Source organism: Melospiza melodia, chromosome 4, assembly GCF_035770615.1.
Source record: "Melospiza melodia melodia isolate bMelMel2 chromosome 4, bMelMel2.pri, whole genome shotgun sequence".
NCBI lineage: Eukaryota > Metazoa > Chordata > Aves > Passeriformes > Passerellidae > Melospiza > Melospiza melodia.
The window spans coordinates 82,759,255-82,903,433 of NC_086197.1; the positions used below are offsets into that span (position 1 = coordinate 82,759,255).

Here is a 144,179-nt window from a genome sequence, read left to right on the forward strand (position 1 = left end):
GGGCCTTGCCCACGCCAGCCTCCCAGTGGAGTGGTGCAGTGCTGGGGTGAGAGCACGGGTGCTGTGCCAGCCCTGCTCAGCAGCAGCCAGAAACTGGGGTGCTATTGACCCCTTTCTGGGTCCCAGTACAAAGCACAGCACCCTGGGGGCCCTGGGAGGGAAATTCCCTCCATCCCAGCCAGAGCCACTCACAGGTTACATGTCCACTCTCACTTCCATGAGAACTACCAGGCAGGGTACAGGGTACAGAGCACTTCAGATCTCCACCTGTCACTGCTGGCATCTGCCATTCTCAGTCTTTCCTTTGTAAAGATGGAATAGGAATTCAGATCACACTCATTACCAAACTATTCCTGGAATTTGAGTAATAAACCTGGCAGAATTAGCAACATGGGATTCTGGATGCATGGTCCTGTGTTTCCTTTTCCTTTTTTCATCCAGCAAATATTTTAAAACCTGCAATTGCATTCTGGTTGTTGTTGGCACTTTTTAGTTCGGTTTCACTTCATGCTCTGGAGTCTAATTTTTCAGCCACAATAAAAGGAATAACCTTACTGAGACTGATTATGATGCCCTAGCTTCTTTCAAATTACACCCTAGCCCACAGTTGAAATCAGTGTGCAAACATATAAATATACACATAGCTTGCAGTGCTGGTCTTTCAAAAAAACCCCCATTAGCAAAGACAAAATATTGAGAATAGTTATTGGTATAAGAAGCCAGACTCATATTATAATACAAAGCAAGACTTTTAAAGTCAGATTGAATAGATGGATATCCATTTCATTTAGATATAGAATTAATACACCATAGTCTGAAGAAAAAAAGAGAGTAAAATCTCATAAAGATTGTTATCTTCTTTTTCATTATAAGACTCAATTTTAAAATCTATTGAAATATGCTGAGACTTACAAGGAGCAGCTGTGGTCACTTAATTGGTTCAGTTTGGAGAAGAGAAGGCTGAGGATGCCTAATCACAGTCTACAGCTCCCTCAGGGGGGCAAAGCTGGAGATCTCCTCTCTTTGGGGACCAGCAACAAGATGTGAGGAAATAAAGGAAGAAGTTCAGATTTAACGTTAGGAAAATGTCTCCCATCTGACAAAAGCTGAGGAAGAGCATAAGAAACAGCACTGATGAATAATGTCCTTTGATCTGGGTTAGTGGTTTGGGGGTATGCTGTGCCAGAGAGTTCATATTTCTAATTAGTCAGGAATAGCCTGGAAGTAGGAACTGCTAAGCAATTAACTGTGGGTGTAGAACCCATCAGGAATTAAGCCCAGGGAACCTTTTGATGAAATCCCACTCCTGAAATTGAAAGCAAAATGCACCTATGGATTTCAGCAGTATCAACAATGTAGTGACTGCATCACTGACCAGTCCAGCAGCCAGTTTGTCCTTGATCTGTTTGCTTTTCTCATCCCTGATGCATCCAGTGTGGCTATCACCTCCTATTTCCTGCTAGAAAGGCTGTGTAACCAGCAGCTTTTTCAATCCACAAGAGCAAACATTGAGAGTCTCAACTGATGCCCTAAAATCATGGCACAATGGATTAGTGACTCCCAGTGGGGTGGCAGGGCTCCAGTGGGCAGCACCAACCTTGTCAGCAAAGCAATCTTCATTGCTTGTGGCCTTTGGGACTGGAAAGAGTTAAAGCCAGAAGGAATGGGGTGAATTTTGGAATGATGTCACTCCTTGTGCATTGCCAAATAAATAATTCCCTGTGGCACTAAGGACCCAGTGTGGGGAGTAAAAGGAATGGTGAGCTTGTGCCATGACTGCATTCAGCTAAAGTTTGGTGTCTTCTGGTTGCTTTGTTGATGGCAGCATCCAGACAATTCCTAAATGTTTAAAGGAGAAATGAAGTATGTTATGGATTTTTCACAGTCTTTACACAGGGAAGAGTTATGTGCAACATTAAGCTTAAATTGATTTTCAGTGTTTGAGCACTGGCCTGGACAATGGATCTAATTAGTATCTACAGTTATTTAAATAGCAGAATTGAATGCCTGGGTTGCAACAGCTCTCTTCTTGGTTTAGAATTATGTTTTGTTAAGGAAACTCTTCTTGTGGTTCTGAGGTGAATTTAATTGGGAACTGTAAACATCAAATAAAACTTGCCTTTGCTATTAAAGCTGTGATAGTTTTGTCTGAGTACTCAGCTTAGAAATAAACAATGAAAACAGAAGCCAAGCCGCAGAAAAACCCAGCTGCTGTAAAGCACGTCTCGTGGGAACCATAAATCTCTATTTATAAAGAGCTTAAATATGCCATGATCCTTTGTCAATACATTTGATCTTTTGAGGCCTTTTCCACCAGCTTTGTGCAAAGCAGGCAGAAAACTGGCCAGAGTGGTACCTGTGGATCATCAGAATATTCAAATCCATTATTGTTTAAATCAGAACTCCTTTCTTTAGCTTGTGATAAATATAAAGAATCTTGTGTATTCTAAAGAAGGTAATTTGGGGCAGCACAACTGCTAAAATGGGTCCTGGGAGGGCTCTGGGTCTCTACTTTTATGTTCACCCAAGAAAACAGTCCCACAGTAGCAGGGACATGTTAAATTTACTCAGAGAAGAAAGATATCTGCCTCACACTGTGTTGCAATCCTGAGCTACTTGTTACATTTAGACAAAAAAAACTGTGTGGATATTACATGCTCATTTCTTTTCAGAGTGAGAAAACCAGACAGATTTATAACCAAATGTGTATGACAGACTCCTCAGCTAATCCTTCAGCTTCTGAATGCCCTCAGCTCCCATGGAGGTCATGTGCAATACAGGAGCAGCAGCACCTTGCAAGCACATGAAGGAAAGGCTGTTCAGGGGCTGCAAGTTCAACAGAATCAATGACAGCTCTGGTGCAGGGCTCACACCAGGGATATCACACATTTTCCTTACCTTTCCTCACCTCAGATTGCATCCTGGATGAGTCACAGATAGAGTGTGGGGTATTTTTCTCTGCACAAACCATTATGGAATTTTAATAGCAGCCAAGTGTAATGTTAACCCCTGTGATCTGAATGATGTTCCTCTAATTTGCAATCTCTTAATTAAGGTCTGACATGGCTCAGCTATTATTTACACTTATAGTGGTTGGCCATCTGGGCTTCACTAATAAATAAGCACTTTAATGGCTGAACTACTTAATAACCCTTCAGTGAAAGAAGATGAAAATTAAGGAAATTCTTTCATTATGAAAATATGCCGGGCCATCTAATTGTTCAAAAGCAGATGTCACTCAAATTCAATTAAGCTGTTTAATGACCTGCATGCTTATTACTAACTTGATGGAAGGTTTGACACAGTTAAAGTAAATACAAATGGCTGGTATGACTTTATCTTGTCATGTTTCTGCATTTTGCTACTTTCCCAAAATATCCATGTCAATCTGTTTTTTTTTTTTTTCCTTATAATAAAGTGTGTATTGTGTGGTCTGAAATAAGAACTTACGAAAATTGTTAACAGACATATTTTTCTTATTCTCACTTATTCTCAGAATGTGTAGTATTTTTCTCACAAAAAAAAATCTCAGATTATTCAAATGTGAGGCAGTTGTGAATGTTGTTGGTTAGATAGCCAGCAAAGATCTTAGTTTAGTGATTTAGCCTCTTTTGGTAATGACAGATTGGAAGAGATATTAAGGCTGCTTTTTCTCTGTAAACAATGTCTTATAATATGCCAAGATTTACAGCACATTAATGAAATCCATATATAAGTTCATCCTTGTTTATTAAGAAACAGACATGCTATATTCACTGATTATTAAAATATTATTCAGTACTTCATATTTTATAATGTGCTTCTCTCTCTTTCTTGTTTCCCTCATCCTTGTGACTTTTAAAATCAGCTAATTATTGCTTGGTTCTTATTACTTAAAAAATTAAGTATGCATGATCTTTATTGCAAACTTCAATCCTTATTACAGACCTCCTGCCACACAGCTTTCATGGCATTATAAGGTGGCAATTTCAGTATTTCCTGACAGAATCATGGAGATGTGTGCATGAGGTGTGGCTCATCCTGGCTCTGCAGTGGAGGGATAGACTTGAAGAAGTTCCAGAGGTGCTTCCCACAGCCATGTGTTCATGCCAGCTGCTGCTGTGCTGCAAAGCTTCTCCCCACAGAGTCACTGCCCAAGTCCTTTCCTTGGCTTTGCCGTGGGCAGCAGGGTCAGCTGCACCTGCCCAAAGCAAACAGGAAATGTTCAGTGCTGCATGGGACTGGGAGAAGGGCCAGAATGGCCTTTTAAACATCTGGTTTTTGGACTAGATCTTGTGCAAGTGTCTATTTATTAAAAGCAAATTGAGTTTTTCAGGTATGTTGGTAATTCCGAAACAATGACTTAAACCCAAGAAGGAATCCTGAAGTGAATCTTAATGCAGATGCTCTGGATGGACTGGAGCTTCCTGCAAAGGAGTGGAAGAGAAGCCTGTCCTTCACACACTGATCTCAGATCCAGGATCTGATTTCCATTCTCCATGATGGGAAGCAGATGACCTGGGAGCCCTGGGGGCCCAGAGCCATCCACATGGTCACAGCCCTGGAGCAAAGGAGCCTGAAAAACAAGGCTCTTCAGCATCTGCTCTGCTAGGCAGCTGGCAAGCCTCCAGCTCGACATAGTCTATGTTCCAGCAGAAGGCTTTGGACAGGATGCATTTCTGCAAAATGCTTGCATTTGGACTTTTTTTCATTTTATAAAACAATTTTAAAACTGCTTTTACCACATCCCAGCCTAGATTTTTGCTGTTTCAACAACCTGCAGTAGAACTTATGCCCATTTCTTCTCTTCCTGTAGGAATATGGTGCTGCCTGCAAAGCACTGCTCCACCCTCTAATTCTTAAATGTGTCCCTGTGTTTCAGAAAACAGCCAAAGGTACTCTTTGAGTAAGAGTTTTGCCACCTGTATTTTGAGGTCACTGCAACTGTTGTGTCTTTTTAATTGGCTGTTAACATTTTGGATTGGAACCCAGTCCATTTGTGCTTCTCCACATACAGAAGTCCTTGATCTGTGTTAGGAAGTAGATGTGTTTATTTACCTATCAATGTACTAATAGCAATATTGGAAAGTAAGGACTTTATAGTTCAGACACAGCTAAAACTTGTGACATAGAAAAAGTTTTAAGTTGCTTTGGAAAAAAAGAGATTTTTTAAATTTTAATTTGGAAACATGAAAACATATCCAATTTGACAACCAAGTACCAGAGATTTGCTAGAAACTTTTGAATAGTTAAAAAATGCAACACAATAAAGAACAACAAAACCAGGGATTTCAAAAATGTGTGTCATTCTCCTCATTTCTGTGGCTATGGTCATCATCTGCAATTATAAGTTCTGTTGGAAGGTGAATTGCAAGCCTGTAAAATGTGCTATTCTCTTTTCCTCCAACTCTTGTGCTTTCTCTGTTCTGCATAGTTTAAACTTCTAGGATGTTTAGCCAGTAAAATTTACTGAATTAAGCTAGGACACACATCTTCCTTAAGAAAGTTCCTTTCCTTTCCTTGGTTAAGTTCTCCTCATAGGTACTTGTCTGGGTGAAGTCTCACTTATGGGGACTCGTCTGGGCAAAATCTTACTCTGTCTCCTTCAGAATTAAATGTATCATGGGCTTTTTCCTAAGGCAGGGCTAGCCACAGCTCATAAAAATGATGATCTCTGCACCAAGTGCTGTGATTATTCAGCAGAGGACTGAGTCTTTCACTTGGGGTATTTCATAGGAAAATGTGAACTTGTCCTGCTGGTGCTCAGAGCTGACTGAAATCCAGGTTGGAATGGTTAGCACAGTCCTAAGCAAGGTCTGATCTTCATTTCCTGTGACTCAGAGTAAGGGTGGTGTAGAGCTTGTGGCCCTCTGTACAATACTCTCTTTTTTCAGTCTGAAAAGAAGGGCTGATATTATCTAAGGATGTTGTATTAAAAAGGTAGTCTGAAATTACCAGAGACAATTCTGAAACTTGAACAGATTTTCAGATGCCCTCCAATACAACAGCTTTTAAAAAAATTAAGTACAAATACTTTGTGATACACTACCCAAGGATTGCCTTGTCTACTTGGTCCTTTTAGCTGTGGCTACATGTCACTAAATGCTCATCAGCAAATCCAGTTTAAAAAGTCACATTCACCATTTCTGTCAGTTATTGCCACTCCTACTTAGCTCTGATAACCCAACTTTTCATGTGACTCTTCTCACAGCTGCACTTGTGGAATAATTCAGACTAAGTGATCACTTTATAGCATTTCTTTTTAAGGATTTCATTTATTTTAGGCCAGGATATTTAAAATACATATGGAGAGCTGCCATGCTCAAATCCAGAGGAGATGATAAACTTTTGGAGAGGGGGTGTAGGAGAACACAGCTGGGTACAAATGTAAATCTGGAAGTGGATTTGCTGCCAGTACAACAGCAGCTTGTGTGGAGAGAGAGCTGCTTCCCTTCAACTCACTATAATTTAAAAATTGAAAATTCTCAGTTAAGCTCTTTAAGCATTTTTGATGGTGAAATTCTCAAAATTCAGAAAGGATTTCCAGAACAGGGGAGTCAGGAACAGCTGCCAGGCCTTCAATAACTTCTGGAAGCATGAAACAAGCCAATATATTTTGGTGAGGAATGAACCCATGTTTATTAAAGATAAAACCTCTTTCTCTGAATGTTCTCAGGCCAACCCTGCTTAAATAAGAGTAGGTAAGGGGAAAAAAAGTCAGGTTTTTCCATTCAGATGCCCTCCATTCATCTGTTTCATTTATGAATTGCATCTCACCATGAGCACACTCAGCTTACAACAGAGACTGTCTCCATGGGCCTGCCTGGGAGGGACACAACATATTTGATTCCCAAGTTTGGCAGTGGTTCCTGCCTGGATTGGCTTAAAAATTATGTATTAGTCAGATATTTTCTGTCCATTGAGACAAAAAAGGAAACACTTCAGATGCACTTCTAATAGGATAATATGTTTGCTCAGGCTGAGCTTTGGATTTTGCAGAAGTGGACACATGGCTAGCCAAATGAATGAGCCTGTGGCAAACCTCATGCAAAAACATAAATGTCATCATTTTATTGGACAGCAGTCCAGGATTCAGGAAAGACTTACTGTGCTTGATCTATGCTTGTCTCTTCTCTAGAGCAAATTTTGGGTCATCATCCTCAATTTGTGTATATTTAAGTGGATTCCCCTTTAAAAGCATCCTGATGCTGCCAGAACAATAAGGGTAAACATGAAAAGCTTAAACATCCTCCAGATATATGCCAAAGAGATTAGAATTACAAAACAGAGGATGAGTAAAAGGCTCAGGCTAGAGGGCCTGTCATGAAGATCTTATTTACAAGGAAAGCACTTATTTTCCAGTATCTCTCAGTTCCTTCTTTTACACATTGATAAACAAAACAACATTTTTTTCAATGAGCACATACATCTTTGGCTACAGGATTTCTAGTACAATTAGAAGAGGAGATGTGATATCATTTGCTCAATTTTTTGAAGCCCTTTCCATCTACTTGCGTGTACTAGATGAATGAATAGATAATAGTGCCACTGCCTGAAGCACAGCTGGGTAGAAGTTGCAACAGATTGTCTAATTTCTAAGGGGTTGATTTAACCTTAAAAATATGGCTGTGGTTCTGCACTATACAAAACAGATGGGTTGTTTGTACAATTAGGCCTTAAGTGTTAAGTTCTCCCCTTGATTAAAATGCCCAAGACCTCTATTACCAACTATCAGTTAAGATGTGTGTGTCCAGTACAGGGAAGGATTTAACCCTGAGTGTTAAACAGTGTCTTTGTCACACAGCTGGGACAGAAGGGTAGCCAGCACACTGCACATTTCTGCCCCATGTTATTCCTGCTCTTAATTTGGGAAATCAAACCATTTATGGATCAGAACCAAATTCATTTTTATCAAAATCCCACATCTCCTCAAGGGCTTGACTCTGCTCCACCAGTGAACATGCCAGAATTTTTGGATTAAAAACTTTCCAAGTGATTTGTTATGTTTTCAATTCTCACACTCTTGTCTTTAAGACCAGGACATCTCAGGCAGTAATGGCCAGACATCAATGTCTTAGTGCAGGCATCTGCTCCTGAGCCTGCAAAGCTGGAGGCTGTACTGGGCACAGATGCACAGCTGTCCATATGTGTTTTGAAACTGTTCAGACACAATTATTGTAAACTTTGATTTAATCTGCTGCTTCTATTTTGAACTTGTCAGTGCTTTCTTTTAGATCTAGACCAACTGTTTCATTTTTTAATATCTAACCTTTAAAAATTAATTTCAGGACCAACAGAAGAGTACTGATGTATTCTTTGAAAACTGACGGTGTTTTACACCAAGGAGGTGCCAGTTCTTTTGGGATCCCAGTAAGAAAGGCACTGACACTCAGAGCTGACCAGATGATTTATTAAGTATAGAAACTGTAGAGGGGTGACAGCAATCTGAGTCCCATTTGAAGCTGAGAAGTGCAGCTGTTGCAGAGTCAGAGGAGCCCATCCTTTTGGGTCACAGCCCCACACGGCATTGCTGGGGCTGGGTTTGCCAGCTCAGGTTCACTGGCACTCCCAGGTACAGACTCATCCATCACTGACAGCTGGCAGGGCTGGAACCTAAACTCAGCTTGGAAGAGTCCCAGGGACAGGGCACTCCTGTTTGGGATACAGAATAAATGGGGTCAACTGATAAGGTGATTAAAAGATGCTTTATTACAAAATCAGTCTCATGGAAAGGTGAGACCGTAAGGTTGTTACATCCAAAACCATCACATTAGAAGCTGTACATCAGAAGCCATTTTAATTCTATTTACAATGCATTTTATAAATTTCTTATCCAATCAGCTACTTCCACAGAGCTCACTAGCATCTTCATAAACCAATTGTTAATTGCTACATTTGACACGATTCTGCTGCAATGTGTCTCTTTTTATGCAATCATGTAACTCTACAGAAACTTATTGCTCTATCTTCTACTTTTTACCAATTCTATAACAAGTTCTATTGTTACACTTTGTTTTCTACTATCTTGCTTAACATATTTGTTCACTTATGTGAGGCATGTTTCTACTTGCTTGGAACTTATTTCTGCTTAAACTACAAATCTTTATTCTTTGTCCCTGTTTCACTTTTCTGTTCTAAAGCATCAAGCCTCCTCCAAGGCCTTAGGTCAAACACTGTATCCACCTCTATCTCTGACCTTGTACATTCAAGGCCTTGGGAGCTCTCTGTGCCTGCATTTCCCACACACTCCAATACTCCTAGCTCAATAAAGGTATAGTTCCCAAAGAGGTGCATACAAATAACTATGGTTGAATACATATTGAATACATGAAAATTGGTTACCTGTGAATTTTTTATGTATACCTTAATCAGTTATGCTACAGTATAAAGTAGCTGTATGGTATCTATTAAAAAAAAATCTCTTTTCAATACAGTGCCTCCTCTGGGGCCTCTTGTCTATTTAAGCAATTTGTTATGCTTTTCATGAGCTTAAGTTTTTATTTGGTATTTGGTTTAAGTTTCAGATGAAAATTCTTTACCAAAGCTGAATTACCAAAAGCAGAATATATCACTGTCCCATTTTTCCATGTGTCAGTTCAATTATAATTGATTTCCAATTCTGATTTGCTTTGTTGCACGTGCTCTTGACAGGAGAATTTGGTACAGCTCTGTGCTTTCCTGACACATATTAGCCAATGACCTCGATATTTGAGATGAGGCTTGAGTACCTTTGCCATAGCCTCTAAGAAAAGAGTTCAGGATTCCCTGCCCCATCACATCACATCAGCTACCTCTTCACCCAGACTGAAAAGTAGGCCAGACATTCACATCTTTCTAGACCTTACAGCAGAGCTAAACGAGCTTTGAAAATTATTGCTATTTTTAAACTGCCTTGAAAAGCTTGCTGTGAAAAGGTACACTTAGAAGGTATCATTGTGGAATACCATCTTTGCCAGAAAGCATGATCTGAGTAGGTCTGGCACTTGGTGAATGACAAATACTGTAATTTTGCCAATTCTTTTTCCATACAGTTTTTAAAGGATAGAACCAATTTCCAGAAACTGGACCCAGAGGAATAAAACTCATTTAGAAATATAATTGTGAATTAGTTTAGTTAATCACTTCCAACAGACTGGAATAATATTCAAAATGATATTTATTTTCAAATCATATAGAGCAGAGCAGTCAACAGATTAGGATTTGCAAGGTACAATATCTGATCTATAGAACTGCCACTTTAGATATTTAAGGTTCACTCCTCATTCCTCATTGTTTCTTCATGTGTAACTTCTGACCTTTCCTAACCTTTCAAACAAAGCTTTTAAAGTTTTCTTTTCTGCTTCTATATCCTGCAAGAAGGACCCAAGCCACAGCATGTTGCTAAACAAATGCATTGACTGACCTGTAGGGAAAAAGCAATTCTTCACCCTTCTCCTTACTTTTAAAGTAAACCACTTTGGTTTATTCTCAACAAAACAGCAAGTAATGGAAGCAGCTGTTTTCCTTTAAGTCAAATGCAGTTTTCTGGGCAGTGAGACCTTACACATTTGTCACAGTTTAGGAATGGCAGTTCCCAGTTCAGTGCCTCCTCCAAGACTCTCCAAACCATGTCCTGCTCTCTCTCACTCCCCCATTTTCTCCTCTCCGTCCCCTGTAGCAGAATGGGGAAGAGAACTGGAGACACAAAAGGCAAAGGTCACAACTTGAGAGAAGAACAATTCACTGGAAACAGCAATTGAACAAGAAAATGAACAGTAACAGCAACAATACTAATGACAGAGGGTACAAGAAAACAAATTATGCACATGGAAAGAAATCTCTGATAGTAGACCAGAGGGCCTGCTCTGCCATGCTTACTCCACTGCAAGGAATCTCTTCTCCTCAGAAGAGAGTCCCTTTCCCCCACCCCTGGCAGTGATGTGAAGTGGTACAGAATAAACTCTGCATCCCAGCCACACCCACTCCAGGCTATAGCAAAAAATTACCCCTGTCTGACCAGAGCCAAGGCACCATGACACTGCAGGTACCAGGGCACCTCTGTGTGACAGGGCAGCATGCCTAGGTGGCCTGTGACAGCTCTGCATCCCTGGCTTATGTCAAACACAATCACTCCCATGTTTCCATTCTTACTAATGGGATTTTGCTCCTTTAGCATAGCAAGTATGTCAGGAAAAGCGCATCCTCCAGGATGGAGTAGCAAATGAATGTATGTCAGTGACAGCATTTAAGACAGCTGGGTGGTGAAAGCCCCCTACCCATCCCCTGTTAAAAATAAAGAGCCCCTTTGGTTAATACACACCCTGTCAGTGATTGATCATATTTGTCACTTCAAACACTGCTCAGAGGGGCTTGGAGTTGCTTAAGGCATCATCTGTAGACAGAAGAAGAAAAGAAATAAAATCTGTAATTAAATCTGTTCCAGCAGCAGATTTCAGTTTCAGTTTTGCTGCTCTTTTAACCAAAACATTCAGGCAGCATTTATAAACTGCCATTACCCAGAGAATCCTTTCAGTGAAGTAACACCTCCATAATTGAAAACTATCTGATAGCTGGCCTTTGAGATTACAGCTGAATGCAGACTCAATTCTAATGGTGTAGCTTGTACAAAACTGTATTTTTTTGTGTCAGTTTAGCAGTGTCAGTCCACAGGCTGTGCACACACACAGAGTAGAATGTACAGAACAAAGTTATGCTTAAAGCTTTGTGCAACAGAACAGTTGATATAAAAACCCAAAACCAAAACCCAAAACCTTTTTCTTTGCTGGCAGGTCTTTCCCCATTCAGCATATATCCTTGTAAAAAATTCAAATTAAAACAAGTATCTACAAAATGTAAATTGATTCCCAGACCTTCACTAATTGATTCCCAGACCTTCACTCTGCTCTGCTTTGGGGACAAACAGTCCCAAACAACAGTTTCATGGAGATACCTCTGCAGGCATGTATCAGAGTTGCAGCAGAGAACAAGGAAAAACACATTGCAGCACATTGTTCTGGGGTGAAGTCCACCCATAGCTTTACCACAAATATGAATTCATTAATTGTAGTACAATGCTGCTCTACATTTTTAAGCACTTTGGAGCTGGTATTCCATCATCACATGCATGTTTTCCCAAACCATAGTTCTTAACTGGGGATTTCATGTATAGGAAATGCTGTGAACAGGAGCTGCAGCAAACTGTCTCATCAAGATTCTCTATCACTTCTTGGTTTTACTACTATCCTCTGGAAATTTGTCTGTTTCCTCCAAAAAAAATCAGAATCCTCTTTTTGTTTCTAATTCCTAACATTCACTGCATACTTGAAATAATGTTTGAAGCAAATTCTTATTTGGATTTTTTTTCTCTCCTCCACTGAGTAACATTTTTGCAGTGGTCCCATTTCACCTGAAGAACTTGAACATAAATTTACTTAATTTTTTTCACAACGCCATTTAAATATTTGGCATTGCCCTATATGGTAGTACCCCAGTTCCTGCCAGTTTTACATCTTAATGCAATGGCTTGGCCAAAAAGTGACCTAATCTGTATAAATTCTTGTGATCTAAAATACTGGTATTGAAAAGCTAAGCACTCATCCCTGTTAAGACAATAAACTCTCTTCCTTCTGTTGCAAACCTCAGCTTGTATCCTCTGGGCTCCACTGCCCTTCTTACAGTCCCACTTCCTGCAGCTCAGTAGGGGAAGGATTAGCATCAAGCTAAGCATTTCAAAGCCTGGTCTGTAAATCTCTGGGTAACTGCAAAAGCTGATGAGAAAGTTCAATCACTGCTGAACAGCAGGTCACCTACCAGAAATGCCTCCTTGCTTCTGCAATATGTTACTTATTTACATTCTGTCTTTTCAGCTGGAGTTTCCAGAGTATGACATGTCCAAGAGCTTAACTCAATTTGGAAAGACTTCCAAAGTCCGTAAGTTTTAAATTCCCTTAAAACACAGAATTCAAGGAGCCCAACTACACAGGCACCCTAAAAACACTATTACAAGTCTATTTTCTTTTTTTCCCTGACATTTTTTCTTTTTAATTACAATTTTATCACTTTTTTTGCACTCGTCCATAATTGGAACAATTAATAGGTTCATGTTCCTTTATTGGTCTAGTTCTATTTTCCCTCACAGTTCCTCCTTTTATATTCAGATATTCTTCCCCCTTGATGATGTTGGCTGTGTGTGATGTACTTCACATTCCATGCCTATTTTCCCTTTCTAGTAGGAAGGAGATATTTTGATTCAGTTTTCCTATATGCTGGAATGTATGTGGAGGAAGAAAGATGTGAAACCAGCAAGACATGCCTGGAGTTTTCACTGGTTCTCAGTATACCAGTATTAACTTAATCTACTGTTGGTTCAGATTTTGAGTGTATTAAAATATATATTTCAGTAATATAAAAACTATTAGAGTAGACATTTGAAATTTTATTAATATTTTAAAAACTGAAATCACACACCTGGTCAAGAAACTCGCCGAAGGAAATAAGACTTTTACTAGTAAACAATGGCTAAAACTCACTGCTGCTTGAGATGCTCACCTTCCAGAAACCAGAGCCTGCAGGTGCTGCACGTCCAGGACACAACAATCTCAGGATTTCACCCACCAGTCACACACTCACAGCTCTCAGCACTGACCAGCACAGGTAACTAAGGTCCAAATCTCCAAATCTTTCAGTGACTTCCACTGCTCCATACAAAGGCCACCAATGAGAGCCATTTTTAAATGTCTGTCCAGTAATTCCTTTCTATACAGTGATCCTTAATGTGAACAAATGTAGTTATTACTTTATTTCTACACATTATATTTAGAAACAGAAATATGTACATTTTAATCCAACAAACCATTCATGTTGGATGAAGGCTACTGATGACAAAGTTTTCATAGTTATGAAATTGAAATAAAAGTCAAATACAAGAAAAACGTCATTATTTGGAAAAATCTTTATTAAACATTTTAATACAATATTCAATAGTAAAAAAATAATGTCATGCATTTGTAGAGTTTTAGGCAGGGATCTCAGATAAGGCATGTGGTGAAATTGATTTATTTTACACTAAAGTTCAAAACATCTTTTTATTTATTCCTTTATGAAGACATGTTTAGAAAAAATGTACAATATCAATATCTTTCACAATTGTTAACAAAAATCTAAAAACAGAAATTAATGTTTTCACACCCTATATAAATAAAGGCAAAGAAGATTCCCTTCAATTTACCTCCTAACTTGTGAAAACATTTGGGTATGGCCAGTGTCCAAAGTTTTATACTATTCATTTGTTTTAATTACTTTCTGTTTATGCAATTATACAAAAATTCAAGAAAACATTCCTAAGTCAGCAGACTGATAAACTGCCGGATCAATTCCAAAATATATTTATTTTTTAGAAATTTTTAAAGGAAATATGCACTCACCACTTTTAGTATTGGTTTTCCCTATATACAGATCAATAAAGACCAATATACTGGCTTATGACATATAAACCCAGTGTAATTTTTACAGAACAAGAAAATTACCAGAGGATATATGATGGAATTTTAAGACAAATTGCATAATCTATTAAACAGCCCTCAAAAATGAAAAAAATAAAATGTCATCTACTATCAAAATAATGATCTACTTACAAATGTTGCATCTTGCTTCTGAAATTCTTTAAAAACAGCTGCTGTAAATACTAAGTAATTTTGCTCTTATGGAAAGCATTTGATTTGACAGGGATTTCTACATTAATTATCCTTAGAGAATCATGTCCTGAACTTGTCCTAGAGACTTCTGAATGCAAAGTAAAACCACCACATAGTTTTCTATTCCAGCAGAATTTTCAATCCATGATAGCACCAGATCAGTTCTGTATCTCCAAATTTAGGCACACAATCTGACTATGTAAGATGGAAAGGCAGATCAAGCCTTTGAAAACACAGATCCAGCTAACAAACATGCTGACAACTTTGATACCCAACAAGGCCACCCCAGAATCATTACCATCTACCAAATATCAATACTCATTTTGCAATTTTACACTACCTTACCTTCATGATTGACTTTAATTTTAGTGATAATCACTCCATGGCCATGTTCACAACCCCATCAGAATCTACAGTAACTGGTACATGCAGCAGTTACCTGAGTGTTACTAACAGGAGGAGTTTGTCCAAATGTACACATCAGTACAAAATCAAAGGATTCTCTAAAAACCAATCTCCCTGTCAAACTGAGAACAGTAATACTGGCTTGCACAAAGTAGTCCTGAGTTTACTGAAGAGCTCTGTATCTCTGCCTCTGGTGATGCAATTTAATACAAAAATGAACACACAGCATCATCCTGACTACATTTTTTGGAGTAAAACTCACAAATTTAGAGTAATCTCATCATTGCCTTTTTGAAGGATAGATGGAAAGTAGATTGCTTCCATCAACCTCAGCCAAGCAGCGTCCAGTGAAAAGCTTAACACCTCCACTTGCCCTTAGATCACAAAGTCGTGTGCCAGGAAAATGGCAAACATATCAAAGTATAATTCCCATTCCCATTCATACATAAACAAAAAATTCACAAAAACAAGTTGAATTCCTAAGAACAGAACAAAGATAATTTTTTTAAATACAGTCTCTGATCCCAGCCCCCCACAGAAACTAAGTCTTAGTGGATTTTTTCCAATCAGCAACACATGACTATACAACATCTTCAGCAACTGTGGTGTCAAAAATTTGGTAACAAACTTGATTTTTCATTGCGTCTCTGACATTATAGGATTTGATGAAGCATTCCAGCCATGGCAAGTCACCTACCAACAAAATCCAAATTACTGTTCAATATTCATTTCTTATTTTTATAGAAGGCAAGTATAACTTGAGCGAGATACTAACTAAGATATCCAAATGTATACAATAGTTAATATAAAGAAAAATTGTTAACTTGGAAATTCCAATTGGTATATTTTAAGTTTCCCAAAAGACCTGAAATGGTGTTCAGTGACAGTCTTCCAAGACTTGTCCTCCCTGCACCAGCACTCCACAAAACACTTGGACCCAGTAGTCATGCCACAGTATAGAATACATATATGTAAAGACTTTCCAACAATTAAATTTCACCTCCATGTGTCTCAATGAGAAAATCCTTCACAATCTTTATTACAGAACAACTATTTTAAGTACAGCAAAGACTCCAGGGTGATTGTAGTGGTCACTGACAGCCATGTACTTGGAGCATGCTCTGAAGGATGGAGCTGCATCACACACCCATCTACCTTGGACATGTGTAATTTAGGCAGACCTACTTTCTGCCACAACACATGCACTGCACAAAAATCTCTGTAAATGGATTTGGAATAAGCATTGCTCAATTTCCATGGATATTTCCCATTGCAAGGGATGCTTTAAGTCAGCATCAAAAGCAGGATATCACCCAAAGAATGTGCTTTGGGAAAATGGAATTTCCATTTTCCCTAACATGCTGTGACATTCAGTACGAGGGTGTTCTGGTTAACTTCCATATGAATACAGATGGCATGTTAGTGGCTGAACAGGCATGGCTGTACTCATACACCACTGCATGCTACATGTGAATTTAATGACCCATTTATTTTCTTTCTCAAAGGTAGAGTTAATATGAAAGACGTGCTTCAGAACAAATTAACATGAACCCTGCTTTCAGGCTCCAGCATTTTCCTGTATTGAGTTTTGTCTGTGCCTAAACTGAATTCTGTGAATTTTCATATGCAGTAGCAGATTGAAAGACTGCTTTCCTTCCCACCCCCCTTTAAAATAACAGCAAACTGACCTAATTTTCTTCCTGGAGGACAGAGTGCATTCATGGTCATCTGCATCTTTTGCTGAAGAAAATTACTAGTTAAGATTTCAGAGGCAGGAATTTGGAAAAACTTCTCCTGAAAGAGAACAGAAGAATATGAGGTATTGAAAGACCTGTAAAAAATCATTAGTTAGAACCTTGATTGCATGTTCTTTAAGGAATTTAAAATCAGGTAACACAATAGAAGAATAGTATTATTTCAAAAATCTGTTTAGATCAGAAAAAACCCAAGCTATCTGAAAAAAATTAATGTTCTTTTTTTCAGTACCCCTGAGTATTTAGGGACTACAGCCACCCGGAAAGCACATATGTCAGTCTCTATACATAACTGGCAGATATTCCTCATGATCCTCCACAACCAGGCAGTATCAGACAATGTTAGGGCCAGAGAGGATGGCCAGTTCCCCTCAACAGTCCCTCATATCCTGAGAGGAACAAAATCACTTGAAAACAAGGGGCACGGCAACCTGGCTTTATATTTGTGGAATTCTCTTAGTGTGAGTTTCATTTGCTGGCAGTTTTAGAAACTATGGAAAAAAGGCTTATACTGTGGGGTAAACTTCTAAATGGAGACAGAAAATAATAAATAGAACTTAAAAATGTTAAATAAACATTTTCTGTGTATGTTTAAACTACATACATTAAGCATGACTGAAAAAACTCTAAGTTTATTCTTTTCAAGTTTGTTACCTGATTTGGGATCTCTAAAGGTTCATACTCTCATAACTTCTCATAGTGAGCTAAGGTTTTTAGCAGTAATTTCTCATTATTGTTAAAAGATACAAATACAGAATAATCTGCCTCTGTATAATTTTTGTGTGACATGTTTAATGGCAATGATCAGAAGCTAGTGGATAATCTAGCAGCAAAAATGACACAGATAACTTTATCTTCTCTTCTCTCTCTTCAGTCTTCTTCTGACTATAGAACTTTTTCATTTTCTTCTTTCACTGACTTTTCCTGTAAGGAGGGGAGGAAAGAAAAGCACTGTGTTCCTATGGAAGCACAACTGGAAGCTAATGTAAAGCTGCACTTCAAAGCAGCCCAGCCCCTTCTCAAGTGGTGCTGAAGCACTGGAGTTTAGGCTTGGAAACTCTTGCCTTGTCTTTGAAGTACCACCAGCAGGAATGCGAGCAGCTGGCACTTCAGAAACTGTAGGTATTTTCCTGCAGCTAAACTGTAGTACTGAGCAGTATCTGCTAAGAAAGTGAGCCACCCTGAAATAAAAAATTTTGGAATTCTGCATCAAGAGATGGTTTAAATCTTTTCCCCCAACTTCAATTTGCAAGAATTGAAGGAAATAAAAAGGAAAAAGGACAGTAGAAGGAAAAGATGACTGGCTGAAATGGGGATTGTAGTCTTTGATCTCTTAAAACACCATGCATTTTAAAAAAGAACACATTTTTTCCTGATATTATTTTTACTTACAGTATTAAAATTAAACAAGGAGGAGCATGCTCTTTAAAGTTCCAGTCAAAGTAATTTAATATAATGGTGGAACATGTGCAGATATATACACATTAAACAACAGCACTGTGCAGAAAAAAGTCCCACTAAATTCTTTTTCTGTCCCATTTCGTCACCCCCACATTGCCATAACAGGAAAACCATCCAGTCTTCAGCGTCTCAGGTAGCAGGAACGGGCGTAAGTTGCTTCAGAGAAAACTGAAGATAGGTTAATTCTAAGATTAGTAAAATAATTGAATAAACTACTTCTGAAATCCAAGATAAATATCTGTACAGATATAGCTGCCTAGGGAAAGAGAGCATCCTTACCTCATGATCATGTGAAACAAAAAAATCAAGGATTACTTAATGGAGAGATTCTATTGAGAGTTAAAAAAGAGGCAATGAGATTTTAAACTGACACAGAAGTTAGCTACATAAATCCTGAAACATTCCTACCATTCACACAGCATTCAGGCTGCATAAGTTAACATTGCCAGTAAAAGAGGAATCCAGCCACAGGAATATACAAAAGTTTATGGAAATACAAAATAATCTATCTTCAAGCTTCAGTTTTGTCTTTATGCTTTAACATTCTATACTCTGTACAGTATTAGCTTATAATATTGTAATTATTCCCAAAAAACACTGCAGGTAACATAGAATGAGTATTTGTGCATATACATTTGCCATTTTAAAAACAAATAAAATCCAAACTCTCATCATCTGTAGAGTCTACCTTTACCTAGATTTACTTACATCATCAAAAAGGTATGCATTTAGTGATCCTGTTTCATCAACCAGTGTAAACTTCATAATAAAAACATACTGGAGCAGTTCAATACCTAAAACTGAAGAAAATAAATTGTTATTTCTCTTAGAGGATATGCAAGGCAAACTGTAACAGCTCAGGCTGATAATATCCCTTTTTTAATAGTACCTGACTTTAAATACTGTCATTAGAAGTATAAATTAACAGACCAAAACATAGAGGCTCTGCTGTCTGACAGTAAAATGTCATTTGTCTCTTGGGGTCACACTGTAATTTTCCTAGAAACACTTTAATAGATGAGCCTATAAAAACACAAAGATTTTTAAGTACTATTCACCATGCTAGTGAATAAAAAAGCTAATATTTGCTTAGATCTTAGATCCAACCTTAGTAGGATCCTCCTTTCCTGTGTTCTTTTATCCAAGGAAGATTAAAGGAGAGGTGTTCCTAATTCGGTGGTAATAAGAATTTCACCTGAAAATGATCTTCTGAGGAAACCAGTTTATTTGATATGATGTAAAAAAAAAAAAAAAGCTACCAGGAAAAAACTTTGCTGGCAGGTCTGAAAGTATTCTTGCTCTGCATCAGTTTTTTCTGGCTACACCTACTTGAACTGATCTGACTGACTTGCAGGTTTATAATTTAGCCTCAAAACACAGCTGATAGAAGAAAAACGTACATAAAACAGTGTAACTGTCAGGAAGCATTAATAAATATCGTTTTCATTTTGAGAATTAAATCTCAAGCTCTGTCTCAGAGATATTACTTAAATATTACTTCACAATTATTTAACAGGATACAATTATGAAAGTCTATTTAAGAAAATCACTGTATTGCTCAAATAGTTTTATTCTTTTAGAAAGTGTTTACCAACTTATATACTGCTAGATATTCCAACTTAATATGTTAGAACATGAATTTATAAATATGCAAATATTTCTTTTTCTTAATGCGTTGTGAAGTTCTAAACTCCATTCCCATCATTTTAACACGCTGACTGCATATAGCAACACAAGGAACACATGAAGCACAGAATACACATAACTGTTGTGGAATAATTCCTTTCATTTGAGTATTATTTCTTGCAGACTCTTTGGAACATGACGTTTACAGAAGATAAGTCTAACTTGCATGAGTCATTAAATAAGACTGTCTTTTGTTCAGGTCAGAAAAACAGTATCTACAAAAGGAAAAGCAAGATTAACTTCAAGGACTACAAGAAGGTAGAGTTTAAAGGTAACATCTACAATCAAAAATTCCTGACTTATGCACTAACATAAGTGTTACTACTGATACCAATGGCAGAAGAAACTAGTCAACATTAAAATCTTTTAATTCATACTGCAATAGTTCCAAAAGTAACAATGTTATTTCAACTGGTATAAGGGGAATGAATTTTACAGCTCAATATTCAACATGACCATAATTGCATACTTTCTGTACAAAACTGCAACCCAGAACTGCAAATCAAACCATTTGACATCAACACTTCAGAATCAAGGCACAAAAGTATTTCAGGGCAGTATCATATCAGCTAACCTTGTGCTATTTCAGTTGGCTCCCATGATGGCTGCTGTTCTGCTGAAATGGAACTTAGATTCTTCATAGGCTTTGGAGTTGAACACTGCTTGCACCTAGCATTTAAAACAAGATATTGAGACTAACCAAACACTGATGTATTTGTAATAGAAAACACCCAAAACTCTGCACAGAAAAAAACTAAAACACTGATTTTCTTACACTGTGGAAGTACAGAAGTATTTCTATTGCTGCTTGAAGTAACTATTTTACCAGACACCTCAGCTTTAGAGCACAACAAAACTCTCAATGCTGTTTTTGAACTATTCATGAGGAGAAATAGATCTGGAAGACTACTTCAGTGATTAGACAGGAATTGAACTGTACATCAAGGCTGAGAGAGTTGTTCAGCCTGGAAAACAGAGGGCTCTGGGCAGACCCTACTGCAGCCTCTCCATATATAAAAGGAGTTTATGAGAAAGACAGAGACTTTTAACCTGGGCTGTAGTGAAGAACAAGGAGCAACATTTTTAAACTGAAAGAGGGCAGATGTAGATTGTGCAGAAAGAAGAACCACTTCACAAAGAAGGAGCTGAGGCACTGGACCAGGCTGTCCAGTGTGACGGTGTTCACAGGGGTCTGAGGATGAGGGAAGAGACGAGGATCTGACTCCCATGTTTCAGAAGGGTTGATTTATTATTTTATGATATATATTACATTAAAACTATACTAAAAGAATAGAAGAAAGGATTTAATCAGAAGGCTAGCTAAGAATAGAATAGGAAAGAATGATAACAAAAGCTTCTGTCTCAGACAGAGAGTCTGAGCCAGCTGACTGTGACTGGCCATTAATCAAAAACAACAACATGGGCCAATCACAGATCCACCTGCTGCATTCCACAGCAGCAGATAATCAATGCTTACGTGTTGTTCCTGAGGTCTCTCAGCTTCTCAGGAGGAAAAATCCTAAGGAAAGGATTTTTTATAAAAAATGTCTGCGACAGTCCAGAAAATCTGTGGATTCCCTATATCTGGAAATGTCCAAGATGAGACTGGATGGAGCTGAGCAACCTGGCGTAGTGCAAGGTGTCCGTGCCCAAGGCAGGGGGTTGGATTGATGAGAGGTTCCTTTCAACCCAAACCATTCTATGATTCTAAGATCACAACACTGCTAAACATATGCTCATGTGCCACTACTTCTCACTTTGTAAAAATAGTAATGAATCTGAACTTTAGCACACATTACAGAGTTACAGGAAAAATTTGGCTTTGCCTATGCTGAGAATATTAACTAAGAGTTGCTAAAACAATCTATTTTATTCCTGGTGTATTTACATCAATTATTATAAAATTACATGTGACACAGAAAGCTAATGCTCCAAGTGGGTGGAAATATTGAAGAACTGTTTTCAAAGGTGCTCCCATTTACCTCAAGGAATGAAATCACAGAACAAAACTATTTGTCCCAAATTAAGCTTCCGTATTAATATATTACAGTTAGAGCTTGAAATATACATTTATTATATTTTAGAATTATATGCAAAGCATGTTATAAAAATCAATAAAACTACTTTTGCTTAAGTGATATAAAGTCAAGTCACTTTTTTCTTTAAAAAATCCACTCAAACTCCAACAAACTAACTTAACTGTGAATTTTGCTTTTTATGTTCAGTGTGTCTGGGTTTATTTTTATGTATAAATGAATATACATGCAAATGCACACACATATAATTCATTCCACCATACAAAATCCTTTCTAGACTTTGCTAAGTATATGCCACTGATACAAACATGCATGAAACATAGTTCTGAAATGTCAGCATATTTGTGAGGTACCTTCTTAAATATCTTATAAACCATTTACTTTTATAGTCCAACCATCTGCAAAGGTCTGAACAAGGTCTGAAGGTGAGTTGTGTATAGCTGGGGAATTATATGAATGTGAATTATGAAAGTAAAAGCAGAAATACTTTGTATTAGTGAGGATCTTATCCCAGTAGGAGTATCCATATACTGCCTTTATTTAAAAAAAAAGCAATATCTGTAAAGGTCAAAACTATATATGACAGAGAGAAACAATTATCTGTATTTATTTTATGGATAGCCCCTTATGGAAAACTTTAAGGTTCACAGGAAACATGGAATATTTCTGCACAGAAATGTTTTTACTGCCTGCAGACCTAGCATAGTGCCCCACTGCCTGAGCTGCTGAGAGAGAAGACTCTGTAGTTTACACAGAGGAGATTGGTATTTCTGAGCTCAGTAGCTGCCTGCTGCTGGGCACTGGGGGAACACACTGCTGACAGCTCTCACTGAGCAGGAACATGGCATTGCATGGCAGATCACACAGACCAGACCCAGGTGTGGGTACTGTACTCCACAGCTTTGGAACTGTGGAATTCAGAAACCTGTTCAAGTCATCTCTACAGTAAATGACAGCCACCAACAGGTAAGGCACTTTGCAGTGCTGTGGATCACAGTAAGTTACAAATGGTAAGGAAATGCTGTCCAAAATTCCTTATTGCTCCCAAACCTCAAGCTTTCCCAACACTAAGAGAGAGAATGGGTTGTAGACGGACAGGCTATTTCAATATTATCTGTTATATTGCATACATATAGATATGTATCTATATGTATATATACACATATACATAACCCCTCAGTTTTAAAAACAACATATGTTTTGACTTCAGTCTAAGTGAGACCAGAAAACAGAAGATCTGGACTAGAAAGGTATTTAGGTACTTTGCACTCCATGTGTGTTTCCATTTCTACAGCACACTGCCCTGCCCACGCACCACAGACAAGACTGAAACTGGAGTGCTGTGCAGGATTTATAGATCAAGAGCCAAACTGCTGTCAGTCCTTTGATATCAGGTATCAGATAAGGCATTTCATCCCTGATGTCAGTACTGTGGATCATGCTATGTATTTCACAGAGAATCTTTGGGTGAATTATCTCTTCAAGCACTGCAGTCTGAATTACTGAATAAAATGCTATCTATTACTTGAACTAGTGAAATATCAACAAATACTTTTAACCTACCCATAATATTTTACATTCCCTTTTAGGAGAAAAGGAGCTGAAAGATCCAGTAATTCAAGATCATCTTCTGTGGATCTCACAGGAATAACGCATTTGAATCTTTTTGTAAGCTTCCAGATTTCTTTTAGTGTTCCACCTATTAAAAACAAAAAAAAACATGGTTTCTTAAACAGTAGTCAGAAATAAATTTAACAACTTACTCAGCTGATTTCAGGGCCTTCAATAATAATTGATATCCACTACCAAAAACTCAAAAAAAGAGTCCAATACCTTCTCACTTTTACTCAACAGCAGACTCAATTAAGAAACAAAGACATTTATCAAAGCAGATGTCTTAATATCTTCCTCATACCTAACACTATAACCAAGAGGTTGTACTTAGTTAATATCACTTTCATATAATTACTCCTATGATTTCACTAGCCATTTCCTCAGAAAAAAATCAAAGCAACCAAACTGACCTTTTATATGCACATATCCATACACAGACCTACTTAGTTGCTGACACTTTAATATCTGAAAATAGATTTATGAAGTTGTATTGCTCAGCTGTTCTAGGAAAATAGAGAAGAAATAGATTTTTTTTTCAGAAAGAAAAGGTTATACTGAAGTTAGTTGGGAACATGTCAGAAATAAAGTAGCTACCAGAACTAATTTATTAAAGAAAAAAGCAGAAAACAGAAGGGGTTTTGTCATTGACCCTCACACAAAGGACCTGACTTACATTTGCTTATTCACATCACTACTTGAGCACAATTGCAGACTTTGTTTTGAACTCTGAATGGTGCTATATGCAATTTATTATTTTTATTATATAAAAATTCCTCAATAGCATTCTTGTTAAATTGCTTTGTTTAAAAGTCAGTGGCTATTTCTCTTTCCTGAGGAAATCTGATAAAAACCACACCAAACCAAAAAAAAAATACTCTCAGAGAAGCTCGATTAATCTGAAACAACACTGACATCCAGAGGCTGACAAATTTAATTGGAGGCTTGTATTACCAGAAGCCTTTCAAAACTTTCTACATCAATACTAAAAATAGGCTTGTTTAGAAGACTTGGCAAGTTTTTAAATCAGAACTGAAAAACAAGTACAGATAGCAAAAAAAAAAAACCACCCCATATTCAGATGTTAATTTTAGCATAATCAACAATAAACAGTATTGGCACAGTTTTAAAACAGACAGAAGCAGCTTATAAGACCTTTACCAACTGCAATCTCCTGCTTGCACAACAGTAACTTATAGTTCCAGCTCAGTTTTTCTTTTCTTTGGAGATACCTTTATGATCGTCTTTACTTACACTGAATACGACTTCAACACATCTTTATTTTATACGTACACAAAGTAGACACAGCACTGTAAGAATTGGTGTATTTGCAATTTACCTTCTACCATTATCAAGGTGTCTTCAGGATGTTGAAGCATTTCATCATGCTTCACGAAATGGATGGCTATTTCCCTCTGTTTCTGCTCTTGTGTAGTCCAGGTTACAGATTCATACCAGGATGTATTGTGCAATTCTGGGTTTGGGGCAGTACCAGCAGAGTCGTGTAAAATGAAGTCAAAGTCATCTCTATCTGGAACTTCTTGCCTAAAACCATTTCCAAATTGAGTAAGTATGTCCTAACAGCTTCTCCTTAGCCAATCTACTAACAGGGATGACAGTACTCCAAATAAATATTAAAATATAGTCATGAGAGTCAAAGGACATACAGGAAAAATTTCCTCATTGTTTTACCAGTTTAAACATTAAGAGCTGTATAGTATATTATGACTTTCCATGTTAATAAATATGCTAAGTAATATGCTAACTTACCTAGGAGCAGAGGCAGCCTAGTGGCTACATCCCACACAAATGAAAATCCATGGAAAACCAAATCTATCAGCTTTATGTGATTTCAGCTGGGCCTTAAAAGGGCCACAAACAACATACCACACCATTAGAGTGTAAAGACTATATAAACTTATATAATTTCAAGTTTTATGTTTTAGTCTGTTCGACTTTGCATAAACTCAGGGAGAAATAAACAGGACAGGACAAGGATAGCTTCACCTAAGTACTATCAAGGGAAAATCTGCAGCTCTGTACCACACAGTTTCTATCCTGTCCTGCTGGAGTGCACCATTCGTGCATTTCCACCTGTCATACACAGAGAAGCAATAATGCAAGCCATCCAAATTACACAAGTTGTGTGATTTTCCTGATATTTTTGGATCCAGAAAAGATGCCTTGTCTGGAAGACATGCTTTAGTCAATGGTATTTCATTAATTCATTTGGAAACTATTCTACCTCTTTGCATATCCTATTTTAAAACTGTAATAATGAAACACTTAAGATACTTCTATACAACTGTGGTATGGAAAAAACTGTACTGCTGCATTTGCAAATAAAGAAAAATTGTTGTTTTGAAAGCACTCAAAGGATTCTGTAAATGGAACTTATCTGATGATTTAAAAATTTCCTACTTATTATCAGTGAGTTTCAAATCTTTGCACAAAATGATATAAATTTACATTCAGCTTATCTTACACAAAAGTTGAAAACACATTGGAAATCTAGGCATCCCAAAATACACAGAGCAATTCCTAGTTACTAATACTGTACAAAACACTTACAAAGAGTTGCATTTGGAACAATGAAGTTTAACAGACTGATGGAGCTTTTGGGGTTTGTAAGTTCTCAGCTTTGCTCTAATGCGATACTGCTGAGGAGCTGTGCTGCTTGTTATGGTTTTCAGTTCTGTGTTACTCAAATCCTGATGATCTGTTAATACTGCAAAACAATACATAGAGAGATGAAAAAACACCACACATAGTGTTAATCACCATAATATCTGTAATACTGGAAATGGCAATTGCAGATATGCACTTCTCTTTATTTCCAACTTTTCTTTCCTTCCCAGCTGCAGGTTCAGTTTTATCAACAGAACTTGTTATTACAGTCAGTAGAATAAACCATATCAGGCTGTGAGAGCATGGTGTACTTCAGGGTACAGAAACACAACAGGTACAAAAACCAAATTTAAGTAGAATATTCAAATATGCTCTATTCCTTTAAAACAAATAAACCCAGTATAACATACAAGTATTTATGCTCTTGGAATATTTACTCTTAGAATAGCCTTCCTATTATAACCTTTAAGATAATGTTTCAAAACTACTTTTGTTCTTCAGCAAAATTAAAATTCACCTTATGTTCAAAATGCTACCTACCTGTAACAGATAACTGCTGACATCTCTGTAAGTGCAATTCAAGATCTAAAATAAAGAAGAATTGCCTAATTATTTTCCTTCCTTCTTTTCTTTTTTGTCATACAAAAATGGACATATGGACACATACAAACAGGTAGGTACATAGATAGACAGGTAGATACACACAAAACCAAAAGCTGAACAAATGAAAATCCCAATAATGTATGAAAACAATACAACCACAAACAAACAAAAAAAAAGCAGCAAAAGTAAGCAGGACACATACACTGCATATCAAGAGTTAATGTATTAGAGGGGAAGTTAGCATATACATTAAATAGCAATGCTTATCAAAGTGAACACTTTTCAGAAGTATACTGTGAATGATCTGCTGACATAAATTGTATTAATCCCCTGTGATCCTTCTGGGCAAGAACATAAATACATTATTCTAAGACCATTACAGACTGCCTGGTCCCCCCTCTGAACAACCTCTATTACACACAGTGAGTGCAGTAAAAAGGCATACAATTTTTTCTAAATTTTCATTTATGGACTGGACATGAGGCATTTATTTATTAACTTCTGTATCCTTTTAGAAATGTCTTATGTTTTTATGTTAATAATAGCTGAGAAACACAGATTTTTAAAAGCTCGAAGCAAAGATACAGACTATGTCAAACCATCTTTAGAGTTCAATTCCTTTTTAGTTATTCTTTTCCTGGGCTAAAATACCATTCAGAAAATAATATGGGGTCTGTAGAACCGTCTATAAGATATCACTGTTCCGTGGAAGTGCACCTTACACTTCTGCCACTGACACAACTTTCCATCCAACAGCTTAAGAAGGGCTCCTCAACAGGCAGCTCTTTAGCAGCATTTTCAGTGCCTGTCTCTGCAGAATTTCCCTTTAGAGGGAAGCACTTACATAACTCTACTTTGTGATCTAATATAGTATGATTAAGAACGCTGTGTTTAAAAATTTATTCACTAACTCCAACAAAAGTATCTTTCCATGTAATATGAAATGCTTGTGCTGGAAGACAAGAAAGAGTAACGTTAATTTCCAGTCTAATAAACGGAAGGAATTCTCTAGGGCTTTGAATGTGAAAGTAGCATTACACACATAGAGAAGCAGTAACTGTGACCTTATCTTGACCACAGATATATATCAGAAGAAAGAGCAAATCAGCTTTCAGTTGCTCTTACCTGTAACATTGCCAAAAGTGCTGTCTATGTCCATTGAACAGCTTTCCATATTCTGACTGTCTGTCAGAGTAACAGATTCTAGGAATCTAACGATAAATGGCAAAACATTTTACAATCTAGAGGAATCTTTTATATATCATCGCACACATATTTTTATGGGATTACATAGACACTTACATGAAACCTATTTATATACACAGGTATAATGCTCAGACATAAATGTTCCAGCAGAGACATAAAACTCAACTGAACCAGAATTTTCAGAAGATGATATTAATGATGCAGACAAGACACTTTCCAAATCACTTCTGGAACACTAAACACAAAATAGTGCCAAAAGAAATATGTACTACTAGAAACAGAATTCCTGATAATGGAATATGGACTTGGTTACTTAGCCTTTCCTAAGGAAGAAAAAAGTTTGTAATGTTTAGAAGCTGGGGCAGATCACTCAGCAGGACTCAAGGATTTTATGCAGGCAGAAAATTAGAAGTGCCAAAATCTGACTAGAACTTAATATGGCTACTGCTGTTCGAGCCAACAAAAATAGCTTCTCCAAATATATCATCAACAAAAGAAGGGCTAAGGAGAATCTCCATCCTATATTGGATGTGGGGGGAAACAGTGACAAAGGAAAAGGCCAATGTACTTCATGCCTTCCTTACCTTCATCTTAATAATAAGACCAATTATTCTCTAAGTATCCAGATTCCTGAGCTGGGAGACAGAGAAGGGGAGCAGAATGAAGTCTCCATAATCTAAGAGGAAATGGTCACTGATCTGCTACACCACTTACACAGGTTTAGAGGGCTGGGATCCACCCATGGATACTGAGGGAGCTGGCATAAGTGCTCAAAAAGCCACTTTCTATTATTTATCAGCACTCCTGGGTAAGTGAGGAGGTCCCAGTAGAATGCAGATGGTTATCTACAAGAAGGGTAAGAGGGGCTATCCAGGGAACTACAGGCCTGTCAGCCTGAGCTCAGTGCTGGAGGTCATGGAGCAGATGACCCTGTGTGCCATCATGCAGCACATGAAGGACACCCAGGCGATCAGACACAGCCAGCAAGGGTTTATGAGACACGTCCTGCTTGACCGATTTCATCTCCTTTTATGACAAACTGACCTGCTTAGTGGATGAGGACACAGCTCTGCATGTAGTTTACCTGACCTTAGTAAAGCCTTTGACACTGTTTCCCACAGTATTCTCCTGCAGAAACTGGCTGTCATGGCTGGGACAGGTGCACATTTGCTGGGTACAAAACTGGCTGGATGGCTAGGCCCAGAGAGTGGTGGAGTTACCTCCAGCTGGTGGCAACTCACAAATGGTGTTCCCCAGGGCTCAGTACCAGTGCCAGCTCTGTTTAGTATCTACAGCAATGATGAGGACAAGGTGACTGAGGGCACAGCACCATCAGTGAGTTTGCAGGTGACCCCAAGTCGAGCAGAAGTAGATCTGTTGGACTGTGGGTAAGCTCTGCAGAGCACTCTGGACAGGCTGGACTGACGGCCAAGGCCAAGTGTATGAGGTTGAACAAGGTGAAATACACTGGGGTCACAACAACCCCAGGCAGAGCTACAGGCTGGGACAGAGTGGCTGCAAAGAGGCTCAGCCAAAAAGGACCTGGTGAAGGGGTTGGAGTACAAGTCCTGTGAGGAGCAGCTGAGGGAGCTGGGATGGTTTAGCTTGGAGGAGAGGAAGCTCAGGGGGGACCTTAACACTGATCTCTACAACAAGGGGACAGGAAGTTGTGTTGAGGTAGGGTCAGCCTCTTATCCCAGGTGACAGAAGGAGAGCAAATGGCTTCAAGTTGTGCCTGAGGAGGCTTACATTAAATATCAAGAAAAATTTCTTCACAGAAAGTGCTGTTAAGCACTGGAAAAAGCAGCTCAGGCAAGAGTCATCACCCCTGAAGGTGTTTTAAAGTCATGCAGATGTGGCACGTAAGAGACATGGTTAAGAGACATGTACAAGTGTGGCACTTGGACAAGGCTTACATTTGGACTTGATGATCTTAAAGATGTTTTTCAGCCTAAATGATTATGATTCCTTATAAGACAGTTTAGTAAAGAATGTAAATTATCTGCTTCATTGTGAACATCTCTTTAAGTCTCACCATTTTCAAGTAGCACATATGCACAGGTTAAAATGTGCATAATTAGACTAATTAAAACTGAAATCTTGATCTTGACTGTATTTTAATTTGAAAAAACTGTGTTTATTTTCTATCCCTCCAAATACTTCTCATCTTAATGGTGCTAAAGACATATTCTGAGTTTTGAGTTTCTGATTCTTAGAAACATTTACAATTCTAAACTGTACAGCTGTTACATTAGCCTAGAGTTTTCAAGAATGATCTAGAGAAAACCAAACATCTACACATACTACTTACTCTTTTAGTTCCTTAACATCTGGGTTACTTTCTGGCAAGACCCCTATTCCTCGACCATAACAGGTGCCACCATGAAGATGAAATTCCATACATGAGACATCTTCATTGTCAGAGCTTGCTTCTTTTGCATGAATACTGTAAATTCTCAGAAAACTTCCAATCTGAAAGGAAAAGAAAAACCCACTTTGATAACACAAAGTTAGTTATTTACATGGAAAATTCTAGTGCTCATGAAGCTTCTTCCTTGTTTTAACTGAACCACAGAAGAGCTGAAGCTGGCAGCGACCTCTGGTGATTACCTTGTTCAACTCTTGTGCACAAAGCAGATCTGTTTGTTTTGCTTTATCAGGAAACATTACTGGCAGCAAAGGGTGATTCAGAACCAGAATAAGCCTTCCTAATAAATCTAATTCTCAAACACACTTCAGAAGACAGACCAAACGAGTGAATACATTTCTTTCCCAAGGGCACAATTTGCCTTCTATATTCCCAACACAGCTTGGCAGAGACTGACATCCTGTGATTTGTCCTGGGAATGATGACATTTAGCAATTGACCTCCTGCTCATCATTGTGCATGGCTTACTATGTTTACATGTACATACAAACATATCTGCTTATCAGATTTCTCCATCATATCTTACATTACAGATAATATAGCACCAGGAAAAAAGACAATATGTGTTAGAAAATGAAAGATCTTGGAATTTTTCCTATCTCTGTTAGATCTCCTCAGGCTCATGGATAATATGCTTCTTGTTTTGCTTACAATGATTTTGTGTTTTCTGAAAGAGCTTTGTCAAATTACACAAATGGACTTAGGCTAACTTATACCAGCACCTATTAAAAAGAAAGTTATGGAGTGGTGAACACTGAACACATCTTTATAAGTTTGGTTTTATCTCAAAATACCACTCCCATTATCACCCAAAGAAAACTCAAACACTCAACTAAACAACCAAAACCAAGCCCAGTATTCTAAAGGCAGATAAAATGAAAACTCAATTACACAGTTACCAAATATTTTTTAATATAATCTGAGATCCAGATAATAGCTGGGAAGCTACACATGCTCAACAACCTGGTTTTATATTAATCCTAAACATCTTTTAAACAGCCTGATAGAAATGACAAATTATTTTAAATTTACTTCAATTAAAATTAATATTACAGCAGTCAATTTATTAAGTCATATTTCAGCTTGAGATCCAACTTTAACCAGTGGAAATGGAAAAAGTATTCCTATTTGATTGCATTGGTCATGCCATACTCAGCCCTTTTAAACACATGTATATATGCATAAAAGCAGATTGAGCAGCAACCTGTGTCTAGAACCCTCCTCTTTATCAAGGAACAAACTATGACTACATAATGCTGGTTTCAAACTGCTCTTTTGAACAATAATCACACATGAAAAAGGCAGCATATTTTCCAATTAAGGCAGCAGGGACATAAAAAGTGCACTTCATCCTGCACCTATTTTCCTTCTGGCATGGAGCTCTTACCAGACTTTTAATTCATCTGCCCTGTTAGTAAGCTGCTCATTTTGTTCATTCAAAGCACCACCAGGACAGTTTGTGCATTTAGATGGCAGTTAAGAGGCTTATCCAAAGACATTCTATTTTTCCTTTGCAGATGCCAATTTCACTTAATTATGAATATCCAAAAAAGCAAAGGACACTCACATCATAAGAATAACCTAATGACTATGACAAATACTTTTGGAGAAAGTTTCTTAAAAGTTCTTACCAAAGTTCTGCTTATGTAACCTTATGTAACAGTGACAAACTACTTCCCTACTGCCAAGAAATTTGCTTATAATTTGCATATAAGCAGGAAAAAGTTTATTTTAATTGACAAATTTTTTTTCAAAGATAGTACATAAAAAATTAGTATTTTCTTTATGTATAAACACAAAAAATAAAATGTGGGAGAGGAGAGTTTAGAAGCCAAGAATATAAAAAGCTGTGTCTGCTTCCTAAACTTGTGTGCTGAAATTCACACAAAAGTCAACTGAACTACAAGTTTTAGTACAACATTCACTTTGCAAGACTTCTCACTAAAAAATAATCTTCTAAACATTTATTGGATCATTTTCTGAAAATTTTATATTTTATATAACATCTTAAATTTTATTTCTAATATCACTTTGAACTACAAAAAAAGAGATGCATAATAATCAGCATTGCCAAATACTGAAAAGGTCTGTAAGGTTCTGAATATCCGTGCAGAGACGCCTGGGTGGACAGCATGCTGTTTCCCTGGATTCCTTTGGGAGGCAGCCTTGCTTACTGTTAAAAGCACAGAGCAAATGTGGCTGCTATGGATAAAAATGTTACTGCATTTATGTTTACAGAACGCCTGCAGACCGAGCTCTTTTTATACATACACACCTCTTTGTATTATGACTCAGAAGAAATTATGATCTATATTAAAGTAAACACCATGATTCACAGAGCCATCACTAAAATCTACAAACCCAGCTCTTTACTTGACTTTGCAGCAGTTCTGTTTATGACCTACCTCCTTTAGAGGAAGTTCATTTAAAAGTGAAATTAAAGTGAACAAAAAAAATTCTTGTAGTAATATAAAATACACTAGTACCCTATTTTCAGTCTAATTGAAATATTACTATTTAAAGAATAGTAATAAATAAATAAAGAATATTAAGGTTAGAGAGAATTGAAATGCAGAAGTTTTATATGCAGTTCCCTGTAACCAGTTAACTAGAACAACTTCTAGCACAGGAAATTCTCATGATTATTTCAAAACATATAGTGTGTTCACAATCACTCTGGAATTCACTGAATTCATAACAGCATGTGTCATTGCAGGTAAATATTCATGTTTGTACAAAAAGGCACACAAGAGGCTGTCTATATCTGCAGGAATCACCTAACAAATTCACCTGCACTTTTTTTTGGCCTATATTTATGGTTGATTATATTCAATGGTATTTCTTTGTCATCCTTTTTATTACATCAACTGTCTAATTTTACTGAGTAAATAGTGCTCAACTTTCTGCAAATGAGACAAAGCATATACATGGCATTTGGGCACCATCTTGGGCAGTAAGAAATACCATCTTAAATCCATCTAAGAGTTTGAAGGACTCAAGAGTGGGTCTTGGGTTTTTTCTTTTGTTTTTTTTTTTTCCTTTTCAATGAGTAAAAAGACAGAAGTGGGGAGAATACAACTCACATGTCAGAAATGTTAACTAGGTCTGAAAAATATGAAGCTAGATATTGTGGTCATGCAGTTAACTCATTTGAGCTGTATTTTGAAAATGTGACTCTGGCACTAGGAAAGCAAATTTCTTAGTTCAAACTACCATCATGAAAGACATGGCATGATATGGTGGGAGAAACAGGTGAAAATATACAAATTCTACATCTGAAGATATGTAACACAGAGCAAATACTGTGGAACTATGGACTTGTATGTATGCTCAAGGTGAATTGTTTCAATTGCACTATCCATAGAATGGATGGCAACATAGAATTGGCGGCATCAAGCCAGAAGAGTAATGCACTGGATCACATATTCAGTGAAAGACAGAAATAAGGAAATCTCTGACCAACTGCGGGTAGCTGGATCCCTGCTGTGCTGACCACTCACTCACCTTGATGCTTACCACCTGAGTAAAATGCCCCAAATGGAAAAGCTCATGTCACAGACCTACTCCCAAACTGCATGGCAAAGTCAGTGAGCCCTGAGATGTTCTGGAAGATTGGCATAAGGCTAAAGAATGTGGAGCAACTGTATTCCAGTCAGTTGTAGGCTGGGGTTCCTATAGTTATGAGAAAGCCTCATCTACTCCAGGTACATTGCCAGAGGAAGAGGGAAATTCAAGAAAAAGAGGTGAACACCATTTTCTTTGCTTAGCTGTAGGTCTTGCCATGTCCTTATGCGCCAGGCAATAATAATAATCTGCTTCAGAGATGAGATTTCTGAAAATTCTTTTTGTGCTGCTGAAAAGCCACAGTCTTGCCCAGCAGGAAAGGAAGGCCAGTAAATGTAGAGGGAAGAGTCTACTTACTGCATTAACTGCAGCATACCTTCAACATTCCTTTAACTAAAGTTCTCTCCATTGAACATTTTAAGTATTGTTTATCTTAAAAAATGAGATAAAGTGCTCATATCTTCAGTATTCTGTGGACAGATGATCTAAAGCTTTTAAAAAACTCTTCCAGCAATTTCCTTGACAATGTGCTCCAGGATTTGACAAAAATTCCCTGTAATATATTACCCACTTTCTCTGGTGTGTAGTACTTAATTACTTGTCTGAACATGTGCCTACAGATAAGATTTTAAAATAAGAACATGCATTTCAAGAGTTTAAAATATAAATCTGCCCTTCTTGTTATCAAGGTTGCATAAAACAGATTGCTCCTATATAAAAAATAATTTCAAACTGTAACTGTCATTGCAAATGGTACACAACAGGCAAGACTGTAACCTAACAATTCTGTAACAACTTACATTAAAAAAGGCCACTCTAAGCTAGTGCTAAGTATAAAAAAGAAGATTGAAAAATAGTGCACTTTTTATTGTGTCTGAAACCACAAACTGGCAAAATATCTAATCACACTCGGGAAGGTGCATGTGAATACACTAATCATCTACAAGTTCTACACTGCTACAAAAATGAATTTAAAAAAAACTTTGCATAACAAGATCCTGAACTCAATAAAATATCATACATATTTGGATTATACTTTTTCATTATATGACATAACTTCCACTAGTATTTAAAAGCCTTTAAGGGAAACTTTCCCTATTTTAGGGAAAGTTCCTGCCAAGTTTTATAATATATATGTGTGTATATATATGGAGATAAAAATTATTCTCTGAAATACAATTAATTCCACATGTTGCAATCTGAAATTAGTAAATATTTCTGAAATGTAGTTGTCAGCATATCAGCCCTTTTTCATTGATAACTCCACTAAGACAAGCAACTAGAAAGTGGTGTACAAAAATTACCTAATTTGAAACTTGTACAACTTCTATGACTGAAACTACAGCAAGTTTGGATATAGCCAGAGGGAGAAAAACACCCACAAGAGGTCAAGGGGGGGTTTCCTAACAATTTCCTTTGAAATTATTAAACCTTCTACTACACAGTGCAGTATCCAGCAAAGATAAAAATGCTCCAGAAATGTGAAAGAGCAAGTGGGTAGGAAGTAAAAAACTGAGAGTGAGTATGAAGACATCCCATGTATCACATAGTCAATATATATTGTGATTCAATTCCTGAATATAAATGGGGGAGAATATTAAAGGGAGTATTATCAGCTAATCAAGAAAATATATTTTATTAATAACACAATACTTTTTTCTTCAGATTCAAAACATACCATTTCACTAGAACATAGTTTTTTTTACACCAGTTAGCAAGAGAAAAATTCTGGAAGAGAACTTGAAAGTAATGAAATACTTCTGTTGATTTTGTTATGAATTCTTACACAAATTCTTACACTTATTTTGCTATCTGTAATTCGCTTACAAATGGGTGTTAATTTATCAAAATGATTTTATGTCTGCTGATAGACTCAGCATAAAAAAGGGTTATCACTTTATTTTCTGGTAAAATGTTTTCTTAAAAATGATCTTGAGTATAGCGGGCAAGGCATGAAATGAAAGATGCATTCTTTGCCAACTTCTAGTATTCAGAAGCAAGATGGCAGTATTGCTGAAGATCTGATGTTTAATTATGTTGTTGTTTTCTCTATCTAAGCATAATCAACATTACTGACCTACTAAATGAAGACTGCACTGCAAACTGCAACTTATAGAACAGAAAATCTTCTATTGATTTAAGAACTACAGGTCCTTAACAGGACTACAGGTTTAACACTGGATTGTGTAATTTAAAAATAATTCTAAAGCACAGAATACATTTTCTGAGAGCATTATTTTCACTGTATTATCTATTATATTGCAGTGTCTGGAAAGTGCCTAATTTGAAGAATTTTTCATGGCAATTTTTGGGTAAAGAGCCTGTTTAACACATGTTGAAGAAGTTTTGCATTCAAATAAAAGGTATGGGAAACACAGTGAAAGATAAAGAAGCACATGAAACTAATTACAGCAGAACTGAATTGATGCATTCTCTGAAGTGATTTCTAATCAGAAAACAGGCTACAAAAAGAGTGTGAAATACCAAACTGTGCATTACCTTAAGTGATTCTGCCAGTTGTACATGATTATCATAGACCAGAATGTCCACTGCTAGATTTTTCAGCTGATGAAGAAGAACTTTTTCTCCTTCCAGGTCTTTTGCTTCCACAGGCACCTTCCATGTGGGGTAGGGACATTCAGTGCCGTCCCAAACCTGCAATGCAAATGAACTATTTCAATGTGCTCAGAATACTTTAGATTCAGACTTTAAATAAATTTTTACATTTCTTTAAATAAAAAATTATTAACAGTGAGAGATATTAGTTGTAGTCTCAATCTAAAAGTCCTTAAAATACTTGAATTAGACCTTACAGGATTTTGTAACGTATTACTCCTTACAGAGCATAAAATAACCTCTACAGAGAGCGTAATCAAGGGCTAAGACCTAGAATTTGTTAATATTTAAATTAAAAAGAAAAAGAACAGCTCTAGCAAAAGCTCAGCTGCTTATCCAGCACAGAATGGCACAATATTCTGAGCTGGAAGGGACCCACAAAGATCATCAAGTCTAACTCTTAAGTGAATGGTCCAATGGGGACTGAACCCTGAACCTTGGTGCTCTCAGCACCATGCTGTGACCAGCTGAGACAATCTCAGGGTCAGCTGCCACAACTATCAGAATTCATCATATGCAGAACAGTCTGTACTTAATATTTTAATCCTGCTATAAGGGTTTTTTAACCACTCCAGCTACAGTATGTGAATACTGAGTGCATATACATATACTGCATATGCATATAGAGCACATAGACTTAATTACTGATGATCTATAGCAGTATACACTGCTAGTTACCCAGAACATATTAAAAAAACATCAATAGTTAACCTATATTTATTAACAAGGATTTTAAAACTTGTTTGCCTAAAGCTAAATCCTTGATACACTCCAAGTACTGAAATATCAATAGTTATTTTTCAGCAATCAAAGTGTTGTGAAAAGGTAAGTTTACAGGCTTAACACCCTGAACTCAAAATCTTACTTCTTAACCCAAAAATTATTCTGTAAACTATGGTCTCTTGAGTTTCTGAAGATACACTCTTCTCAAAGACTCAAAAATAATGGTTTGATTTACTGGCATAGTAAAACAAAAATCTAGAAGCATTTGCAATTCTGAAATGCTGCTTTTCGTAGAATTTCATACCTATAGGTTCAGCAGGAGAACCTATTTTCCAATTTCAGACAGTTTGTGATTCCAAGGTGCTTTGTCCCATCAGTTAGGCACTGCAGAGGGCAAGAAGAAAAGGACACTAAAGCCTAATTTTTAAAGGATTGCTGCCTCTTATACTTAACTGCTTTGGATCAACAGACCCACAGGAAAAGATCTAAGAATCAGCAGAGCCATGTATAAATGCACCAGGAATAACTGATGGAATATGCATCCAGAATCAAGAGATAAAAGGGAAAACTGTTCACAGCGAAAATGACCTATGACATCAAATTATGTTGCCAAATAAGAGTATATTCTGAAGGACTCAGATAATGAGGTGGTATATGCTGCCACAGATTTAAAAAAAAGCCTGTTATCTTCTGATCCTGCACCATGAAATACTTAAAACCACCTTTGAAAGAGAGGTTGTCTATTGCTTGAATTATCACATCTTTTCCAGAACTCAGCTTGAAAACAGATTTAGTGCATGTGTACTACAAATTTAGTCACTGACAGAGTAAAGAATCTTGAATTTGTCAAATTTGTCATTATTTTTCAACTGGCTTTACTTGGTACACTTTGGTAATTCTACACTGGAGAGAAGATCTGACAAATGGATTAAAATAACCAGCATGTTCCCTGTTCAGATAAAAAGGATGGTAACTCAGTTCTAAAATGTCCTTTGCCAGAGGAACTAACTGGGCTGGCACCAGGGCACCTTTTAGAGGAACTTTTAAAGCTAGTGAAACTTCTCAAAAAAAATATCTTTCAAAAGTAGTTGGGATTGGGTTTTTTCTTGCACAAATACAAAAACAGATAATGCTCTCTACCTCAGGAGCTTGGAAGCTCTACTTTACACTAAACATAAAAACATCCTGGTTTCAAACTTTCCTGCTTTTAAAAACAAATACTGGAATAAAACCCAAAACTGGTTAATTTAATTCTGAGTAAGAAACAACAAATTGTTCTATTACTAGTCATGAAGAGATTTGAGCTAAAGAAAAGTTAGCGATAACATTTGATCACCACGGCTGGAGAACACTGAAACGGGAGAGACAAAACACCTATTTATCTTCAGCAGAATATGCTCATTGCATTACTTACCTTAATGTACACAATTTAACTAACAGACAGAAAGGATGAAAAGATTAATAATAAAACTCTTATGAAAGGCATAAATGACAGAATAATTTCTAGCGTGTATTCTAGAAATACATCTCCATCAATATGGAGATGAATACATCTCCATCAATAGTCTCCTCCAATATGACTAACAAAATTCTCTGAAAATGGAAAACACTAACAGCTGAGAGATACCATCTTTATGCCATGCCCAACTCTGCTGCTGTGCAAACAGGTATTAATTTATCAAGTGTTATTCAAAAGCTATGCTACAGGTGATGCACAAAATTGCTGAAATTCATTTTAGTTGTCTTTGAAGCAGTCTCCACTAGATACATGAGATCAATGCTTATAATAATAATAATAATAATAATAATTTTTCACAGTACAATCAATTAATTTAACAGTTATACTTGGAAAAAATAAATGTAAAACATTATTATAAAATGGACAATCAAAATAATACAATAAAATAATATTTAATGATCACTCAATTTGAGCTGGTACTGAATTAGCTGTTTTGTTTGGGTTTTTTTATTTAGCAAATCAAGAAAAAAATCAGAAATTCGTTGATAAGTTTTTAGAAAGGTTTCTTTTCTATCACAACCAGTATTTAACATCAGAAATGGATTTTGCTATTGTTGAAAAACGGAGGAATTTAGCAACAGAATATTAATGTAGCATTTTTAAGCTTGTCTAATGTATTGTAATACATATTTAAGTATTTAATATTCTATACTAAATAATTAATCAACCATTATTTGACCTCAGACTTCTACCTTCCTAAGTCTACCCTAAAATTTCCCCAAGTCATCACCTTTACTATACAAAAGTGACAAAATCAACTTCAGGTCTTACAACACAGAAAAGTGTGTAAAGAAATAGCAATTTAAGAAAGCAATTGTCTCTGTCCTTGCAAAAGGCCCTCCAATGCTGAATATACACTTATTAATGAACAACTTAATTACAGTCTACAAAGTCATGAAAATTTACTGGGTCTCATCTGCCATCTATTTCACAAGGCATAATTAAATGGAAATGTTTGTAGCAGTTGCAGAATATGTTATAGCATGCACTTAAGGTTTGTTTCTCTGTAGTAATGCATTGTTCTGTATGAGAAAAATCTCTTCCATGAAGGAGTAATACCAAGTGCTAATTCTAAAAATATTGTAACAATGCAGTTTAACACAGTAGAACCAATAAATAATTTTATGAAGTCACAAAATGGAAAATAAAAGCTTGATCATTACTTATGTTTTAACAATCAAGTACTAAAATAAATACAGAAGGGTCTTGGAATAACACCAGACTGATACATCTGAACTAAAACTGGGAATGTCGTGGAGATCTCCTTTTCATTTAGTTAATGTTAAGGATCCCCTTTAGAGAATCTGCTCTCCTGTTCTGTGGCATTTTGTATTCTGTATTTTCAGTAAGCACTGATGCCCAGAGTGCTTATGTGTAACTAAAAGATGCTACCTGAAATCCATCACGATAACATAATCCATTCATTCTTTTTAGGCAGTGCTACTTACTGCACTAATCATATCCATCAAATCTAGAAAAACAAACAGTAAATGGTGCTAACTGAAAACAAGGATACAGTTTAAAACTAACAACATTTTTCAAGGTTAAGAAATCTTGTGATATTTATCTACAAATCTTTGTGAAATTATGATCTGTATAATGCCATCTTAATAAACCCCTGTAAAAAAACAATTCAGGTGATCAACTTCAAAGACAACCAGGCTTTCTATTCTGTTTTCATGAAAACAAAACAGCTAAGGATCACAGATTTGTTTACACTAAAACATTTATCTACACAGTATTATTTAAATTAGTATGTCTGTTTTATTGAAAAATGTATCACAATGTCTTAATAAACCTAAAATAATTATTTTTAAAAAGGAAGTCTACCTTTAGAAGAAAAGAAGATCCATCCACTTTTGCTTTTCCAACCAGCTGGCAAGTGAGATCAAAGAACAGCATTGGCTGAACACCAGACAATTTGGTTGCTGGTCCAGAGATGGAAATGTTACTGGCTGCCCAAATACGTAATTCTTCTACTGTTTTGTGTTCTTCGTCCATGAACGTGTACACTCTGCTAGAAGTTCGAGGAACTACTGGAGCTCCTACAGTTCCATCAAATGTTAAGGATGCAAATCCCCCACTGGTGATTCCCTGCATCTGTCCATTGTATTCTCTGATCTGTAATAAAACATAAATGAGAAAAAAAAACCAGTTTGTACTGCATGGATAAACAAATATATTTCTGCTTTATCATCTGCATGGAAAATGTACCACTGATCATTACTGTCCCTGGTTCTATTGGGACAACAGAGTCAAATCAAAAAGAAAGCAAAAAGGTAAAATTAATATTAATAAGAAAACAAAATGTATAAGCAGAAATATCATCTTGTACAAAAATGTCTGAAGAGGCAGACTAATAGTTACCTGTAACAGTTCCACCTACAGCATCTTTACAGAGTATTTTATTTCCACACATCAAAATATTTGTGTGGGGAAAGTATCAGGATTGCTCTTCTAAATGGGGAAACTAAAGCACAAGAGAAATTAATTTTTAGGGTTTACACAGCAGAGTAATGGCAAAGTTATGGATTCCTGGTTTTGGCCCTTCCCAACAGCGATTTCCCAATATTATTAAACTGAAAAAAATATATCAGTTCAAGGAGATATTTGTTTTCCACAAAGCAAGCAGTGATGAGCTCTCATTCCTTGAATTATGAATACAGCTATCACAACTATCCAATGTCTATTGCCCTGCTCAGGCAGGTCTCCTGAATCCTGCTGATTTTGCTGTGCATCTGCTGCCATATGAAACACAGTATTTAAAGTCTGAAGGATTCCTTCAAGGGCCTAGTCTAGTCTTACTGCTCCCTGCAATTATAGATTTATCTATAACAAAGCACTGCATGACTCATTGTCCAGAAATCTGAAACAGTGTGTTTTGCTCCACCCTCTTCTAATTAATGTGGGGTCACCAAGTAAGCAGTAACACGCATGAACATGGCATTTGTGAGACAGTCTAGTATGGGATTCCCAGTGCTCAACTTCCAAATGGTCAAAAATCCCACTGATCTGCAAGTGCAGAACATGCAATGTGTGTCAGAAGTTCTAAACAGCAAAACACTGCCAATGATTTAGGCCTATATTTTATAAACATGGTGAAATTTAGAAAGCAAACAAATCAGGCATTCATTGACCTTGGAAATTCATATGCAAAGCAGTTCAATTTGGTGACAGGAACTCCTTTAATCCCTGCTACTCTGACATAATGCATAAATGCATTAAGGGTCATCTCTAAGATAAACCTTGATTTACTTAAGCATTCTTCAAACCTGAACAATGGAACACATCAATTCAGGATGAAGTTTTTTTTCAGTGAAACACTGAAAAGCTTTGATCTTTTAACCTCACATTTAAATACTGAAAATACAAGAAAAGCCAAAGGACAAATAAGGAAAATACATGGTTTCATAACCAATTTCCCCCATTATCTACAATCTGGAAAAACATGTTCCCCTGTAAGATGTAATATAAACACACAGATTTACTTTAGTTGCTATCACTGGCATTATATTCCATAGCTTCTCTAAACAGGTAACATCCAGAGGGGATGAAAACTCTCATCACTTTTACCTATTCATCCTGTATCAAAATATATTTCAAGACTATTTTTCATATCTTGTCTGAAATGTCAAATGTTTCTTGAATGTTTTAATTTCTAATTTATCTATTCATTTATGTTGTCATAAGTTCTTTAAAATCATCATAAAAATATCTTGATTTTTTTCTTAGTAAAAAATTCTGTCCTAGTCCTCTGTGAAGGCTCTAAGCTTTTCACAAAACCAGAAGGAAAGTACTTTGTCTCCCTGGGCTTCCACCATCACTTATTTTCCTCTTTTCCCAAATCCTTTATGTCATGCTTTGAGCATTCAGGAAGCTGACATACTGTACTTTTGACATCTCCCAGCACCCTCATTTAGTGAATTTGAAATCAGCCTTAATGTTGGAAGAGGCAATTATAAAATAATAACTAAAAATAGAAATAAAATATGTAAGAAGGTAAATCTCAACTGTCATGATGAGAAAATTACCAATGATCTTTAGCAAAACCAGATGTCCTCAGGCATAGGCAGGTGGAGAAGCCACTGGCTCCTCTCAAATGTAAACAGAATTCAACAATATTATTTAGTGAACAGAAGAAACAGAGAAGAAAACATAGAATGGGTTACAGAACAAAGTATTTCACAGATGGAAAATTACTTGTGTTGGACCCACAAAAAAGATGATGGCCAACAGAAATTCTCTGGGCTTGTCCTTTTTAAAAAAATTGCTAAAGTCAAGAGGGATCACTGGAGGGTAAAATGAACAAAATCTATGGAAAGATGTTGTTTCTCTATGGCACTCATGCAGATCTCAGATCAAATTAAGCACTGATAAAGTAAACATGTTGTATTTTCCAAATGATTTTGAATTTGAATTAAATTTATAAAAGAGCCATTCTGGGACTTTTGCATATGACAATGATTTCCCCTTCAGTAGATTTTGTGTAATTTCTAGAGGATGTGGACCTATTTAAAAAAAAAATGGTGGGGGAGGGTGAAGCAGGAGGTTAACAGGGAAACAAGGCAGACTGCTATCTCTTTAAAAACTCCCTGAGAATTTTAAATAATTTCAATAAATAATGGTTGCTAAATAAAAATATCCTCTGGGACAAAAAATGGAGCATATAAAATGCATTTAGCTTGTTCTAAGCAAGTAAATTCCAATACATATTGCAGGAATCTTTGGCATAGTTTCTGTAAACTAAAGAACAATAGGTGAAATGTCACCTTAATAAACTACATGGACAATAAACTCTAGTGATTTCTATGGGGTACAACCCTATACTGAATATGGTTATTGAAAAGAAGCTAATATTGAAATATTTATAAATAGATTTACAGCAAAGTAAAATACATTTTTTTTTTGAAGATGGTGTTATTCATTTCACTAAATGGAAAAGTGTGATAGTAAGTAGTGTATAAAGCTGGAATAATAGCATCTCCACGGTAGCTTTCCATCAAAACTGATTGTTAAATTATAGAAGCAAAGGACTATTATGAAACCACTGCAGGCACAGATCATCTTAGAATACCAAAAAATGCCTAGGGAAACAACATATACCAAACTAATGTATGTTTTTATACTAAGAAAGAAGATCTCATTTTTTTATGATTGTCACTGATGATATTTGTATGAAGGAAAGTATCCTGTCAGAAAAAACCCCACCAGAATGCATCTGGTATATTTCATTATATTTTGTAAATGTTTTCTCATCTTAAGTAAATAGTCGAAACAAATTTGGATAATACAGGGTGCTGATTACATTTTCTTATATTTTAATAATGTAACTCTGGTTTACTTGTACTGCCAGCTGTATGAACAGAGAGCTACTAATGAAAGAGAAGTCATTTGAAGTATAAATGAAACTATTTTGAATATGTTCAAATATCACAAGAAGAAAACTGAACTATACAAACTATGTGGAGGCACCTCCTAAAAGAAAACTAACAAAGATAGTCACATGGAAGTAAAATGATTTTTTTTTTGAAGACATGATAAACACATTTAGACATTAGGACCATAATTGATAGCTTATTCTCCAGCATTCCTGAATTGCTGCCTGCAAAATAAAATTGTTTGAAACATCTGTAGCAAAAGAAACACAAATTAAAGAAGAAAATGAGTAAAACAATGTACTTTATTTACCAATTCAATTCACCTGAATATATAAGTATTTTGTGGAAAAATTTGTATGCAAGAAGTTTATACACTTTTGAAATAATTTCTGGTTTAGTAATTTAAAAAGCTAGCAGGCACTGTGATACTGCTTTAGAAATTCTAATAGAGTAAAAATTACTATTTTGGAGTATTTTCTACATATTAAAAACCTGATCAGTAACTTGACCAAAAATACTGATATGAAAATCATATTTGCAAATTGCTAAGACTTGAAATTACAGAGATACTCTATCACTGCCTACAGTCATTATTTCCTGACATTATTTACTATAGGATAAACACTTGTTTTTAATTTAAATTTCATTCAAAATGAGTTGTATTCCTTACAGAATTTTTGAACGGGAACCACAAGCAATATTAATACTGACATTTTTTTTGGGGGGGGGGGGGGGGGGGGAAAGAGTTGTTTTTTTCTGTATTAAAAAAAAAAATCTCCTAACTGCTTACTAAAAAAAAAAATTAATTCTTTCCACTCTTCAGAAAAACAATTTGAAAACTGGGTAGCAGTGCAACAGAAAACACGCTCTTCAACATCTTTTTTAGTAAAGTCTCAAACGTAATTTTGGCCAAGTTTATATATTTGGACCACATTTTCTCAGAATACACTAGGAGTCCGGGAGCTCTGTTCTGCCAAAGTTTAATGTTCATGCAGCATGCTAGATATCCAAGCTCCAGACTTTCCCCCTCATCCTTATCAACCTGACAGCTATGGCTAGAGCGGCCCAGGAATAAGAAGTAAGCAGATATTTCTGCTGTGTCTTTCTCCCAGTACCTTCCATATTGCATCAAGTAGAAAGAAGGAAAGAAATCAACTTTCATTGGACAAACTGGATTAAACTAAAGGAGAGCATAAAGAGACAAGGAAACTGTTAGCTAAAGGCAAAAGTAAGATTGCTCCTGGAAATAACAGCAGATTGTTTAAAGATCAAAGTAAGCAACACAGTGGAACGAATGCTATTTTAAATATTACTAGATTTAGGAGAGTGATGCACAAGAAGAGAGACAGAACAGAACTAGTAAGGATAACAAAAAAGGGAGTGTGATACTTCTCTGTTGTTATGAAGCCATGCTCCATATATTTGACATTCAGATTCCCCCTCCTCTGTGGACAAATACCTTAGAAATTCACTAGCAAAACCTACATCTTACACTGGTCAATCTAGTGATCTATGAAAGAAATAACTGTTGATATTGTGGCTATTATATCCTTTTGCTCAAAGAGACGATGTGTTTACATTGTAAATCTAAAGAGTCTGAATCAGATGAATGTGCAACTAGTAGCATTCAAGGAATCTGATTTTCCTGGTGTTTTTATCTATTTTTTTTATTCTAGAGATCTAGGATGCTGCATTGGGCATGGTGGTATTTGGTCAAAGGTTGGATTTGATGATCGTGAAGGTAACTTCCAATCTTAATGATTCTCTGATTCTGTGATCTGACCACAAAATGAAAACAAGAGGATTACAATCCATGGTTATCCCAAGGTTAGTAGATGACAGTTACTGATGTCTGTGCAAACTGAGTTCAGCTCATGATGCATTTATGTTATGATACCATGTTCCATAACCCCCAGGACCATATTTTTCTAAAGAATATTTTCTGACACGGTGCATGACTTGAGAAGTGCAGTGGTGATGCAATAATACTGTCTAAGAAAAAGGGTGACCACTTTACAATTCCTACTTCATTTGTTCCAGCAACTGGCCCCTATGTACAGAAGTTAAGGTTAATGACAGTAAGAAAAGAGAACAGCATCAGGATTACTATGACAAAAAGATAAGAGAATTAAGGCTTTGTAATTGCTACAGAGTTTGCATCATGCCAAGGAAGCCATACAAGTGAAGTTTATAATCAGAGGTCAGTGTCTTGGTCTTCACTGTCCAAGTGTTGCACATGAATCACATAGCTCTGCAATGCAATGCATTGCTCTGCAGTGCTGTGCACTCAGGAAAAAGACCAAAAAGACCCACCAGAACACATCCTGGACATCCTGACTGCATTAAACAATTAGAGTACACTGAACAAGATGAACACCAAAATAAGAATGTGCTTCACTTTTTCCAATCCTCAAACATTAAAATGGAAATCAAATACCAATTCTTTTCACTGGAAGTGAGGAAATAAGTTATTGTTTGTGAATCACTCAGAGGTAATAAAGAATACCAGAGAAAAGCCAATGAGGAAATTAACCATTCTATCACCATGGCAGGGTTTGAGGCATTTTAAGAAAGGCAGAATACCAGCCAAAACTCCTAAGTCAAGGGTGTACAAAATATTGCAGGCTTAGCCAGTACCAGTGGATTGCCCCTTCCCACTCTTTAACAGTGTGCAATGAGGCATTATTTCTAAGATATTAAGAGCATTCAGAGTGAACAATAAAAAAGAAGGTTCAAGAAAAATCCACCTAAGAAAACTCTTTATTTGCCACAAAGATAGTAGGAGAAGACCAGACAAATAGATCACAGGCCTGGCTTTCATATTGGGAGATGGGGGGCTCACCTTCCACAATCTCTGCAGAGCACGGATTATGGCTGAAAGCCCAGGTACAGTAAAGTAAATCACTAAATTCTGTAATTCATGAGAAATCATCATAAGATGACATGCATAAAGATGCACTTTAAGAAATATTAACAGAAATGTAATAAAACTAGGTAATTTTCCAGTTCTATTACTAAGACACAATTTTCCTTCTCTGCAACAAATATTAAGCAAATCAAATTACTCTCCAAAGTAATTCCAAAAAAGTCCTCTTCATTAAATTCTTATTAGCTCTGACCATCGGATCTTCCCAACACCTCTGTTACTATGAGGAGGATTTATCCATTAGAACCCAAAAGTGTAAGTGGGAGCAGTGATTTCTAAAATGTGTTTGCTATCAATGTCAACTTCCTAGAAGTCCCTTGAAAGCATATCTGGGGCAGAGAGAACACGAGGACACACCGTAAGGGCTATGTATATCTATCTCTCTTCACTGGTAAGCACAGCTTTGACAGACTGTGGCCTCTGCCACCCTGGCTTGCTTTCCATTCAGCAAGCTAAGAAAAGGTGACTAAAGCTTGAAGACAAAAGCAGGAAAGAGTGAAGGAGGAATTGCACAAAGTGTAATTAGAAGTCATACCTACTATGCTGCTTGTGGCTGAAAGAAAAAGAAGTCTTCCCAGTTCATTCCCAGAAGCTGGCACCAGGCTTTTGTGTCAGACTTCTACCTGCTCAGATCAGATATGAAAACTTCTGAGGTACCTGTTACTTAGTCTGGGGTACTCAGAATATTACCATCCAGAAAAAAGACATCTTAGTCACTCTAGATCATTTTCCCTTAGGAAGTAATTAAACAAGCTCTCAGCTCAGGCATCTGAAGAGACAGAGACTGTGAGCAGCTCAAGGTCTGTTAGGACTGGAAACCACTTAGAACAACTCAACTGTGATGAAAAAAAGGGATATATGAGAAGCGAATTGATAGACCCTCTCTTTAAATACTAGAATATCATCTTGGAGAATGATAAAGTACCAACTGACAAGGATTCTAGAAATCTACATCTCCTCAAAAAAGTGATGCCAAATCAGAACAGTGAGGTCCCTCACCTGTGGTATATCAGTAGGTTTCCTTAGTAAGTTTGTGATAATAATAAATAGTAGAAATTAGACAATACTATGTTTGCATAAAAGAGGGTGCACACATAAATTTCCTGACAATGGTCTTGTTTATTTTCTTAATGTGTACTCAGAAATCCAATACTGACCTACCACAACCATACAACTTTTCACTTTTCAATTCTATTATTTTGACCAGTTCCTTTCTGCTTTCTCCTTCTTCACATATATAAAAGATGTACTCCGTTTTCAGAAGAATAAACAAGTTATCTCCACTGAATTTCTGAAATTAATGTATCTGTACAACGTCTAACCTGATAGATTCAGAGAAAATATTAAAATTTAGCGTAAGACTTTCCCATCTGAAGTCAAATGCATGAATTTCCAAGACTGATAACACACCTCAAGTACTGATCAGCACACAAGCTTCAAAATGTAAACACAATTTAATTCCACTCTTATTACATATATAGATTACCTTAGAGAAACCTTACACTAACCCAGAATAGGTTAGCTAATTTCTGTTTCTGAATGTTAACAAGTCCTTTCTTAACAATCTCAGTAGTATGAAACTCAAATACGGGATAAATCTTACCACTTTTTACATTTATTGTCATGGGGTTTTCTTCTTTGTTTTCCTGCTACAGGAGATATCAAAATGTACATACTTAGTACTACAGATATTTATCCCTTTTATCATCCTTTTGTAAAATTCTAACTTTCTTAGATCTCTTAAGTTTCCTAGGACACTCTTGAGAGTGTTCAGATATGCAAACTGGGGTTTTTTTGTTGTTGTTTTATTCTTGGTGTTTTGTTGTTTGTTTTTTTTTTTTACTGGTCTCTTTCATTACATTCAATTTCTCCGATAATTATTTCATGTAAAAAATAAATATGTATGGGTATGTTGCAAACTAATAAATCACATCTTTGGTCCTATTATACACCTCTTTAACCATGGTCCAGCATAACAAGATTTCTATTCATTCCCTGTAGGGTGGTTCCTCTTCCCTATACAGTTGCAGCAGGCATAAGAAAAACATCCAAGAAGCAGTATCAAAGCTATAAACAGTTTCCTGCAGCCCTTTGATACAGATAAATAGGGAGTAATGCAGGGTAACACTGGAGCAGCAGCAGGAGCACACTGCACACTAACAGGCCCAGAGAGATTCCCTCTACTGGAGTGATTCTCCAGCTGACCTGAACTGCTCCAGATGCCCTACTGAAACAGAAGACCTAAAGAAACTCCTCAGTCTTATCAGTCTGAAGAGGAATAAATTGTGCTGATTTATGTCAGTTGAATTCTATCCACCTAGAAGTACCACATGATTTTTTGTCAAGTAGTTTAATAAATATTTTAATTATTGTTGTTGAAAAATGTAATAGTTTACTTTCAGTTTTGGTGCATACCATAAACACAGCTGTTTTAACAACCAGCTGCTTTATCCAATGTCTCCAAGATTTAATTTCTGTACATATAGAACTAAATTATTCCTATGGTCCTCTCAGTGCAGAAAAGCAAGCATATAAACCCCCCACATCCCAGTACATACCTTTATTCTATGAAATCGAACAATATCTCCAACTTTGTAAATTTTTGGTAGAAAATCTAGGTTTCCACTAAAAAGACTGCACGTTAACTTCACATTTGATTGGTCCACAAGTGTTACAATTGAGCAAAAATCTGTAAAATATAAAAGTGTCTGGATGAGTAACAGGCATTATGGAATTATTAATACACAGATACTAAATTTGGGAGGAACACCCCTATGGCCATTTTTTTTTTGCTATGATTTGTGCAACTTTTTTTAATTTAATTTTTTACAATACCATAATAACTGAAATGTGACCCATCTTTTTGATAATTAGTCCAAATAAATGAAAATGAAATGTGTGATTAAGCACAGCGCTGTGTGCAAGAACACACAAACCTTTTTCTTCTGTCTACAACAGGCATGCTATTCTTTCACATTTCAATTACCTCTACAAAATGAGGCACATATCTACAATTTAATAAAATCATTTTCTAAGATTTATTTTACCCAGCTTTCTGAAAAGGTAATAAGTTCTACAAGTTCTACAAGCAAATTAAAGCATAAATTACATATCCTCGATTTCAACAAAATATGCAAGATAGATATATATACCACAAGAATAGAGTCACACAGTGGTAGCCAGAAAGTAGAGTAAAAATATGAAATATGCCTTTCTGAAGTTAAACTTCATAGAATTTCACTTCTAATAATGATCTAAAAAGTAAAATCAAAACAAGATACAAAGATGACAATGCAGATCAGCCAAGAACAGAGCAGTATCTGTGGATGACATAAATGAATCCTGTATTTTCCATTTCAGCTTACAGAACACGTGTGCTCTGATACCTTATAAACAGAGTAAAAGCACATTTGCTCTTTTGCAACATGGCAGCTGGTAACCTACCTGAGAAACCAAGTAGCAGTAGAAAGAAAGGCCCTGATCTCCTGAACCTCCTACTGTCCTTACAAGAGACACCTGTAACCACAGCCAGAGGAACAGAGACTAGGAAGGAGGAAAGGGGTGCCTGGAGTGAAGCTGAACCTGGGAAAGGTGGAGGAACAGTGTCCCCCTAAGTGTTTAAATATTTGTTTCTCAATACGTGAATAAGTTATTAGATGTTTATGTTAACTGGCAATGAATTCAATTCCCCAAATCAAATCTGTTTTGCCCTGATGGACACTTTCTCATCTCTTAAAAAGAAAAACCCAAACAGAAGAGAAAAAAAAATCTTAATTATCAAAAACCCCAACTTCCCTTAGCTGGAATTCTATGAGGTACCTGGTGATAATGACACTACACCAGTATATACAGCTGGGAACTGAACAAAGGTGTTGTAGGTCTGAAACAAAGTCAATGAAGACCCCATCATGCACATTATAGAGATGCAGACACACAAATTGCTGCAGACAGCTTTGAAAGAGAATGCTGTCAGGCTAGTAAAACTGACAGATTTGCCTTGTATAAAAAAGCTACAGGAAGGGAGTAATGAAAAATGATTGTTATACGCAAACTCTCTGAATAGACTCCCTAAACATGAGGGCAGGTATGTAAGATTGGATTAAAATACATGCTTCAAAAGAAATATTCTTCCATTTCCAGCACATATACCCTTAAATTTTGCTATCATTTAAACTTAAAAGTTTAAATTCCTTAATGATTTAAAGGAATGCAGTGATGAAAGAAATCCAGTGAAGGCTTACCAAGAAATAAAACTTTTCCTACAGATACAAAAACCTTCTATATTTCTATAAAACTAGTATTCTTCTTCCTTCCCAAGTTTTTATACAGATTCAATAATGACAAATCATTTTGCATTCAGAAATTGCTGAGATCACTCTTTTCCACTCCCACCAAAGGCACAAGGTCCCCATACAGTCTATTTTAACATTTTATGCTAGGAATGTCAAGAATAAACTCCAGTCACTGGCTGACAAAACTGCAAGTATTTACTATTGTAATCCAAAGACTGATGCATTTCTTTGGGTATGAATTCTAGAGGTTAACTTAAAAGATCTGTTGCAAATATGAGCAAAATGAGCAATTAAGAAGAAAAGCCCATATGGTTCATAGATTTACAATCCTTTGGGGATGCAGAATAACATGCTACAGTGCACTGATATAACCCAACATCACAATCAAGAGGAAGTAGCAAAAACGTTCCACATTAAAATTGTGGTTACTCTTTGATGCTGTGATTATGCAACCTAGTCAGCTTCATACATGTGCAGCTGCTTGTTTAATGGCAGAAGTTAACACACTACCTCAATTTTCTGTATAATTAGCATAATCATATAAGACAGATAATCATCCTAGTCAAAGCAGTATAAAACAGTACACTTGCTTTTCATAGCCAGGGAACACTTTCTACATAACAGAGGTTCAGTCTTCCATGAAGTCTTCTGTAACTTCAGTCTTCTAAGCCTTACTATCACCTCAAAACATCCCTTCTACAAACCTAAGTACAATAGAGGTCTCTGAGAACAAAGTATAAATACTCATCTTTAAAATGAAATCCTCATTCACCAAAGTCCTTTATGAAGGTTAAAAATAAAAAGCCACTTATCTTTTCTAGTTGAAATGTGGAAATTGTTTCCTGTTTTCCACAGTAGCATTATAGATCATTGAATGAATTCACTTTTCTGAAAAAACAGTGAGTCAAACTCTACACAAAACTGCTGAATTTACATAATGTCCTGGAGTTAAACAAACAAAACAATATAACGTCCCTGTTCACACTTGTGATTTTTTTCAATATACTACCCAAAAAAGCAAAATTCCTTCATTACCAAGCTAATAAATAAATAAATAAATAAATAATGGAAGTTTACATATTGGAGTAAATTTTTCCTTACTAGAGAAATTAACTCAATTGATTAAAAAAATCCACTGATTTTCTTTAAAAGAGAATTTTTACCACTGGTAGATTTTACTTGCAATAACCTGTCTTAAAAATATGACACAAAGGATGCACAGTTCAGCAAATTTATATGCTACAGAAGAAAGCTTTCTACTTTCATAATAGATTGTCGCAGTAAAAGCACTGAATTTCAGTGCTTCATAGTGCTACACAGAACTTCAAAGTTAACCTACCTTTTTTAATATATTTAATTATTATTATGAGGTATTCTCATTTAAGCTTAACATCATGTGAGGAAGCACCTGCCATGGACAGCTACCTATGCTGGTAACCCCCCAGAATTTGTGTTACAAAAACAAGGAGACATAACTCATGTTTAATTTAAATGAAAATACAGAGTGATGGTCTGCATGCATCTTATACACTTCTTATACTCTTTCAGCTAAATCCTTATTGTTCTTTAAAAATACAACTGCTACAACTTGATAACAAGTTCTTTATTTCATTTCATAAAAAATTCCACAACTATCTGGTAATCAGTAGAAGGTTGCACTCCCTGCATGGAGAATGCTGAATGTCAAGCTATCTAGGTCCTTTAGTTTGAAATAGGAATCTCTTGCAGCTCTGTAAAAGTTACTGAAAATCTAAAATCCACTATGATAGTCTATGTTCCTTCTTCAGGTTACAACTTCTCCTTCATAATGCCACAACATTTCCACTCTTTTTACAGAAATCTCTGTTATGCTGGCTATGCATGAGCAGAAAGCCAGCGTTTCTCCACAATGTGTTCAGATAGATAAAAAAAACCACAAAAACCCCACACCCCACAGCTTCACATACAAACTCATTTCTCAGTCATCCTAAGAAAACGAAAATTGCTAAAAAAGCTTTCCAGATTAGTAGTTATTGATATTGTAGAACCAACAAGTTGCTTAGTATTTACTGATTAAAAATTTATTGTAGTTCTACTGAGGACTTCAGCAGTTCCTGACAAATATGCTTGTATAAATTGTTAAGATGGAAAGCATCTCTCTAATTACACAACCCCCTCTGGGCAATCACATATTTATTCTTCAATAACATTTAGTGGAAAACCCACTACCCTGAACCAATAACTTCTCCCTTCCAAGAGATAAAAAAGGTTTTGGGCAATGTTGTTAGCAGTCAGGGACTCTAATTAAAGATTGCCTTCTGTTTCTTGTATTTCAATACACACAAAAAAGACAGATTATTGTAGCAAATTATTCTCTCTTCAAAACTAAATGAAACATTTAATACTGTTTTCAAGAATTACTGAGGCCATTCAATACACAAGTGTCTGCACTAGCACCCAACAGCTGACCCAGCTAACTTACCATTTATATTTCAACAAGACAGGAAAAAATAATATACATGTGCACACAGTCCTATGTGTGTATATATATGCACATAAAAACATATGCTGCAGAAGCCTAAAACAAAATCTCTGAAGAATCAAACTGTTTTACTAGAGCTTGTTACTTCTAACATAATAGTGATACACTTTAGAGATACAATTTGGTAACTCCCAGAAGCATCGGGCTAAACAGATGTTTCAATGCCATCATTTGAAATCTCTAGATCAAAGTAATTGTCTTTAGATTTCTATTAACTATTTATTATTATTATTAATTCCTTCAGATATTTTTTTAATCTTTTATTTCTCTTCTATATTTTAAGATAATAAAGAGTGATTATTTTAAAAAGAAATGCATATAAACAACAGTGAACAGAAGGGAAAACAGTATTCTAATCCCTAGGGGTCTAGAAATGAAATTGCTGTCCTTACCTCTGCAACAGTTTTTATTCTGTTCTGCAAAACTTATATAAATCCTCAACATTTTGATTCATAAAAGAACCCCAAAATGGAACACAATACTTTGAAGGAAAAACTACTGCAGATATAACTGAGTCTGCTTCCTCACAAAAGGACACCACAACATTCTGTGATGGGTTTGCTTTGCACTGTAAAGTCGGTTTGCTATTACTTGCTAAAAATTGACTGTTGCAATTCAAGTCGACCAAATGGTATCATTGAAATTAGAGCTCATTTTTCAGCTACATAATTTTAAACAAACTCTTGGTTGTTTGATGAACTTGGCTCAAGATCAAAAAACAATTGAAAACAAAAATAAAACTCCATGCTTCAAAAATTCTTTAATAATCTGATTTGATTCTCAATCTGCATTTTGGGCATGCAGAACTGTTGACCTGGAAGTGGTCAAGCTTCTTAGAAGTGTCTTTTCCAAAACTGTCATCCTGTATTAATTTTGATTCTAAGAAATATTTCTTAATAATAAAATAGTTACAATCTAAATAAATGTCTAAGTAGGATAAAATGAGATTTTAACTGAACATGTGACATAAAAATACACTGCATGTATCTATGATAGAATGCTAGATGAAGGTTTCCCCAGAAAAATAGGACATTAATTCTATGACATTGTTAACCAGCAGCAAGGATTCTTCTTCATTCTTCCCTGCTTTATGGAAAATACTGACCAGTATCTACACAAAAAAGAAGGGTTGGGGAAGCAGTAGGTGTCACTTTGTCCTAAAATTTTCATGGTCAAGCATATAATCTCTGTAATTGGACACTACAGAGGTCTTTTTTCTTCTATTTACTTCTCTTTTAAATCTCAAGGTTAAGTACATGAGATATCCTTAAGATTAAGAGAGGGATAGAAGAGAATATTATCTTTGTTAAAAATTTAAAATATCTTAAACTATTGGGGAAGGAAAGTTAGAATATAGTTCTGAACACTTCCAGCAGATCTTCTATCAGACAAAATCCCATTTTTCTCTTATATGAAGCAAGACCCAAAGCACTTTCTTGGACAATTTTAAAAACTCATGAAGTTCTTATATACTGAGGTGTCAAACTATATGCCCTGAGCAAAAAGCTGGCTTAGCTAAAACAACTTTCTGTGTAATAAATGATTTATGAACATACTGAAAACTCATTTAATTCATCAGTGTTTTAACACTCACTTAATCCAATAATGGCAATGAAAATGATGAACTTTTAATTATAGATTACATAAATCAACAAGACTAAATTAGGTACTGTCCAGTGGTATCCACCTTCAGTGGGAACACAGTGGAAAATCTCAGCCCTAGGCCCTCATGTGTGTAAGAAGGAGCAGCATCATATACCTCAGGGCATATTTAGTGAATAAAGACCCATGTGGATAAAGCAGAGTGGCCCCACTTTCCATGCTTCCAGGGGGCATCAGCTTGAAGCTACATGATTCTGTTATTACAGTGTCAAACAGAGAATGTATTGGTGCAGGACTGGCTCAGATCTAAAGCAACTACAGACTTTTCTGACAAGAGCCACTTCATGCTTCATGTTCTGACAATGCAGAACAATCATCGACCATTTTGTACCCTGTCAAGCAAACATCACTCTGGATTGTGCAAAAAATTAAAAACCAACATTGAAATATTTGACGCGTTAGTGAATATTTTTACTCAAAACCCCAGACTAATTAGAACTGCATTAGAGATTTTCATTATAGAGTAGTAAGTGAATTTACAACTATCTTCATAAATAAGAAATATCAGATTATGCCCCTGTTCTCCAGTGATACTGTTGGGTTTATTTTAATAATGTCAACTGAAAATATACAGGGAAGACATATCAGGAAGTTATTTATGACATTTTGGAAAGGACTAGTTGCTAAACAAATATTCATTTTCCCTATTAAATTTCTAATAATGATATGGAAGTGATTAACTTGACAAATAACTCAGCTGAAAAAAATCTCTCCTAGCTGCTTCAGAGACATGCTGCTTTGTAAGTTGGTGCAATTAACTTCACATTTGTACATATCTGGAAAGAATGGCTGCCCTAATGATTTCCAGCAATCAGTGCTTGTCTAATAAAGATGTTCCAAGTCCTCAATTCCCTGAAGTCTTGTTAAAGTAGCTGGACAAATAATAAATCCCCTTTAAGAATTTTCTTCATTTGCTATCTCCACCAGTCTGCCTGAACTGGCTGATATCTCTTATCTATTTGTTTTTTTGTTTTCTTGGTATTAGCTGGTCAAAGCTATGGTCAAAGGATCATGTGAATTTGTTTTTCTGGTTGATTTTGAACAAACATAGTAAGAACAGTTCTGGCTGGAGGACATTTCAAATCTCTTGAATATTGTACATACCAGTTCCTTTGCTAATATATGGAGGCTTGAAGAATTTCACAACGCCATACAAGTTCACTACAGTTCCATCTTTAAGATGATTCAGGGGAGTATACACATATTTTGGAGCAACAGACTGAAAAGGCATGATACAATAAGGGAACAGAAGAAAAAATCAGTCAAACATTCACACAGAATTTTGTCTTTTAACATCATTAATCCTCAGACATATTTCTTTAATCTTAAAAAAAGAAATAGAGATTATCTATTTCTTTGTATCTTATTCACTTGAAACTCAGAAACAACTTTTAATTTCTTTCCGTGATTGCACCTCTCTTACAATAAGCCAATCAGTTAATTGAAGTAAGTTTCAACACATGAACCAGGTGAGTAAAAGTCATTACAATAAAGAATAATGAAAGACAATTTTTTACTGCTTCATTTTTACATGTCCATCCAGAGGACTTTTTAAAGCACATATATAAATAGCTTTGTATTTCTGCTTGGCAGTGTCACTGCAGAGAATCCTTGTCTTGGGATGGTGGTGGGGGGCAGGGGTTACCTCTCACAGCCACTGTGCACATCTCCTGATTAAAATTCCACAGCTGCTGGAGGATTAAAGAAATTAAGGGCTAATTTCTACAGTTTAAGGACTACTCTCCTCTCATCTTAAGGTTGCTGATTAGACTCTTTTAAAGAATAAGAGTTCTCTCAAACTGATTGAAAACTTAGGTTTTCAAGTACTATACTGAAAAAATGAAACTGTAAATAAAAATTGAAAACAAACTCTAGCACCACTGGTACTGAATCTTTAACATCATGATAAAGAACACTAAAATTTCATAAACTGGTTCCTCTGCTTTTAAAATACTATTTCTTATAGAATTTAAGTCAGACACATAAGGGCTTGTTCCAAACAGAAATCAAAATAAATGTTAAAACCAGTATTGGAAGTCTGATTTTAAATCAAAGGAAGTTTTGTATTTCATTTTTTCTTTTTACAACACAAGCATACAATCTTGCTTAGACCAACAATTACCTCTCTAATTCAAATTTCCTAAACCAACACGAAATCCATTTGGAGATTGAGATGGGAACTGTACTACAAGGATAGAAAATGTACTACTTCTTTCACATTTTATTTTGTGTTCCAGGTATACTATTCGTAAAAGTAAAAGCTAAATGACTGCTGGGATAAGCATATGGAAATAAATTAAACTGGAACAAAAATGAATTCCACGCCTTCTTATTAACATGTAGCTAATTTCATGTGATTTAAAAATATCCCAAATACAAACTCACCACAGATGCAGTTTCTGAAGCAGCACTTGTTTCTGGTTTAGTGTAGATCTGTGGAGAAAAAATAACAAACTTCCTGACTACAAAATTGAAGGTACTGAAAATATAACAACATTTGATAACTTTAAAGCAAATACAAGACTATATAGAAATACAACCCAGCCCTACGGACATTTTTGCCATGTCTGAACCATATCTGAATCTAGTAAAATTTTAGCTACAGAAGAAAAGAAAGCAGTATTTACTGCACTCACACTCATACAAAAGTTACGTATGAGTGCAGTAAATACCATGTATTCATTAATTCAAAAAAATACACACATTTTCTAAAGTCACCCAGTTGAATATGTTAGGTCACATCAACAGAGTAGCATTTGAAAGCTGGAGGCCACAAATTTAAAACTACACTTGCTTAACATAGACCTTAAATGGGTTTAAGGTTTTGCACATAAAGATGTATGTACATGTCAATGCTTGGAGCATATCTATTCTCAGTGACTTGTTACTTTCCTCTGGGGGAAAAAGCTCACCAGAATGGGATAAATTTTATTTAAAGATAGTTCCTAAGCTTTTTGAGCCTTATTTATAAGCCAGACTTACCTTCAATGTAAGGTCTTTTAAAGAACTAATCGTGGAGATTTGATGAAAAGTGAACACTCCCCACTCTCTGTGAGGAACACAGGGCTCAGCCACCACCCCAATGCCACAGCCCAGCCTGGCTGCTGGTCACAGAGCCCCTGTCACAGCTGTGTCCTGCCTCAGCACCGCCCACTCCTGCCAGGGATCTGCTTCTGCTCCCCACCTCAGCTGCACTCCTGAAGCTGATTTTACTTTTAAACAGCCAAGTGAAAAGTTATGACTGGGGAAGTGAAGCCCACACAAAGTCTGCTCATTTGTATCAACGTTAAGCATCCAATATGTGTGTCACCAAACCAAGTGCCACAAGCTCCATTCTGTGGTCAGTGATGAGATAAACATTTCAGCACAACCCAGGCATTCAGGGAGCTGCACAATGTCTTTGGGATTAGACTGTATGTAATAAGGTCTTACCAATACTCAGTTGAAGGCCTGGAGTAGTTTCTAAAATATAGACACTTTTAGCTTACAAGCACCTATTCAGACTCAGGGCAGTTTTGCTATCCATGATCTTCAATGAAAAATATTCTTTCTACCTATATATCATCATCATCAACAGGTAATGAATGTCATGAAACAGTCTGCACTAGCATTTTAAACAATCTTGTTTCTCACTGAGCTGTGTGGCAAGTTTTAGTTACCTATAGAGGTCAATTCCAGAACAGAAGTGCCTTTCTGAAATTTAAAAAAAAAAATTTTTCTTAAATTTAGGATTTAATTAGACAATAACTGTACAGATAAAACTAAACAGAATTGATGTAATAGTACAAAAGAACAAATATTTTACTCAGGACAAAAGGGTACAATTCTCTGTATAAAATTTAGATTATAGCAGTCCATATATTTGAAAGGCAACAACTAATGTTGTGAGTTAAAACAGCACAAACTAACGGACCAGAGAAAACTAAAAATTTTAGACCTGAAATCACTCTTGCACCCTCTACCTTGTCAGCATTATTAAAATGTGTTATGCACAACAGTAGTTTAAACAGCCCTAGGAATCTATCTAAAGTCAACCATAGTCAAATTCTTCCACTCAACAAGTAGAAATTTACCTGGAAAATAATTTGGTTAGGGCTATTATAAAATTACATGTGCACACACACACACAGAGGAAACATGTCTTGTTTCCTGATGAACATGGTAAATAATCTGTACCATTTAAGTTTCACATAGATTTTATTGGGTTTTTTCCTATTAAAAAGCAAAATAAATGCATTTTGGAAATTGAAAAAAAAGAAAAAAAAAAGTTGGGCAACCACGTACATAAATGGCTGATCCAGCTTCTTCAGACACTTCCAGGTGACAATCATGTCTATCATCCTCTCTGTCTGTAGGCAATTTTATCACCTTGAATCCTGCAGCTATGAAGGTTTCCTATGGGGACAGAGCAATAACAGAAAATTATAGAGATTCTAACACATGCTCTATTTTAAGACTATATCATGTGAAATTTCACCCTAAAGTCTCAAGACATTGAAGAAACAAAAATCCTGAACAAATTTTAAAATCTGTCTTTGGGTTTCCCAATTTAGTTTTTCTCCTCATGGAATTTATATTTACAACAAATGCCAGGAAGCTTTTCATTTTAATTCTGCTGAAATTTTCACACTCATGACGCTACTGTAACAGAGTGCTATTTTTGACACAGCCTAGGGAGGAAGGTTCACACTGAATAAAGCAAAAGTATCATTCTTCTTTAAATACAATAAGGACTGACTGCTTTCTGTTTAGCTTAACTAAAGTAAAAAGAAATCACATGTCAGACCAGCAGTGATAAAATATTATTTCTCAGAGCTTCTTTCCCAATGAATTACAGCTGTACATTTAAGAGACTCTCCTATAGACTCTGTTTTGGCTGGACCAGCAGCTTCCTTAAGGGTTAAATAGGTAGGTCAATCAACAGGTACGTTTCTGGTAGCAAAAGAGACCTTAAAAACATCTCTGGCATCACTCCTGAGATTCTGGCACAGAAAGAAATTATAACTCTATTTTCACTTTGGTACAAAGTTCCTCAGACACCACAAAAAGAACAAGAAAAAGAGGATTTAAAGGGTACATGATTCAAGTCCCAGCAGCAGCTCATGTTTTTAGCAGCAACCTCACCAAATCAAAAAGAAAAAAAAAAGTAATAATTAAAAAGGAGGAGAAGATAGAGAATACATTAAATATCTTTAGGTAACCAGAGGTGATTTAAAAACCTATCTGATACAATGTAAAGCTCCTTTATAGTCAGCTCCCTTGCTATCAGAACTGCTTAGCAGGGCTGTGCCAGTGTGCTCCATTCCAATAAACATGTTAGACTTGGAACTCTTTCTATCCAAGATTCTACCAAAAGCACTTCCATAAACTTTTACTGAATAACTTTTCTTCATGTATTTATTTGATTACAACAAATAAAAGCGTTTTCTGATTGAAGTTGACAGTTTGAGCAAATATTGCACTATGACAGCACTTTTTTTGCTATTTCAGCAATCTGACAATGCTATGCTAAATGATTTAAGATCCAAAACCTTAATGTTTTGTGCAAGAAAAAGAAAGGCTTCTAGATTAAGTGACAGTGATATATGTAGTTATTAAAACATTGGGGAAAAAATTTCTGCAGAAAACATAAATTTAATCAGACAGTTTAATTCACAATGAAACTACTTAGATGATTTTCAGGTAGTGTCACAATGCACACTTTGACTAAAAAAGCAATATATAAACCTAGAAGTAAGCCATACTCAAAGCTAAATTAAAACATGTCAAAACAATTAGAACACTCAGTATTCTCTGCACTTCTAACACGCTGTCCTACTAACACATATGAAAGTTGTCTCATTCTTTCCAAATACAGAAATATACAAATATAAACTTCAGCAAACTCCATTACTTTTGCCAAAATCAGGTGTTAGTATGTGTCCTTCCTTTCACTGTTTGGTGGTGCTACTCAGAATGTCCCTTCAACAGTAAAATCACCTTTTATGTAAAAAGCTATGTCTTATACATTATTTCCACTTCAGCATTTTATTAGAATGTAGACTGCACAAGATTCTGGGATATGGCTGCTGAGACAGGACTGGAGATCTGTACAGGTAGCTCTTGTCTTGCTCTTGCTGTGTCAGAATGAATTTCAGAATTACAGAGACTCAGCCTTTTAACAAGCTGATAAGAAGTAAAATTTTCTTGAGTAGTATTAGGTAATTAGTGATTACTGTCATGTAATATATATGCCATATCTAGCACCACATTAAAAAAAAACAAAAACAAACCTCCTCTCACACTGTGAAAGGACTGTGCAATTTCCATGAGAAAAAGACAGCACTAACCTCAAAATCTAGTTCTACAGGCAGAAAGAACAGACACCTTCTCAGATTTTTTTACAAATTCACTGTCAACTTTGACAGGTTGTGACTTGCAGTTTCTAAACATGAAAAAAAAAAATCCTAATATTTGTATGCTGCTTTGAAATTTAATGCTATATTAGTTTTCAAAATAGATTAGTTTCCATTTAATATTTAGCTAAGAAGATCTTGTAATTGCCTTGGGAATCAAAGCTATTTACTTAAATTGGTGGATTTTGATGTCAACAGAAGTATATTGCATAAATAAATTATGAGATTCAAACAACATTTTCAAATGGCAAAAAGAAATTCTATTTCCCTCAAAGTGTGAAATACAGGAAATACAGTATTTTTCCTGATGGTTATTCTGTTACAGATCAAGAAGACTGTCAGGAGACAACATGGTCACTCACATTTTTTAGAAATCGCCAGCTGCTCCCCTTGGCTACTTTAGCTAAAGTTCTCACAGCATTAAACTTTAGGAAGATATGATATGGAAATTAAAAAATACTAAAATCTGAAATGGTATGCAGCAAATAAACACTACCTCGTGCACCTTACTGAAGCAATTCTTTAATGGCTAAAAACTGGAGTTTTTTTCCAGACTCTGCTAGCTTCAGAGTTCATAGTTTCTTTATATTCATATTCTTCCAAAATTAAAATCTAATTTGAGACATGAGGGAAGCACCATGATGGTTCAGTTCACTGGGGAAGAACAAACTGAAGTTCTAGCACACCTTGCCTGTGGGTTGTAGCTTCTTATTCAGCTGTTTAGTAATGATCTTTTTATCTTATAATTGGTGCTCAGTGCCCCATTCAACATCTGTATTTTTATCAGGACAAAATTAATTTGTTCATTGAATTTAAAAAGATTCTGCAACTTACACATTTAGCAAATTAGTTCAGGAACTTTACACCCTGGCTTCCCCATCAAAATTGAAAATTACATGGAATTGAGAAATCTGTATAAAGACTGATTTGCCCAGAGAAGTTGTGGATGCCCCATCACTGGAGGTGTTCAAAGTAAGCTGGGATGGGGCTTTGGAGCAATCTAATGAGGTGAAATATGTCCCTGCCCATATCTCCCTCCCTACGACAGGAGGGTTTTAACTGGCTGATCTTTAAAAATGCCTTCCAGCCCAAACAATTCTATGATTTAGTGTGAATTCATACCACAAATGAAAAAGCACTAACATGAGCTTGTAATATTTCACATTCCAATTTTAATTTCACATTTGTCTAATACTGAAATGTCAGTAAACTGATAGGCAGTCTTATAAAAAGATTGAGGTAATTGTTTTTATCTTCTTTTCCTTCTTTAGTGGTAAACAAACTCACAGGCTGACTTGTCTAAGTCTTTTACCTGGAGCTAATCAAACTAAACTATTATCTCTGACAAAGCAAGACACCAGCACCAAGTCAATTTAAAAAAACCCTGTATGCACAGTTTTGAATTTATTTTTTTAAATATTTTAGTGTAATTGCCTTTTAAATTAATTTAATTATAAAATATATCTTATCAAATGGAAAAACATTCAAAATATGGATATAAAACGGTGTCTTCTCTATTATCCATATTCATGATCCTTTGCTTGCGAGGTAAACAGCACTGATAAAAATAATTTCTTTTTTTCAATATTAGCGTGAGAAAGAATTTCCATAAGCAAGTATCATAGATTTGAAGGGACTGAACAGACTATTTCTAATTTTAGGGACAGCTAGACCAAGACAAGACAAGAAGTTCACATACATCTGTGAAAAACAATTCCTGAACCAGGAATTTATATCTATATATGTTTTGGTGTTTTTTTACCCCATGGCGTATAAGTTTTGCACAATCCTCTGCCATTTTTCCATAAATGAAAACATTGATGCTGCTGATCTGGGAACACAAGTTATCCGAATCTGGAGGGAAAAAAAGCAAAAGTGATTCCAATCACTATACCTTCTCCAAAACATAACAGCAGTGGAAAGAGGTTTACAAAACAACTTGATCTACAGTCTAAAATTCTTCAATTAATGTACAAACAGGAAATGTGCTAACTGCAGGTATATTGCTCAGTATATTCTTCATAAGAGGATTAAAATGAGTCTATTGTACACCAGTGTACAATTAAACAGAAATGAAAAAGATTTCCACTTGGATAATTCAATGTATAGTGTTAGATTAACAATAGACGCTACTGTAGAATCTGTTATAAACTGAAGATATTCTAGGTCATAGAAATATTAATTAATAGCCTTCCAGGAAGACTGAAGCAGAAATAATGTTATTTTTTTTAGAGTTTTCTACTTTTTACTGTTTCAATGATTTAGATGTGCAAACTTATGTTTCTATGGAGAATGTGCATGAACTCTCCTCTCCTGAACAGTCACTGAAATCAGCAAGACTCAGGGAGGTTAAGCATCCGTTTGAGAAACCTGGAGGCAGCAGGGAGACCGACTGAGGCCCCAACAATTCCATTCACCTCTGCCAACACCAGGCACAGGCAGCAGCACCAGGCAGGGGCTGCACACCCCAGGCTGGCTGCTCAGGAGTCAGGAGGCTCAGAGGGAGCACATGATGATTCCCAGCCACTGTAAGGAATAAGCTGACAATGAAATGAAAGGAAATGAATCCAACAGACCCCTGACAAATGACCTCCTCCACCTTCCTGACTGGAGGGGATGATAAACTCAAGACTTAAAAGGAACATATTAATTTTTTATATCATTTCATATCATGATGAACAATTCAGGCCTTTCAAAGTGCTAATCTAATTATTGGTATTTAAATACTTGAGTAGTCAGGTGAAATTTCCTTTTCTTAAATGCTTAAATTAAAATGGAATGAAACACAAATATTTTGCTGCTGTTCAAAATACTGGCCTATATTGAAGGTGTCCTTACAAAGTATATGCTATTTATATTATGTAGTAACTATTATGTGTGCAATTTTCTTGGTCCTTTTTATGATAAGCAGTTTGAAAATACACCATTAAAGCTATACATATAGCTAATACATTCCCAGGACAGTCTTTTAAAAAGTTATGCAACAAGAAGTCTACTTCTTGTAGAGAATATAAAGATATATAGATATATAGATATATAAAGATATATATAGATATATAAAGATATATAAAGACTGCATTGGTTCTATTAACATACCTGGCATAAGTTTAAGATAAACTTTCTTCTTAAGAAAACGAACAGTTTTAGAGATTATTTTAAATCTAACATTTTACTGAACACAAAAGCAGGAACTACTGATGTAGTACCATAAATTTAAAATGTGTACTTAAATGTAGTACCTTGAACAACAATCTTGAAAAAGTCTGTTCCATCTCCGAGTTTTGTTAATGGGTAGGAAAGAGTAACTATTCCCTACAAAGCAAAAAAAAAAAAATAAGATGTTGTGAACTAAGATTGTATGCCGCTAAGTTACTGCCATACTGATAACAGCTGAAACATCTGTGAGATAAAAAAGGCAGAATTTATGGAACAAGCATAAATTGCCATTAACATTCTTAACAAAAAACAAAAAACCAACTGCTATAAACACTGATCAAAAACAACATTCTAGAAATACAACAAAGCAAGTATTACATGTCAATACTATTTAGATGCCACTGACTAGATGATAAACTTAAACAATAAAACAGTAGCTGTGGAACTATACATGTAACTTTTATTAGTTACAAAAACAGCAAAAAGACTAGAGTTTTAGCACAAAAGCTGAAAGGAATCTAAAGAGTTAGTGATCAAAATCTTAAGAGATACAGTAATTTCTCCAAAAATATTGGCAAAGGATTACAACATAAATATCAGAACAAAATCTAAGTCAAGATATAATAGACACATATGAAGATAAAAAACCTTCTGTGGAAAAAATACAGCTGTGTGAAGAGCATTAGAAAGTTTTGAAACTGTCATGTCCTTATTCTTTGGCAATCATACAAATGCTCTAAAAGATCCTATGATTTAACAATTAATTCAAAACACTCTTTTTTATTGTAATGTTGGACTTAGAATGAAGCAAAAATCAGCAACTTCAGTGATATTAACACCTCTTTGGGAGCTACACATCTAGTTAGAAAGAGGGCATCATCAACAGTACCAAAAATGTCAGTCAAGTGTATTCTTTCACAGAATTGCAGATAAAGCACTGTAACCTTCTCAATGATAAAACCAAAAAAAAAAAAAAGGAAGTTCAATAAAGAAAAATAAAATTATTGAAAACAGACTCTGCAAAATGCTTTAAAAATGACACAAACAGCACAAAAATAGACTAAAAAGGTTTTTTGTTAAAAGAAAGTATGATAATATGTCTATAAATGCAACATTTAAAGGACAGTCAGGTAAATCACAGTGATTTTAAGTACACATATTCAGTGGGAAACTTAACTTAAATGCTAGCAAATGCTTCTTAAACCAAATCAAGGTAAAATATGCAGCAGGGAATTGTTACTCCAGAGGCCTTCCAGAGTAAAATTTGTCCTACAAGGGGCTACCTGAGGAGTAATCCAAATCAAATTCAACAAGATTTTACTATCTGTTTTATAAAGAAATAACATCATTCCACAAAACCTCAACATTATTTACAAATGTTGACTTCCAAAATAATTTGATAATTTCATCTCCTTAACAAAACTCATTAGTCTTCTCTGAGAAAAGCAGGAACCTACCTGTTAAAACCAGAAAGGTTTCTCACTTGTTTTCAAAATTACAGCTTTGTTTAAAATGTCACTATATATATACACACATGCATATGTACACACACACACATGTACATAATTGCTCTTGCTGAGATTGTCTTGAATTATATTCACAGGTAAATAAAAGACTACAGAATTTTTCTTGTAATAATGTCTTTGCAATGAAACAGTCATCTCAGGAACACTCAACATTTACACACATACCTTTTTCTTAGTAAAAAATTTCCATTGCATCAGCACACTATTTAAAAGTGAAACTTATTAATGTGATAGTGGCTGCTTTTTAACCATCTTTATTTTTTATTTTTCCTTTTACATCCCAGTATCTTCCAAAGAGTTTTCAAATTCTGGGACCACATTCTTTGCTATAATGTTTTGGCCCCTCCACTTCCCTTTGTATCCCTAACACCTGCACTTTAGTAGGTGTTAGTACAGTTCTGTTCCCCAGCTATGACCCATTTCCTCATACTGCCCCACTTCCTTCTCCCCATGCCTGAAACTCTTGAGCTCCAAACTTCCAAAAAACCCACCTTAGTAAAACTTGCCCAAATTGGCTCTTCTCTCACAAATTCTGCACTGCTTATTGAGCTCAGAGGCATACTTTTTCCAAAAGGGTTTTTCCAAAACCTTTGACATTCCATAAGCCACTAGACAGACTCTCAAACCCACCCCGTACAATTCTTCTGCTGCATGTGTCTCCTTCCTTATAACGCCTCGCTCCCTCAGTTTGGTTCTACAGCTGATTTGGCAGCTGATTTTAAGGTTTGGTTCAGATTTGCCACAGCAAAACACAGAGAATTATGAGCTAACGGGAGAAGGCATCATGTTTAGTTAACACACTGAGGAGGTACAAACATTGCTTGTGCCATTTTTCCACAAATTTGAAACTTGCAGTTTACAAAGAGGTATCAGGAAGATAGAAAAGCAGAAGGATTAAAGGACTAAGGCACACAAGTCAGACAGAAGCATCCTAAATGTGTTTTGTGGCTTTTACCAGAACACAGTTCATAAAAATCCTCTTCTGCCCTTCCCTCCTTGTCAAAGCAGGACCTGATCCCTATTTTGGCAGGTCTGGAGTGACAGTGTGCCACCACTAAGATAACCTAACATCAGTGCATTCTAAGGTTCACTTCAAGCTCAGCCTGCAGAACTGGATTTTCCTTCACATTTAATGGTGCATTAGCACCAGCTTTATCAGCTCTCCAGTTGTGCTGTTTATGCCAAGCTGTTTTAGCCACCTACTAATCCATGTCAGCAGCAGCATGAAGTTCTCTTAACATAAGGCAGAAATCTGAGAAAGACATTCTACACACTTTCCCTTTCAGAATCAGCTACAGCACTGCATATATGCTTTAAATCATAGTCTGGTAGTAATTGCCCTGCTCTCCAAATGGAAACATATATTTTGGCAGAAACATTTTCTAATTTATAATGCATTTTTGTTTCCTTCACCACTTTCTTCCGAACAAGAATCCCTGTTCTTCCATGTCAGGGCTGCTTGCAGACACAGTTCTTCAAAGCAGGAAGGTCTATGTATTGTGCAGGTGAACAGGGGCAGGAAACTACCCCCTGAGGAATAAACCCTGTTTGCTAGCAGCAGTGGCTATTGACATTTCCATTAGTTCCTTTACAGGACCTGAGGGAGGCTGAATCATTCTCAATCAAATCACCTCCTACACCACTCAACTGCTGCCTGCTTCCAAACAGGGCAGTTCTGCTCCTTCACTACACCGGAGTGCACCACTCCTGGCATCAATCTGACACCACAATGATCCAGTGCACAGTGACAGCAGCAGAAAATTATCCTCTCTCCAGCAATATGGATGGTCTTCTGCCAGTTTCCTTCTCATAAATGGACTCAATCACAGGGTCACATAAGCACTAGATTTGGAGCTGAGAATATACAGCTGTGGCAGTAAAAATGTTTCTTTCGGATACAGAAAAACAGATCAGTTCAGCTCATATTTTTAAAATGTTTGTGCCATTTTTTGAAGGATTCAAGACAACTTATGTTTTCCATAGAACCATATTTCCTTAATTCCCACCCCCCCACTTTTTTAATTAATAGATTGAAAGAAAACCTGGGCTAATGCTGATTTCCTGATACATAAACATCAGAGGCATCTAAAATGATTCTCAGAGCCACAGACAAAAAAAATGTTAAACAGGATAGAAAAAGACCACACTCAAAAACTGATGCTGCATTTTACAGAGAATATTTGTTTTAGGCATAAAAAAGGTTATTTCTACATTTCATTAGTATAGCAGGATTGTACTTCCAATCTGAAATACATTTGGGATTGTCAAATATACTGTCAAATATAAGTGCACACTTAGTAATGATAAAAAAGACTAATTGTGTTTTGATGCTGGTAGTTGCTACAAACAACACTTTTCATAAAACTGGATATTGCATAATTTCATACAAAAGGAGAACTAATTTAGAAAGCTTTTTAGTTACTCTGAAATCTGATCTTTAACAGGATTGGGGTGCTTATTACTATTTCTTTTAAACAAAATACCACTTAACCTCCCCCAATCCCTCCATTTGCAGCAAAACATTCTGCATATTAATGTGTTTTTAAATTGGTCCACAGCTTATAAACTCTGAAAAGAGAAACTCCTACAAAATTTTAGTCTGATAACTTAAGAGAAAGGGACAGGACTGTGAATCAATGAAGGTAGTAGCAACATGCAATGAAGTTCAAGAAGGTCATGATTTTTCACTGCTTAAAGATATGCACCAGATGAACACAAGGACACACAGCTGCAGAAAGTCACCAAGTGAGAGGGAATACCAAAGCACCTCACTAATGTAACAAGAGCTATTTCAAAGCAAGGCAAAGTTTTTTTTTACTGGTCAGTTTACCTGAATGTATTTGTTGGTATAATCACACCCTTCTTGCAAATGTTTTAAATTTTCCTTCTGCAAATGGCTTGGTAGTGGAGTCTCAGATTGTCCTTCAATGATCTTCAGCAATTGAACAGGCATAGCTGCTTTGTCTAAACAAAAATAATGAAAAGAGTCCTGAAGCTCCTCATTTTGTTCAAATTAAGAGTTACTAGAAGTTGCATCTTACTCAGAAGGGGAACATTTACCTGATTCATAACAAGAGAGTTTAATTATGTAAAACTAAATTTTCAGAGGGACTAGCCTCATCTCTTAGTACCATACACAGCAAGAAGAAAGTAAGATTTCCTTGGCAATAGACAACCATCCAAATTACTCAATTTTTCAAACATTCCAAAACACCATAAATGGCAATAAAATATTATTTTACATACAAAGAAATAGAAATACATATAAATGCAAAGGGTAATGTAAACAGTGTTAATATTTTATGTACAGGTATAATATTTTATGTACAGAAATACAGATAAAAATCATGCAAAGACTTTGAATGACTCCTTCCCCAGCACAAGGTCATGGACAAACAGCCCATATTCAGTTTTTTCCCCCTATAAGAAAGTTTCACAGCAAGAAATTAAAACATTTTTCATTTTAACTTAAAATGAACAACACATCTGCTTAGGTACAGATTAAAAAAAAATCATCAATGAATCAAGTAAAGAAAAAATAATAAAGATAATAAGAATGGTATCTAAGATGCTAAGCATGGAAGGGACTTGAAACAAGGTAAGAAATGTATGACTGTGTCATCTCTGGTCTGCCCTCACTGTAACAAAAGTCAATGACATAAATTACTAGTGACAGTGCTATAATGCTGAGAATGGGGAGAGGAAGAGTAGTTTATTGCAATGAAGTTACACATAAAAAAAATAGCAAAAAGTGATCTAGCAATAAGTAGCTATTGCTGTATTTTCTTATTACATTGTCATCTCATTTCTTCTGGGGGTATCTTTGTCTTTTCGGTATAATTTTTATTTCAAGTATCTAAAAAAAGCTGCAACCTTATTAATCCTCTGTTTGCAGTAAGTTTCAATAAACTAAGCAAAAAACAATTTCTGTTGTCTGAAAATCGAGATTGCAGTATTATAGCCACAGCCCTAATTTCCAACAGTTTTAGCAATTTTTATACGACAGTAAAGAACAGGAAAGAGAGTATTTCCTGCAGTTTTGAATGGACACAAAAACTGGGTAATCTAACCAGTAAAAGCTTAAACTACATTTCAATTACAGTTCAAAAGAGCTTTTGCAGTGCTATGCAGACTGAATTCTTACAAAATATTCAGTTATAATTAAATGGAACTGGGAAACCATTGCAAAATTAAAAGACCAGTGAATCATAAGTTACAAACATAAGTCAAGATACACAGGTGCAGAGAGCAAAATTATATACATTCTTTTAAAAAGTACCTTATTCTTCAGAAAAATGAAAACCCCACCTTATTGTTACTCCAGTACCCAAAGATATCAGCCCTCACTAGTAACTTCTGACTATTTCTTTTGCTGTGAGCGACCCTTCTTTCTCCTTCCCCATTTATAGCAAACTCCCCACTGCTGTTATTCTTGTCTAACAGATATAAGCAAGAAGTAAGAGTCACTCATGACATGTCAATAAAATACTTTGGTTTGAGGGTGTCTCAGCTGTAATGGCACATATAGGGTGACTAGCTTTTGTTTTTTCCTAGTTTCCAATTGACATGAGGAGCAAGGAGGCAGAAATGAAGCATTATGAACTGACCACAATCCCTATTCTCTGTCCCCTGCACTGCTCAGGGGTAGAAACAGGTAGAGAAACTGGAGTGGAGCTAAGCTCAGAAAATGGGAGAGGTGGGTAAAGATCTTTAGATTTGTTCGTATTTGTCATTATCCTACTTTGGTTTGATGACTGGTACGTTAAATTACTTTGTTTGAGTCTCTTTGTTTGAGTGATCTCCCTGTCTCAACCTGCAAATTTTTAGTTGTATTTTTTCCTCCCAGTCCTCCTGAGGGGAATGATAAGAGCAGCTTTGGCAGGCGTCTGGCTTCCAGCCAGGGTCAACCTGTGACAGCACAGAGCTGGGAGGCACAGCACCAGACAGGTTTCAATTTCTGCTTGAGCTGAAGCAGAAGTAAAATCCTGTTACAATGGTGCAGATGCTGTTCCTGCTTTGACTAGTGAGGTATTAGAAGTTAGAACTTCTGTAAGATGTTACTAAATGAAGCTAAAAACAATGCCTTTATCTGTATGTTTTCAAACACACACCACGACAGCATTGTCATTAGCTTACCAGGATTTCAAGTCTCTAGTGAAATGAGCAACTGGAAGATTTACACAGCTTTTCAGTTCAAAGTATCTACTTCCCACTTTATTCTAGCAGACTGAGAAGCTGATCTATTCCACCTACAAAGAGCCAACTTCAAAGTTAATCAGCAATATTGATCTTCACCCAGCAACAGTATAATGAGCCAGGGAGATATACAACATAACAGACTAACTATTTTTTATCCTGTTTCTCTTTGTTACACCACTTGAGCAATTAAAAATAGATTTTTCTGTTTTTTTTTTTAATTTTGCCATGAAGATGTCTTAACAACGCACAGCATTGTAAATAACATTCCAGTAGAAAACAAGTGGAATGTTTTTACAGCTCCTAAACTCCTAAATACATAAAACTAAGGTCATGTGTTCTAACTGCTAATCTTGTTCCCAGCAATTAAGAAGCAAAGATATGAGTATCCAGTTCTAACAGTTATGAAAGTAAATTTTCCAAAACAAACTGAGAGAGTGTTGGCTTTCAAAATCCACATGAAGATATTGTTAGTGCTGTCCTTGGTGTTCCCCGCTCTTCTGGAGAGCAACTCAGTGCAAGTAAGTCTGTCAAATACCTTTGCTGCTCTCAAAAGCCTGACAGGAATAATTCCAACTTGAGCCTAAAAAGCCTGCAAATGGTGTAAACAGAGCTGTACATAAGAATGGATATTGAAAACATCCCCCAAAAAAACCAACAAAGACTGCAAGAAAGGCAGACAGCAGCATGTGACACTCCTTGAAGAGGAGTGAGACACAGCACATACACAGAGCAGAGAGAAGACTGTGAACTACAAATACCTTTTGCCTTCCAGTAATTAAAGTGACAAAAATTTGGAGAGTGAGCAAACAAAGAGCTCCACAACTTTAACAAAGAATTATATAAAAGGATGTAGACTGTTTAAAGTAGACTATATACTGCATAGAGGATGTACTGCATAGAGAGAATGCAATATGCACCACTCAAGTGAAATGTAACACCGAGAACAGCTATGGTCTTAACTCTTATGTGCTGCTCTGGCCTATCCTTGATATTCTGCCTACTGACTAGAAAGTTTAGTCCTTTCTCTACTACCAAGAAATATTTCAGTCATACATAAAAATTACTTGAATAATGTCATTTTGTGAAACAGAAGAGAATAAAACATATGACTGTGTGGACTTCTGAAGGAAATCTCACCAAAGTCTGATGAAGAATGAAGGAATAGCCAAGAGCATCGGCAGCTTATTGATGTGGTCAGTCACAGTGGTAGATACCTGAAGCCCCTGTAAACACAAATACTAGTCAGTGCAATATTCAGGCTAATTGTCCAAAGTTAAAATGATTATGAAGTCATGCTTCATTACAAAAGCACACACCTGTGTAGACCAGCCATACATTCCGACTATATTTTACACAACACTTTGTCATAAAAATGAACATTTGTGGCTTGAACAGAATAGGCAGTACAGAACTACCACAAACCCAATGTGCCATCACCAGACAAAGCTTTTGTCATACAGCAGTCTTAATGAAATCACCAAGACCATCAGCGAACAAAGTGTGTAGTCTGTCTACAATTTTTTCAAAACTCTGATTTTATATTAGTTCCTTGAGAATTCTCAAGAGGTGAAAACATCATGTCATTAACTAAAAGAGAAGGAGAAATCAAGTCAGTAGCATGACACATCCTATTCCCTTAGCTGCAAAGCTTCAGCTTGCTCTTACTGAAGTGCACTTATTTTTTATGGGAAGTATGTCCTTGGCTGTTCTTACTCTCGAGAACAAGGTGATACTTAGTTTCCTTAGAATACAAGTAGGTTTCTTAAGCAAACAAAAGCTCCTTTATTTCAGATTAAAATTTACTTATCTGACATTGTGCAAAAGAGACTACAATCAAACATTACCTGTGGGAAGTGATTCTTACACAGCCATTATTATCTCAACAGTACTCCAGCTCTAGAAAGCAGCACTGAATCCACTGCAAAGGGAGGAGAGCGCTACTCTGCAGATCCCACACTCCACACCAGATGAAGCAATCGCTTCAGAAAGTCAATGCGCCAGCTACAAGCAGAGAGACCTTCAGAACCAAGCCCACCAACACAATTATCAACAGTGTTTACTCAGTGCCTGGAAAGAAACTTCCAAAGCCACGGAGCACTGTGCGGGGACTGCGTTCCCGGAGCAGAGCCGGTGTGCAGGGCAGCTGCGGGCCGGATGGAAGCAAAGCCGGGCCCGCAAACCCGCCGGTGTCCGTGTGCCGCCAACCCTGTTTGTCCCAGCCCTTATCCCAGTCCCTGTCCCGGTCCTTGCTCCTGTCCCTGTCCCTGTCCCGGTCCCTATCCCGCCTCGCTGCCTCCTGCGCCACTTCCGCCCTCCCCGCGCTCCGGCCGCGCATCGCGCGTGCCCAGGCGGCGCGCGCACGCGCAGCGGCGGCGCCGGGCACACCCGTGCTGAGGGGACGGGGACAGGGGGGACCGGAACGGGGCTGGGAATGGGAACAGGGACGGGCTTGAACCCACTGATGGTCTTCTGTTTGCTCTTTTAGTTTTGTGTTTTCATTTCATGTGTGTAAAAGATCTGTTTAGCAATTAAAACACTCCGGTGAAGTGAAATCGTGGAAAGCTTATACATCATAGGTGAATTAAATTAAAATCATTTGGGATCATCAATTTGCACTGCAAATTAATTTAAATGGTTACTTGACCTTCTCCTCTTGACTTCTCTCCTTTTTTTGCTGTTTCTTTTTCCAGTTACTTTTTAATAAAATTTACTATTAGATTCTTTCTATAAAGTAATTTTAAACCTGGAAGAATTGGAAGTTCTTATGCCCTGTCCTGTATGTAATCAAAAGAGGAACAAAAAGTGCAGAATTTTGATAAAAGAATACTCCAGTTTTACGTGTCAACAAAACAATTGGGTCTCACAGAAATCTAGCCTGAAGCCTGTTTTTCTTTAATTTTTCATACTGTTTTTGAACGGTAGTCCTATCCCTATCCAGGAGGATGGCACGGATGAGGGAACAGCGCTGACGGCAAAGCGCGACTGTCCGGGGCCGGGCTATCCGGGGCCGGGCTATCCGGGGCCGGGCTGTCCCTCTGTCCCGGTGTCCCTGTGGCCCGGCTGTCCGGAGCCGGGCTGTCCTTCTGTCCCGGTGTCCCCGTGTCCCGGCTGTCCGGAGCCGGGCTATCCTTGGCCGGGCTGTGCGGGGCCGGGCTGTCCCCGTGTCCCGGTGTCCCGGGGCCTCTGTAGCCCCTCTGTCGCTGACCGAGGGCTGTGTACAGATCACAAACGGGACAGGACTGCTTGGAACTTGCCTTGAGCTGTTCTATTTTCCAGCACCAGTCTCATTACATGGTTATGACAATGGGAAGATGCCATCAGCTCACATCCCATGCAGCAGACCGAGAACTTAATGTTACAACTTACTATAACAGTTTTTTGCCCAATCACACAAGGCAAAAGCATATTGACAGTAGTTCTATCCAACCACTATAAGCACACGTGCCTTCAATTAAAACAATGGTTCCTTATTTCAAATACAATACCTGCTTTTAAGCCTTAAAACACAATGCACAGAGCTCCATTATTAAGCTTAAAACTTCCTAATATCTCACCATATATGATATACGTATATATATGATATATATATGATATATATAGATCATATTATATATTATATATATAATATATATATCATACATCTATATATATATATAAAATATACTTTTCTGAAGCTTAGAGAGTTATTCTAGACAAGCATTAATACACAGACCATTGTTCTATTTGTCCTTACTTTTCTACATTTTACATAATTTTTCTGCTGACCTATCTCATGGCTGTGGCTTAGCTCCAATCACAGTTCTGCTGTCTCTGAGGCCTGCCTTTTGCAGCTTTCCCAAAACCCTCTGATTTTAAGGATTCCCACACCCCTCCTGCAGGAGCTGTGCCGGCCCCCCCAGCCGCTCCCCATTCTTTGCCTTGGGGAAGTGCCAGTTCCAAGCTCCTGGGAACGGGAGGTTCGGGCTAGCCTGTAAAACCTGGATGCCATGGACGTGCTCAGGCGAACTTAAAGCTGCCACTTGCAGAAAGTTAAAAAAGAAAAAAAAAACGGGGGATAAGAACACCCTGCTGGTTGCTGGTGTCTGTTGTTTAAACGACTTTGGAAAGCAGCATTCATCACTGACAGCGACACGGCTCCCTGAGGCTTGCGGGTGTTTGGATGCTGCGAGTTGACACATGCCAAGATCCCAGTGACACATGCCAAGATCCCATTTGTAGTGCTTGCCAATTCAAAATTACAGCAGTCGTGGCTCAGCATTGCAACAGTGACGCTTCTTCCTTTAGAGACTTCAGCTTTCTGTCTCTGGTACCTCAGAGATACCTCTGCTGCCAGTCTATGCTCTCACTCTTTCCCATCTCTGCAGTCCTGAATATCTGGGACAGCTTTCTTTTTCTTTTTTCTCATCACTTAGTGATTTTAAAAAAGTCCCGCTGGAAATTATTTTCTCCTTTCTCTACCTTCAAATCATTTCCTTCACAACCCTCCTCCTATTTTTGGAACTCTTTTAGTTATGTCTCTGGAGTGTTTTGTAGTTACACTTAGAATTCAAATCCAATTCAAAAAATGGAACTTGGATCAATCCATGTTCAGGCAGCCTCTGGAGGGACATCTATGCTTTGTACTCATTTTCACCATTGACAACCTTTTCTGAAACAGGCTTCTTTTCTTTGATCATCCCAGTTCTCAATAAATTTTAATCCTGTACCTTCCATTGGGTATTGATGTACCATGCTTGAATTATGAACAAAAATATTATTAAGACCTTGTTATATGGGCATGATAAAAGCAGCCCACAGTGAGAGCTAAGTCAGAGCTGGGAATTTAAGCGCAGCTGGCTGCATGGAGGACTAATGATCTCCTATTTGAAGAGCCAACCACAACAGATAGGCTGAGAAGATTAGTGTGGCTTGCCCACATCCTTTGTTTCCGTCAAAAGATTTTGAGAGATCAAACTTATCTTTAGGCTATTAGGTTCTGTCAAGCGAGCATTTCTGGTGGAATATTGTCTGTCTTCTTTAATGACCTCTATTTTTAAATCTACATTTTGAAAACGACAGTTTTCAATATAGAAGAAAATAAGAAAAATTCAACAGCCAAAACCAAGCTGATCAAGTGGTAAAGGATGCATTCAGGAATTAAACATTTTTAGAGCCTTGTGTCATTCAGTAAAAAATTGGATAATTTGAAAGAATATGGTGAGGCAATTGTGCTCTAAGACAATGATGCATTTTGCTTTTCTTTTAGATTTCTTTTTCTCATGTCTGTAAAAGATCTTTTTAGCAATTAAAATTATGGTGAAGTGAAATCATGGAAAGCTTATACATTGTCGGTGAAATGAATGAAAATCATTTGGAAACATCAAATTACACTCCAGAGTAATTTAAATGGTTACTTGGTCTTCTGGTTTTACTTCTCTCCTCTTTTGCTACTTCTATTTCCAGTTACTTTTTCTAAATTTACTATTTAATTCATTCTGTAAGTAGTCTTAAACTTCTTTTATGTCCTGTATACAATCAAAATAGAAAAACTGAGAAAAAGCTGTATATAAGCAAAAAATTTTAGTTTGATAAAAGAATACCTTAGTTTTATGAGTCAACAAAATAATTGGGTCTGCCAAAAATTTAGCCAGAAGTCTGATCTTCTTTAATTTTAACCTTGCTTTTTGTGGTACCTTCTTCTTCTTCAGTTAGTAGTTTTAATTCAGGAAATTTTATGAATTACATCAGAAGGTTATTTTTAATGTTCCAGTAAGTGTGTGTATTCTCATACTACTTGCAGTAATCTTGAAATGTTCTGCAATTTATATGTATCATTATAAAAAGTAGTACCTCAGCAGATGAAAAAAACCAAAGCCATGATTCTGATCCTAATGTTGGTTTGCTTTGTGGCTTTTAATAAGCCTCTTACTCTACAAAACCAATGTCCAAAATAAATAAGAGGGTGGCGTTATTTGGAGTGGGATCCACATGGAAGTTACACATGCTCTTAACCAGTTTAGGTATCCTTGGAAATCCCCAAATGCAACTGAAGTTCTGATCTCACTGAAAATAATAAAAGCTTTCCATTCATTTGAGGGAAACCAAGAGGTCCCCTGTGCATCAAAATTGCCTGTAACATAAGACATTGAATCAAAGCTTTCAGGAATAGGAGCCTTATACATTAAATCAATACCTAGTCACAGGTGCTTCTGAAGACTGTTCTCTTAATAAGGCAAGAACTAGATAAGGGTTTTGGAAACTAGACTTGAGTTCATGGGTTAAAAAAAAACCCAAAAAACAAAACAAAACAAACAAAAACAAAACCAATAAAACACAAAAAACAAACAAACAAAAAAAAAAACCCAAAAAAACAAACCACCCAACCCCAAAACCCCCTAAAAACCAATAAAAACCCCCCCAAAACTGGGCAAGTTTTTCAGTTAAGTCTTTTCAAACACACATTGCAGTGTCAGTCAGGTCCTTAAGCAGTATTGAAAATTCTATCTCTTCAATCTTATTTTCCTCAGATATCTTGTTAAACAGTTGCAAAAGAATTGTTCTATAGGAACACAGGCCATTTTCATTAGCAGCTGCCTGGGTACAATATTTTCCAAGCTCATCATGAGACATTTCACAGCCTAAATGCAGCCCTTTCTACTCCTTTAACTTTGCTTTGCTTTGATGATAGCACTTGATTTTTACTTTAACTTTTATGGATACTGGCCAGATTCAGCCAGAGGTCATTTGCAATACATCTGAAATTATGTGTTTCTTGCTAGAACTGATAGGCTAAGAGAAGTCAAAAATCCATATTTATTAAAATCACAGAAATTATTATTACAGTATAAATGCTTAAGAATTTCTAGGTGATTTCCAGGAATTCATTTTGATTAATTGCATCTGTATTGAAATAATGTGTAGTCACTCAATAAGAAATCATATTATTATAGCGTGCTTCTCATTACAAAGTACTGCACTTAAAGGATTTTCCTTCTGTAAAGAACAGTCGGTTTCTTGACTTTTTATAACTGCTGGGAAATCTTAAATGCAGAGACCAGAATTAGAGTAGTTTGAAATAAGTATATATGAAGTACTAAAATAAGTAATTCTTTGCTGTTTGTCTTATATTAGTGTTCTGTGTGATTGAAGGTCGCTTACATGGGTTTATTTTCTGTGGGTGTAAAAATAAATAGAGCATATGTTTATAAGTATTTAATGGGTATATAATATAATTTAAGAAGCAAGAATTGCAGAAGAGGATAAATCTTTTATTATACAAATTGTATAGGTTATGATTTGTATAAGTTATATGATAGCACAGAATACTTTCAGAGACTATTACTGATATTTCAGTTTCTCAATCACTGAGCAGATTCATGGCTGGCTCCCTGATCAGAAGAAGCCAGCTTTAAATAACTCACTAATGGACTATTGGGTGAAGAAACACTCCTTTTGAGCAGGAGACAATTTTCTTCTGTATCTAGGCGATAAGGAAAAATAAATGGGAAAGGATAAATGTAGGCAAGAAAATGAAGAAAGTATCCACTAATGTGATCCTGGAGACATATCTGCTTGCAGCAATTCTGTAGTTCAGCAGCTCTAAAAGTGTATCTGAGAATCTCCAAGTTTGCTACTAAAAGAAGGTGATACATGGAGTCTCTTGCAAAGGATACTTGTGCCAGCTGGAGCCTTCAAAACTTACTGGGCTTTTGAGCATTATTAAGATAAATGCTAAGAGAATATTAATATATTAATTATATATTAATATTCAGTTATTACAGTTAATGTAAATTTTGGAAGCTGACACAACGTTGTTTGAATTCACTGTTAGTCTTTTCATTGGCTCCAAAGGTTTCCTATTTATTGAATCATCACAGATACTGCAGATTAGATTTCTGTTTGCAGGTATTAAGTATGCTTCTTTGTTTAAAATGAGATATTTTTCTTTTCTAAATCTAATACACTCATTAAATATGTTTGCTCGGTGGTTGTGTTCTTAGCTTATTTTCTTAGCAAAGGGATTTTATTTTATAATAATTTACTTTACCCAACAGCCCTCTGTAGAAATCAATGATGGAAATTCATTATCTCTTTGCATAGAAGTTTTTCTGTATTTCAGTTGAAATACTAACTCGCTCTAAGAATGGTGAAATACTGTTCTTTATTCTAAAGCCTCAGCTGTCTGACTAGCTATAGAGGTTTCTTTCCTTGATGGTTATAAGCTTGCACTAAGAAGGCTTCTGAAAAAGAAAATCTGATTTATATAATTGCCCAAAGAGTTGATGTGTCAGTGTGATGCATATCCCAGGAGTAAGATAACAAAAAGAAACCCCTACACTTCAGAAGCACTGGATCTTTTAATTTGTTGGAACCACAGAAATAAAACCAGGGAGGAATTCAGATATTTTGTGAGAAAAGCAGAACGTTTATAACTACAAGGTAATTAAAAAAAAAGTGGCATCACTGGAGTGTTTAATCTTTTAATGTTGGAGCATTTGTTTGTATATCCATTTATTGCATGTGAATTTTTGTTACATGTGCATCAGTTGCAGACAATAGTGGACAGGAATTCAGGAATACATTTTCAAAAAACTCATTGAAAGAGCTTATTAAAGGGTACAATTGTGTGAGGGCAGATAAACAGAACTATTTGTATAAAAGCTATTTATGTATTATTTGTAAAATATTAAAGTGTTTCTTCTTCTGTTATTTTCAATAACTGATGCAATTTATTTTCTATGACATGTACTAAAACCTGAGTTAGTTTCTTTTCTTTAGAAAATATGCTTTAAATAGAATTCTTCATGAACCAATTTACCTGGAAAATTCAAGTTCTTCCATTTCAAGAATGAAAGTCTAACGATGGTTATTATCACAGGCATCACTTTCTTCACTGTGAAAATCTATAGATGCCATCATGAACTGAAATAATTGTGTTTAACAATGTAGTGGGGAACAAAAGAGCCTGTCTTCACCTCACCAGGTTTGTAGTCAAAATACACTGAGAAAATGAGAATTGGAGTTAATTTAATATGTAGTGAACTACTTACTTTGAAACTTAGAATTGGAGTTAATTTAATATGTAGTGAGCTACTTTGAAATAAAAAAATATGTCAAGAAGCTGAAAGATACTTGGAAAGAAATGTAAGCTGGAAGCTTATTCCTATTAAGTTATGTAGCTTTCATGTGTGTGATGGTGCCAGTTCCAGACATCATTGAGTTCTCCAGCCTGGAGAAAACTTCTATACATAAAATGAATTATAATTTATTAAAATATGGACCTTTTGGGATATATAAAATACCCCAAAAGCACAAATCCCATTTATTCACTTATTGAAAATCCTTTAGCTATTTAGGGCTCAATTCTGATAATTCTGTCTTCATTGATTGTGGTGGATTTTTCCAAATATTTTTCCCCCTGTTTTTTGTCCAGTTCACATTTAATTCTGAATTCATTTTTGCATCAAAATAGCTTTTTAATTACTAAGCACTTCTTTTGGCTTTCAGTAAAATAAAGTTAAAATGAAAATGAAATTGAAATTAAAATTAAAATAAAGATGAAAAAAGCCTGTGGCTTGAACAGAATTACTTTATCTAGTCACTCTAGTTCACCTAGTCACATGTTCACCTCCTATCCTGAGATATTCTGAATATTTTCTAAGAGATCCTTAATTCAGGTTTTAACTCAAAAGATCTTAAGTGCTTTTCAGTGCCCTGAAGCTAAAGCACTGGGTATCCAATCCTCTTAACCTTTTCAGCTTAAAGGTTCTATGAACAAAAGTTGCTCCATCAGGAATAACAGACCACCTTATTTAAAAACGTTTATAACTTGGAAGATGTGTGTCTTCAGTCTTCCAGACATTTTTGTCTGTGTATTTTCCTGGGCTAGATGATTACTTTTTAAAGCTTCTTTGTCAGGGAAAAACAGAAAAAGCATTTTCCAAAACATGGTAAACATAAACCTGTTTTTACACCTGGAAGCAGCCAAACTATTCAAAGTCAGGCAAAATATTTGTTTTTTCATTTCATGACAGAAAGTCTCCCTCAGCAGCTGAATAAGAGGGAAGCACAAGAAGGACTGACCTCTGTGTTAGTATCTAACAGTTGAGTGATGAGTTTGCACTCATCTTTACTTCTAGAATTTGTTTATGTCATGGCTTAGTAATGGTGCTTCCCAGTTCAGTGCCCCCAGCAAGACTCTCAAACCGTGCTCCACTCTCTCTCGCTCCCCATTTTCCCCTTTTCCTGTTCTGCAGGGGGATGGAGAAGAGAATTGGAGACACAAAAGGCAAAGGTCACAAGTTGTGATAAGAACAATTTACTGGAAACAGCAATGGAACAAGAAAATGAACAGTAACAGCAACAATACTAATGAAAGAAAGTACAACAAAAGGAACCATTCACATGGCAAAAAAGCCCCAATGACAGAAAATGCCACGTTATTTTGACTAGCAGTAACTAGAAGAGTGTCCCTTTCCCTTGTCCCAGCACTGACATGAGGTGGTGCAGCATATACACCACCATATGTCCCAGCCATGCTCCCTCTCAGCTACTGCAAAAAATTAACCAAGTCCTGGCCAGAACCAGAACAGCATAACTCAAGAGTGCTTGTGATTTCATCCACTACTCAACACATTTTTTAAAGTGCAGCTGTGTTGTACTTGATGTTTCATATTCTTCTGGACTTCAATGGCACTTAGAGCCACATGGAATCTTGTAGAAATCAGGATTTTTCAGCTATGTCAAGACCTTATGTAACAGACTGCTGAGCTTTTGAGAGGTACTACATGAGCTCAATTTCCACAGAAATCTCAGGGCAGATGTTCAGGCCCTGCAGACTTTGAGAATATGCTGGTATGTTCTTACAACCTTGCCATGCTCTGTAAAATATATCACACCAAGGACGTATGGTAAATTGAAGATTCTTTATAATAGCAGATACTGATAATGTTGACTCGTCATTGTCCTACAAAAGTATTTTGTTGACTTAAAGAAAATGATTAAAAAATAAGATGCAGTCAAAAGAGACAAGCAAAAGATACTAAAACAAAATTATCACAGTGTAAATACACAAGGATAAGCAATGGGCTAGGTGGCAGATCTTTAGAGAAGAAAGGAATGAATCACATGTGAGTCAAACATGTCATTCTGTTCTAAAAAAAAGAAAAATTAACAAATTGCACAAATAACCTGTAAGGTGCATAAAATAACCTTCCTGTTCAGGAGTTCTGATAAGCTGAAGTAATGCATCATGTTTCTGTCATAAAGCTTGAAGAAAATAAAACCATCAATCCATTGAAGGACATCAGTGTGAATGAGGAAAGGCTTAGGAAATATGACCACCAGAGATGGATGGAAAAGAGTTGGGGTTATTGAGCCTAAAATTTTTCTAACATGGAGTCATGTATGTGTAAAAAGAGACATATTTTTTTGAAAAAAGAATATTTGTGTGTGTGTGTGTCCATGGTACAGAGGAGGAGAAGTAATAACCTTAAATTCTGTAGTGAATTATTTTATTTGACTATAGGACAGACCTTCTGACCAAAAAAAATTAATGCTGAGGCATGGAATAATTTTTCTGAGATCTGCATTACTGAATGGATTTTTTTGGGACAGGTTAATAAAATATTTAGTTTAGCTAGATGATTTGTCTCAGAGTAGAGGGATAGACAGGTAAGAAACTTTCTGAAGGTCATTTTAACTCTATTCTTCTAGGATTTTTTCAGATTTGGTTTTAAACCTTTGCTTACTTTAAATTTATTCATTTCTTAAAGCTGTATTATTCTCAGCATTATTCTCAGCTCTTTATGTGAACTCAAAGTAATCACTAGACAAGGATGGACATTTGTTCATATGCAGACTGTGAAATATCTATAATTTGTTGCTTTTTTGTGACTTAGCATATATTCATTTTGTTTGATTGGATGTGATTAATATGAGCTTAAGAGCTGCCATTTAGTTTTATTTTAAACAATTGTGCTTGATTGTTCATTGCCCCATTTTCATGCTACATTTGTTCCTTGTTCTTTTTTGTATATTGACAATGTAATTCAGTTTTGTGGTTTGTGTGTTTTAATGTTGTTTGTTTAATTGTTTTTAGATAACATAAAAATCTACAAAGTGGTAAGAAGTTTCAAAAATAGATTTTAACATTTCTTTGATAATTTGATTAGTAGCAAAGAGTTATAAGCATTGTAAACGGCGTTTTCTGATATATCATAGTCATTGCATTCAACTGAATTGACTCTGACTAGGTGCTCAACCAAGCATCTAATTATTTTGAAAAATTGCAGTTGGATGTTGCATTGTGACATTGAATAGAGACAAAGCTTCCTGATACTGACTTCTGCATCTTTAAGAAAGAGTCAAGCATGAAGGAACACAATAGTACACCAAATTTGGAGCTTGCAGCTTCTGCTAATAGAAGTAATGTTTTCTTAAATTAGGTGGCCAAATGATTTGCATATATTAATTAATGTTATTGTTTATAACTGATGTACAAGATAGAAAAACAGGACACTCTTCCAGGGAGAGATTAGGAAGAGTCAGGTAGATCACATTTATCTCAACCTTGGTGAATATGAGTATTTCTTTGCTATTTTCATGCAAATCTTTTGTGTTATTCAGTTTGCAGAACATTGCAATTGATCAAACACTGCACATCTGAATATATTATCTCGAATGTGAAGCTGTCTCTGAAGCATCTACAGCAGTGAGGGTGGCAGTTTTAGCTTCTCTGTGACTTAGATGGATTACTGTAAACAAGGTTCATTTCTGTGTAAGAAGGGGGACTACTGGGGAGGTCAGCAACATTATGAAAAAGATAATTACCAAAAAAGGTCTGTGGTGGACTGGTCCTGGCTGGTAGGCAAGCACACAGCTCCTTCTCACTCTTCTCACTTTCAGCATGGCTGAAGAGCAGAACAGAACAGAAGATAGCTTGTGTTTCAGGATAAAGACAAGGAGCTCACAATTGCTGTGACAGGCAGAGTAGACTCAAACTGGGCAAATTATTTATTGCAAATTAATATAAATACTTAATTATTCTTTCAGGTATTGAGAAACAAAAGCAAAACAAGAAATAACCATTAAAACATTTAAGAAAATGCACCGCTTCTTTTTCCAAGCTTTGCATCAGGCCCCTCTCACGTTCCAGCTTGTTACAGTCCCAGGTTGTACTTTCAATGAGGCAAGGGATCCAGTGGTGGCGTTGTTTGCAAGTCAGGGTTCCTTTTGGTGCTCCTTCTTTTCTTTTTAGCTCTGCTTTGGCATGGGCCTTCCACAGGCTCTGTGCCTTTGGGAATTGTGGAACAGCTCCTGCCTCTCTGACCTCGGTATTCTCTTGCTGTTTCCCTCAGGTTCCCTCCACCAATCTCTGTTCCCTCATTGTCTCCCTGTTCTCTCCTCCTCTTTCAAGAGTTTCCATTCTTTCATAAAAAGATTTTTGCGGAGGCAACATCAAATTCAGTGATGGGATCATCTTTGGCTTGTGATGGGTGGGGAGCTATCTGGAAATGACTGTGTCCAGTGCAGGACAATCTCTGACCTTCTTCCACAAAGGCCACCCCTGCAACTACTCATCCCCAAAACTTTGCCCCACCAACACAAAAGGTTTTATCCACATTGCACTTTCAAATAGAAAATCCATATCCCCTTGTCACTCTTTAAAAACTGAATAAATTCATCAGAATTCTGAAGTTCTACTTGCTCTTATCAGCTTTAATAACTCCTTTCTTCTCAGCCCGCCTCACAGATTTTAATTTAAACAAATAATACATAAAGATGTATTTTTTAGCTATTAGTCTGACTTTTGGAGTATTCAATAGATATTGCTATGCGTTGACAATGTCAACTTCATTTGTATTGACATCCAATTCTAAATTTCTTTCAGGACGGGCAAATTTTATTCTTATTTATTAGTTTTGTTACTCTAGCAAGTAGGAGATCTATCAGGAACTTACACTGCATTGTCCTGAGGAGAACACCAGCCACTGACAGTAAGTGCTTTCAACTGGCACAAGAGAAGGCCAGCAATGTAATAAGGTCAGTTGGACGAGAAGTAGTTTTAAGACAGCAGCAAATTAAGCTTTGCCCCAGCTGCAGTCCAATTTCTTAGTGAGTCATCTGTCCATTTTCTTGTTGGCCTGACAGAAGCCAGTGTCCACTTGTGAGAAGTCAAGAGGGAGAAAAAGTCCAAAGGCATGAGTTGTCATGAACAAGGTGTGAAAAAAGGGTTATAATAAAGAGTGTACAATATTACCTTCATTGGAAAAATAGCCAGCTGCAATTTCAGAGGATTCAAATATCTCCCAACTAGTGTATTTTATTAAATGATGTTAGAAATCACAAACAGAAATAAAAAAGGCAAAAATTAGGCAGTACTGATTGAGGATGATTACTTTGTATATCTCTTAAACTCTTGAACATGCCATCACTACTAAATTCTGCCTTTTTTATCATCCATCATTCTTCATAGCAGTTTCATGAAATTCTTGGGATCAGAAGAAGAAAAGATCAGTCAGGGTCTCTGGCTTCTATGAAAGGACTTTCTACAGAATTTTCTTAGGGCAGTGAAGTTTGGCACATCTCACAGATAAAAAGATTTAGAGATGGCAATCATGAAGTTCTCAGGCAAGATAATAGCAAGACATTGATTGATAGGTAGTCTATTTGTTACCATAATCTTACTCTAAACTTAGTAACCACTGAAATATAGAGTGATTTCCCACATGATGTGCTTGCAAAATAAAGCAATACACTACTCAGAATATTAAAAATATTCTTTTCTTATATTCATTTCAGGAATCAGATTGTTCTGGAAATGTTTGTTGGGTGGTACAGATAAAATTGAAGTTGTACCAGTACCACCTCAAATGATAATGCATAACAGAGCACATCTCCCTCTGGTATCAACAGATGTTCCATGTAGTGATCTGAGAATTGATGTGGACTCTCTTTAGAGTGACATTTCAGAGATTAATGGATATTTATGGAAACTCAGGAACAATCCTTATATGAATTATTTAACTGTCATAGGCATTTCTACATCAGAGAAAGTTGTTGTGAAGAACTGAAATGAAAAAAAGGTAACAAAGAAACAGGACAAGAAAAAAGGCTATAAAACCAATAAAAGATGCAATTAACATTTTACTATCTGACCAGACATCTATAACTTGTTGTAAAGCTATACAATCTCACCTAGGGAATAAGCTAAGATGATTAGGAGCTCTGAAACAAAATAACCATTTAAGTTTATTGATAACTAAAGAGGAATATTCCTACAGTAGATTTTAAAATTTTATAAGGCTCTTATGAAAAAAAAAGGATGTCAGTAGGTTTTGTGAAACATCAGAGCTTATCAGGTGGGGCCATGAATCTCACACAATGCTCTTCCTTTAAACCAGTGCAGTATTAATTGCACTTTTTAAATTACTACTGAAAATTGTTCACAATTTTTCACAGAGAAGAGAAACATCCTCAGAACATAAGAATAAGTAACCGCCATTGTCTTTTTTAACTAGAAGAACAGGAAAGCAGTCCAGAAAAACAAAAATTGGTCTGAGAGAATAGAAAACACATTCATCTGTTGGCTGCTCCAACTGTGGTCATCAGGGCAAAGTCCTGCAGGAGGACACTTGTTAGTGGAATGAACCATCAGCTGATATATTTTTGCCCAAAACATTTTTGTAAATGGCCTGGACCAGGGGATAGAGTGCACCCTCAGCAAGTCTGAATATGATGGAGGAGGGACAGCTCCCTGGGAGGAACAGCTGATGGCTGTGCTGCCTACTCTTGAGGAAGACCTCAGCTGGGTAGAGAAGTGGGCTGAGAAGAAGCCCAGAGATGAGCCCTTTTAGAGGGAACTCCTGGAAGGAACCTCACTGTGATCTCTGAAGGAGTCTCTGGAAAAGCTTGTCTCTCTCCCCACTGCTGAGAAAAGGGGACCTGCCTAGTTTAGGCTTTTGTGCCTGAAGTTACACTCAGGGAATGTGCACCTTTTAAAGCAGCCAGTTTGTAGAGCCCTAGCATATAAAATAAATCTGACAGAAAGGATATTTTCTATCATATGACAGCCAGTTCTCAAGAAGTGGAATACAGAGCTGAAATGACATGTTTCCTCTCTGTGGTTGCTGTTCCAGTCCTGAGTAATGCTACCTGGTGCTTGTCCAACCAATGTCCTGACAGCTTGTCAAGAGGCTCCTTGGAAATAGTTTTCACATGATTTACTGCATCAAACAAGCTGTCTTTACGTTCCAATTCAGGCTTGACAAATTTGTCAGTTTCTCCAATCCATTCACAGTTCATAAAGTCAAAATTTCTGTGATGCAACCTGAGAGACTGGCAAGGAAACCCCTGGAGATTGCTTCAAGTGTGACTAATTTAGAAATAGTGCAATATACTTTTAAATCTCAACAAGAGAATGAGGCTTGGAAGGTAGCAGGAGGTCTTCATTAAAAGCTAATTAACAACATCTGAGAGTTTCCTGTGCAGCAAAGATTTATGTTTGAAATTCTCACTGGTCTGGAGAAACTCAAGGCTCCCCTTGAGAAGGTATTTGGTTCAGATTCATAAGCTATTAGAGTGTGAGTTATAAAAATGATGAGAGTAGAACCTTTAGGCACTTGGTTGAGAAAAAAACTCCCACTTCTTTTGCTGTCTGGGTAAACAACTTGAGTACTGCATTCCTGAAATATTGTCATGCTTTTAAAGTTGTGTTAGTGAGGAAGTTTTCCACTTAAGTTTTTTGCTATTTTCTCTGTACTGCAGAGAAGAGCAGGGCTGTTACAATATGTATGTCAGTTAAAGGAAAAGATGGATATTTACAGTTTTCTCTCATTCCCTTTCACACATGATTCTTACCATGCTTTGATTTTTACCATGTTTTAATAGATGACACAAGTTCAAAGAAGCAAAACTGTGTCAACTACTAGAATGTCCTGGTTTCAGCGAGGGTAGAGTTAATTTCTCCTCAGTAGTTGAACTACAGTGCTGTAGTTCAAACTTGGAATGAGAATGCTGTGGATAATACTGGCTGAAGAGATACTCCATACCATAGAATGTCATGCTCAATATATAAACTGGGGGTGTTACCTGGAAGTGGAGTTGATCTAGGTTCAGGAATGGGGTCTTGCATCAGTCAGTGGGTGGAGCAATTGTATTGTGCAAAATAATTTTTTTGTTATTTTCTTTCCCTTTTTATTGTCATCATTATCATTATTATTGTATTTTACTCCTAAAATGAAAAGAGATAATTGGATTTTGGGACATGTTCCCACCCCGATCCTTGAGTCCTCATGATGTGGCTGAATTGTGCCCTTGGATGCTCTAAGGGTATGAGCAGATCTTTGGGTTGCTCTAGGCCACACAACCTTAGCAAAACTGGAAATAGCCACTGAACTGACAAAGGCCCCCAAAGCTAAGCCCCATCCCTTGACAAAGCTGCTGCTGAGCAGCAAGTCAGGCTGTGGCACAGGGAGGGCAAAGCTCAGCTGAGGCCATGCCCAGCACAGGCATCGCTGCATCCCCAGCTGGGATTGAAACCATGACATAAGGAAAAAGAAGGTGAATAAGAATACAAATATATAAACCAGTTGGGATGGTGTGGAATTCTAAACTGGAATTAGGTTTTGTTCACATCACTGTACTTTATGAAATTATATAGCCTGTTTACTGTAGCACGTCATGACGTGACGTAGAAATACTGTGGGATGGGATGATTTGACTGTTTTCTGTACTGATTGAATCTCTGCATGCAGTGTGGAGGGATCAGTTCAGCTTTTTGAAAACTGCATTAGGTTTTTCTGAAAAATGATAGCAGGCTCTGAATGAAGACAAAGCAGATTTGTTGCTTAGCAGAACAACATATATATGGCAATGCTTCAGAGGACGAGAAATGATCTTTTAGTGCTGGTCAAAGCAGTGACAGGAGTATGAGCTTGAGATTACTTGAGTGTGTGGGCAGAGATGTGTAATTGATATTCACACAATCATAAAAGTCTTTGGACAATTTATGGCACAAGCAAGACAAGAAATTGCAATTGCTTCTGACTCACATTCTCAGCAGTAACCTGCACGCTTGGCTACGCTTGGCCCTGCTGTGCAGTTATATGTCAGAGAGCCCAGGGTAACAACAAAATTCTTTTGTTCTTGAGACATGCATGCAAACATTACTTGAGAAACTTTGATTTGTGCTAGTACACCTGACATTTTCTCTGTCAGCAGAGAGAAATACCAAATTTGACAAATCAAACTGCTCTTGCTCAAAACACTTTTCTGGAAATCAATTTGTCTGTTTCAGATGGCAGTTTATAAATTCCTCAGACAAGATGTTCTGTCCTCAAGATGAAAAATGCTTCAAAATATGAGGATGGTTTTTCACTCTTTGAGGTCCATGACATTTATCCCAGCCTATAACTTGTGCAATAGTTTGTTCACAAAGTCTTCAACAATCCCTTGTTCCTTGAGAAAGTGTTCAGTCTGTTAATCAACTGGAAGGAGCTACAGGAGATGATCATGGTGGGTTTGGCCAACAAGAGCCATAGCGTTCTTTCTATTTTCTATTACCAAGAAGTGTTTGGTAGTTTCCTGCAATAAGTTTCCTCTGCTTTAAGTCATGATCTGTGCACTCAAAATACCTTGCGAAGGTAGACATAATAGAACAGATGAGCTGCAAGTAGCCAGACAGTTTGGATTTTTGTAGAGCTGCATGGAAACAGTTTTATTTGTCTAGTTCAGCTGGGCTCCATGCATGCAAGTATTTGCTGACATGACACCAACAGAGTTTATCTAGACAGGAGAAGTTCCCCTTTGTTTTGTGTTATTGCAGATTCAATTTGGAACCTGATAATAGCTACTGGTCTTCAGCTCCACATTCTCCAGCCTTGTCCAGGTAAGGTGCTGCTCTGCTGAATGATGAACTAGCTTGAGAGTACTCTGTGATCCAATATGGTTAGTTAGAGGATTTTCTTGAAGAATGGCCATAAACAACATCAGAGCATATGTGAAAAAGGAATGTGTGAATGTTGTTGTGCTTTGCCTCTGTTTGGTGTGTGCTCTGTAGGTTTGCTCCAGTGAAAATGCAGCAGGTTCCCTTGCCAGGGGGCTCCTCATCTGTAACTTGGAGCAGAAGAGTGGTGTGAGATCAATAGCAAATATGTAAACAGCATTAGATCAACCCAATATAAGGTGGTTATGTAAAATTGAATCAGAATTAATAAACATAGTGTTTGAGACTGCAATGTGCATAGGAAGTCACAGGAGCTGTTGCCACATTATATGGCTGTTAAAGCATTTATTTTATATGTTTAGTTTATGTACATCTAAAATTTTATATGTTCATATTTCATGCAATCTTAATACTTGACAAAAATTTCTAGCTCTTTATGCAGTAGGTAATGATGCTTCTGAGTGTTGGAACACAACTGGTAATGCTAGTATGCTTTTGTCTTTTCAGCTAATGTGTTTAACAGGATTTTTTTAATGTGCCATGAGTAACTCACTCAAAGAATTCCCGGGCATGATGCTGGAATTGAAAGGTTCCAATGAGGACTGCCAATAGATTGCATGCAACCCTCTAATTTCCCAGGATAACAGTGGTTACTAGTTTAGAAACAAAATTGTCTGTACAACCTGGTTTCAAGACCAAGGAATACTCTCAGTAAATTTAATGTACTAGCATAATTGTCAGGTGTCTCAGTTTGTTTTTCTCTTAATTTTAACTTGATCTCAATAAAATTCTGTCTAATCTCTTGCAATCTAGAATTTCTGAGCCTGCATTCAGTACTGAGACTGCATTCCAAAAAATGAGTTGGGTCTTTCCTAGTTAGGAAACTGGTTGAAGGGTTAATTCAGGAAATAAATTGAAGTTGCTTTTATTGCTTCAAGTTACCATAAGTGTTGTATCTCAGAGGCTCCAACTTTTCTCTGTAACCACCTAGGTCTAGTAATTTAGTCGTTTTGCCCCTCATGAATCAGCCAAATCCATACACTGAAGCTTTGAAAAAATATTGTCAATAGACTTTGCTGTAAATTAAATATGCAACAAAATGTCATAAAATGCAAGAAGCGCATGAAGTTAACTGCAAAAGTGCTTAAAAGCATACAGTAATCAATGTATCACATCCTTTTAAATTCTCTATAGTTACAGATGCAGTCATTTAATATTACTGACATAACTAATCCTTGTGAAATCAGTAGGAAATCTCACAATGGCTGATATAAAGGACAAGCATTGGAAATTGCAGCAGCACCACATATAGGGAAAGGAAGATTATTTTTTTCCAAATTTTATAGTCAGATGGGGCAGACTTAGTAAAAAAATCAGAAATTTTCATGACCACAAAATAAAAACAAAACCCAATGAGTCAGATCTCTTAAATGAAGATACTGATTTTGGCATCTCTCTTTTAGTGGAAGTTCATATAAGAAAAGAAAAACTATCTCCTCAGAATTTCACCTCAGGTTTTTAAAATTTAATTTACATCTTCTCATGATGTAAAATTGTGATTTCACTCAGAGGAAACAACAGGAATTTATTGAGGACCAGAGCTAAGTTATTACAAACGCTTCTGAGTAGCCTAGTGATTTCTTCTTGGGTTTCCTTACTATATGAGATTTCCTGACAGAAAAGTAATTGCAGGTGTTCGGAGAGATATGGATCCAGTTCACAACATCCAAAGTTAAAGCTGTCAGTTGAAGTACAGGAATCTATCCTTTCTCTGTGGGATTTTTACTTTTCAAAAACGCAGTGTAGTTGTATTAACTAATATTTGGACAATAAAAGATCGATAAGCAACTAACTAAACAGCTTCCCTTGAGTTCTGGTGAACAATGGTCCAAGATTTCTGTTTCTGTAATACTGGCAAGCCAAGAGCTAGTTTTTCATCTTTCTTATGAATAAGAGTAGCTTGAGGTTATCCAAATTTACACAGCAATTCCATCACTAGAGCACTCACATACTGAGAGTACTCCTGGGTCTTACAACCAGCTGTCACAGAAGAGCCCTAGTGCCAGTACTAAGCTGTCCTAGTGACCTTCTTTCACTGTTGGGAGTACTGTTGTAGCCACAATAACATAAAGATAAATGAAATATAAAATAAGTAGAGAGTGGCAATGGCCCAGATACTTGAAAAATGCAGAGCTGGAGGAAACAGGATCCTTTCAAATATTTTTCCATTATTGGACAAGTATTAGCATATCTCTGCCACAGACTGGATAAAAGTTGGGCAAAGGAATGGAGAATGATGCAAAGCTTATAGGCAGAAAACTCCCTATTCTTGAATTTCTGTCAGGTGGAGATTCCCTCTACCATATTTACTTACAGCACTTCAATGCTATGTGGATGTCAAGGGAAGGTGTTAATTTTGATCAGACCATTATTTCACCTTGCTTAATAAACGCTTTTGAAAGAAGCTTAGTGCTGCTTCTGAGGACATGGTGATGATCATCCATCCCTTCCTGACAGGATGGGACCTTGTTATCACTTGTTTAATGGTCTTTCCTTGTTGCAGATTCAAATATTGATCACATTTTGTTTATAAAATAAATAACATTATATTACCAGTCATAAAATTAGCCATTTACTTAAAAAATATATCAGGAACATTTCATTGTAGGAGTTAATAGTATTGACAGTTTCACATCCTGACTACAGGCTATGCAAAAAAAATACCTTGGAATAGCCTTTGAAAAAACAGCGAATAGCAAAACAACCAATTACTTCAAACACTAAACTAAGCAATTTATTAATTACATTATGGAACAGAAACCAAGGGATCTAGAATCAGAGAGCAGAATGGTCTCTTTTAATCTTTATTTCCAGGGTTTTAATAGTTTTAAATTTAGCTAACACTAATAGTGAGTAAAATAGGCAAGATGGGCAATGCTGTTGCATCGGGAAGGAAATGTGAAATTTATGGTTTGTGTACTGTCTACTTTCCCAGGAACCAGTTGGCATCATAATCCAAGCACTATTTTTTACAGCAGCAGGATCAATACTGAAAATGGGAGAGGTAATAAGCAGCTTTAATTCTTCCCGTAAAGTCAGAGCACCATCTACCAAATGATAAATAGCCTCAACCATTGCTCTGTTTTCTGAAAAGCTCCTCATCCACAAGGACCTATTTAATTATTTCTTTGTTTTTATGGGTCTGTCTACAGTCATTTACTTTTCCTTCACAGTCGGTTACCCAAGGTAATTCTAACTCTAATGACACTGGGATGTTTTGCTACAGACGTTGGAGGACAGCTTAGAGACCCTGCTGAAAGCATTTTCCTCTTGCTAATAGTAAAACCCCCTTCCTCTGGGCCTCCTGAGTCCCATTATGAGATATTTCTAGTGCCCTGTCAAGCCTAGCATTGGACTCCTACCTTTCTACACTCATGCCATGGCCAGAAGTCCCATTCCAGCTCAAGCCTGGGCCACGTATCTCATCTCATCTGCCTGTCTCCAGCCCTGTCCCATCATTCCCCAGCTGTTGATCAGATTTCCTGGACTGATATTAGGCTGAGTCATTACCTCAGCTTTCTCTGGATGGTGGGTGGAACCCATTGGAGTGGGCATCCCTGCTGTGCTCACCCTGCTCAGATACTGTGGGTCTGCTGGTGGGGATGCAGCGATGCTGTGCTGGGCATGGCCTCAGCTGAGCTTTGCCTCCCTTGCCACAGCCTGACTTGCTGCTCAGCAGCAGCTTTGTCAGGGGATGGGGCTTAGCTTTGGAGACCTTTGTCAGTTCAGTGGCTATTTCCAGTTTTGCTAAGCTAAATTCAACAGGTTGTGTGGCCTAGAGCACCCCAAAGATCTGCTCATACCCTTAGAGCATCTGGACTCCCAGAGAACTGTTCAGCTGAGTGATCAGGATAACATGTCCCAAATGCCAATTCTCTCATTTCATTTCATTTCATTTCATTATTAAAAAATTATTTATCTGTGGTTGTTTTGACTGGGGTAGAGTTAATTTTCTTCACAGCAGCTGGTATGGGGCTGTGGATTGTATTTGTGCTGAAAACAGTGTTGACAATACAGAGATGTTTTTGTTCTTGCTGAGCAGTGCTTGCACAGTGTTAGGGGGCTTTCTGCTACGTGTACCACCCCACCAGCGAGGAGCCTGGGGGTGCACAAAATGATGGGAGGAGATACAGCCAGGATTTCTGACCCAAACCCACCCGAGGGGCATTCCAGATCGTGTGCCAAAGTGCTCAGCATGTAAAGAGAGGGGAAGGAAGGGTGGGAATTTTGGAGTGGTGACATCTGTCTTCCCCAGTCGTGTGATGGAACCCTGCTTTCCTGGACATGGCTGAACATTCCTTGTTTTGCTTTGCTTGTGCCTGTGACTTTTGTGTTCCCTGTTGAAATGTTGTTATTTCAACCCATGAGTTCTCATTTTTCCAGTTCTCTTCCCTATCCTACCGGAAGAACCTCAGTTTGTATGAGATGAGTACAAGGGGGAATGTGAACGTGTATTCTTTAACCAGACTATTTGCAATCAGTTCTGTAGCATGACAAATGAAAAAATTTCCTCAGAATAAAATCTAAGCATAGAATCAATAGACTGTTGTGTTCGTGAGGTCCCCAGGACAAACTGAGAGATGAGGAATCTGACTCTGTGTTCTCAGAAGGCTGATTTATTATTTTATGATACTATATTATATTAAAAGAATGCAATACTAAAACTATATTAAAGAAAGAGAAGGATACAGACAGAAGGTTTAACAAGAATGAATAATAAAATCTTGTGACTGCTTCCAGAGTCCCAACACAGCTGGACGGTGATTGGTCTTTAAGTCAAAGCAATTCACATGTTGGAAAAACGATCTCCAAATCACATTTCAAAGCAGCAAAACACAAGAAGCTGAGGTGTCTCAGCTTCCCAGGAGGAAATCCTGGGCAATGAGATTTTTCCAGAAAATATGACAGTGACAATAGACCTGTTTTTAAAAGATAAAACCAAACAGGCCAGTCTAAAGGAAAGAACAAGCAGCCTTAAGACCAGTGTTATATAACATTTTTATTTGTTGGAAGATGAGAACAAACAGGTAAATTCTGCACACTCTCCTTTTTCCTTTGATTGTATTGTTTTGTTTTGTTCTGGTTTAAATTCTTCTACATCATTTCCATCTCAGCATCATTCCTATTTGCTTTTGGCTTAAATGTCTTACTTTGAGAGATTAACTGATAAGTTCTAAAGTGAATCAATGATCCTAGCTATGGTCTATGGGAAAAAGATTATAAATGAATAATAATAAATAATAATTATATTTTGGAAGAAGTCGCTCTCCTCAGACCAGGGCCTGGAAACGTTGCATAGTACTAATGTTGTTCAATTTATTGCTCTGTTTCTTAATTACCTCTGAAAAAAATAGACAAATCTTTCTTGCTGTCAGGATGCTCTCATCATAAGCATATCATACATAGGTCCTCACTTCCCACAAAGCATGAGAATATGAAATTAGCATTTTAAACTCTGTTCTTTAACATTTTTATTTTAATCTCTGCCTAATATACTGTAAAATATTGCAGCTCCTGTGAAGAAATGCAGTAGTAACATGTAGGAAGAAAATATGTTAAGGCTTGCATCATCTGGCTTATAAGGTCTAGCTAAAGCATTAAATGATATTTAAAGATATATTTTTATGAATTAATTTCATTTTTTGCTATATATAGAGCATTACTAATAATGCTATTAGTCTATTTTATGTAAGCAAATCACACAGGTTTGGGGTTTTTTCCTTTATTTTGTTCCTGATTGTTTTCCCTGAGTTTCAGCAATCAGCCTGAAATTCTAAGTCCAAACTTTCCAAGGAATCATGTTAAAAGAAAGCTTTGTTAAATTATTGGATTTTTTTTTCTTCTGAAATAAAAACTCTGACTCTGAAACCTGCAGTGTTGGCTGACAGTATCTAAAATGATCAAATCACTGCAGTCAATTCCTTTTTTCCTGGCTGTTGGAAAGGATAAGCAAAACAGATGTACAAGAATTTCACAGTCTGAGGCAGCAGAAAAGGTGTTTGAACAGGAAGGTTTCACCTTTACCCTAATTCAATTAACAAGTTTCAGTTTTTTGAAACTGCTGCTTCAGTTGCCAGATTAAATTGTTTCTCAAATATCAAAAGCTATGTCATCTCAGATGAAGATGGCTGGCTAGAAAGATGGAATATTTTTTAACTCTTGTATGTCAGCAGAGTTTTTCCTTTAGTAATGTCAGAAGGTTTTTTCCTTAATTAAAGGAATTACTCAGAAGATGAAAATTACTCAGAAGGTGAAAATTTTGAAGGTGACCATAAATAAAATTATGGTCATCCCTTGACAAGTCTTTTGTTATTAACCTGTTACAGTTGTCCAGTTTGGGTACTTCAGTAGAAGAGAAATATCAGGAAACTGGAAAGAATATAGAGGAGGGCCATTAAGGTGTTGGAGGCCTGAGGAATATAGAGTGGGAAGAGGGGCTGTGAAGCTGAATTTGCTTAGGCTTAAGGAGGTCTTTACCCCTTGAGATGGAGTTAGAGACAATGGAGCTCGACTCTCTTTGGAGGTGATGAAATGTCTTCACAGTGAGAGCAGCTCAGCTTAGGAGCTGGTAGCACAGACAGGCTGCAGAATCCGAGCCCCACAAACCCTTGAGCAGCCTGCTCCAGCCTTGGAAGTCAGCACTGTGCCAGGGAGTGGCATGGAGGGGCTGCTCTGCACAGGTTGTCTGATCACACAGGGATGGGGTTAGGAAAGCCAAGGCTGACCTGGAATTGAATCTGGCAAAGGGATAAGAGGGATAAAAAGAAAGGATAATGTGAGTACATAAACAGCAAAGGGAAGGATACTAAGGAAAAGCTGGCCCCAGTGCTGCATAGGGAAATGGAGCTGCAGACAAAGGGCATGGAAAAAAACAAGGTACTTAGTGTCTTCTTTTCTTCACTCTTAACTGGCAAGACTAGCCTTTGGGAATCAGAAGCTGCTGACACCAGAGAAAAGTCTGGAACAAGGAAGAATAACCCTTGACAGAGGAGGACTATTTAAGGAGAACTCAGCTGAACATACAGAAATCCATGCAGCCTGAGTGGTTGCAGCCACAAGTGCTGAGTCACGTAGAAGCACAAGACAGTAAAGCATAAGAAGATGATCAGGAATAGTCAGCATGTTTATGAAAGGGAAATCCTGCTTAGCCAACCAGATAGCCTTGTACAGTGAGATGAGCAGGTTGGTAGGTGGAGGGAGAAAAATGGGTGCTTACTTTGACTTTAGTAGGGTTTTTGATGGAGTCATGACATTGTTACAGATTAGATGACAAAATCTGGGTTACATAAACAGAGTGAGAAAGGATTAAAAGCTCACTGAACAGCCAGGACCAGAGGGTTGTGATCAGTGGCATAAAGCCCATTCAGATAAAAGTCACTAGTGGTGTACCCTCAGTGGCTCCCCAATCCACCACTCCCCTTGACAAGGGGTTAATACTGAGAGACTATAAATTAAAAGGAACAGTTTACTAAAGTCACAAATTATAATGACAACACACATAGCAAAAGTACACAAAAAAGGTGCCCTACCCACAGTGAGGCATTTACCAGTGGGACAAAGCTAAGACAGCTGCAGTTCCCACACCACACAGCCCCAAGGAGACTGAGAGTATGGTGGAGGGCAGGGATGCTCCTGGATTAGCCTACACGGGTCAAGAGAACAAAGAAGACAGTGTGGTAAATTAATTTCTGTGAGACAATGTACTCCCCCCGCCGGACAAATGATGGGGAGACAGAGACAAAGCAAAAAGAACCCTGGGAAAATGGCACCCTCTGAAACAGGAGCCTGCACTGCTGTTGTGCTGTCCCGGTGAGGTTTGCAGGGAGCAGGGTCTCTCCTGGTGGCTCCTGGGCTGGGATAGTGACTGCACTGGCTCCTGGGGCTACCCCCATGGCAATGTCCCACACAGCAGCTGCCTTTTCCAGGCCTGGGCTCCACCCAGCTGGAAAAATGATGACTAGCAAACCTGCAGTGCTGACAGGACGGTGCTGCACAAAGGCTACCTGTCCCTGAGCTCCAGGCAAGTGAAGAGCAGCCACACTTCTGCTTCCTCCTGTCACCATCAAAGGTGACATAGATGATGTGGAATAGTGCTAAACTCCTACCTCTATAACTGGGACAATTACTTATTTCATTTTTTTTTATTAGACAGAAAGATATATTTCAAAATTATGGAGAGTTTTCTGTTCAGATTTCTGTCCCTGTTGTTGCAACTCCAGCATGAAGAGGTTTTGATTGATAGGGTGCACCCTCTCACCCTTGGCAGAGTGCTGCTGGTTTGCCAGCTTGTTGCCTCTCTCAGTAGGTTTCCTACCAAGTCTCTTACCTGACTGTAAACAGCACGTCAGATGGGGTAATTTTCTATCCCACATTTTGCAATAACTAGTACAACTGAAAGGCATAGAAATGGAACTAAAACATATGGGCTGTCAATAAAATACTGTCACCTTAGTGTCATTATATACTCCTTGAAAGAGCCCAAGTCTCCAAAAAAATCACTGTGTGGAGGTTTCCTTTCCCAACATAATTTCTATCTTTTTAATTTAGTCCTCTTCAGAAACTACTATATTTCATCATTTAACTCAGAAATTGGATGCCTTAGGGCTTGACTTTATTTAGTGCTAATAAAATGAAGAGAAACAGACCTTTAAAAATAATTGTGAAAATACAGTCTGTCAGCAAGGATTAGATTCAGCTGTGGCACTGGCTTGAAAAAGTTATTTTGCTCTAAAATCATTAAATATTTATTAGCTTCACCTGAGGTAAACATGTAGTTGTTTACATATCTTCAAATTTGTATATACACACTTGTAAATGAATTTAGAAAGGAGCACCACATTCATGAATATATACCATTCTTAGCTCTATTTTAAAAAATAAATTGTCAAGGTGTTCCATTAGCAATCGGCCAGGAGTAGAAAGGTAGGATATTTGAGGAGCAGGACCCATTTTCTTAACCTGTCTAATAAGATGTGCTGTTAATAATTTGATTTGTTTTGTCTTCTTTGCCTCTCTAACTCTTCCTCTCCACAAGCTATGCTAATTCACTCAGGGCAGAAGTCATACACAGAAGTGTAATGTATTCTGGCTTTCCTCATACTTACCAGTAAGAGAAGAGGGTCTGAACCCATGAGAAACATAAAAGCCCATATGAAATATCTCTGTTGTGATCAAGAGATTTGTGAAACTGAAAGTCTCACAAACTGTTTTCAAAATCTTGCTGAGTCCAGATAACATTCAGAGAGTTTTCTCTGGCATCTAGGATAAATTTTTGGTAAAATGAGGACATGTTGCTGGACCATGCAACACAGCAATTAAAAAACCTTATGCCCCAAAACTTGTCACTTATGGCATCAACATTTTGAACTTCAGAGTTCCTCAGAACTTCTGCGACTGAACTTCTATGACACCTTCTTTGCACAGAAGCAGTTCAGTGTCTGAGAAAACTGTGCCTATTCCACAACCAGAGCACCTGGACTAACCAATGGTCAGAGATCTTCAGAGCACACCACACGCACAAAAAAGGGAACAAGAAAGTATTGAATGCTCCAGTGCACTACAGGAAATCTGTGTTCCACCCTGTGTTCTCAGGACTATTTTAATCTTCTGCATAATGTAAATGAATTGTCATAGGAATTGAGACAGCAGCAGTATTTAAAGTTAATTTTAGACCTTGGATCAAATTTTTTTTATGTGATTTTCCAATGCTTGTCATAGTTTCATCTGCTCAGTCCCTTTTCTCTGGAATGTTATTTACTTAATGTATTTCAGCACTTTTATTTCTACCTCTTTAATAATAGATATCTTTCAGAAGCTATGATTTATTATTCTTATCTGTCTGCTGCTTGTAAAGTATTTTGATATGTTCCATGGCAGTAATTCAGATTCTTCTGTTTTGTTCCTTGCAAGAGTGCACAAGTTTTCTTAGCTTTTTACTGACCTCACCAAATTTTTCAAGTAAATTAGATTTCAGTCTATCAAAGATTGTGTTCCTAGCACCTTTTAGCCTATAAATCTTACAATGTTTCTCCTCTTGCAGCCCATCTATTGGCTGTGTCTTTGATTGCCTGATTTTCTTTTCCTTTTGTAGTGAAATAATGCATGGACACCACATGACTTTTTTACAATTTTCTTCAGCAATTTAGTAATTGAAATTTGAATTTGTCTTTTCTGAGTATTTTCTCAGCTACTTACATAGATTTCGACAGTTGAGAGAATTAATCCTTAACTAAATTCTCCCAGTAGTAAGATGTCTCCAGCTTTTCCCATGATTGAAGCACATTTTCATTTGCATTATCCTGTCCTTACTCCTCTAGAAAAAGCTTTGGCCTTCACTCCTGCAAGCATTTTGTGCAGGTCTGTGTGAACTTCCATGCACCCTCTCTGGGGGATACTGGCAGTCCCTACTGTGGGGTAAAGGACAGTCAGGACACCTCTGGCAGTTTCCTTTCTCTTCAGCCCTTCCAGCTACAATGCATATTCCCAATCATGGTGAGCAATAGGTAACTTTAGAAATATTACAATGATATACTGAAAAAATATTGCTAGCTATGAAGTTTCACTCACATAGATATGCTTCTGCCAAGTGTCAGCATTCTTGCTGATCTCTTCAGATTTCTTTCCATCTACAGATCTCAGATACTAAATCCTTTTAGTTCTTGTACCTATTGAATGATTTTTTTTAAACCTTTTTATTTTTTTTTTCTCTAGATTATTGTAACACTCATTTAGGATTTTTGAATTGACCATCAGCTGTGGTGAAATTCAAGAAGTTTCTTACATGTTCTCAGCTTTCAAGTCATGGTCTCCACCTGCAATACCTAATCTTCAAACTGAAACAAGTCATTGATACTGTCAGCTGTGACCAAAAAATCACCTGGAAATAGAGAAGATTTTATTTATGGCCCCAGGAAAGAAAGACCAGGTTCTTTTTCTCGCTGTCAGTCATTTCATTTAAGATTTAATATCTTTAAGGAATGTCCAAATTAACATGAATAGTGAAATAATTAGAAATATTAGTAATATTTTACATCCACATCTGCCTTTGTATCTTTTAAAATATTATAGGATATTCTTCAAATAAAAAAAAATCTGAAAGGTAGATGAAGCTTACTGGAATTTATTAAATTATAATAGAAAAGCTATTTTTTCATATATTTCTATGCTTTAACATTAAGGCACTCAATGAAAATGTTCCTGTTTCCAAAGATCATAGCTTTACCTTTCCCTGAGGCTCTGATAGAATGATCAGTTTCTCTATTTGGCGCAAAAGACTGGAGTACACATTTCAAATGTTCTTGATCTGACACAGTAACAAAACTCTTTCACATTCAGATGCTTCTCATGTCTATGAACTGAAACTCACACAGCATGTAAACACCAACGTAGTGATTAAATTCTAATCTGAATTAAACTCAGTGATGCCTGCATCACATGGCTACAAATAAACAGTGAATTTTGTGGAAAACACTAGTGACACAACATTATACTTGGTATAGTCTCCTCTGCTTAAGCACTTTAAAAATGGTGGCATTGTTCTAACTGCAAGGTTCTTTAGCCATTAAAAACACTTTGCAAGTGTGCTCAGCCTCCTCTGGCCACTGAAGGATTTCTACTGAGGTGTCTTTCTGTTCATATTTGATAACACAAAGGTATGCCTTATCCCTTGAGATCATATTATTGCTCAGCAGGTATAAGTGATATTGCTTTACTCATGCCAGTTGTGTGCCTTTTAAAACTTGTGAATATGACCTATGATAGGATTTTGAGTCAGACTCTGTAGGATTTTAGTTTGTTAAAGTGATTTACCCTACTCACTATATAATTTGAGCAAATTAATATTTTTGGAAACATACTTTGAGGAAAACCTATTAATACAAGCATTCACACTGTGCTCATCTGTGTGGTATGTCTGCTTCTTACATAATGAGCAGGAAAAAAAGGAAAAAGGAAAGAATTGATTGAATCAGTTTCTTCAAGCTTCAGCAGTGTGCATCCACACTGTTGTCTCTTTTTATGCCATCTAGTTTGCTCTCACTATCCTGAGTGGACAGAAAACATTTACTGTGTGCCTCTTTTCTATGAAAAGGCAAGAATATATGAAATACAGTGCATGCCCATTCTGCACTGTAGAGTATTATACCCCTTTGTCTCACCTCAGACAAAGTAAATGGAAATTGCACTTTTGTAGCTCAGGGCACATAATTTTAGAAGATAGGATGCACCTCTTGACAGAAGAAGGCTTGAAATATGCATGTGCATTCTTCTGAGAGTTTTCAGTCTTCTGGAATTAACATAGTAAGTATTTTAGCAGATACATCAGGTTAAAAGAGTAAGGGAAGATACTCAGCCCTTGGTGTAGTTTCTCACTGCAGTAAGTCTTTTACACATAGTGTGCAAGTAGGCACAGAAGGGAACAATAACAATCTAATCATGTTTGGGGCTTTTTTTTTGCAGTTTTAAACATTAAAAAGCACTCTTTCTCTGCCATACTTAATTTCAGGAATCTCAAAGCCTCAGTTTTTGGTCCTCTCCTTCTCTTTGTTGCCATATCCATGGCTCTCTCATGCACTAAAAATCAAACTGGGTATTTCCAGCCATGTGAACACAAATCATTACAATTTGATCCTAAATGTCTGCTGCAGCAGCACTAAATACCATTTAGATCAGACACAGGAACCATTGCCTCATACATTACCTGGGGGTAACACAAAAACATAACAGAAAAAGGTACTGTTCATATCTTGGGTTATTATCTCTGCAGAGCTGTGGTGACTGGTGCATTCATGCCAATAACATGACAAACATTTCACATTTTTTAGCAAAAATAGCAGGTTTTTGGTGTGGCTGTCACACACAAAATAGGACTGCTGCCTTCCTTTTCAGCACAAAATCTTATAGTGACTGTGTAAATGATTTGACAGAGGACCTGGCATAAAAATAGAATCATGATCTCTCTGGGATGGCTTTGGAAAACACTGTCTGAGATAATTTCAAAAAAATCTTTTGACTTACAAATCACATTTTTAATCTTCTGGTAAAAATGTAAATATATCTCAGATAGTGTTAGTCCCATTTAAGAGGATATTCTATATAGGACTAGATTAGAGGAAATGAAAGAAGCCTGTTTTGTGTTTGGCAATAAGAAAAAAGTACCTTGAACTACCATCATGCACTGCTTGCATACAGAAGTGCATAACACTTGAAAAATATAGCTCTGGGTTTTCTTAACAGCTAGAAATTACTCCATGTTATTTAGAGGATTTAGTGGCAGAATACGTTTTTAAAAAATAAACAGCCAATAGATTTGTATTCTACTTTGTACTTCTACAGATGCTGAAATGAACTAAAGGGGAAATTAAGAGTTTAATTTTGCCTGGCTTATATTTCTAGAAGCAAGAATTATAGACTTTGTCCATAACAACTATACAAAAGGAAGTACAGGAAGGTAATTAAGGTCCACCTTTAACAAAAAAAATTATGTTACCTGCCATTCTTCAAGAGTCCAGATCTTGTTTATTATGATTCCTCAGTGTATAGGTTATATTTTAAGAATCCAGAGCAGTAATCTTAATAAATTTACTCTAGTCACAGAACAATGGCTATTGTTGGTGGAGGGCTACACACATCCAAAGTGGAGGAGAGCCTGAAAATAGGTGGCTTGATACTTCCTTGACAGCTAGTGAAACCTTTAATTAAAAACAAGTTATTTGTTGATAACACAGAAATCTACATATGAATTTTGTGGATAACCATTTTGTTTTAGCCCAGAAAATGGTATGAACATAACTTCATTGCCACTTTAATAGGATATGTCTCACCTAACTTTAGTTGTGTGCAAATTACATGTTCAGCCTAAGGTGATTATATAGAGAGCTCTTTAGGCAGTGAAGATATTTTCGGTGTGGGCCATTATAGCCAGAAATAGATTTCTGATACAGAATGGGATTAATTCCCTCTGGGTGTGCTCATTTCTCTCCACAGGTTAAAGCACAATGACAAGTCCAAACTAGGCACACAGTTAAGTGACATAAATCCTACTTCTAGGTGAACAAAACACACATAAAGGAGAGGATGAAATTTTAATTTTATTAACTCTGCTTCCGGAATTAGTTTGAATATATTGTTCTGAGATGTTTGTTCACCAGAAATTTATTCACCACAACCCCTAATTTAATTTATTTCATGAATATGTGTGTATTGACCACTGAAAATGAAATTTTGTCCTGTGTTAAACAGAAAGTAGGGTCTGCAGCTGCCATAAACTGAAACTGCTGAATGATGAAGAGATGCAGAGCTTGTGCACTATAACATGCTGGGTAGCATGTTCCCATTTCTCTGGTCAGGTGAAGAAACCCATGAACTTCAAAGCAGGCAATAGGTTTGCTTTAGCCACAAAACCCATTTGATTATCCAGATTTGCCACCATAGGAAAAAAAACCCTTTTAAAATATACCCTAAATGATGCCAAATTATACTCAGTCCTTTCCCAGTGGGCAGCAGAAGCTGGAAGAGTGGCAGTACTTTGCAACAGAAGATGAAAACTGAGAAGAAATTTTGGCTTATGACACATTATTTTGTATCAGGTCTTTTGGTCCTTTCTCCCCATTGTACCCAGATGGAGATAAAAAAGGAAGGCTAAAAGATTCCATGTTCTCTCCCTGCTCTGTAGCAGACTTTGCATAGCATACTTTAACCTTGGACCTGAAATGATCTGGACTAGCTGATAACAGACCTTAAAAGTTTGTTAACCAGTAAGAATTTGCATCAGCATTGCAGCCTTCCAACAGCTGTCCACAGAAAGAAGGTAACTTACAGAAAGGTTAAGTAAGAAATGGATGTATAGCCATATTTCTGCCTGATGCAGATAAAATGGATGGAATAGAACAGACAATATGGTCCTTTATATTCACATCTTTTTCAATTTCCCATAAACTAAAACACTTTAAAATGCATTAGTACAGACTTCAGACTAGCTTTTGTACAGGTTCTTTTCTTCAGAATATCAACACAGAGTAGGAATGGCTGAAGACACTCATGATATACCATTCTACATTAGGAATTGTTACCTCATTCAGATAATGAGGGATATTTTTCTTAACCTATAACAGATTTTATATTTAGTAATGCAGTTTCCTTTTCCCTTAAAAATTTGACCTTGTCAGGTGAAATGAAGAGTAAACCAAAGAAAGAGTAATACAACACTTACTCCCTGTTACCAGCTCAGGTGCAAAGGAAAAGTTCTCAGTGGCCCCTGGCTCTATTTCTGTTCTCCCACAAGAAACACCGCAAGCAATTTTCAGCTTGTCAGCCAAGCATATATTTTGATTTGATGATGAAAATTAACTCAGTATTTAAACAACTCTTTCTGAAAAAAATTACTAAGCCTAGGTTTGGCAGCCAGGGTTTACTGATTACACTACAGGTCATGAAGATGAGCTACTTAGAGGAACCAATCCCTCTGCATATGTACAATAAGCTCTACAGGATTGCTCTGATTATGATTGAGTTTTCTTCTGTTTTGAGTGAGGTTTTGTGTGTGGATTTTTTTGTTTTACTTTTTTTTCCCCTATCTCAGTAGATCATACTTAAGAGACTCTTCTGTCTCTGCCTGAACTGTCAAAATCCAGACACTATGTGCTAATTGCTGTGATTATGACATTAAGAATAAAATTTCTGACTTCTGTGGCAGTGAGGCCAGCTCAGCAATCTCTAGTGTAGGAAGGATGCATTAAAGGTTTGAATATAGTGACATATTTATTCCATGAGTGTCACAGCCTTCTCTCATAATTAAATCTGTTGGGTATTCCTTTTTAAAAAAAGAGCTTTACTAACAGTTAATTTTTATGCATTTTTGGAAACAAAAAGTAACATTGGTTGATTTCCTTTGACTGGCAGAGGAGTATCTTTAAAAGTAAAATGTGGTGCTAATACCTTCCATTTCCTCCCCTTCCAATATTTTTAAGTGGAATTTCCTGATCCTCATTACAACAGTGCCCCACAGGGATGTTGATGTTTGCACATAATAATGATTGGAAGCAGCACTGTAGATAAATCTTGGCATGGAAAGAAACCAAGCTATAAATGAAAAAGAAAAAACTCTACTAGAAATGCAAGATAATGCAGTGGGCTGGTTTTGCTGCTGTTTGAAACAAATGTATTTAAACAGAGAGTGTTAGGCTGAATAAATAAGAATTATAGAAGAGAAAATGCAGAGAAACAAACATGTACATGGTTACGCCATAAATGAGATTTTTACTAGAGAGAGAACTTTCACATTTATTTCCTTATGTTTGAAATGGTGCCAAAAATGAGTGAACAGAAGAACTTCAAGACAGATCAGACCTAAGAGCAGTGTTGCTTTTTCTTTCAATTCAACTATACAATAATTTTGTTCCTATTTCAGCTTTCATAGTAAAACTGGGAATGGAAAATCAGACTGACATCTGTGAAACAAGGAAAGAAACATTTGAAAGCCTTCAACATAAGGACATAACTGATACCAGGGAGAGTTCAGGCTGGCTTCTTTTAGAACTCTAGTGGGTTTAGCAGTCACTTTAACTGGCCTAACATGGTTGAAAATGAGAGTGTTTTCTAAAATACTCTCAGAAAACATTAATTTGATATCCACTGAAGGGAGATGCTCTGCTCAGTGATTACATTGTGTCCTGATGCACACAGGGATTTTGTGGCAAGACACACACTCTGTTCTTTCAAAGTCACCAGACTTACTTGGAAGGTTCCTCCTGGGTAGCAGAGCAGAATTTGACCCCAAGCCATCATTCCTCCTCTGGCTGTCAGCTCTCCCAGCTGCACGCCACACAGGCTGCAAATGGAATCTGGCTAATAACAGTCCTAGTGAGTTTATCAGTGGATGGCAGTGTGGAAATGTGTTTCCTCTGTCTCATTTCATATTCCAAAAAAAAAAAAAAAAAAAAAGAAAGGAAAAATAAAAAAAGACACATACAGTTTGTATTTCTGAAATGACAGGCATGGAATGGAATTGTGTAAGTGGCTATGATTCTGTTCTCCTAGTTATTAGAACTGAAATATTTATCTGTCTGTGTGTATATATATACACACACACACATATATTACACATGGAGGAGAGTCAGAAGGACTTAGAGAAAGGTCACTGTAATTCAATTCCAATAAGTTAAATTTAAGAAAAAAATACATCAGTGAGCAAACATATACATACCCACACACTGCTGAATGTCACCCTCCTCTGTATAGCACTATGAGGTTGTTCTATGTGACCTCCACATTTCTCCTTCCCCCAGAAAATCCATCTTTGATAGGGCACACACAGAGAAATATATGGAAAGGTGATCAGCTTAATCTTTTATTCTGTTTGCACAAATCCACATGATTTCATTGTTAGCTGTGTTAACCCCTTACCAACTGAATATAAAAAAAGAAAAAGAAAGCAATAATGAAAGGTGATGAGAAGGTGGGAAAAATTCTGTGAATATGCCACTGGAACTATATGGATAGATATAGACATAGATTTAGATATAGATATATAGATATAGATGTAGCCACTGATATATAGGCACTAGGCTCTTCATCATGGGATTGAGGCCACTTATCTAAACCTTTTTTGGGAAGAGACCATACTTGATGTCTAATGAGCTAGATGGATTTACTAAAGTGATTTTGTCAAATGATAGCATTCCCTTGTGCTCAAAATGAGCTGACTTATCTTGTAAAATTATTTCAGCAAGGGACTTCTGTCCATCAGTTGTAAAATAGCATATTATATGATGTATACCAGCCAGACCAAAATGCTTGGGCATGAAATTGATGTCTATGGAAAATCAAAGAATTTAACAGGGTTAGGAAGGGAAATAGGATTACTGAAGTAAAAGGGATTGAACTTTTGCAGAATAAAGTGTAACTTGAATCACAATTATGTTTGCAAATAGCATCTATTGTGGTACAAAGATAGCACGATGCTCAGAAACATGCCCAGTTCTTGCTTACTGCCACTGTTCATTTGTCATTTCTGGCTTGCTTCTTTGTATGGATTTTTTTTCTTCAAATTAGTTTAGATGACTATACAATGCTGTAGTCCTAACAATGATGACATCAGAGATACCTAGTCAACCATAAATGTTAAGGGTTTATTTTATAGTTTTCCAAACACTTGCTGCATCCTTTTTTCTACCAGTTTGGTACTCAGCAGGAAAAAAAAAAAATCTCAGTGAAGCTCTTTTGCCTTGGTAGAAGATAATTTAATAGAGCTGGAGCTTTTGTAAAAAGTGATGGTTTTGGTATACCTGTATGATGATATGCATGATTTTGATCTATCACCCCTCTTTAAAAATTCATATTAACATTTTTTAAAACACTTATTTTGATTTCCGAGACTGAAGTTTCCAGCTCAGCACAATTCAGTACTTCATTTCTGAGTCTTGTGTCCTCCAGTCTCCTCCAGTACCCTGTCCTGTTTGCAGCAAAAGAGAAGGTTTATCTGAAAATCAGTACCAACTGGTAAGGAAAACACTGAGACACAAAAACCAATTGCAAGACAAGCTTAATACCAAAAAACCAACAAGTTCTATGGAACAAGATGCAAAAGGTAGAAGCAAGGTGATTTTAGGGCAATAAAGTAATAACCACACACTTTTTCAGGGCACCTGGAGCTGGGGCTGAGGCTGCTGCGCCCCTGGTGTGCCCTTTTGCTGGCTGGCAAACAGGGCAGGACGCCCCGGGCAGAGCCTGCCCTGCTGCCAAATGGACCTTGGCTGCCAGGTCCTGTTCTTGCCACCCTGGGGACAGCAAGTGAGGATACAGCCAAACATTATAAACTTCTGTAGATTCAATATTGAATCTATTGAATTCAATATTCAGTAAGGTTTCTTTTTTTTTTTTTTTTTTTTAACCAAAATGAAAAGCTCATGTACCTTTCTGATGCACCAGGACAGTGTGGAGGAACTTGGTGCATCGCTGGGCGTGATTCTTGACAAACTGCAGGCATGAGCAGGGGGAGTCAGAAAATGCAATGAGATCCAGCAAGAATAATCCAGTCCGATGATAAAGATAGGGGAAATAACATTTTATAGTTTAGAAAGGAGAAGGTTCAAGAGAAACATGATCACAAGTTAATAAACACCATCAAAGTTACAATAAAAGTGAATTAAAGGAATTATATTGTCTGATAAGATGGCATGACAAGGAATGATAGTCTAAAGGTAGGAAAGGTAGCTCTTAAGTCAGAAATTTAGGAAAAGTCTTTAACAGCTAGAACAAATGGCCAGTGTGGGAAATCTCCAGGGATGGCAGTCAAGTCTCTGACATCATGGGGTTTATTCAAGAAAAAATGTTTCTTTCAATGTGTCTGATGAAGAAGTGCAACAGAAAGTAGAGTGACAGCCCAGAAAATGGACTGACTTTTTTGTAACTGAATTTATGAGGCTGTGATTTTTTATAGATATGATTGTATATTTAGAAGAAATAGACATGGAAATTGATTTTGAAAAAGAAATATTTTCTTTTATTTTATGTTCATTCAAATCAACATTCAATTAAGACAAAAAATCTCATTTTATTTTTCCAAAATACTTTTTGGGGAAAATATCTTTATATTATCATTTCTGCCTCTAAATTTTTGGTGACAAATAGCCAGTTTTTTTAATGAGACATGGACTATATTCCTAAATAGGAACAAATGATACATGTGCTAATAAATTTCTTCTTTCTGTTTCTACTGATGTAAGACATTAAAATACAGATCATAATAATCTAGAGTAAATCACAGGACAGCAAGTTATGGCAAAAACCTGATTTTTTTAATAAAGAAAAGCAACTGTTTGTGATTCTGGAGATTCAAAAAAATAAACCTCCTGTTGATGCATTTGGAAAGACATAAAGTGAAACTGCATATGTTTCTAAGAAGTAGCGTCATTAATTCATCTGAGAACGTGATGAATTAATGAAAAAAAAAAAAAGGACTGGAAATGTCTCTTACACAGCAGCTCAAGGTTTCTCCAATGTGGTGGTGTCTAGTTTATTTTCATGAACAGAATTCTTGGGATACACACAAGTATTTTCTATTGCTGATAAGGCTCCTTGTTCTGGTAGAGCCCAGAAAAGTATGGGTTTTTTTTCTTTTTCCTTCCACTCATTCCCCAGCAGCCCAGCAGAAATCTCAGAAATTAATTCTTAGCACTTCCAGCAGCCTGTGAGATCTGGCATCAGAGTACGGGTAAAACTTCAGAGCCAAAATCTAGTTTTGGATTTCTTTGTATTCCACTTGAGGTACTTTAGGATTTTCTTTTTGGAGCCCAGCTGCAGAGATGTTTCAGCATGCAAAATAGAAAATAAAAAATACAAATGCCTATCTCCAGTTTGTCAAGAGCCAGATTACAGTGACTTCAAGTGCTTCTGTGGTTCATATATAGACTTCCTACAGAATACATTTTTTCTCTCAGAGACCTATTTTGGTATCAGACTGGTACCAGGAGGAACTGAATTCATGTCTGATATATTTTACAGTGATGGCTGAATTGGCTGATCTACATGTTAAAAAGTCCCCAAAAAACAAACAAAAAAAAAGCAGGCATAATGATAATGTCTTTCTTGTTCAGCTCTACTAAGACAAAATGTATGGCTTTCAAATTTAAAATGTTATTAGGAGCACTGGATTATGATTCTTAGGAGGGCTGAAGTGTTTCTTGGTTTTTTTTGTTTTTTTTTTTTTTTTTTTTTTTTAAACAGTGATGTAGGAAAGCTTTTAAAGCAGTAATTAGGTTCCACAAATCCATGGAGATATAGGTAAACAGGACTTACCTGCCTCAGAAATACAGCCAAATTCAGACTGGCATGCTGCAGCAAAGAACAGACAGCAAAGTGACATGCAATTTTGCTCTGAATTAATATAAAGTAGCAGTCACCAGAGAGACTAGACATTGTGTAAACTGAAATCAAACTGCTCTGAAATGAGTAGTGACGTCTGTGTTTGAAACATTTAGGTAGACAGACTATCAGACCAGCAGATTTCAGCTACCTGCAAAACAGCAAAACCTTTCTTATTCTGATTGAAACACATGGTCCTTTCCTCATCCAGTTCCCTTTTTTATCTCATGGCATTGGTTTTTAATGTAGGGAATAAATAACCTGCATTGAATGCAAGCAATATTTCTCTAATATTCAGTCCTTTTGAATTCTGTCACTCAGTGTTGATCCTGATTAACTTGTGGCATTTTAAAGAATCACTGTATAATCTAGTGGATTTGCAATATCAAACAATAAAACTAGCAGAAGGGTTCAGGGCAGAGGATGCTTAAAAACTACTCCTGAAACCAATAAACATAATTTGTGGCCTGAAAGGGAATTTTAAATTAATGAAAAACATCAGTGAAAGGTTTGGTGCACTGATGACTGGAAGCATCTTACATGAAGAGAAGTTTGGCAGTGACTGAAAGAAAATGTTAAATGTGGGTAGGCTGGGATACTGATAAATCTTGGAAAGAAGAGAGAACACCAGAGGCACTCAGAAAGGAAAGCTGTATGCTGTCTATCAGTGAACCTGAAGCTGAGAAGTCTATTTATTGAAAATATTTTAGGGGCAGAATTTACTTCTACTTTTTTTTCATATTGCAATCACAGAATATGGCAAGATTCAGACATGGGGCAGATTGGTGACAGGAGAAGCCTGCCCATGGGTCCCAGAATGGAAGGACATGCCTGTACTAACAGGAAAAACCTGGCCTGAGCCTTGTGAGGATGTTTCATACTGCTTGGGATGCCAGCCTAGGCAAGGATCAAGATGACCTTGTTTAATACATCTACCTCTCCAGCAGAATTTTTTCTCAGGGCTAGATCTGGCCAGAATTGTTGCACAAAGGGCACTGGAGCTTCCTTCTCCCAAAATGTGAACCCTGTATTTGTAGTTTGCATGGTGGGTAGGTTTTTGCAGTGTGTTCACTGGGGCAAACTGCCTCATCTTGTTCTTATAGAGACACAATTTGATCTCCCTCTTTGTGTCTCAAGACTTGCTTGATGCTTGTAGACTCTGGAGAGCAGGCTCTGCATTTAGACGGATTTGAAATAAAGATACTAATATTAGCAAAAACTCCAGTGTAAATACAGTTTGCGTGATTATTTCCAAGAGCATAATTTTACTCAATATAAAAATTAATCCACAGATAGTAAAAGGGTCTTGGAGGAAGATAAGGTCATCAAACTTACTAGATATTGCTTTCAATTAAGTAAATGGCAATTGCTTTTGTTACCTCTGCTCCTTTTGCTTTATCATCTTTGTACTGAAAGGGTTTTATCTGAGAAAGAGTTGCTTGGTTTGGGTTCATTTATTAGGGGGATGTTAGTGTAAAATAGCCTTCTCGAAAGTGCAGTCATAATGTAACGAAGATAAAAGAAAGAAGTGAACCAAGGTTAAATCCAGGAAGCTGGCAGATCTAAGCCTCAAAAATTTAATATGAATTTTAAATATAGTTAGAATAGGCTAACATAGAGAAGACAATAGTGGCCTTTTCTTCAATTAGTAATACTCACAATGCATTTTTGTTGTTTTTGTCTCATCAGACACTGCAGAAGCCTGTGCCACTTTTAATGGATTATTATAGTTGAAAGTTTGGTGGTGAAGAAAAAAAGAAATCTTGCACAGTTAAGGATGATGCAACATGAAAGTATAACAGAATTTTGTCCTCAATTCTACAATGAAATATGTAAGCTTCAATATTTTCACTGCAGGAGTCGCAACAACAGTTATGAGATTTTTTTTCTTTAATGAAATCTTTTCCCAATAAATTCAGTCACTAACCTGTCTTAGCTCAAATATTTGCCATGTAGCATGTTATACTGACTGTAAATTTGCTTTTCCTTCTATCTGAGGGAGATGCAAAATGTGTTAGAAATTTAGATAAGTTCATTTTAATTTCACCTGCAGAGAAATCATCTGGGTATTCTCTACTGACACAGACTAGTGATAATTGGGCTTCTGATGTCTCCTGTAGGCCTGCTGTCCTGCTCAGCTGTGTTCAGCATATATTAAAGTGCACAGAAGCTTGTGCAGTCTGATAGCAGCCAGTAGACTCCTGCAGTTTGATATGGCTTTCTCTGTTTTCTGCTGTGGACATCACAGTCATGAAGCAGAAATAATGGATGTCCAGGGAAAAATAGACTAATACACCATACATGTAATTTTTTCCTTTTCTGACCTGCATTTTGATGGAATTTCTGGTGAAAATATAAGCCATGAATGAAATCCTTGCCAGAGGTTTTGCAAACACAGCAACAATATATAAGATAAAATAGTACCATGGAGATCAGTCTAGTCTCCTTATGTAGGAGATAGGAAACATTGTTGTTCCTTACTAATGAAAATATAGAGTGGATTTCTGCACAGAGTGAGCAGGTGGAAGTCAGTCCTCTACACTGCATGGCTTTGTTAGTACAACAGCAGCAAAAGGCAACCCTACACTGCAAGTTAGCCCAGCATGTTTGTCTAAATTAACTCAAATTCTAGTAATGTATGTTACGCATCACACTTCAGGGGAGTACTCTTTACTGGTCTTTCAGTAGAATGATCTGTAAAAAAAGTGTCTGGATTCTTCCTTTTGGTGGTTACAGTGCATGGCAGCAAAGTCAACCCTAACATCCTCAACTGTTAGAGAAAACAAAATTCAGCATCTCACAGTGTTCCTGAGTCTAGTACTACATGGGAGCATAGAAAGTACTAAAGGGCTCCACATCACATTTTATTTCCCTTGGAAAGCCACATAATGCTTCCATATATCTGGGGCTCAGTAGTTCATTGTGGGTGATTGTAAATATTTTCCTCTTCTGATCTTTTTTTTTTTAAATCTTTTTACTGTCTTCACTTTTGAGTGTTAAGTAGGGATATACACAGCCCAAAACTGGTCTTAGCTCCTTAAAGGAAGAGACGAGTAGCTATCTATGAGTAAAAACAGATTAGATTACCAAAAATGAGAAAATGCCTGTGTGGTTTCAGAGGTAACCCTGTTGCTACTAGTTAGAAGGAAGGTAAATTGAAGACAGAAGATAAGCTTGGGATCCCTATAGCTATATTTTGCTTTTTCTGCAGAATTCTGGTGCCAGCACCAAGAGCTGCTGGTGTACTTGCCCCTTGGGCTGTGAGTCCCCAGCTCTGAGAGGAGGGCAACAGTGCAGGGTCCTGCTGGGTGGTGTGTGAGCTTTGAAGCAGCCCCTTCCATTCCAAAGGCTTTGGAGCCTTACAGCTGAGCAGGAACCAGCAGGCACCACCCTGTCCTGTGCCTCCTGTGTGCAGACATCAATAGGAAGCTGTGCTGTTATAAATAAGTAATATCTTTTCTCCTTGAAATTGGTGTTCAAAGCACTGTAAAGATCTGTCAAGGCTGTGTAAGACAGCAGCACATCTGTCTTCTGCTGAGCACTAAAATGTACTTTTAACAAAATGCCAGGGCTTGGTCTTCTGACAGTAACTTTAACATTTGTTTGTTCGGTTTTTTGGTTTTTTTTTATTTGTTTATTGCATTCTGATTTCTTTGAGGGTTGTGCCATTGCCAGGAGTAGAACAAATCAGTGGGCTGGCCTTGAATTCCTGCTGGCCAGAAAGTTATACCTGGCTAGCTTGCTGATGGGGTGCAATTTATCTTTTTCAGTTTAGCTTCTTTATTTTCTGGCTTGAAATTCCTCTGTGTGGGTGTTTCCCTTTGTCTGCTTGCCAAATCTGTGGCTAGTTACAATTACATATTTACTGACAAATTAATATTTTCTCTTGGTGTTAACCTTACACACATTTTCTCCATATATGCAAGACTTTATTTGCAGTACCTGTGTATTTCTAATCTGTTTATCTTTGGTATACAGCCCCTCTCTCACAGAGATATGTAGAGAATGGAAAGCTAAAATAAATTAAATTATATTATACAAGTACATTTTAATATGCATAACGAACAGTAGAGTTAATCCTTCAAAAGTCTTTTCTATTTAACAAAAATGACAACCCTTTCTCTCTCATCCCCCCCTTTCTGCCTGATCTTGATTATTCTTTTTTCAAAGAGTTCAAATCTCTTACAAATGCAAAGAAAAGAACATTAGAGCAAGGTAGTCTTGGATAGTTCTTTATAATTATTTTTCTTCCTAATTTTCTTATTTTTATTATTTTCTGACTTCCAGCGGTTTCTTTTGCAGGCCCTGGGTGGGAAGTTACATTAAGGGTACTATTTTTTCATCTTCTTCAATATAAAATTGCTTGATATACTGTGAAATAAGTCCCTGAAGCTTCTACATTTAACTCGTTTTTATTATGCTGCTTCAGTAATAAAAATTAAATAAATAATATGGAAAAGAGACCCTGGATTTCAGTAGGTGGATCTGTCATATTATTCCTGAAGTTTCCTGAAGGAGAGTCCAGAGATGCACAGAGGTGTTGCTCTTTAATGACTATTCAGGACAGCTGTTTGCTTGGTTTCTTTGGCTGGGGTGATATTATTGTCCTCTTCCATCTTTGCTTATGAATGTTGAGAGCTCTAAACATTCACTTCACAGCACCTTGGAAAGGAAGGTGGGATATGGTGATACAAAACTTCACAGTAATGTAACACATGACCACATCGGTGTCTCTCTAGGATTTCCTGCTGCCTTAATCAAAGATGTAGGAATTAGAAGTTGTCTGTTACTGAAGAAAGCCTTAGTATGGGAGTTCTATAAAAATGGTACTCAAAATTCCATGTTTTATTCTTTCATGCAATATTTTTTTCTGTCCAGAGAGGACACTCACATATCTGCTTTTAAGACTCTAAGTAGCCAGAGTGACACCTAAGTGCCACAGAAGAATCTGGGAAAGCCTGTTGTGTGCAAAACCTTAAAAGCCAATCCTGTTTGATTATTTAGCCTGTTTACTCTGTAGGGGAAGTCATTCTGCATTGTCTGCAGCAGGCTTGTGTAAGTACCTGTAAAGTTAAAGAGGGATTGTTTGCCACTCCCTGTATATTGTTTGAATTTACAATTGCTTGTTGATTTTACTGGAGGGAAGCATAAATCTGTGATGGGCTGATGCTTCCCTGGTTCTGGATGGAGCACAGCATGGGGACAGAGCTTCTCCTTCAGAAGTCAGCCTTGGAAGAGGTCTGCTCTGTCCAGGCCCAGCACTGGCTCTCCCCTGCACCTTAACAGCTCCAGAAAGAGGAATCAGTATCAGTAGTGGATTAAACAACTGTGTTATGGAAAAGTGAGGGGAATTGACATTACCGCAGTCATTTCCAAATTTAGAAGCAATGATTTAGAACAGGCATGAGATATTAAGACAAAGCACAATATTTTATGAAGATAATTTGCATGAAAAAAATGATGTATTTACTAAGCTTGCCGTTCCCTCCACCTCTGAAAATATTTTTATAAATAGCTGAAGGCACATCTAATGAAATGAGATTTATGAAAAAAGTCAGTATCATTAATATTATTTCTTTTTTTTTTTTAATATTGTAGTAACATGATTTTCCCTGAAACTAGGTTTCTCTTGAATTTGGTATTTTTTTAGATATGCCATAAAATGTCCTCTTTTGTGATTTTTAGCCATTTGACCACCTAAACTCTGGTACTCTTCTGACTATGTTTACCACTAAATGATTGGAATTTCACTGTGATTTATTTATTTTGGTCAATCATTTGAATTACAATTGATATAAAGCCTATCCCCCCAGACCCAAGCAATAGCCACCATTCAAGGCATATTGCAGGAGGCAATGCCTCAGTCCAGGACAGTGGGAACAGGCTGGGAAGCAGCAGAGAGAAGCCCTACAGCAGGACAGCTTCAAGGAAGGAATGATGGTCACAGGTCTGCCAGATATTCTAGTTACTACATCTGGCTGAGCTCTCTGATGTGTTTTTTTAAGCAGAATTCTCTTTAGAGGGGAAAATGATGTTATCACATTTTTCAAGGGGAAGAAGCTGGAACAGAGAAAATGAAATACATGCCTGTGATTACCCAACAGAGAAAAGACTGGAATCTAGTTTTCCTGACCATGATCTTTCTTACATGCTGCACATACCCTGGGCCTTTGTTTTTATTAGAACAATATGTCTTCTCTTCATTACACCAGTATTTTCTAGATGATTTCATACTTCACTGATATTCAGTTTTCAGACCTTCATAGCCTTCTGAAACTAAAACAAATTTCTTCTGGAAGAGAAAAAGACCAATATCTGACAGAAATGCCCTTACATAATACCCCTTTTCTTAAAAACACGCTTGTTTCAACTGAAAGATTTTAAGTACATAAAAGAATGTGTATATTTTTCTCTCCATCTTTGATGTACACAGGAATAACCAAGTCAGTTTTACTCAGATTCATTTTCATGAAACTTACTGGTGGGTGACAACTGAACGAAAGACTTTACTGCTTGGATTTTTAAAAACCTCCATCTGAATTTGTTTTTCCTTATCGGCAGTTCATCTGCAATAAATTAATAGGTCTAAGTATGATTTTAGAGGTGCCACTGGGAAGGAGCTGATTTTATAAAGTAAATGTATAATAAATACAGCTTCCAAAATGAATTAATAGAAAGGTAAGGAAAATAGAGGGAGGAAAATCTGATTAATTATATACATCATATTTTTCCCCTGTTTTTCTAATATTGTTTCAGAGTGAATATTCAATAATTACTTCACTGAAAAACATTTTTTATGCTATTTAATTAATGTGCCATTAATTACTAATTAACTAATTAAGAATGAAATGGCTATAAAATAAAAGAGTATTTTTATTTCATTGCTTGTTTTTGCATTTCCTGCAAGAGGAAATATCACAGATATCCCATTGCAAACTTTAAAAGATTTAAAATTACTTCTGGAAGTTATAATGCAGAATCAGTGTTGCAGAGATATCTAAATAACCGATTCCATGGTCAGATCTCTCTCCATTTTCATGTTATTTCTTTTCACACAGAGATGAGTAAAAATGTGGAAGTTGGTTCTTAAGTCAGCATTTCTTAAAGTTATTCTTTATGTAAAGACTTTTTACTACAGAAAACCTCCAACCTGTTAATGCAATTATTCTATTCATAAACACTCTGCAGAGAGGTAATTAATCTCCTAAATTGAGTTGTCTTCAGATCTCTGGTGCTGTAACATCAAGCAGATGTGTCATTGATGGTAGAATGTGGGAAAAGAGCCTTGGGATTCAGCTTACATTTCCTCCAACACACCCTCTTGGAAAAAAAGCAAAACGAGTGAGAGCAAGCCCCTTAGTAATAAAAATCAATGATGAGATGAGTGTTAAAAATGATGAAGTGAAGGATGGCCTCTTCTTCCTTTGGCAGTGACTAACTTTTCTAAATATTGAGCTACTGCTAAGACAGGCAAAAAAAAAGTGAAAGAATATGCTTATCATGTTTATTCAGCTCTTTCTGAAAAGCTGAAATAAATTTTCAGTACTGTTTTTGCTTATACATTTACTTCCCTACTTCAGGATTGTTCTAATACGTCACCCTTTTATTTTAATTTGATAATGAGTAAGTTTCCTGACAAAAGGCTAGAAATCAAGGTTAACAAGTAACAAATTAGTATAAAATCAAAATGTCACAACGTCTCTGTGGAATGCAGCTGCAGACATTGGTTATTCAGGATCAATTTTTCATTATATTCTGCAAATGATTTTAAGCCTTTCTTCATCTATGATGAATTGCTCTTTATCAGCTGCCAGAAGATGGAGCTCTTTTAATAAACCATGATGCTGCTATTTGGAAAAAATGGGAAAAAAATTGCATAGAAAAGCTTTAGAAAAACATTAAGAATTATTTCAATTTTTTTACTAACTACGGCTTATTTAAATATATTTTAAAGCAGGTAAAATTGTATTCTGCTGCAAATCTGAAAAGCAGCTTGATATATTAATTATATTTTCAGATTTTCTTAATTTTTAACCTTACACTTTAAACTCTCTTTTTCTTCCATCTTCTGAATTTTCCAAACATTTCCAAATAGATCAGCAATTGCTCTTTAGTTAAGACATATGGACTTGCAAGGGTGTAAAGTAAGTGAAAAATTGACTCCAAACTCTTTTCCTGTGCTCCTGGTTTCGGTGGTGTGAGGCTGGAGGGGCAGGCTGTGTTGCTCTGTGGAGCTTCATGGCTGTCAGGCCAAACATCTTTCACTGACACCTCTGAGAGCTGCTGAGCAGGTGGGCTTCACCTCTGGTGACAATGAGCCACCTCACACAGGTGACAGAGGAAAGCCATGTAAAGGTGCCTGTGAAGGTATCTGAGCATCTCTCCTGCTGCATTGGCCGTGGAGGGAAGGCAGATAATGAGGTTAGACTAGGCTGCTAACTTTGGGACAGGTAATGTCAGCCAGAATGAATCCAGAAATCTTATTAACAGAATTTGTGAAGGAAAGATCGAATCTCTATTCACAGCGTTGATTCAGACTTGTTTAATATAAGCTGTGATTCACACTTCTTTCATATAAGATGCAACTACAACAGAGTACAAACATAAAGTTCAAATTGAAGGGAGGCAGCTATGCAGCTTGGAAAGAATAGTGAAAAAAAATTGTTGTTATTTTATAGCCAATGCCACATCTTAGCTTTCCACTTAAAACTGAAATAACTTTTTCATAAGTGTCAAGCCTGGATGGAGGAACCATAAAACACAATTTTTGTTACTTTAGATAATTCTTCCTACTGTTTTTGAGAGTTAATAAATAATATAAAGAAGAATTTTCACATTGACACAGCACTTGAAATGTAGACCTCCAAATGTTGCTTGGTATGACAGGATGGCCTTTTTCATCCATTTTAAGAAAACTTCTTTAGCTTATACAAAAATTAATCCGTTTGTGTGATCTGTCTGGCAGTAGCTTTCACTGACTTTGTCAGTCAGCCTGGATTACACTGAAAGTCACTTTAGGTCTGAATTGCAAAGATGATAACTGTGTGTTTGTATGAGTGTATTTCTTTTCACCACTTTTCTGATGCAGTGAAATATTTGCTTCCAATGGAGATTAATGCTATAATAAATGCTTTTGCATTCTAGCCCCGTGTCAGTTAAAATGCAGCAAGTCTGCTCTGTGGGTTATTCACTTTGCACAGCCTTTGCAGTAGTACACAATAGCAGTTTTGTCCTACAACGTCTTCACTTTGTATTACACTTCTTTGGATGCTCCTAAAACCTTGCACAGCTGTGCTGTACATTGGAGTAAAGGCTGGAGATTCACTTGACACCTTTGCTTTCTCTCAAGCCATTGAACAGAGAAAAATATCTGCTAACATTAAGAACTGGGAACTTTCAGAGAAGAAGTTACAGCATTGAATGCAGAGCTTAACTACTGTCACTTCATATTGACTTTTAGGAGTTTATGCTCTGCAATTCAAGCCAAAACTTCTGATAACCCTCCTGAAATCCACTTTTCAAGTGCATTCCCTCTCATACACCCTGAGCCTGTAGGGTGGGTATGGATTTCAGCTTTACTGTTTTCTGGGATTGTGAAAGTCCACACTTGCATTCCAAGTTCTGAAATTAATTTAGAAAAATGTCCAAAGGGACATAATTTTTTTTTTGTTTTGTTTTGTTTTGTTTTGGTTTTTTTTTAGGAATTTTTTTTTATAGTCAGCTTCCAAGATGTCCATTATCTTTGGATCTTTCTGTAGGTTTCTCTGATGAGCAATGGAGGCATCACCAGTACCACAAAGGAGAATGCTTACTTGACAGTAAATGGCCCTAATGAACACATGCCAGAGGAGTCAGCAAGAATGCATGGTGACATCCATAAATGATGATGCATAATGATGACAGAGAGAGTGCATATATTATTATTTGAGGCTTTTATTACTTATGGCTTTCATATTTGTGCTGACACATCCTCTTGAGGTGCCTGAAACAATGTTATTACTTCCTTTTGCCCAAACTAGAAATGTCTTGCTGAATGATTAACAGGTGGAGGATTTTTTGGCAGGGTTTGCAGTATTGAGCTTTGCTGTAGAACTCTTCTCACACATCTCTCCCATTTCATGAACATTGTAATTACCTCTCATAAAAATAAAATCCACCCTTGCATTCAATGTAAGTACTAGATTTCACTATTCTTTTCCTTAATTTCCTTTACACATTTGAAGAAGTGATAATGCAATTGAAGGCTACTCAAATCCCGAGGGAAATTAAAAGCAGCTTTTGGTACTGAACTTATAAATGGTACTTTTGGATTGAAACTGATGCTTTTCCATCAATTAAATCTGATTTTAGAACTAGCTCTAAAATCTTTCTTAGTGATAATGTAAAAGACCATATGTAAGATAGATAAGCAAATTAAGAAGCAAGGTCAGGAGGAGAACAGAGAAACAATGCAGTGCATTTCTAAGGTTGTCTTTATATATGCCACTTGTGACCATAGTTGTAAAAGTGTGTCATCAGTCACATGTGCACTGAACTCTGAAAAAGAGTAATTCTTTTACAGGACTACTTTTCTTCTGATATAGATGTTTGCAAAGCACAAATTGTGTCCCTTTTCATCATGTAATTATTTCCATTCTCAAGCAAAGTTCTATGCTCAACTAAAGTAGTAAAAACAGTAGCAAATCTGCAGGTTAATCAGGACTAGTGTTTTTCTTACAATGTTGTCCAATGTGACCTAAAATTTTCAGTGAAATTTTTCAGGAGGAAAGTGTTTCAGTTGATGGTAATCTATAAGGCTTTGTTGAAACTACAACCAAAATCAAAGTGGATATATTTTTTCAGAGTATGGGGGAATCCATGACAGAGGTAGTAACAGAAAAAATATTTATTCTTGTATTAAGCAAGGATATTGGTTAGAATGTGGAATATTAATTTCTCTCAAATATTTAAATCTGACACTCTGGAAGACAATTCTGTTTTGGCAGACCTCTTTTTACCCTTTTGGAGGAAGGCTTTGAACTAAGGAAACTGGTGGAATAATTATCTCCTCAAAACCTGGGGGCAAAGCAAGTCCCTAAGTTGATAGGTATATAAGTGATATACTAATATTTCTGTTAATAAGATAACTAATATTTCTGTTTAGTACATCTTGGAAAATAATAGAATGAATGTGGGAGGATAGCAACCCTTTGGAGAAGATATTGTACATCAAGTCATTATTGTAGATTCTTTTACTATAGTTCAAGACATTTATAACATATATATTTTCATGTGACTTGTAGAAGAGATATCCTCTGTGCTGCTTTATAATTTGTAGGAGGCTATAAAAGGCAAGAACTGGGCTGCCATAAGCCTAGAAAAGTAACCTAAAAAGACTCTAAAGGTCTGGGAGTTAGCTTGCATTTTTATTACAAGATGGTAACATCATTACAGGTTCACTCCAGGCTGTTTCACATTTCATTTAATTATACTCACAATTTGATATCTTCTAATTTTGTACCTTAAACATGCAAATTTGTACCTTAAACATGCAAACATAAATTTATTTAATAACAAAAAAATAAAAATCCCCAAAGATATGAGGAGTCAGAAGCAAATTGATTTTTGAGGCTTATTTGTCACTATGAGCAGAGATTAGAGCTCAAAAAGAGTGACTCATGATGTCTGTGCTCTTTGCAACATGACTGACAGTTTGCAAGAAAGATGCCTATTTGTCTGGGAAGCTAGCAGGAAAAGGCCATTTTATTCAGCCAGACCAGGGCTGTATTTTGGAAAATGTTGCATCCATTTTCCAGTCTTGGTGGGCACTAATACAGTCTGTACACCCAAACCAGCACTTTCCCAATATGAGCACTTTGCATTTATGTCTGTCCTGACTGCGCCCTTTTCCTTAACTTTGGCCTTGGTATAGAGCCTATTTGGAGCAGTGTAAAACCTTCAACTTTGGTGGAATTTGGATCTGATAGAAAGGTGCATTGCTAGGGTTTTTTGCAACAAAATGGCTTTTTGACTCCTTAGTAGCAGATCTACAGATGGATATTGACACTTCTTGTTCAATCTTATATTTTCAAAGAACTTCTCTCTGAGCTGCCCAATTTCCAGTAAAAAACCTCTAAAAGACTTCAGATTCCTCCTCTATTGTGAAGTGCCTTTAGATTTAGTTGCTTAGCTTTGAAGTGGAAAACTGCAGCAATCTAGAATAGAATTGTTAAAAAATATTGTGGTTGGTTTCAGTTCTAGTCCATTATCTTGTGCAGAAGACAGGAATATATTTCCTTTATCTTGTTTTTCACTCTGTTGCTACATGATTATAGACAAACAGTATTTATTTGATTGTGTTACATTGTGAACTACTACAGAAAGAACAGATAAAATAGGAAAAAAGAACAAAGGAAGACAACACTTTTCTATTTCTAAGATTACAGGTCTGCTACATTTAGTCAAAGTTAAACTGTTTAATGTGGACTTTAGCTGGTTACCTTGAGGTCTTATTTAGACAAACATAATATGCCTCTTCCTTTCCAGTTCAGCACATTTCCATTGTTTGCTTTTCCTTTTTCCAGATTTTATATTATTGAGTCCTCTGCTAATGATGATACTTATATTTTCCAAAGAGAAGCTGGATATTCCAGCAGATTTAAACATTTCAGGAGATAGCCCTAATTTTACAGTGTAATCTACCTTGATTAATTGGTTTGATTTTTCTAAATTTGATTCTGAACCATGGACAATCTTTATGTTGTGGAAGACATGCTGGGGGCTAGTACTGCAGAATTGGAACAAGTCTACTTTGTTCCAACACGCTGAGTGGAGGATAGTCCTTCTTTTTGGAGGATATGTAATAAAAAGGTGAGGCATTCAGGGAGGCAGGATAACCTGAAAACTCAGGAAAACCTGAATTTCATATAGCTGTAAGCTACAGAAGAAAATGGTTCTTGACTACTGTGCCTGATGCAGAGTTTTTAGAACACGAGGGCATGTATAATTTAGCAGTGACAGCAGTAACGGCAGGAGAAAGAAATTTACTTCAAAGGAAGAAGGAACAGAGGGAGGGAGATGTTTTAACAAACCTGGGAGCTCTCTCTGGGAACAGCGCCTTACAGGACTCAAATGCAGAAGGCCAGACTCTTCTATTGATTGCTGACTGATCTGTATTTTTTCTTCTGTCAAAGTTAGTGTATACTCTTAAGATCTGCTTTTAACTTTAAAATAATAAAGTCTTGGATAAATTTTCTCTAACAATTGCTTTTCAAGGAAAAAAAGAAAAGTAACACACGCAGAGAGCAAAACCTTAATGCAATAATATTTTTTTCTGTGTGTCTCTGGTGGTGTAGAACAGAAAATTTAACTACCTAGAATCTCCTTTTATCCACATGGCAGTCATCTCCCTATAAACATTGGACTCCTACATTGACAGAGGTCTGAACATGCTCTAAGAGAGCTTTTCCTTAGCTGCTTTGATCTGCAAGTCAGGTGGTGCAGAAGATTATCTGGAGCAAAGAATCAACACCGTGGGAGTTTTAATCATCAGGCAGCAGTCATGATTTAACAAGTCTGTATGATGAACAAAAGCAGAAAGCATCACTGTTCAGTCTTTCTACAATGAGGTTTGTCTCCTTGTGTCCCAAGGGAATCACAGCATTTGCCAGGAATCCCAGTCTCATCTTTGCTTACTTGGTTAAAACTCCACTGGTCCTTTGGTGTCACACATCACCTCGGAGCACCTACAGGAAAAGTTGTGTGTAATTTTATTATAGATTATTAGGGAAGGAAGGAAGGAAGGAAGGAAGGAAGGAAGGAAGGAAGGAAGGAAGGAAGGAAGGAAGGAAGGAAGGAAGGAAGGAAGGAAGGAAGGAAGGAAGGAAGGAAGGAAGGAAGGAAGGAAGGAAGGAAGGAAGGAAGGAAGGAAGGAAGGAAGGAAGGAAGGAAGGAAGGAAGGAAGGAAGGAAGGAAGGAAGGAAGGAAGGAAGGAAGGAAGGAAGGAAGGAAGGAAGGAAGGAAGGAAGGAAGGAAGGAAGGAAGGAAGGAAGGAAGGAAGGAAGGAAGGGGAAAAAAGTTGTTCTCATTTTCTTGTTGGATTTAATTGCTATCTTTGCTGAAATGGGAATAATATTATCAAAAACATTTAAATCACTGTAGGATATGCTGAATATGTTGCATGTTCATCTTGAACTCATCCATGAGGTAGCAATAAAAGCTGAGATTCTAGCCTGTGTTCTCTTCCAGTCTTTCTTCATAAGGATCAGTTTGCTGGATGAGAATCAGCAGGTATCTAGATTATTCACTGCATATACTTTGAACATCCTATTCATTGGAGGATTGTGATTCCAGAAATAATGAACCTCTAAATGTGATTTCCCAAACAATGTTTAGCTTCAATGGAATTTCCCATCCATTCTATTGCATCCCTGTTACGTGACACTAGGAATCCTGACAATGACGCACTGCCTAACTAAAATACTAACTTTTATGCTTTTATGAAAGGTATCAAAATGAGAGGAGGTAATATTGGGAAACAACATTTCAGCAAAGCGTCCAAATTTATATTTGTTTCCAGCTGTTAATTAAATGAAAGCACTTTGTTTGAAAGACCCCTGCCAGCCTTACTGAATGTAGTAATAATGAAGGTTTTCTTGTCTTGAGAAGGCTGTTGTTTTCAACAGCTGTGTATTCTTGTTAGCACTGGTGATCTCTGTTACGAAATAAAATCACATGCAGCTGTATTTCTGACACTCTTTGTGGTTAAGATACACTATTTTGTGGTAAGCACTTATGATGTAAAACACTGTTATTATGTAGTAACTATTAAAAGTCTGTTGGTACTGGGCTGTTAGTTATAAAGTATGAGACAATAATTATATTGTCTAAGTGCAAGCAATTATTGCCATACCTCAGATGTCTACTAATAAAGCTTATACTGTAAAACTTATATAATAATTGTGGAAATACAAGCTTTGAAAATTAATATTGGTGATGGAAAGGATAGTTCCAGAAAAAATATCTTTAGCTCTTTTGGGTTATTCTATGCAATTTTGAAGTGGTTATACTAGCCATGTGAGTTGACACAGGCAGGCACCCACTACCACCACAAAACTGTGGCTGAAATGCAAAGAGTAAATTTATTTCATTATGTCACTAGTTGGAGGATCCCAAAGCCATACTCAGGTGGAGACACGCAGGTGGAAGTGATGGCACCATCATGCTGAACCCACCCTAGCAGTGGCACAGCTGCTGTTTGCACCCATTTATTAAGGGCCCGTGCAGACCATGCTGTGATGTCACCTGTGCTCTTTTATGATCTCTGAGCTTTGATATTCTCTCTCCCAACACTTGGATCCCAAGCAGGTCAGTGAGAGTGCCTCCAAGCCTCTGTAAACACCTGTGTTACCCCTACACAGAGATCCTACTCCTCAAAACAGTCAGAGGATCCACAGCAGAAGGCACAATATACAATATACACATACCATACAATGTACCTGGTTTTCCACATTTATCTCCAGGCCTTGGTGTTCCCAGCTGCAAGGTCACCCGAGCCACTTAACCATCCTCCTCACCATTCTTCTGCTTCTAACCCTTTCCTCCCAACACAACTTACTGCAAACAAACTTATCATAGAATGCTGAGGGGTTAGGATCTGTGTCTCTCCAATTTGGAGAGAAGGATGTCATGTGGGATGGTGTCAATTGCTTTGCACAAGTCCAAGCAGACAATGTCAGTTCCTCTGCCAGATCCACCAGTGCTGAGCCCCATCATAGAGTGCCACCAAATTTGTCAGGCATGATTTGCCCTTTGAAATGCCATGTTGGCTGTTATCAATCTGCTTGGTCATTGAAATACGATCTTCTATAAAAAAGCATCATCAAAATTTAAAATTTTCCAGATTTTAAAAGACATTTTCTGTAACATTTAGAGCAGGAAATAACCGAGGTAAACATAACTTGTATTCAGTTTGGGATTGGTTGTTTGTCTTTTTTTCCGTTTTGCCTATAAGACTATATTCAGCCTACAAGTTAGATTAAATGACTTTTTTTTAAAAAAAGGATGCTGTAAAAATGCATTAACAAGGCAATTTTTCTCATAGAAGTCCTCAGATTTTGATCAGTGCTAATGCAGAAAAATAATCTAGAAACTGGTAATTACTCCTTGTTTTAACCTTTAATCCTTAAGGTTACTGAATGCTTTGTCATGGGAGCAGTTGGCCAATGAAGAGCTCTAAACTCGTAGCCTCATGTAGCAGTATTGGCCAGGGGACCTCCATCACCCTGAAAATGGGCTTGGTTATCTCACTTCTGATTTGCTGACCATATTTCCTTATCCTTTGGTGCTTAGGCATAACTCCTTTGTTTAACCCCAAAAAACTGTGGGATTGCAAAGAAAGACCCATCAAAATTGATTCTAGTTTACAGCATTTAGTTTTGATGCAGCTAAGAAATGAGCAAAAGGGAAACTTTCACAGCATGCATGAAGGACACAGTGGGATTTCTCAGGACATTTATTCCTTAAGAAGCCAGTTCTAGAAAAGGGATGCTTAAATGTTGAGATATTCAATTTATGAAGTTTATTGCATAAATTCAGTTTCTTTTTAGGTGTTAAATAGAAAGTTCATGAAAGAGACTATTTACTTTCAAAGTCATCACAGAAGTTGTGGGGTTGATAAAAATGATATCCTGTTATCAGAAGACCTTATTTTAAATTTGCAATTTTCATTACAATATATTCATAAAATAGCAAGCTAAAATTCATTTTAGGATGAAAGTAACAGAGTGATAAAAAACAGGTAAGATACCCAACCCCCCTAAATTTTTCATAGGGAATAATTGCATTAGCTTTGTTTGTATAAAAGTTCAATGATCTGTATAAAAGCAGAAACTACAACAACACAACTCTTCCTAGAACCTGAGAACTAAAAAGATCTGAGGGATTCTTTATCTATGTATAATTTTTTTTCTTGTTTTATAATGATACTATTGGACCCAGTATCTAATGAGGGCGGTGGCTGTGAAATAATGTAAAGCATATATTTCCAGAGGACAGAAATTATTAAAAAACTTCCTGGGTTTCCTCCTTATGTGGCATGTGTTGCTCCACTGGATACAGCTGCACAGTAAAAGAAATTCTAGCTCTTTATTTCTTGCTCTGTCATTATTCTTTCACTCCTTCTGCCTCTGCTCTCATAGTCTCAAAAGAACAGAATTTCCTTTTGTTCTGTTAAGCATGAAGTCACAGAAGCAACTCTTCAGTAGGGAGAGACTTACACTGATAGGAAGAAAATTTCAAAAGGTCTGAGAACTTGTCTTTTTGTCACCAAAATCCATAAGAGTTTTATCATTAACTTCAAGAGGAGTGGATTCAGAAATGAATGCCTTCAAAAACCCTTCAGCAAAAAGTAGCTTTTTCTTCCTCTTTTGCCTGCTATATTTCTCTCCATCCTTTCTTCCAGCTCCTTCAATAGATTTCTTTTGACTGTTATTCAGCACATACATATCTTTAACTGGAATTTTCAAAATACAAGAAGTATGTGCTGACTTAGAGTATATATTTATATACAAAGTAGTCAGTATACCAAAAGTATATTTTGGTATACTTGGATATAGTATACCAAAAGTATATTTTAATAGTGTCTCTCAGAACCTAAGTGAGCATGACATGATTTAAGAGACTTTAGATGCTCATCTCTATTTTTGCATTACATCCACGAAATGCATACAGCAATACAGAAAAATTTTTAGTATTTATATTTAGGTGGCCACTTTTAAAATGGGAGTTGTTTTTTTTTTAATCAAATTGTTTATATATATTTTTTTCTGAAATACCATGTTGATTTAAAATTTTCACAGTGATGTTACACTTATTCTGTTAGACTGTATTGTAAAGAAACCCCAAAACTATTTCACTTTTGTATTTATTTTCATATATTGAACATAGAGGAATAATTCTTTGAAATTAAATGTTTACTGAAATGTTTACTGAATGTATCAAGTCAGAGGTGATTGATGTATTCATTGGAAGTGATATGAAGATTTCATTAGATTAATTAATTAATTTATTTATTTATTTATTATTTAAACATGTGCCTGTTTTCTCTTCATTAGCATTTATTCTCAGTGTCACATCTCCCACTCCCTGAGGTTTCATGGAAGGAAGTTTCTTTTGGACACTTTCCCATCTGTTCAGGAAAGTGCAGTAGAGGTTTTGCATTACATCCTTCCTATATCATGATCATAACATCTAATGCTGTCAAAGTCTGCATCTGCTGTATCATATTTGCCAATTCTGATTAGCTTCTCTAGACATCAATGTTTAGACAGGAGAATCCTACCCAGTTAGTCCACAATGTTCTGTAATGTTTTGAAGGGGATAGAGAGGGCAAGGGTACAGATGCACAACAGGATGTAATAACTCCAGGAGTTTCTTATGGTCATTTTGTAGAAAAAATTACTCAAAGCACTGTTTTCCAGAGTATTTAATTCCTTATTTCTTTTTCTACAAAACTAGTTGGATGAACTTTTCAAGGTGACTTTGCAATCTAAGTTAATTTGCAACCTGTCAGAAATTGTGGCTTAAAATGAATGACCCTGGAGTTTTTCTATTCTATTCTATTCTAGAAGTAAGTAAATAAGAAAATGCATAATCTAAAAAAATAGCTCTAGTTGCATTTTTAAGCTCACAGTTCAGAAGAATTTTGCCAATTAAAAAGTATAGGTGTAGATTTACTATGGCCTATTTCTTTTGATATTCTGTATGCAAATAGTGTTACAATTATTATGAATTAAAATATGGTAATAAAAATAACTAATTTAAGCTCCTGATTATTTAAAGTATTTGAGCTTTGATGCTCAAAGCACCAGTGGACTTATATTCCATGCCTCCAGTGTACCCGGAAGGCTCATCAAGAAATCTCATTCTATTGTTTATATTTTAAAATTTACTTCCATGCAGTGCCAGCTCCCAAGACATTATCCAAACATCTCAGAGGTTATTGTATCACCCTTGTTGATTGCTATTCCACGTACAGTCTTATTGCTTTTTCAAGGTGACAGTCTTTATTCCTCCTTTCCAGCCTCACAATGTACTTGCTGGGTCTGTGCTACTCCAGCCCAAACAGTTACAGAAATCTGGCATGGTAAGAGAAGGCAGCTGGAGAGCAGTGCTTTTCAAAACTAGCTGTTCTACTGCTGCAGGATAGAGATGTTCTGGCCCTTGATATTCCTGGGTAGTGAACAGGTGTGTCAGGCTTCCTGGGTGATGGGTAGCTCCTTTCAGCTCAGCTGGGTAAAAGGGCATTATTTGTTAAGGAGCTCTGTTTGTATTTGTGCGCTGAACTTTCTGAGGACTGCTGTGACCTGAGCTTTCCTGTTCACCTGGAAGTATGGGAAGCTGTAGCTTTGGTTAAAACTTGATTCCAGTCCTCAAAATGAAATCTGTCAGAAAGTAAATTATTTTAAGCAAAATTCAAATTCTGCAGTTTGGTTTTGCTATAACAATGAGTAGCATGGATTCTTTTTATTTCAGATGAAAGCAGACCCATCACTACATTGAAGTTTCCTGTGCATTTTGAAATTAAGCCAAATAAATACATCTTTAGATGTATTTAGAAGAAAATCCTGCTTGAAGTAATGTATCAGTTCCATTGCTTTGCTATACTTCCACCCTGCAAAGCCACCAGTAAATTTGCAGGAAATTGCATATTCCATGTGGTAGGGTCAGCAGAGTTGGAGAAGTCAGGTGGTGTTATTAGAAAAGAGGTTTCAGAAATCACTCTGAAAATCCTGCTACAATTTTTTTCCTGTGGATTGAAGATACTCTTGTTATTGTAGTCTCTGCTTAGAGAATCCTTTAGAAAATGATAGAAAGCTGCTTTAGGGAAAAACACTTTTCATATTCCCTCCCTTTCACATCTTCTTATGAGCCAATTGGTCAGGCAATGAACCAATAAATTGGATCTTTAAAACTTTGGGAAGCATTGAGTGTTCAGTGCTGAGTTTACAAAGAATTTCTTGGTGGGTTTTTTATCATATTTTAAGAAATATTCTCAAAATCCAGGGTGGAATCTGTGGGAATAGGGAGTAGGTAATCAGAAAAAATGCTAGTTCAGAGACACAACATGTTATAAGGGAGACCCTTTTCTATCTTCTTGCTTTAGGATCTGGTATTTGAACACGTTTCCAATATGCAAATCTCTAATATCCTAGCTCGAATATGCTAAGCTCTGTCATCCTGGTCATTGTAACCATCCAAAAGTCCAGTCTCCCCAGCTTTTGTACAGCTATTCACTGGGCAATAGACTGGCTCTACAGCAGTAGAGGTCGGCTACAGCTTAAAAATGGAAGATTTTTTTAAAGAATTCACATGTTCATACAGGAACAGAAAATAATCATACTAATTACCTTTTTCCCAAGTCAGAGGAGGAACTGGATTATGAAACAGGCAAGGGAGGCAGTATCTAAGGAAAGCACTGAAATAGGCAAGGAGGAAAATGTCCAGTAGCAGGCTTCCATCAAAAAATTTTGTCTCTATTGATTCAGAGACAACCATAATACAGGAAAAAAAAAAGAGTTTGAAAAGAAGATGATGGATTATCAGATAAATGTATATATCTCTGGGAGCTGTCACCTTCCCTGAGGTGTCAAGCCCCTCTCCCTGTGTCATGTGTATCTGGAGTGCACAGATTAGGATTTCTTATGTGTCAAATAAGATTTCTCATGTGCCAAATCCCATTGGGAACCAGAAGGGCTTTAAGTGCTAAATACTTACACTATGAAAAATTAACTGGAATTACAGAGAAGAAACCACAGATAGTTTAATCTTTTTAATGTTATAATCTGTCTTAAATTTGCAAGGATCAAGAATGTAGTTTGCAGAAACTCTTCTAGTCTGCTGTATTGCGAAGAGTTTTCCTTCACTAAGTATGTGAATGAGAACTGCATATGCATAAAAATTCATAAAGGAGCTCAGAAATTTCCATCCCATTTAATTTAGTTTGCATGAAGACAAAATGTAACTCGATATGTATGCATTTATATACACATATGGAAATATATACACATTCATATATTTGTGTGTATATATGTATATACACATATTCATATCTCTGACCATATATTTGTTGCATCCTGTATGAGTACCTGGAGTATACACTTTCCTAAACAGAAAACCCAAAAGAATCCTGCTTCTGCTGTGTACTGTCTGGGAAGGTTTTGTCTCTGAGGAATCTTCATGTAAACTCCCAAGAGAATGTGACAAGACATCTTTTCTATGTCACCCTATAGAAGATTATTTTCACATTGTAGCCTGCTATATTAGAAAGCCTGGATGCCTGGAAAAACAAGAGAAATGGCAGTCATCAGTGGTTAATAGATCTGTTTCCTTTATTAGAGGACTAGAGAGAAAATGGACAGCTTCTGGATAGATGTAGCAATTAGCATTTCTACTTCAGTCTATTAGTAAGCCACTAAAAGTTGTCTTTAAGTGAAAATTATTCTTTATTTTGTTATGAAAATCCTCTCAAAAGTTGGAAGACATGATTTTGTCATTTAATAAATTGCTGTGCAACTAATCAAACCAGCCTCCCAACCCACAAACCAATAAAAGCAAACTGCTCTGGCAGTACTTTCTGCACAGCAGAAGTCTGACAGTACCATTTCTTGTGCAAACAAAAATAGAGGGTGTTGTGCTTAGCTATGAGAAGGAGCTTTCTGATGGAAAGTAAGTGTGAGTAATGACATTTTTCCATCCAGCCACTGCATTTATGAAATTAGACTGTGAGAAGTATCTTTGTGTGATTCCTCTTCCTCTCTGCAGAAGGGCTATACTCATAAAATCCTTCACTTGCATTTTTGTGCAAGTTTCCTTCAGGGAGCATGAAATTTTCTTTGTTTTGCCCTTGGAGTATATTTGTTGCTGTTCTTTACAAACAATTCTTGATGTGCAATTTTAAAATATTTTCAAATATTTAATATGGTGGAATGAGAATGACAAAATTTATATCCCTAACTGTAAACATGCATTGTATCATTGCTCTTTGCTCTCCCTAGCTAAATTAATTTGCTCAATGCTTTGATTCTAAATATTTTCTGGTTATTCTGGATTTATTTTGAGCACAATAAATATTTGACTATGAGTCTTAATGCTCCAGTAATATAAAGACTTTTAATATTATTTCTTTTTTTTCCTGATAATATTTTTTTTTTTTTTGGAGCAGCAGCTATGTTAGCTGAGCATGTATTGAGAGCAAAGTCCTTTTGAAGCAAAGCTCTTGCTGAAACAGGAACCAAAGTCTATATTACTGCTGGTATGGAGGAGGAAAATAACCTGTTAGGTCATTTTATTAGATAATTACTCTTTATTTGGAAAGATTCACATACTCAAATCCTTGAATGTGGAGCTGAAATGTGTTAGATGAATGGGAAGAATTGACTAATATTACAAAAACTACATGTGATAAGGGAATCAAATCCTAGTGTTAGGAATGTGGCCCAACCTATTTCTCCATAAATGGGTGAGCTGGGCATCCTGTCATAATAAGCTCCAGTTCCCTGATTTTAAGAACTGTAAATTGGGTAGCACTGTATATGGCTCTTCTCCACTTATCCACTTCAGGCAGTAAATATCTTAATCATGAGATCAGAATCTGGAGTAGAGCTCACAGGCAATGCTCCATTAGCTGCAGTCATATGCCATTCAGCTCTCTACCATCTGTTTCAATGATCTGTTAAATGGGCAAAATCAAGCGCATTCTCCACTGATCCACCCAGACTCTAAAGGCTAATCCAGCACAGGTTTTTTTATCATCAGCAGAACCTCATCCACAAAGTTCTTCAGGAGACAATAATGCCTTCTAACCTTTAGCGTGAAGAATCCAAGGCAAAGCCACAGGCAGCTGTTTTCTCTTTCAGAAGAATCTTTTGGCCTTGTGTTCTTCTTTTGCCAAATTTACTACCATTCTAATATCACAAGTGACTATCTAGATAACCAGGATAACCATGCTAATTTTTATTTATTTTTTGAATACTTTATAAACTTAATGATAGACAAATTACAAGTGAAGGAACACACATGTTGCACAATATTAATGAACATTAAAGTTCATGCAAAGAATGCCTCTATGGTAGGAACAGGAGGCTCTAGAAATAAAGTTTCTGAATTCTGATTATTTTGTTTTTATTATTGCCAGATGGTTTCCTTCCCTCACCGATTACTTATTTTTAGTTGTCTTTTAAACTCACTTGTAGTGAGTGATTAATTCAAATACTTCTGGAAAGGAAACACAAAAGCGTGTTTTGACACAAGTTGAATTTTTATGAGAGGGTGTATTTTTAAAATTCCACAAGTTGCTTAGCAAGTTCCAGTGAAGGGATATTTTGAAATATAATGTTTCCATCGATACACCAAATGTAGAATGACAGTTCTGACCACTGAAGTCATTCAGCAGATTCTGGAAACCTCTTTGGCAGAGATCTGCCACTCACATATTGAAAAGCAGGCAGAAGTGTGATTTAGCTGGGCACCTGATGATGCTCTATGAGAGTAAGGAAGCCCATGGGGATGGCACAGCTGCAATCCCTATTCCGAATGTAGCGTTCAGAATATGTTCAAGGAAAGGATAAAATGCCTGGGTTGCTCAGCCAGTTCCTGTTACCATGACAACTCTGGAGAGCAGTAATTTAGATCAGCCTTAGGGTTACTCTTTCAGCTCTAGCAGAGGAAGGGACATAAGTCCGCTTACAGGTGGTGGAGAAGGCAGTGCTAATGATATGACTACCTATGTATGTGTGAATCCATTGTGTCAGCTAAATCAAATATTGAGGTTGCTGTTATATTCCATTAGACAGGTGGCAGCAATTGTCAGTGTATCAGTGGAAAAGAAGAGTCTGAATCTATAAGAAAGGAGCAGGCTCAGGTTATTTCATTGAGCCAGACGTAGCAAACACTGTGTGTGCACTCTGTCCAGTCCAGTGCCTCCCTGCTCCTCCTTCCAGGCCTTGCCAGGTGTTGCTGTGCACCTTGCTGACTTTCCTCATAAGTGCTAGCAGCAGCAACAGCAGGCTGCTGGAACTGAACCTGCTCCTTCTCATGCCATTCCCTTGGCTGCTCCTGTGAGGCATCCATCAGGTGTTCCCTTGCCCCAGCTTTGATCTCTATAGCAATGCTTAGGGAATGCTTGAGGCTTTCCAAACAAACTCCTACAGCTCAAAACTTGTACAAACTCATAAGCTTGTAGAAGCCACAATTTCCTTTTGCAGTGCTGCTCAAGTGCTCCCCTTTTGATGTGGAGAAGCTTGTCCTGCAGAATCATGTATTTTTTTTGTCTCATTCGCCATCTGTCTCCATGTCACTTCTGTTTCCTGGCCTCTTCATATATGCCATGTGAAACCTGCAACAAGGTATAGCTGCTTTTCATTAAATGAAGCGAGACACTTTTGCTCCAGTTGTGGTATAAATCACAGGTAATGATGACTCATACTCTGAACTAACATATTCTTTTCCATGACATGTAATATACAAGAAATAAGACTATAATTTCACAGGCTTGACTCACTTGTGTTCATAAATGAACCTTTAACACCTCAGTGAAGAAAATGCAATTGACAGAGCCGTGTAAACATGAAACATACCTAGAGTGTTAATGCAGGCCCATCTTTTCTTCTCCTTTAGAAAGAAAAGACTTTGGGGACCTGAATACACAACATTTGTCTCGTTATGTCTAGCATGCTGTTGCTTTGCTTTTTCACAATGGCAAGGTAACCTGCTGATACAGCTTGCCAGACTCCTGCCTCTCTCAGTGGATGTTTAAGCTGGGCTGATGCAAATGGGCTCTTGAATTGCATTCATTTGGCACTCCTCCCACTCAAAAGATGAAGAGCAGCAACTTTGATTTACAGGGCCTCTTCTCATTTACTTCTTTTGTTAGGCAATATTTTTTGTTTAAGAAACAGATACACTGAGCTGAGAATTTAAGCTCTGGTTAATGATTCTGCAGTGAAAAACCTTTTGCCTGTGTTAAAGCTAACATTCCTCTGGCAAAACAAGACACTCCTGAATTCAGCAGGTCTGCCTAAATATGTAAACAAACTGGGTGGTTGAGTATTTCCAAGTGTGTGGCTGAAACCTACAGAACAAAATTTTAATTTGGTAAAAACTGAGGGATGTTCTTAAAATGTACATATTGTCATTGAGTATTAATTTCAATATATTCAAATTATTAATATAAATATTCACAAAAATATTGGATTTCATTAGGAATCTTTGATGTATTTTATTTTCCTTTTCAATTTATTCTTTAGATCTGTTAAGGTTGATCAATTAGAGAAAAATGCCAACAATATATTTTTAAAAATTCCTACCCTTTGTTTCTAAATGGAGTGCAACATTTAATTTGAATAATTTTGAACTTTTTTTATTTAAATAAATCAACTCCTGGTTAAACATTGCATTCATAATTTATCACATTTTCCCAGTATTAGTGGCAAGAAAAGAGATATGTAAAATTCAAAACTTTGGACTGTTTTGGATTTTCAGACATCAAATTTGCTTGGAAAGAGGAGTGTGAAAAGTCTAGAGAATGTGACTATATTTGATGGGAAAGGATTGCATGCAAGTTGTTTTCTTTTTTTCATCTCATGGTTTAATCTTTCTCATGTAAAGCTATAAAATTGGTGTAATGTATTTCTACATAATATAAAATGAAAGATAATAATAGTTTTGGAATATAATAATAGGTTTTGCATCCCTGTGGCACCTGATTCGTGTCCAAATCATGCCCAGCAACAGTAGCACCTGAGATCAGGTTGAGATGACTACAAGAGCAAAGGCACACAGGCATATTTCAAGAAATCTAAGCACAGACCTAGCTGTAAAGTTTAGGCACTTTCAATGAGCTCTATAATGTATCTGAAGTATTTTTAGATTATGTTTGCTGTATTTAATTCTCCCATCCAAATAGGTGCTGCTCCTCACTAGGGTAATTGCTTCTCCTAATCTGTGCTGATCAGTTTTTCTGCCTGCAGTGCTGGAATTAGAGTAACATCATCTTAGTCCTGATTCTAAATGCATCCTTACTAGAGATGATAGCCTTAACATTTTCCTTACCAATCTCAAACAGGAGTCAAGGAAGCGTCTATACCAAAGAGCCAAGAGCTTTAACTGTGTTATCTTCTTTGTATTTCTGCAGACTATCAAATACTGCAGAGAAACTTTTCCTTACCCAAAATGCTCCCAGTTCACTTAAAGCGCAAATACTAGTAAGCACTAGCCAACTTTCCTAGGAAACTTATCCTTCTGCCTTTCTGTCCCAGTCTGCCTTCCTCTCCTTCCTTTCCAGTCTAATTAGACAGTTTAGACACTAAGCTGGAATCCCAGCCTCTCACAGGCACCACATCTACAGGCTTATTTCTAATGATAGAGGGAGAGAAGAACTCCCATCCCTCCCCTTCTCTGACACTGATTTTTGTTGGTGTACTTATCCTCACTAAGTCATCCCAGCCACCATTTTTCTCCCTTGCACCATGTCAGGGCTGTGCCATTTTTAGCCATTTGATTGTCTATGCAATTCACACAGTTTGGCACAACTCAATTAGGCTCAATGTCACCCCCAGTCCTTCAGCTGACTGGCATGTGTCATCCCCTGACTCACCAGTGCAGACACCTGATCTTCTGAGCCAAAAGGCTGATATATTTAATGGCACTCAGAAGCATAAAATGTCAAATTAGTTCCATATTACCCAGTAACTACTGGCCATGTACTTATAAGATATCAGGGAAAAGGGAACTTTAAAACAGTTACACAATGCTCAGAGATTGTTGAATGTCCACTGCATTCCTTTGGAGACTGCTTTTTACATTGCTGCATGTAGAACCAATAACTTAGAGTTCTTTGGAACTGAAAAAATCTAAGAATTGATGTAGCTGCTGTTCCTGACCTAAAAATGTTATCTACTGGGAGATGCTCAAAGTAGAGGTTGCTTTGCCTAATATGGATTTTATCCTAAAGATCCAGAATCATACTTGGCAGATTTGGACAGGCTGATTTTCCTGTAAGGGTATATTGGAAAGTCTCATGCAATAATAATTAAGTGCTGATTTTATGATGTGCATAATTTGAGCTGCACAGAGATAAGATTTCCAAACCTGGTCACTCGACTGTGCTGCTATTACATAATTATATTTTCAGATATATATATATTACATATCTATATTTTCATCTTCTCCCATGCGGTCAGGATGAATGGGCAGATGGCAGAGAGCAGGTAGGGCCATAGCTCTCTACCATTCAGATAGGATCCAGTGACAGCTGGAATGACTCCTTCCCCTGCTGAGTGTGAGGAGCAGCTAAGTGCTGGACTGACCAGCTGGCTCCTGCACACTTGGTCACAGGGCAGGCTGTGTCACACTGTAGCACTGCACTGCCCAGGAGCTGCTTGGGCAACTCTCCCTGGGCGACCTGACAGACCTGGATTCTGCTGCTGTCCCTCTGCAGCTCCAAGTGAAGCCACTGCTTGCTAATTTATTTATACCAGGTTGTTTGGAAGAGAAGTCGGCTGGGCCATAAGTGTCAGCTATGTTAGAAGACAACAGCAGTGGAAGAGTTTTGCTGGCAGATTTGGGACACATGAGAGAGCACTTTGAGGCTAAGAAACTGCAGATATTTCAGATAACTCAATTCTCTTCTTACAGTAAATATATACATGAATTCTATGTAGCAAATTAAAAAAATATTAAGAACTGATTATAAGGTTACCACTATTAGTAGATAAGCAAGACATCTTTCAATATTTCATCTGCCTTAAGACACTATGTTTATTCTGTTCTTCTTTTTTAAAGAAATTATTATGCTTCATCCCTTCCCTTCCTCCTCCTCCCCCTACTCTTTCCAGAGTTAGTGTTGGAATCAAGATTCTTCTGGAGCTATCCTATGATACAGCATATTCCCTCCAGATACTGAAAACTTATGCGGATAGGTTCTTCAAAAGAAAAGCAATATTTTCAGGTTACTGGTATCCCACCAGTGGCCCAAATGTTTGTTGTTTAGTTTTATTCTATTAATTGAAGTTATGATAAGTAAAAAGTCTTGTCTGAACAATTTTGAGCAGTAAAGAGTACAAATTCATCATCAGACAGGAAAAGCTTAAACAGCTTAAACAGATTTTTTTTCTGTGCTGTGTGTGAGGAATCAGTTACATTCATGGGGTTGTGATAAATTTACATCCTGTGTTTTTTCAAACATGATAATGATGAACATTATGGTCTGATGACTAAATATAGGTTTCCAGAAGGAGAGCACATGTGACAGTCTGCAATGCATGTGTCTGAAGAATTAGTACCCAGCATGTTAAATATGAGTAGAAGAATATGAATGGGGTAATAAAGCTACATTTAGCTGTAAAAAAAATCAGAAATAACTTTAAACTTGCTTGTTAAATCAGGGTAGCTCTTGTGTTAATGAAAACTTGATATGACAGGTGGAATGTATTTTGATTATCTGTAATTAAACGTGCTAGACACCAAACTTTTAGCTACAAGTCACTGGCAGACAAAAGGCTTAAACACAGAAACTTCTAACTTGCTTCCTAATTCACATACATGGAGCAAGGTCTGTTATCAATGACAGAGAGAAAGTTCCTTTTCTATGAAGTGTTAAAATTAAAAAAATTCATGGTTTTTTAATTATGAAAAATGTGTAGCCTTAGTGACAAAAATTTTCAATTTTTCTAATGTTTAGAGAATAGAACTCTGCACACCTGCCTTGGAGGGTCTGAGTAAAGGCCTGGCACCTCTTCAAAAGCAAAGCAATACTTGAGAACTCTAAAACTCTGAAGTGTTTGAAACTGATGTCTAGATTTTAGATGAGTACCTTTGAGTCTTTAATGCTCAAAGTACTGTAAGTCAATGTAAAATTTTACACAAAATTTAATTTAACCCTGTCCCACACGAATCACATTTAGGAATGACTTTTGCCATTCAGGTCTTCACATCTTTTCTACTCAATGAAAGGGGCAGTGGACAAGGACAATGATGGTGATTCTACATAAGGTACAGAGAGGTCATAAAATATCTGCTCTTTCTTTCCTAGACAGAAAAGTTCTGGGTTTGAACAGTCTGATTAGATCTGAATATCTATGTTATTACTAGCCCTCTTAGATAAAAGTTAATTTTTTTTTTCTTTCTGTAAAAACAACCAAATCACTGAGTGTTGGAAGGAATTAAATTCCCATGAATAACTCTCTTCTCAATCAAATTTTTATTTAAGACCTTGGAAATTCTGCCTATATAACCTACAATAGAAGATGGCTTTCAAATTATTTGCCATTTTTCAGATGGTCTTTGAACTACATGGTTGATAGAAAATAGTATCTCTTCTATGTAGAAAGATTGAATATGAAATCAGATGGGAAAACACAGAATTACTTAACAAGTTTTTCTTGGATGAACCCCTCTGTCAATACAGCTACTTCTGCGCATGATGCATTAACACTGCAAATCAAAATCAAGGTAGTATGAAAAAAGAGACATAGCAAGAAGAGAAAAATTTGCAAAGTGCTGCTGAAAAAACATTGTTTTCTGTTTCCCAGATGAAAAACCTTAATTTTGTCATGGGTGATGATTCTGATGGTTCTGAAATCATTGAGCTTTCTATTATCACTGAAAGAACTGTTCCAACCTACTAACTCTACCCTGCTACTATAGATTATATGAGAAATGAAAGACTTTTTTTCAAACTTTGTCTCATGTTGCTTATGTGAGGATTTGACCCATCATGTTCTGCGTTGGTTTCACAAAAACAAGTGCATCCACATTCCTCAGGATTTCTTAATCAATTTATGACAATCATTTGAGTTTTAGCCTCCAAAATATCCACACTATATCTCCATTATTTACACATTTCTTAATTTTCCATTACACTATTAGGAGACCCTTCATTAACTTAATCCTCTATAGCCCACTCTATGGAGAATTCATAGGGATGTAGAGAAAAATTAGAATCCTACATTTTAGCAGATCTTCATGGAACCTTAATTCACGGTGGAAATTCATGTTGTAGAGCCATAACTAAAATCTTTTAAAAACCAAGTGGTTTTATCTTACCTTCATTTTGACTCTGTTGCTATTCCATACAGAGATCTCTGGTTAGATCATTGTTTACATAACAGGCTGTCTCCTGGGTGCTGTTTCCCATCAAGGCCAACATCAGAGAGAAATTCCATGATTTCTCACTTGCATGACAACAACCCTTTTTATTGGAAACTGATAAGACAAGGCCAGTGACAAGTACTGGTTACCAATCTAATTTCACATGTCTTTTCTTTAATTATATCTATATATACCTTAATAAAAAAATGAAATAAGCTAAACTGGCTTTTACCTTTCAAGTCATCTTTTTGCATATTTCTTTTCCATGTTTATTTACAAGCCCTTCCAGTAACAGCACTCCAAATCCCTTGTTGACAAACCCGAAGGATATAGTTTCTAATTTTGATTATGTCTTTCATGTTTTTTAGTCTTTAAAGAACAAGTACATATAGTTGCTCATTTACTGTTCTTGGGCTTGTGTGCTTTGCCATTATTTGGATCCTCATTGATGTGTTTGATTATTAGGGCAAGGAGATGTCAGAGCCAATTCTTTGTTGGCTGTATTTCTCTGTGATAACAAAAGAGCGTGGAAAAAATCATGTATTTCAATAGGAAGTAAGAGTAAACTAAGAGCATAGTAAGAACAAAGAACAGGAAACAGTGTATTCCTTTGTTCAGGAATCAAAACATTGCAGACGGTTTGTGACCTGAGCAGCTCTATTTCCTGTAAGATCTATGCCATCTGGTGTCTCTGGTTTTCTCTGAGTTTTCCAAAAGTCACTCATCTAGTTTCATCAACTGTGGTCACAGCCCTTCAGTTTGCAATTTCTCCTTAAGTTTCTTCTTTTTCAGATATCTCCAAGAAGCACAACAGACATTGGATGTAGAATCTTCCACACTTTAATCATTTAACAGCTCAATCCGGCATTGATGAATTCTGTCTTGAGACCTAGATGGAAAATGGTTAAAAGTTTGGGTGCTTTAACAAGGTCTGTCTTTCTTACAGATCAAAGGCATCTTTACTAGCGCAAATGCTTCCAGCACACTTGCATATTGTCCCAATTAATATCATTATATAAACCTCTCTAAAATTCCTAGGAGTAGGAGGTTTAGAAACTGCTGGGTTATTTTTTGAGATTATTTATAAAAGACTGTTATCCACATTCTGTGAGAAAAGCTACACAAATGGGACATTCTGAAAAGTAAAAAATAGAAAATATAACCTCACATCTTGGTACTGTATAAATTTTCATTTTGCAAAAGCTTTCTTTCTACTTTTTAGTGAAAGAAAGTAATGGCAAAAGTACTTAATATTGTTAAAAAATCTTGGTTATGACATTAATGTAAAATGAGGGTGTAAAATTAAACAAGAAACATATGGAGATGTTAATTCAACTCCTTGATTTGGGCAATTTCACTGAAAGAAGATATTGCTAGATTTCTCTGCATGATTTCCTTCAAATAGCAGTACACTGACTTTCATAATCACCAATACACGTATATTCATTTATTGTACACTTCTGTGACTCAACTGGTCAATAGTGGATTTGTACACAATATATAGGAAAGGATTATGAGCTATAGGAGGACTGGAGCTTTGGGTTCAGGACAAAGGAAAAGTTAAAATCTTCTGGAACATTTAGAAAGTAAAGAACTAGATAGATGGTAGGAGGAGAAGGTTGCATCAATTATATCACAGCTAACCCATGTCATGCCCTGGACCTTGCTAAATCTACTAGGTGTCCTAACAAGTCGCACCTTTCCTGCAGAGAAGGGGTGTTGAGAAGGTGCCAAAGAGAAAAGAGCTGGCTTATGATGACACTGATGATCTCTTCTGAAAGAACTGCTCCTACAGCTCAGTTTTGGAGTGGGAAGATGGAGTGAAAGGACAAGCTTGCCTGGTCCTTCTTATGCAGTACTATCAGTTTGCATTGACTTATTTCAGCTTTGATTTTTGATCCAAATCACCAGTGTGAACAAGATTTCTTTGTCTGGGCAGGAAAGGGTTCACTGTAATTTGCCTCTGTACAGTGGAATAATGGGCTGTGTCTGGGACAGCCCTCCTCAAAAGAATAAGCTGGGTAGTAAATTAGTGAAGCCAGCCTTATGGTGATGCTTTGTAGAGCACTTAATAGCTCTTGTTGATTCTTGCTGCAGCCTTAGTTATTGCTTAAGCATATTTTAGGATGAATAAAGGCTGAGTGAATGGCATCATAATCAATATCAGAAGTGTTAAATAGATACCCTGGTCCATTGTATTACAGAGCTGCAGCACCATTACAGAAAACTTTTAGGCTCTCTGCCAGAGTCATTCAAGTACCAT

General features: G+C 36.7%; 1 protein-coding gene across 3 annotated transcripts; it reads right to left on the reverse strand.

The window, feature by feature from the left end:
- Positions 1-10,423: 10,423 nt before the first annotated feature.
- Positions 10,424-74,251, reverse strand: POT1 (protection of telomeres 1). 3 transcript variants are annotated; one of them, XM_063155391.1, is made up of 22 exons: positions 73,791-74,251; positions 73,084-73,169; positions 69,578-69,711; positions 65,305-65,377; positions 63,828-63,919; positions 59,955-60,065; positions 58,056-58,103; positions 56,775-56,889; positions 49,754-49,884; positions 40,722-41,012; positions 36,533-36,688; positions 30,353-30,513; positions 27,961-28,046; positions 26,773-26,817; positions 26,176-26,332; positions 24,944-25,149; positions 23,557-23,692; positions 20,532-20,626; positions 18,980-19,071; positions 16,745-16,850; positions 11,279-11,350; positions 10,424-10,653 (listed from the first exon to the last, which is right to left on the reverse strand). In XM_063155391.1, the coding sequence occupies exons 3-21, from the start codon at positions 69,698-69,700 to the stop codon at positions 11,319-11,321; spliced, it is 2,256 nt and encodes a 751-aa protein (XP_063011461.1). In that variant the 5' UTR covers positions 69,701-69,711; positions 73,084-73,169; positions 73,791-74,251; the 3' UTR covers positions 10,424-10,653; positions 11,279-11,318. The 3 variants fall into 3 exon arrangements, with proteins under 3 accessions (XP_063011461.1, XP_063011460.1, XP_063011462.1); XM_063155390.1 differs by lacking the exons at positions 10,424-10,653; positions 11,279-11,350 and adding an exon at positions 13,892-15,749; XM_063155392.1 differs by lacking the exons at positions 10,424-10,653; positions 11,279-11,350; positions 49,754-49,884; ... (6 more) ...; positions 73,084-73,169; positions 73,791-74,251 and adding exons at positions 13,892-15,749; positions 47,731-47,753.
- Between the last annotated feature and the right edge of the window lie 69,928 nt (positions 74,252-144,179).

Bases quoted from the DNA above. Each gene is read 5' to 3' on its own strand.
- POT1 (XM_063155390.1), bottom strand. From the start codon at position 69,700: ATGCCTGTTCAATTGCTGAAGATCATTGAAGGACAATCTGAGACTCCA. The intron at 26,818-27,960 runs GTAAGAGCAACT...TCTTTATTTTAG, and splicing joins CACTTTTGGCAATGTTACAG to ATCTTGAATTGCACTTACAG. The intron at 23,693-24,943 runs GTAAATTGCAAA...TGTTTTTAATAG, and splicing joins CACCTTGATAATGGTAGAAG to GTGGAACACTAAAAGAAATC.